This window comes from Ornithorhynchus anatinus, chromosome X1 (assembly GCF_004115215.2).
Source record: "Ornithorhynchus anatinus isolate Pmale09 chromosome X1, mOrnAna1.pri.v4, whole genome shotgun sequence".
Classification (NCBI taxonomy): Eukaryota; Metazoa; Chordata; class Mammalia; order Monotremata; family Ornithorhynchidae; genus Ornithorhynchus; species Ornithorhynchus anatinus.
This window is the reverse complement of record NC_041749.1, coordinates 3,162,767-3,306,945: the sequence shown is the minus strand read 5'-3', so window position 1 is coordinate 3,306,945 and position 144,179 is coordinate 3,162,767. Positions and strand designations below refer to the sequence as shown.

The window sequence follows — 144,179 nt, the reverse complement described above, 5'->3', positions numbered from 1 at the left end:
CTGTACCTACTATTTGCCCAGGACATAGGTGGAGAGGTGGGCCCAATCCCATCAGATGGCGATGTTCAACACTCTTAGCTTTATGATTTTAGGACCATAGAGAGAACCCTGCTGATAAGTGCTTGTGATCAACAAGCAGAATTATTTAGGCGTATGATTTGGTGTTCTGAGAACATTCGATGAGAATCTATGAATTTGCCCGAACCATTTATTTTACTGCAAACATTTTCCAGGATGGAGGTGACTGGAAAAAGAGATTGCAAGTTCAGTCGACCACGCCAGAACCGCTGCGAAAATTTGCTTGGAGAGTCAATCTATTTTAAAGAAGTCATGTAACTGTTTGTGCTTCACCCTGAAAAGGTTACGGACGTGGATTTTCAAAAATTGCATTGTTGTTTGTTAGAGATGCTTCTTTCGGCCCCAGCCAAAGGCCTGAGAAATGTCCGTTATGTGAAGTATCACATAACGTGGAGGCAAAGTTTCTAAGAACAACCTTCACAAAGCCTGCCCTATGCTATTCCTCCCAGAATACGATCGGACGATTCATCGAAACTATTCAACGAGTCTGGCGCACAAACAGTAACTGCCTTATCTCTATCCACCTGTAAGAAGCGAAGAGAATAGGAGACCCCTTTCATACTATCACTTTATCGGAGAAGCTTTTTATTTCTTAAATGGGTACTTCAAGCCCTTGAAAGGCCAACTTTGACGCCACAAACACCGTCAGATCCCCCTCCCCAGATCAGATCCCTCAGATGACGGATTTTCAAAAGCAGCCTCCACTATTTTGATAGCTTGTTTCTGCTGAGGGTGGTCAGGATTTCTCATATCTAATCGTTTGGTTTGGTTTTGTTTTTTCCCCAGTTATTTCATATGCCGATTCTACTTCCCAGCTGGAAAGAGGAGGGAAGATTTTAAAATCAAGCCAAACGTCTGATTGAAGCCATCCTATTGAAATGCCCTTCTGTGGCCTTTGGGGGCTGGGTTTAAAACGCAGAAAATCCTGTTTGTAGGAACGCTGTACTTTGGGGGTTGATTCCTTTCTCTTCACTGGGCACAGATTGACAGAGAGATAACTTTCCAAAGCCGAGGAATCCGACGGGTTCAGAGTAGTGACTTGCAAGAAAATAAGTCTGGTTTTCAAAATTTGGGGGTCAGGTTGGAGGTCAGAGCTCCTAGAGAATTGAATGGGATCTCTATATTGAAGAGAAGGTACTTTCCTAAGAGGTCGGGGCACCGACTCAGTGACCCTTTAAATGTTAAATCTGACCATCTGAGCGGAAGCTGCTCAAAGACGAAATAGGTCCAAGCCTTTAGCCGGTGATTCAGAAATCACAACGTCTTCTCCAGGTGCTTCGACATTTTTCGGTGCAGCTCGGAGCTGTCGATTCTTGACGTGGTGCTCGTTGAACAGTGATGCCTCTGATTGAGATGCACTTAACTCAGAGACAACTTCAAGATCAGTTTCTAAAAGAAGTCACCTACCCAGATTCCACCACCTCTTTGGACTCCTCCACACCTTGACGTTAACCATGGGTAGAGCTGTATCTCCAATCCATTCCTCCTTGATTGCTGAATCTCCATCTGGGTGGTTGTGGGGTTGGAAGAAAGAAGGCAGGGAGGGATTTACTTCCCTGTAGGGTTCGGTTGAAATGTCGGGATCGGTCGTGTACCAACCCCGGCGTCGGACGTCAAACGATGCACGTGGTTTTTCCAGGATGGTTGTGGTGTGGGGTGGTCGTTTCACCCCTCTTTCTAGCTACCTGACTAGATCATTTAAGATGCAAGAGGGTTAGTCAATCACTCAATCAATAGCATTTAATGAATGCTTCCGCTGCATACGGTGCTTGAGAGAGTTCAGTGGAATTAGTAGACAGGATCTGTGATCACCGGAGTTTACAATTCAGCAGAGAGGACAGACACTAAGGTTCCAGGCAAAGGGAAGCAGCGGAGAAGCAGTGCATCCTAATGAACAGAATGCGGGCCTGGGAGTCAAAGAGGCCTGGGTTCTAATCCCGGCTCGGCCACTTGTCCGCTGCGTGACGTTGGGCAAGTCACTTAATTTTTCTGTGACTCAGTCAACTGATCTGTGAAATGGAGATTAAGTCTGTGAGCCCCAAGTGGGACACGGACTGGATCCAACCTGAATAGTTTGGGTCGACTCCAGCGAAGTGCCTGGGGCATAATAACCACATAACAAATACCATGAAAAATCTAGAGTACAAGCCCACGCACATAAGTGCCTAGCACAATGTGAATAGCCAAGTACACAGTGACATGGAAGAACTGGAGTGGCGGGAGGTGGAGAAGTAGGGTGAGAAGGTGAGAGATGAATCAAAGAAGGCATCCTGAAGGAGATGTGATTTCAGAAAGGTCTCGAAGATGGGGAGAGAAGATAATAATGTTGGCATTTGTTAAGTGCTTACTATGTGCAAAGCACTGTTCTAAGTGCTGGGGTAGATATAGGGCAATCAGGTTGTCGCACGTGAGGCTCACAGTTAATCCCCATTTTACAGATGAGGTAACTGAGGCCCTGAGTAGTGAAGTGACTTGCCCACAGTCACACAGCTGACAGGTGGCAGAGCCGGGAGTCGAACCCATGACCTCTGACTCCGAAACCTGGACTCTTTCCACTGAGCCACGCTGTTCAGATTTGAGCCATGGATGCTGAGGGAGGAAATTCTAGAGGAGGGAGGGAGCATGAGCAAGAATTTGGTGACGAGGGACGAAAGAATGAGAAACAGTTAGTAGGTTGGTTTGAGAGGAGAAACGAGAGTGAATAAGGGTGCAGCGCTAATGATGATGATGATGATGGTGATGATTATGGTACTTGTTAAGCACTTAATTATGTGCCAAGCACTGTTCTAAGTGCTGGGGTAGATAGAAGGCAATCAGGATGGACACAATCCTTGTCCCACAGAGGGCTCACAGTCTTAATCCCCATTTTACAGATGATGTAACTGAGTCCCAGAGTAGTAAAGTGACTCGCCCAAGGTCACAGAGCAAACATGCGGCAGAGCCGGTATTAGACCTCATCTGCTCTGACTCCCAGGCCCCTGCTTTTTCTACCAGGCCACACTGGTACCCGGCTGAACAGAGAGGAGAAAGCCGGTAAGTGCCTTAAAGTCATGGTCAGGATTCTAGTTAGATGTAAAGAATGGACATCCCTTGGAGTTTTTTTTAAGGAGATGACCACAATATGATGCTTAAGAAAAGTATTCTGGGCAGCAGAGTAAAGTAGGGGCTAAAAAGGCGAGTCGCCGGAGGCAGGGAGGTGAGTGAGAAGACTGATGCGGGATAGTCCTCATGTAAGCCGGATCTTTAGCTTATCCGGAGCAGGCAAGCGGACTCCTTGCTCCACTTCATGACCATCTGTTGTTTCCAGAGACGTAGTCAGAATCATTCATTCAGTTGTATTTATTGAGCACTTACTGTGTGCAGAACACTATGCTAAGTGCCTGGGAAAGTACATTCCCTGCCCACAACGAGATCACAGTCTAGAGTCGGGGAGGCAGACGTCAATAAAAATAAATGTAATGACGTATAGGTACCAAAGCGATTTGGAACTGGGGAGGGGGGAAGAGCATAGGGAGCAAGTCAGGATGAAGCAGAAGGGAGTAGGGGATGAGGAAAAGTGGGGTTTCATCTGGGATGGCCTCTGCGAGTAGATATGCTTTCAATAAGGCTTTGAAGAGGGGGAGGGTGGTTGTCAGATTAGGCGGGGCAGGGCGTTCCAGACGAGAGGCAGGATGTGGGCCGGGGTCGGTAGAGAGACAGGCAGGACTGAGGCTAACCTAGCGAGGAGGTTAGCGGCACTAGAGGAGCGATGTGTGCTGCCTGAGTGGTAGAAGGAGAGAAGTGAGGTGAGGTAGGAGGGGGCAAGGAGATAGAGTGCTTTAAAGCCAGCGGAGAGGAGGTTTGGCACGATACAGAGTTTTTTGAGGAGTGGAGGGATGAGGCCAGAATGTTTCTGTAGAAAAATGATCTGGGCAGCAGAGTGCAGTATGGACTGGAGTGGCGAGGGACAAGGTGCTGCGAGGTCAGCAAGGAGGCCGATGCAGTAATCCAGGCAGGATAGGATGAGTGATTGTATGAGCATGATCGTAGTATGGATGGAGAGGAAGAGGCCGACTCTAGCGATGTTGTGAAGGTGGGACCGACGGGATTTGGTGAAGGATGGAATATGTGGGTTGAATGAAAGAGGAATCAAGGATAATGCCGAGGTTATGAGCTTGTGAGCCAGGAAGGATGGTGGTGCTGTCTACAGTGATGGGGAAATCAGGGGAAGACAAGGTTTGGGTGGGAAGATAACGAGCAATGGTTGGGACACGTTAGGTTTGACGTGATGGGTGGATTTCCAAGTAGAGATGTCTTGAAGTCAAGAGATGTGAGGCAGGAGGGAGAGAGATCAGGGCTGGGGATGTAGATTTGGGTGTCATAATAATAATGTTGGTATTTGTTAAAAGCGCTTACTATGTGCCGAGCACTGTTCTAAGCGCTGGGGTAGACACGGGGGAATCAGGTTGTCCCACGTGGGGCTCACAGTCTTAATCGCCATTTTCCAGATGAGGTAACTGAGGCACAGAGAAGTTAAGTGACTCGCCCACAGTCACACAGCTGACAAGTGGCAGAGCCGGGATTCGAACCCATGACCTCTGACTCCAAAGCCCGTGCTCTTTCCACCGAGCCACGCGCATAGAAGGGGTAGTTGAAGCCATGGGAGAGAATGATTTCTCCAAGAGAGTGGGTGTAGATGGAGAATAGAAGGGGACCCCAAACTGAACCTTGAGGAAGCCCCACATTTAGGGGGCGGGAGGCAGAGGAAGAGCCGGCGAGGGAGACTGAGAATGAAGGGCCAGAGAGATGCGCCATGGTGAACTACTCTCCATTGATCACACATCTTTGAAGAGATCAACCCATCGTTTTGAGTCACAGATATTGGCTTTGAATGTTTTAGCAGGACAAATTTATATTTTAGATACTCATCATTGAGTCTGGCTCACCTTCAGATGACAATTTGCTTACTTCAAAGAGAAAGAACCAAAAACAATCAAGCCACATGACCCAGTTTATATTCCCAAGACACGAGCCACTCAGAATGAAAACAATAACAATATAATTATTGTTTTATACATGTCTAATGAATTGAAAAGGGTTCGAAGACTATGAACTGGAGCTAAAAATAGATTTCAATCCCTTGACCGATTTTCAAGGATGAAGTGATTATTCTTTAAATACCTTCTCAGAGGAAGCAAATGGAAAACGAGAACCTGCAAAATTCTTTGGTATTAGATTTATTAACAATCTACAATAATGCCACATTTAATTAAAGTAGACGTTACAAATGAGATCCCCCCTTTCCATCAGCTGTCGCTCACATTTTATTTCATATTTATTCTCCCCCCGCCCTCCTCCACCACCCCCGTGAAATAACTGATCTAGAGAGGTTTTGTCAGGAGGTCCCCTTAGATTTCCTAACCCCCTGAACCCAGCTGCCTCTGTTCAAAAATCCACCAAATCCTCCAAATTTAAAGAATGGCTTTCCCTTTTCATTACTTTCTCCACTTCCCGGCACTCCCGTTACAGGTATCTACTAGAACATAACTCAGAGATGTGTTTTTCTTCTCCTACAATTTACTGCACACAGTAAGTACTCAATAAGTAGTATTGATTGATTGATTAAGGCATAGGAAAGGTAAATGACTTCCTCAAGGTCACACAGTAGGTGATAGAGTCAGAATTAGAACCCAGGTCTCCTGACACCCGGGCTTGTGCTCTTCTACATGGCCATTCTGTGTCTCTTTCCCTTCATCTTGCTTTCCCTACCTTCCCTCTCAGCTGGCCTGCCCCTTTTCGACTTGTAGAAACTACTTTGGATTTATTATTGCCTCCTCTTGACCACAGGCAGAAAATCAGCCTCACTGATAGGAGTTCATAATGAAAGATGGCATGGTATTAAATGAAGTTTTCTTAAACTTTGCCACTTGATTCGGAAAGCGTTTTGCTACAGTGATGAGTGGAATCTGAAGTCCAGTCTTTTAAAAAGTATTTTGTTCTATAAAAGAATAGAAAAAGTAAAGGAAGAACTCCTTAAGTAGAAAGTTTTTCATTGTTGTAGGTATAAATGAATAAAAGTAAACTAGGAGGCTCATGATGGAAGTGTCATGAGAAGCAGCGTGGCTTAGTGGAAAGAGCCCGGGCTCGGGAGTCAGAGGACGTGAGTTCTAAACCCGCCTCCGCCACTTGTCTGCTGCGTGACCTCGGGCCAGTCACTTAGCTTCTCTGTGCCTCAGTTACCTCCTCTGTAAAATGGGGATTAAAAGTGTGAGCCCCACTTGGGACAACCTGATTACCCTGAATCTATCCCAGTGCTTAGAACAGTGCTTAGCACATACTAAGTGCTTAACAAATACCATAATTATCATTATTATAGTTCGAGCCAAGAAATCTCTTTAAAGACAATTATTATTTCTGTAGTTAGAGCCAAGAAATCTCTTTAAAGACAAATTTTCCTCTGAATGCTTTCAGGGTTAACTTGAACATGTTCCCTTTTTGCTTACTGGGCGATTATTGACCTCAACAAAAATACAACAAAATGATGCAAGAATGGGAGAGGGTTGCTAGCAAACGTTAAGTGCGAAGAAAATATTAGGGTTTTCAGTCCGTGGTATCTGTCCAGGTGAAAACGGAAAACGACAAATTGTTTCCTTTCGTCTGAGCTTTTCTTAGGCTGAACATTAATTACATGGTTGAGAAGAAGGTTAACCATTTGAAGAAGGGCATGTTCTGCATAGGAGAGCTTATTAATTTCTTATACCGGTTTGAAATATTGATGACTTTTTTAACTCCCTGCCATCATCTTCTTTGATGGCTCATAAGCAGGAAGGAAGAGTCAACCTCTCTATGATGGGGCTTTCAGGGAACCGTATAAAACACTGTGACCTGAAAGACAATTCCTTCTTCCTCATAATGGAACGTGAGACAGTTCAGAGAAAAGGGAAGATTCATTTCCTGGCTCTCCCCATTAACGCAGTGGGAAAAAATATATTTTCGGGCTACGGGAGGAAGCAAAGTCCCTTTACAACTTCATCTCGGGGGTTTTGATCTGTGCTCCAGTGAGAATATGATCGACAGGGAAAGGAGATCATTCCCTATCAATACCAATGCCAATACAGTGGTATTTTTAAACACTTATTATGTGTCAAGTACTGTTCTAAGTACTAGGGAAAATACAAGAAAATCAAGTGAATCACGGTCCCTGTCGCACACAGAGCTCGCAATCTACGCAGGAGGAGATACAGGGATCGAATCCCCATTTTACAGACGAGATCAATGAAGCACAGAGAGGGAAGCAACTTGGCCAATGTAACACAGCAGGCATGCAGCGCAGTTGGGATTAACATAATTTCTCTTTGCCACTGTCTCATGGTATGTAAAATGGGTATGAAGTCTTACTCCCTCCTGATTAGACCACGACCCCTGTAGGTCTGTCCAATGTGATCATTACCCTATTTATTTGGTTACTGAGATGTACATCACCTTGATTCTATTTATTGCTATTGTTTTAATGAAATGTTCTTCCCCTTGATTCGATTTATTGCTACTGTTTTTGTCTGTCTCCCCCGATTAGACTGTAAGCCCGTCAATGGGCAGGGACTGTCTCCGTTGCCGATTTGTTCATTCCAAGCGCTTAGTACAGTGCTCTGCACATAGTAAGCGCTCAATAAATACTACTGAATGAATGCATAATAATAATAATAATAATAATGTTGGTATTTGTTAAGCGCTTACTATGTGCAGAGCACTGTTCTAAGCGCTGGGGTAAACACAGGGGAATCAGGTTGTCCCACGTGAGGCTCACAGTCTTAATCCCCATTTTACAGATGAGGGAACTGAGGCACGGAGAAGTGAAGTGACTTGCCCACAGTCACACAGCTGACAAGTGGCAGAGCTGGGATTCGAACTCATGAGCCCTGACTCCAAAGCCCGTGCTCTTTCCACTGCGTCATGCTGCTTCTCTAATGCATCATCTTGTATCTACCCCAGTGCTTAGTACTGTGCTTATCAATCAATCGATCATCGATGGTATTTACCGAGCGCTTACCCTGTGCAGACCACGGTTTCAAGTGCTTGGTAGAGTACAATATAACAACGGCAGACATATTCCCTGCCCACAACGAGCTTATCGTTTAGAGGAGGAGACAGACCTTAAGGTAAATAAATTGATTGTGGGTATGGACGTAAGTGCCGTGGGGCCAAGGGAGAGGTGAATAAAGGGAGCAGATCTAAGTGCAAGAAAGTAGGAGAAGTGGGAGAAGTGTTTACGAAGCCCACAGTATTTAACAAACATCATAAAACAGTCTTTGTATTCTATCGTCCTCTGCCACGCCTTTAGTATAATCTTCCGCACCGCATAAGCGCTCAATAAATATTAACTGGTGATATTTATTGAGTGCTTATTGTGTGCAGAACACTGAGTTAAGCACTGGGAAAGGACAACAGATTTGGTAAACGTGACCCCTTGCCCTCAGTGAGCTTAAAGTGCACAAGGACAGACTAATAGTTCTAGGGAAAGAGTAGAGTGTGCAGAACACTGAATTAGGCCTTGCCCCAAGCCTGCCCTGGAAATTCACATTTTAAAATGGGGATTATTGTTTTTTTAATGGCATTTAAGTGTTCACTATGTCCCAGGCACTGTACTAAGCGCCGAGGTAGATACAAGCTAACTGGACACAGTCCATGTCCCACGTGGGATTTGCCGAAGCAGCATGGCCTAATGAATAGAGCAAGGTCCTGGGAGTCAGAAGGTCACGGGTTCTAATTCCGGCTCTGCCCCCTGTCTGCTGTGTGACCTTGGGCAAATCTCTTCACTTCTCTGGGCCTTAGTTACCTCATGTGTAAAATGGGGATTGAGACGGTGAGCCCGGCGCGAGACAGGGACTGTAGCCATCCCAGTGCTTAGAACAGTGCCCGGCACATAGGAAGCGCTTAACAAAGACCGTGATTATTATTAACCTCTGTCTTACAGATGAGGTAACTGACGCACAGAGAAATAAAGTGATTTTTTCAAGGTCACACAGTAGATCAGTGGTGGAGCACTGGATTGAACCTATAAGCTTGGAAAACGGTTGCTTTGAACCAAGGAGCGACTGTCAGCTCTGCCCTGATTTAAGGTCCTGCTTTATTGTTCCCATCCCACAGATTGTCGTCTCTCACAGTTGTAGTCGGGCTTCGGGTTCCAGTGCCGACAGGGCACGGGCCAGAGGGCTGGGGGTGAGACCAGGGTGGGCTTGGCAGGTCTCTGGGATCCGGCCTTCAATAACAGTCGTCTTCCCTTCTTCAAACTCCACCACTTACCGGAGTGTGCAAACTGGAAGCCGAGCCCCACAGGCCGGAGTAACCCCCACCACCAAACTAAGTGTTCGGTTGATGGATAACAAAGTGCCAAGTTGTTCTTCTCTCTTCTCTAGACTGTAAGCTCATCGTGAACAGCGAACTGTATTGCAGCACACTCTCCTGAGGGCTTAGTTCAGTGCTCTGCACACAGGGAGCGCTCAATTAATACGACTGACTGATCATTTTTTTTTTTTTTGGAAGAGTATCATCGACATCTGTCCCCACATTAAATGTAAGCCACGCTTTCTAGCTTGAAGGTCCTTTCTGGTGGCTCCCTGAAAGGGAAACATTTCTTTTCCTCTCTCTCTTGAAAAAGTGCACATTATGCAACGGCGGTGTTGGGAATCCTCAAAAGGCGACAGGAATAGAATCAGTGCAAGTCCTGAAATATGGATCAGGCACAAATGGGGATGGCATGAAAGTTCCTTTTAACCTGTACATGTCTCTAAAGCAAGGTTGGTGGCTTCTGGCTCTTCTGCAGTATATTTAATAAATGTGTCATGATGATGAAAATATAGCAAGGAGCAGTGGACTTTGCAGAGTTCCTTTTGTCCCAGAGGTCAGGAAGGGCGTCAGTGTCAAGATTCAAATCACAGCTTCCAGAAATCCAAGGTAGATTCGGTTCTTTGAGCTACGCTGCCTTTGAAAAGGGAGAAAGGCTTTCTCGCTAGGAAAAAACCTCAGGATTTGAGAGTAATCTGATGAAATGGTGGACCACCCCTGAGTATTTAACACATCTTTGGGAACATATATTTCTATGCATTGAAGGTCTACATTATATTCTTGAATCCATTGAACTTCACCGGATCTTTCTGTGGCGGCTAATTCTGATATAAAGCTAAAGACAGACAATCCCAAAAGAGTACCTCACTGAACCCTTAAAATGAATATTGAAATTCTCCAGAATGCCTGGTGGGAAGTTAAGGGACTGGTCCACCCCCATTTGGAGTCAGTGGGATATGTAATGGTTCCACCAGCTCTTTTTAAGCGAGACACACAAACACAATGGTTTTCATCCCGTCTTTTGCCAGAAGAAGAACTGGCGTGTACAATTGTGATTTCTTTTTCTAAATCAATTATTCCTCAGTGCTCTGACTGGAGTAAGGGATATGCCTTATCCCTTACTGATTTCTATAATTGGATGAAAAAAAATATCAGTCAGACGTTTTCTTCTCATTTGTCTCACTGAATATCGTAAATAAATACGTATGAAGTTTGAAATTATCAAAGGAAGACGATCCACGGGTTTCAGAAATAAAAGATCAAGAAATAACACTACATGTTAGCTCTTATTGGGGAATGACCTGGTTTTATTCATCTCTATCTTACGCATGGATTTATGTAATAAATTTTCTCGACATTTCAAATACACTCGAGGGTAATGGTATAATGCTACTAAAGGCGTGAGTGTGTAAAAAACACGAAAGCAAATGATAAGGTTGTGCCGCAGAGAAATCAAATAGAAAGTATTAATCTCTGGTCACGCATTAGAAATATTGAGATATTGACTTTCTTGCTGCAATGTCACGGGAATATTATGAGATGTATTTAGAAATAATCTAAGTAGTTGTTCTAGTAATGCAGATAAGAGCTAAACAATCATTGGATCTACACATTTCCCACGTGAGTCTTTCCCCAATCCCGTCACCCCCCCTTATTCTTAGAAGCAGCCGGCCTGGGACGTAACATGGCCTAGCGGAAAGGCTATAGGCCTGGAAGGCAGATGACGTGGGTTCCAATCCCGGTTTTCACCACATTTCTGCCCCGTGACCTTGGGCAAATCATTTAACTTCTCTGGAGCTCAGTTTCCTCATCTGTCAAATGGGGAATCAATAACTGTTCTCCTCCTCATTTAAACTGCGAGCCCCACTTGTGAGAAAGGGACTGTGTGTGATGTGAATATCTTGTTTATACCCCAGTTTAGAACAGTGTTTGGCACACAGTAAGTTTTTAACAGATATCATTATCATTATTATTCTCTTCCCAACTCGTTGTGGGCCGGGAGTGTTTCTGTTGATTGTTGTATTGTACCCTCCCAAGATTCAGTGTTCTGCACACAGTAAGCATTCAATAAATACCACCGAATTGATTATTTTACTATTATTGTTCCCTTTGAACCCCCAAGAGGCTAGGGGCCACCACATCTAATTCTCAACTGTGTATTTTTCCCAGTGCTTCGTTCAGTTCTTTGCCAATAGTAGTGTTTAATAAGTAGGACTCAACTCCTAAATCAACTTTTCTTTCTGTCCCCACACAGTAGAACAGAACATCTCAGTGTAATTGCAGCTCTTCTAATCCAGATTATCTGGTGGGTAATTTCCAAGGCTCTGCTCCATCCTGTTTTCTCCTACAGCCCTCTTCTCGGGATAAAGGGTGCATTTCTGGGTTAGGGACCGGGGTAACGTGCAGAAAACGTTGATCGCATGCTGGAGGGAGGTGATCCTGAGAGATGTTGTCAGCCAGTTTACGAGGATGGCAATGTGACTGCGGGACTAGGGAGCGTGGAAGACCAGTTAAGAGTGGGAAGTCAGGTCACTCACTGCGACGGGGCATTTATTCAACGGGTGACACGCGGTTCATATCAAAACCCGTCATGCTGATCGAGAAGTGGCACATGGCAGCCTCGGGGAATTGCAACGATATTGGAGTTGAAATGGATTGAGAGAAGGGAAGGGAAGTTACATGAGGCTCAAAATGTAAAAAGAAATGAAAAATCACACGGGCAACACAAAGCACTGAAAGACATCAAATATTTGCCTGAGTTTTCATTCGGTATTAGAATCTACTTCGGCATACCTGGGGTCATGAGAATGGAACGATGTAAGACGGCAAGAAGCATATCTGGGTTTTTGGGTTGTTTTTTTTTTTAAAATTATATTTGTTAGATCGCTTACTGTGTTCCAGGTACTTTACTCAGCACTGGGGTCTATACAAGCTAATTAGAGCGGACACAGTCCATGACCCACGTGGGGCTCCCGGTCTTAATCCCTTTTTTCCAGATGAGGTAACAGAGGCACGGATAAATTAAGTGACTTGTCCAAGGTCACACAGCAGACAGGTGGCAGAGCTGGGTTTAGAACCCGCGACCTTCTGATTCCCAGGCCTGTGCTTTTTCTACTAGATCATGGGGCTTCCTTATACAATGGGGGCACAATATTTAGCCTTTTTCCATCTTGGACTGTGACACAGGGATGTATAAGATCTGATTAGTCAGTCAAGTGTATTTATTGCGAGCATACTGGGTGCAGAGCACTATACTAAGCACTTAGTCCAGAGTAGGCATTTAATGAATGCCACCATTACAATGATCATTATTCTGTTTATGATACAATGGTGATCCATTTTTATAACTCTATTGCCATAAAAAAATCAATAATCATCCTGGTCGATTCCGTTGCTTCTTGTTATTTGCAATTCCCTTTTGCCACGGAATTTATCTTACTCCCCCCCCCCACCAGGTAATGAGTCTCACGTGTTGCTTTATGTTTTCATCCACCTCAGTGCTTCGCACAGTGATCGGCACACAAGTAAGTGCTCCATCTATGCCATAACTAGCTGGCTAGCAGAACATCTTCCTGCCACTTCTGTTGATCAACGTCTCCACCGAGGCTAAGGGAAATGATAAGGAGAATCTGTTAAAACTTAAATTTCCTCAAAAAGGCAATGACGACCACTGCTTGATTCCCGGATTGAAATTTAACACTTCATAAGGATCTGCGGTTTGCTCACATCATCAACTTTGGGTCCAAGAACGTTTGGTTCAACATCGAAATTTCAAACCACAAAGAATGAACAAGAAAGAACTTCATCTGATGATTAAATGATGATGTCATATCCCTTATGCCTATTAAAAGGAGTTGTTCTATAATTCCTGTTATTAGACTCCACCTGCACCCATCAAAAATCAATTTAAAAGCAGTTTAAGAAGAAGCTGGTCCTTCGATGAGAAAGCGTCAGCAAAGATGAAAACCGGGACAAGCTGGAAAGTAAAAGAGGAGTAATAGAAACATAAAGGGATTTATAATACCCAAAGATGTTGTGAGGAAAATGAGATACTAATAATGCCTTAAACTCATGGAAAGCACAGACCGTATAAATGTGTTTTGCTGTTAATGTACTAACAACAATAATTTCTATAATTAGGAGTACAGAGACAAAATTAAGGGAGAATCAAAATTCAATTTGGGCTCGAAGAATCATAGAAAATTTGGAAGCCTGGGGAAATTTTGAAGCGGCGAGGTTTATGGGGAAAAGTGTGAGACTGGGAGGGAAGGGATCTAGATTTTAATTCCTGGCCTGCTCTGTGTGACCATGGGAAAAGTATTCATGCCTGGGAGTCAGCAGATCAATGCGGTGGCAATAGTGATATAATAGCAGTAATAACAATATTAGTAATGATAATAATGATGATGGCATTTGCTAAGCGCTTACTATGAGTCAAACACTGTTCTAAGCACTGGGGGCAATCAGGTTGCCCCACGTGGGGCTCACAGTCTTCATCCCCATTTTACAGATGAGGTCACTGAGGCACAGAGAAGTGAAGTGACTTGTCCAGTCACTCAGCTGCCAAGTGGCAGAGAAGCAGCATGGCTCAGTGGAAAGAGCTCGGGCTTTGGAGTCAGAGGTCATGGGTTCGAATCCCAGGTCTGCCACTTGGCAGCTCTGTGGCGCTGGGCAAGTCACTTAACTTCTCTGTGCCTCAGTTACCTCATCTGTAAAATGGGGATTAAGACTGTGAGCCCCACGTGGGACAACCTGATTCCCTTGTGTCTACCCCAGCACTTAGAACAGTGCTCTGCACATAGTAAGTGCTTAACAAATACCAACAAATACCAAAAAAGTGGCGGAGTCAGGATTAGAACCCATGACCTGTGACTCCCAAGCCCTGGCTTTTTTTACTGAGCCACAATGCTTCTATTCATTCATTCAATAGTATTTATCGAGCGCTTACTATGTGCAGAGCACTGTACTAAGCGCTTGGAATGAACAAGTGGGCAACAGATAGAGACGGTCCCTGCCGTTTGACGGGTTTACGGTCTAATCGGGGGGCTTACAGTCTAATCTAATCTAGTAGTCTTAGTATTAAGGGGTAGTACAGTATTCGTAGTAATAATAGTATCAATCATATTTATTGAATGCCTACTGGTTATAGGGTACTTCAACGCTTAGTACAGTTCTCTACACACAGTAAGCGCTCAATAAATACAATTGAGTGTATGTATTGGGTATTGAATCGGAGCAAGAGGTCAGCGTGCTCATCCGCTCCTCCCCATTGGTGCCAAAAATGACTTCTCCAACCTCCTACTCCAACCTCCTACTCCACACTCTACTGACGTCTTCTCCAGAGCCATTCCCATCGCAATTCTTTTGGAAAAGGCTGTATAATACTAATCAAATAATAATAATAATGATACTAATGGCGGTATTCTTTAAGTGCTTACTATGTGCCAGGCATCGTACTAAACGCTGGGGTGATTACAAGCAAATCAAGTCGGATGCAGTCCCTGGCCCACGTTTTTTAAAAAATCCCCGTTTTACAGATGAGGTAACAGGCACAGAGGAGTGAAGTGACTTACCCAAGATCACACAGCAGGCAAGTGGCGGGGCAGGGATTAGAACCCATGACCTTCTGCTCCCCGGCCTGTGCTCTATCCACTGTGCCATGCTGCAAATAGCACTAGACGGAAGATGGACTTGGACTTATTTTGCTTTGTCGTCTGTCTCCCCGCTTCTAGACTGTGAGCCAGCCCGTTGCTGGGTAGGGATGGTTTCTATCTGTTGCCAGATTGTACTTTCCAAGTGCTTAGTGCAGTGCTCCCCACACAGTAAGCGCTCAATAAATACGATTGAATGAAGGAATGGTGGTTCACAGATAATTCTGGAATTATTTTATTACCAATTACATTCATTCATTCGTTCAATAGTATTTATCGAGCGCTTACTGTGTGTGCAGGGCACCGTACTAAGCGCTTGGAATGTACAAATCGGTAACAGATAGAGACGGTCCCTGCCCTATGACGGGCTTACAGTCTAATCACGGGCTTACAGCCTAATCTAATTACATAGAAAATAATTACATCTTCTAAATGTGTTAAATTATTAATTTCTCCCCAGTGGAATTGCAAAATGAATTGTGAGATGACTCGAGAAGGAAATGAGAGGATACCAAACCAATTATATCACAGATTCAACAACTCAGAATCCATACCAAATTGCATGGACTTTAAGAATGAGACCAAAAAGGTTGAATTGGGAGGTATTTAGGGAATGATCACTCAGATGAATGAGGGAATAAACTATTTTTTTTTTACTTTTTTATGGTATTTATTAAACACTCACGATACGCCAGACACTGTTCTAAGCACTGGAGTAGGTTCAGGATAATCAAGTTGGACACAGTCCATGTCCCTCAGGGGGCTTACAGTCTTAATCCCAATTTTGCAGATGAGGTAACTGAGGCCCAGAGAAGTTAAGTGGCTTGCCCAAGGTCACACAGCAGACAAGCGGTAGAGCCGGGATTAGAACCCAGATTCATCTGGCTCCCAGGCTTGTCCTCTACCCACTAGGCAATGTTGTTTTCTGCCTCTAGGTCAGCATTTTGCCCCTTTCTCCGCCCCCGCCAAACCCCCGAATCTTCCACCCAGGCAGTTCCCAGGTAGACCTCACACAGATCTTTGCCTTCTGCATTTAGGAACTAGAAAAAAATATTCCCCCTCCCCTGACAATGCATTTATAGCTACATCCTCTCATCCACTCAGAACTCATTAAAATGTAAATGGAGGCTATAACATAGGTATATTGAGAAATATAGAGGTGGTAATAGATAGGCCAATAAATTCCTTTAACAGGTAAGATTAAAAGACGCTAGGAGACAAGTAAAAATGGGTTTCCTTTAAAAACAACAACCACCACAAGAAGACTGGTTCATAGAAGCCAAAGAGAAAGAAAATAAGAATAAGTTCAATAAAATGAGGAAAATGTGCACGGAGAATAATTGCCGACATCAGTAAACAATCTAAAAGGAAAGAACAGTTATAGTGGATAAATTAAGGGATTTTTAAATGTGGTTCATTAATTTATATGGAAATAGCCCTTCTATGCCTGTAAAACGGTAATGAAAATGATGAAACAGTCAGATGAATATATAACAGAGGCATCTGAAATCAGTTAGCGGCCTGTTCTTTTTCACATTATCAAGCTCCGGCTCTGTCCAGTGGGAAACCTCAAAGAAATAGATGATGTGAAAAACAAACCCGGCACCTTCAGTGGCAGATATCTTGATTGGAATTTTAAATTTGGCAAAATTAAGACAATAAAACCGTCCAGCGGGAGATTAATCCTAGTGCAAAGCATTCTCTCTTTCTTTCTCATTTCTCTATATTTCAAATTGAAATGGTGTTGGTATCAATGAAGGTGTAAATGATACGAACCTTACAGATCTCCATATTGTAGAACCACCATCTCTGCTGCTAGATTGTAAATTTAGTAAAAAACCATCCAATCCCCTTTATACAATTTTCAAGCATAGAATGTAGAGTGGCTGAAGTATAGGCCTCCATCTTAAGCCCTTCTTCTTGATACAGCTTTACTAACAGTCGATGATATTTATTGAATATTTAGCTTGTAATAATAATAATGTTGGTATTTGTTAAGCGCTTACTATGTGCAGAGCACTGTTCTAAGCGCTGGGGTAGACACAGCGGAATCAGGTTGTCCCACGTGGGGCTCACAGTCTTAATCCCCATTTTACAGTTGAGGGAACTGAGGCACAGAGAAGTTAAGTGACTTGCCCACAGTCACACAGCTGACAAGCGGCAGACCTGGGATTTGAACCCACGACCTCTGACTCCAAAGCCCGTGCTCTTTCCACTGAGCCACGCTGCTTCTCCTTGTACAGGGCGATCCATCGATCAAATGTAGTTACTGATAATTATGGCATTCGTTAAGCGTTTACAGAGAAGCAGTGTGGCTCAGTGGAAAGAGCGCGGGCTTGGGAGTCAGAGGTCATGGGTTCTAATCCCGGCTCTGCCACTTGGCAGCTGTGTGACTGTGGGCATGTCACTTCACTTCTCTGTGCCTCAGTTACCTCATCTGTAAAATGGGGATTAACTGTGAGCCTCACTTGGGACAACCTGATTACCCTGTATCTACCTCAGCACTTAGAACAGTGCTCTGCACATAGTAAGCGCTTAACAAATACCAACATTATTATTATTATTATTATTAAAGTACAATTTGGTAACAGGGACAATTCCTACCCAACAACAGGCTCACAGTCTAGAAGAGGTTCAGTGAAGTTGTTTACTTTCTTTAGATAGCAGATATATTGGTTAATAGTTTGTGGAATAATGTTACACTATTTCATTAATCAACCTGTAGGCGAGCTCTAATGGAAAAAGTAATCCTACTCTTTTCTACCAATATCAATAATAACACAACAAAAATCAATCAAGAGTATGTAAAGAGAGCTTAACGGGTGCAGAGCACTGCACTATGAAAGGAAAACTTTTGGATGAAGCAGTGATTTCTGTCTCCTCTATTAGACTGTAAACTCCTTAAGGGTAAGAAGGGTGTCTACTTAATTATATTGTTCTCTTCCAACAGTCTAGAACACTGCTCTGCGTACAGTAGGTGCTCAAAAAATACTACTGATTGACTGTTGGGGAAAGTTAAGTTGTAGAGAAGGTTTCCCACTCGCCCTTTCATTTGTCATCCCTTTCTATTTGGTTATTTAATTTGAAAACATATTCTACTTAAAGCTTTACCTTTATTATTCTTATATAGCAAAATCAAATTCAGGGTTTTTAGGTTTCTCAAGGTGAATGGGAGAGACATGACTTTGAATCCACATTTAGGGAAAATTATTATCTCGCAAGAATTCTAACCCCATCTATTTCATAATCTTTTTTTTCCTTCGTAGTCAATAAATTGGCAGTCATTCAGAATGCTTTGGAGCACTTTAAGGTGGCAACGGAGCGTGTGCGAATTGCATAAACGAAGAGCTATCGGGGAGAATTCCTCTAACCGAGAGCTTGGTTTGATGAGGGATTTTGGAGTTAACACTTGTGGGATGTGAGAATAATAGCAGCATTCTTAATTAACAGTTTTGTTTGATCAGGGATTAGAAAATTAACACCTATGGGAAGTGAGAATTTAATTCAGAATTTTTCACCTATCTGTGTGAGGGGAAGAGATTGGGTGAGTTGAAAAGCGATATGCAGAGAAGCAGCGTGGCTCAGTGGAAAGAGCACGGGCTTGGGAGTCTAGCGGGCATGAGTTCTAATCCCGGCTCTGCCACTTGTCAGCTGTGTGACTTTGGGCGAGTCACTTAACCTCTCTGTGCCTCAGTGACCTCATCTGTAAAACAGGGTTTAAGACTGTGAGCCCCATGTGGGACAACCTGATCACCTTTTATCCCCCCCAGTGCTTAAAACAGTGCTTGGCACATCATTATTAATAATAATAATAATAATGATGGTACTTGTTAAGCGCTTACTATGTGCAGAGCACTGTTCTAAGCGCTGGGGTAGACACAGGGGAATCAGGTTGTCCCACGTGGGGCTCACAGACTTCATCCCCATTTTACAGATGAGGTAACTGAGGCACAGAGAAGTGAAGCGACCTGCCCACAGTCACACAGCTGGCAAGTGGCAGAGCCGGGATTTGAACTCGTGACCTCTGACTCCAAAGCCCGTGCTCTTTCCACTGAGCCACGCTGCTTCTCTATTATTATCATTATTATCAGCTAAGAAATTCAGCAAGCCGAGAGCTTGCAACCTTCGCAAAAAAAACGGAGAGAGGAATCAATGCAGTGGAACCTCATGAGTATGTGTACCTATACATTTTGGTGGGTCAGTATTATTTATTGAGCATCTACTCGGTATAGTGCACTGTGTTAAATCCTTGGAAAATATCAAACATTCTTTATAAACAGCTTATTCATATGTGCATATGTGTACAAGTATGTAAATGTAAATATATATCCATGTGTGTCTGTGTGTGTTTCATAAAAGTATAAAATTACAGCTATCAAGCAAACCACTACAAGCAGTCAATGTATTTGGACCATCCTAGTCCCCCTCAAACGATCAATCAGTGGTATTTATTGAACGTTTGCCGCATGCAGAACATTGTACAAAGGATTGGGAGCACACGATACAACACAGTACACCTAGTAGACAGGATCCCATCCTCAAGAGGTTACAGTCCGATTAATCAATCATATTTATCGAGAGCTTACTGTGCACAGACCCCTCTCAGGGTGGCACCCGGAGAGTTTCCGGTCCTCTACCAGTCACGACTACGGGAGGGAGAGTCGAGCAGAGGCCTGTCCATTCCATTCCTGGCTTGGCCAGTGGCTAGCGAGTGGCCGGCCATCTGCTACGAGTCAAAACTCACCTGTGCTGGGCAGCGGCGGCACGGGAGGGCGTAGAGGGAGGAGACTCGGGTTTACTGTGTGGAAGGTGACGATGGTAAACTACTTCTGGATTTTTAGCAAGACAACTCTGTGGTTACACCATCACAACGACTGCAGATAGAAGCAGGGCGTTCGGGAAGAGCTGCGTCCGTGGAGTCGCCATTATGGGCTGGACACGACTCGACGGCATAAGACACAAGAACTGTGCACAGAACACTGAGCTAATTGCTTGGGAGAGCACATTATAACATTATGACAGAGTCGGTTGATATGTTTCCTCCCCCAAAAGAACTTACAGTCCAGAATGTGAGGGTCTAATTTACCTTTCACACCTTCAGGGGATGAGATGATGTTAACTTCTTCAGTACATTGTCAACCCATTTCAACCCTACAGCTAAAATGTCCCTTCATGTGCTTTTCCTTTATCTCTATTAGCTACATTTTAAAGTTTTCCCTCTTCATTTCTTCGCCAGCAAATGTGGAGAAGATTGGTCAGTTCATTCACAGCTAATATGCAGACTAAAGCCAATCTACAAACATTCATTCATTCATTCAAGCAGATTTATTGAGAAGCAGCGCAGCTCAATGGAAAGAGCCCGGGCTTGGGAGTCAGAGGTCGTGGGTTCTAATCCCGGCTCTGCCACTTGTCAGCTGTGTGACCGTGGGCAAGTCACTTAACTTCTCTGTGCCTCAGTTCCCTCATCTCTAAAATGGGGATGAAGACCGAGAGCCCCACGTGGGACAACCTAATTCCCTTGTATCTTCCTCAGTGCTTAGAACAGTGTTTGGCACATAGTAAGCGCTTAACAAATGCCAACATTATTATTCTTCTTATTATTATTTATTGAGCACTTACATATGCAAAGCACTGTAAAGAGGGAGAGTACGGTGTAATGACAAGCACATTCCTGCCCACAACAAGCTCACAGTCTAGAGAGGGAAACAGACGTTATTATGAATAAATATAAACACATAAATTACAGATATATACTTATGTACTGTGGGGAAGGGAGGGAGGATGAATGAAGGAGCAAGTAAGAGTGGCACAGAAGGGAGAGGGAGAAGAGGAAGACTGAGTCAGGGAAGGTTTCTTGGAGCAGATGGGCCTTCAATAAGCTTTTGAAGTGGGGGAGAGCAATTATCTGTCTGATATGAAGAGGGACGGCTCTCGATGCCAGAGGTAGGATGTGGGCCAGAGGTCGGTGGCCAGATAGATGAGATTTAAGTACAGTGAGCAGGTTAGCAAGTGTATATATTTTTATTACCCTATTTATTTTGTTAATGAGGGGTCCATCCCCTTGATTCTAGTTATCGTGATCATGTTGTCTTGTTTTTGTCCGTCTGTCTCCCCCGATTAGACTGTGAGCCCGTCGTTGGGCAGGGATGGTCTTTATCTGTTGCTGAATTGTACATTCCAAGAGCTTAGTACAGTCCTCTGCACATAGTAAGCGCTCAACAAATACTATTGAATGAATGAAAGGAGCAAAGTGTGTGGCCTGGGTTGTAGTAGGAGAGTAAAGAGGAGAGGAAGGAGGGGGCAAGGGGATTATTATTATTATTATTGTTATTGTATGATAAAATAGTATTTGTTAACCACTTATGATGTATCAATCACTGTTTCAAGTCTTCTAGTAGATGCAAGATAATCTGGCTGTACGCAGTACCTGTCCCACATAGAAAGGGTTTACAGTCTTAATCCCCATTTTACAGAGGAGTGAACTGAGGCCCAGAGAAGTGAAGTGACGTGACTTGCCCAAGGTCACACGGCACACAAGCGGCAGAGAGCGAATTAAGTACTTTAAAGCCAATGGTGAGGAGTTTTTGTTTGATGCGGCGGTGGATGGGCAACCACTGGAGTTTCTTGAGGAGTGGGGAAACATTGTCTGAACGTTTTTTGAAGGAAAATGACTCAGGCGGCAGAGTGGACTCTGGACAGGAGTGGGGAGAGACAGGAGGCAGGGAGCTCAGCAAGGAGGCTGCTACGATAATCAAGGCAGAATAGGATCAATGTTTGCATTAATGTAGTAACAGTTTGGATGGAGAGGAAGGGATGGATCTGGGCGATGTCAAAAGCCGACATCTTCAGAGATCTGCTCCGTAAAGTCTTCTAAACTATATGATTTTCCTATTTCAAATAATCCCGGGGGGGGGGTGTTCAAATCGAATGGGATGCTCTATGATCATTTCAGGGGCTTTTGTATTAATATGGCATGTGTAGTACATTAATAATAATAGTAATGATAATTATGTTGGTATTTGTTAAGTGCTTACTATGTGCAGAGCACTGTTCTAAGCACTGGGGGAGATATAGGGTCATCAGGTGGTCCCACGTGAGGCTCACAGTCTTCATCCCCATTTTCCAGATGAGGTCACTGAGGCCCAGAGAAGTGAAGTCCCACAGCTGACAAGTGGCAGAGCCGGAATTCGAACCCATGACTTCTGATTTATTACTACATGATTTTGCCCTGGAAAAAGGAATCTGGATAAAATGACCTCTGATATGGACAATACTGAAATGAGAAGTAGAAGAGGACTTTTATAGGTGACTGACAGTTGTTCAGAGCACCACACTCTTCATTTTATTTCATTCTTTTTTGAAACCAAAAAATGTGTCAGTGAAAATCAAGTTTATGTATTTAAAACTCTAACTATTGTGCAGTGACAGCATGTAAACCATTGTTTTAAATTATTATTAACCAACTCAGTAACCTTATAAAACCAATTGAAATGCCTGACTACCAGACATACAAAATATATAGTTTTTGGTTTTCATCTCTTTAGGGAAATATACTAGTTATTGCGGTTTGCAAAGAATGGTATGATTAATTCTGTTATTCACTTCTATCATCAGATTCAAGTCAAGAATTCTATTGCTTTTTGAAAACCTCAATAGTACTAATTCCATTTATTTTATAAACAGTATGCATCGGATGATAATCGCTTTGAAAGAGATGCAATTTTGGATGAATCTATCAACCAAAGGTTTTTACTGAATGCTTACTGTGTGCAAAGCACTGAACTAAGCATTCAGGAGAGTACAACACAGCAGATTTGGTAGACATGTCCCCTGCCCATAGGGATCTGACTGTCTTGCGGGGGAGGCAGACATTGAAATAGATGACCAATATATATAAATATATATGTGGCTCAGTGGAAAGAGCCTGGGCTTCGGGGTCAGAGGTCATGGGTTCGACTCCCGGCTCGGCCACTCGTCAGCTCTGTGACTGTGGTCAGGTCACTTCACTTCTCTGTGCCGCAGTTCCCTCATCTGTAAAATGGGGATTAACTGTGAGCCCCATGTGGGACAACCTGATTACCCTGTATCTCCCCCAGCGCTTAGAACAGTGCTCTGCACATAGTAAGTGCTTAACAAATACCAACATTATTAAGTGTTGTGGGGGGAATGCTCAAAACAAAAGGTACAGATTTAATCCCGGCTCCACCACATGTCTGCTGTGTGACCTCAGGCAAGTCACTTAATTTCTCTGGCCCTCAGTTACCTCACCTGTAAAATGGGGATTAAGATGGTGAGATCGACTGGGGCCAGGACCTGTGTCCAACCTGATTAACTTGTGTCTATCCCAGTGCTTAGAACCACGTTTGGCACATAGTAAGCACGTACCTTATTTTTGTTATTAGTATCATTATCAAGTGCATCGGTGACGCAGAAGAGATTAAAAGAGATTGAGTCAGAGATGGCTTCTTGGAGGAGTTGTGGCCTCTTGGAGGAGATGTGATTTGATTGCAGCTTTGAAGCTGTGGGGTGTGGTGGACTCTCGTAAATAAAAGGGGAGGGAGTTCCGGGCCGGACAGAGAACGTGGGCAAGGGGTTGGCGGCGAGGGAGATGAGATTGAGGTACAGTGAGCAGGTTGGTGTTAGGGAAGCTAAGAGTACGGGCCAGATTATAGTTGAAATCATCCGAGTGAAATAGAAGGGGATGAGATGACTGAAGGCTTTAAAACCAACGGTAAGGAGTTTATGTTTGCTTCAGAAGTGGACAGTCAACCACTAGAGGTTCTTGATGAGTGGGGAGATATAGACTGATTATTTTTATTATTATTAAAACGATCCGTGCTGCAGAGCGAAGTATGGACTGGAGTGGGGAGAGACAGGAGGCAGGGAGGTCAGAGAGGAGGCTGATAGAGTAGTCAAGGCAGGAGAGGGTAAGTACTTAGATAAGCATTGTAGCAGTTTCCGTGTGCAAACCCCCCCATTAAGTGCTCAGGAGAATTTCAAAAAAATCCATTCAACCTTTGACCTATGGGGAATTCGGAATCTAAACAGGGTTAGCCAGGCAAATGGATACTCTTGTATTTCTTTTTTATGTATTAGTCATCCACACGTTCAAATATTTACTCGGCCGTTCTGTCGTGGTTCGTCTAGACTCTTTCCACTTTTGTACATGCCCTTCTTTAGGTTTATCACATCAGGAAATATTTATGCCCGTCACCTCCATGAGACTGTGAGATCCTAAGAGGCACAGAACGTTGTGATGCCACTGATCTATTCTCTCAAGTGTTTAGTCCCGTACCTAGCATTGAAAAGACACTCGATAAATGACACTGAGTGTACTGACTGATTGACTGAGAGCACACAGAACAGTAAGACTATAAAATAAGCAACAATAAAAAAGTTGAAATGCAACGATAAAAAAAATACCGGTGACATAGGCGAGCAAAGAGCATCTATTGTTGCTCAGTGTTTATGTCATGATTTCATGAACAAGCTAGGACACAACCAGTTTAAGATCCCAACGCACAGTAACTCAACACTAACGTATAGCACTTTAAGCTGTAATTGTAAAAGAAGGAAATAAAACAAAGGACAGATTGAATTATCTACAGACACTGAATAACAATGATGATGTTTGTTTATGTCCTGCCAAGCACTGTGCTAAGCGCTGGGATAAATGCAAGATAGGTTGGACGCGGTCCGTGTCCCACGTGGGGCTCACAGTCTAGGTATGTGGGAGAACAGGCTTTTAATCTCCATTTCAGAGTTGAGGAAACTGAGTCATAGAAAAGTGACTCATCCAAGGTCACACTGCAGAGAAAGGGTCAGCCAGTCAAGTAATCATATTTAGCGAGTGCTTACTGTGTGCGGAGCACAGTACTAAGCACTTGGGAGAGGACAATATAATGATAAACAGATACATTCCCAGTCCATATGAGCTTGAAATCTAGAAGGGGAGACAGATATTAAAATAAGTATATCAATTATGGATATGAACATAGTTGCCGGGGGGCTGGAGGGGATGAATAAAGGGAGAAAATCAGGGCGATGCAGACGGGAGTGGGAAAAGAGGAAAGGAGGGCTTAGTCAGGGAAGGCCTTTGGAGGAGTTGCGTCTTCAATAGGAGTTTGAAGAGGGGGGGAGAGTCACTGTCTGTCGTATATGAGGTGGGAGGGAATCTTAGGCCAGAGGCAGGATGTGGGCGAGAGGCTGGTGATGCGATAGACAAGATGGAGGTGGAGTGAGAAGGTCTGCATTAGAGTAGCAAAGTGTTTGGACTGGGTTGTAGCTGGAGGTGGACCTGGGATTACAACCTAAATCTCCCGACTCCCAAGCCAGTCTTTAAACTAGGCACACTGCTTTCCTATGACGTCATCGTTAGGGTGCAAGGGGAAACCGTGATGGTAATAATGATAATGTTGGTATTTGTTAAGTGCTTACTATGTACCAACCACTGTCCTAAGCGCTGGAGTAGATCCAAGGTAATCAGGATGTCCCACCTAGGGCTCACAGTCTTAATCCCTATTTTACAGATAAGGTAACTGAGTCAGACACAAGTGAAGCGCCTTACCCAAAGTCACACAGCTGACAAGTGGCAGAGTCGGGGATTAGAACCCATGACCTCTGACTCCCAAGCCCGGGCTCTTTCCACTGAGCCACGCGGCTTCTCAATCACCTTATCCTTCTATCTTCTGAATCAATCCATCAGTGATATTTATTGGACATTTACCGTGGGACAACCATCCTCCTTTGTGCTTGGGAGAATGCGATGAATAGACAGGAGCCCTGCTTTAAAGCATTTTACAATCTAGCGAGGGTGACAGACATTAAGAGAACTGTGGTATTTGTAAGGGCTTACTATGTGTCAAGCACTGTTCTAAGCGCTGGGGTAAATACAAGGTTTGGCCACGGGCCCTGTCCCACATGGGACAACCTTAATCTCCGTTTCCCAAATGAGGCAACTGGGGCTCAGAAAAAGATACAGGAAGGGGAAGGACCTTATTAACTCGTATCTACCCCAGCTATTAGAACAGCGCTTGACACATAGTAAATGTTTAACAAATACCTTAAGAAAGTACTAAGCCAGTAGGAACCCGAGTGCATAGGTGACACAGAAGAGAATAATGATAATCATAATAATTATGGTATTTGATAAGCGCTCACTATGTGCCAAGCACTGTAGATACAAGGTCATCAGGTCGCCCCACGTGGGGCTCACAGTCTTCATCCCCATTTGACAGATGAGGGAACTGAGGCCCCGAGAAGCGATGTGGCTTGCCCAAGATCACACAGCAGACAAGTGGCGGAGCCGGAATTAGAACCCACGACCTCTGACTCCTTAGCTTGTGCTCTTGCCGCTAGGCTGTGCTGCTTCTCTAAGGAAAAAGCGGTGAGGAGATGAGTGATTAGTCAGGGTAGACATCCTGGGGGATTTTGAAAGGAGAAGGGAGAAGACACCCGGAGAGAGAAAAGGCTACCGCATCATGTATTCGTTCCTGAAGGAATCGGGAATCAATTTACCCTTCTCCATCCTCATCCCCTCATGGCCGGGGACTCATCCATTGGCAGTGAGCGATTCCCCACTCTCTCAAATGTCAAGTCTTCCGTCGTCCTCCACCGGCAAATAGTCCCGGAGGCTTCCAGACTTTCAGGGCCACCTTGTGTTCCTTAAGGAAAGTGGAACACCCATCCCTGGGCAGGGTGACACGCACAACACACAGCGCCAGTCTAAAGAAAGCAGCCCTTAAAAAGCCTGTTTTCTAGGAACGCCTCCCAGGAGATCCCAGTCAAGTAGACAGTCTGGCCCCGGGGGAGGCAAGGAGCCGCGATGGCGTCTAATCGATCGTCTGGCTGAAGAGAGCCGAAGGCTAGGTTATGAAAAGTCCCATTGTTTTCTCCGTTTGCTCCCGGCAGCGAAGGGAATATGACTTTTCTTGGCGGGGTGCTTCTGGTGGTTTGGGAGCTACGTTATGATGCAAAGACGGTGGGTCTTGCACTCTCCCAGACGGCGAAGTGAGTCACCCAAGTCCCGAAGGGACCGGGCGTTCACGGCATCGGGGAAAGCCCAGCGGGAGGCCGGCATCACAGGTGGGAGCCCCTTTATTTACGCGAAAGCTTGCAGTTCCGTCTACCACGCCAGAGGTCCGGCTTCCTGGCTCAAAGAGAAAATCCGAGTGCCCGGAAAATGCAGGCGAACGGTCTCGTGACCCTCATCAGGGAGGGTGAATAAAAGAGACTATCTTCAAAATGTAAATTTCTTTAAAGTTATAGAAGTCAGGTTTTCATGGGTTAGCCAAAAAATACTGTTTGAAAATACTTTTCATAGTGGTTGGGAATTCTAGAGAGCTCTTTGCCACCTTACATTTGAAACCTATTTTTATTTTTTCTTACGGTATTTGTCGAGTGCTTGCTATCTATCAAGCCCCGTTCTACGCACTGGGGTACATCCAGGTTAATCAGGTTTTTCACAGTCCCTGCTCCGCCTGGGGTTCCAAGTCTAAATAGAAGGGAGAACGAGCATTTCATCCCCAGTTTACAGTTGAGGAAACCGAGGCACAGAGCAGTTAAGTCAATGGCAGGATTGTCTCTATCTGTTTGCCGAATTGTACATTCCAAGTGCTTAGTACAGTGCTCTGCACATAGTAAGCGCTCAATAAATACTACTGAATGAATGAATGAATGAACTTGCCCAAGTTCACACAGCAGGCAACTCACAGAGGCCGAAAAGAACCCAGGTCCTCTGACCCCCAGGCCTCTGGTCTTTCCCCACTCCAGACTGCTTGCCTTGGGTGATAGAGACTGTGTCCTACCTAATTTACTTGTATCCACCCCAGTGCTTAGAACAGTACTTGCGGCGGCGTCTCGTCTTGTCTTATGCCGTCGAGTCTTTCCTACCCATAGCGACCCCCAGGACGCATCTCCCCCAGAGCGCTCCGCTCTCCATCTGCAATCGTTCTGTTAGTGGATCCACAGAGTTTTCTTGATTGATATCCGGAAGGGGTTGACCATCGTCTCCTTCTGCTCCTCTGCCGCCCACCTCCTCGCCGTCCCCCGTTCTCGCCCATCCCGCCGTCGACCCCCGGGCCGCGTCCTCCCGCGGTCCCGGAACGCCCTCCCTCCTCACCTCCGCCGAACTCATTCTCTTCCGCTCTTCAAAACCCTACTTAAAGCTCACCTCCTCCGAGAGGCCTTCCCACACTGAGCTCCCCCCTTTTTCCCTCTGCTCCCTCTACCTCCACTTCACCTCTCCGCAGCTAAACCCTCTTCTCCCCACTTTCCCTCTCCTCCTCCCCCTCTCCCATCCCACCCTCTCGGCACAGCGCTTGTCCGCTCAACTGTATATATTTTCATCACCCTATTTATTTTGTTTAATGAGATGTACATCACCTTGATTCTATTTATTTGATATTGTTTTAATGAGATGTTCTTCCCCTCGATTCTATTTATTGCTATCGTTCTTGTCTGTCCGTCTCCTCCGATTAGACCGTAAGCCCGTCAAAGGGCAGGGACCGTCTCTATCTGTAACCGATTTGTCCATTCCAAGCGCTTAGTACAGTGCTCTGCACATAGTGAGCGCTCGATAAATACTATTGAATGAATGAATAAACTCGAGTCTCCGCCCTCGACTCTCTCCCGGGCCGCTGCTGCCCAGCACGGGGGAGTTTTGACTTGTAGCCGATGGTCTGCCACCCTCTAGACACTGCTCAAGCTAGGATTGGAATGGACAGGCCTCTGCTCGACTCTCCCTCCCATAGCCGAGACTGGTAGAGAACTGGAAAGTCTCCAGGTGATAACAATAATAATAATAATAATGTTGGTATTTGTTAAGCGCTTACTATGTGCAGACCACTGTTCTAAGCGCTGGGGTAGACATAGGGGAATCAGGTTGTCCCACGTGGGGCTCACAGTTTTAATCTCCATTTTACAGATGAGGTCACTGAGGCACAGAGAAGTGAAGTGACTTGCCCACAGTCACACAGCTGACAAGTGGCAGAGCTGGGATTCGAACTCATGAGCCCCGACTCCAAAGCTCATGCTCTTTCCACTGTGCCACGCTGCTTCTCAGGTGCCACCCTGAGAAGTGGGCCTGAGGCACAGGAAACGCGAAACAAATACCGTATTATTAATAATTTTAATTAATATGCTCTGCACCCAGTAAGCGCTCAATAAATACGATAGAATGAATGAATGAGTGAACATTATGATGAACGGACTAGCCACTTCCTTGACCCACTGCTGCACTGGATCACATAGTGCTCTGAGGTCCACAAAATTGAGCAGAAGGCTGGGGTGACGTGAAAGAAGACTGAGGAACAGTTGGCAGAATGATAACAATAACAATAATAATGATGGCATCCGTTAAGCGTTTACTCTGTGCAAAGCACCGTTCTAAGCGCTGGGGAGGATAGAAGGTGATCAGGTTGTCCCACGTGGGGCTCACAGTCTAAATCCCCATTTTACAGATGAGGGAACTGAGACACAGAGAAGTGAAGTGACCTGCCCACAGTCACACAGCTGACAAGTCGCAGAGCCGGGATTCACACCCATGATCTCCGACTCCCAAACCCGGGCTCTTTCCACTGACCCACACGGCTTCTCCTAAAAGTGGCATTTCTTAAGTGCTTACTATGTGCGGAGCTCTGCTCTAAGCGCTGGGGAATACAAGGTGATCAGGTTGTCCTACGTGGGGCTCCAACTTTTAATCATCATTTTACAGATGAGGCCACTGAGGCACAGAGAAGTGAAATGACCCGCCCAAAGTCACACAGGTTGCCAGCGGCGGAGCCGGGATTAGAACCCATGATCTCTGACTCCCAAGCCCGGGCTCTTTCCACTGAGTCACGCTGCTTCCCTCCCAAGTGTAACAGCTAGTCGGTCTGTCCAGTGGTATCTAGTGAGTACTGCCCGTTATAACGTTCTGTGCACAATCGGAGCCTCAGTAAATATTAGGGATGAATTGATGGATTTGACCGGGCCAAGCTAGAATTAAGTGCTACAAACGTATAGAGGAGATAACATTTGAAAATACCAAGAAAGTTAACGCCAGCATTATACTGCGAATACTAAAAGGCAAAGCCATTAACTCTATTCTGTCACCTTATTCTTTAAAAAGCTCGACAGACTCCCTTAACTCACCTTGACTTGGTGGTCTCATCTATAAAAATCAGGATGGTGATAACGTTTAGCAAGCAAAAGGAGAAGTGGTGTGGGACGATTAAGTAGAAACACTGAACGATTTGAAAGCATACGAGGGCCCCGAATTAGAACTCAGGCTTCATGTCGATATCGGTTATATGATGTGTACGCCGGAATGGTGGATTATTAAGAATAATAGGATGTTGGGCCTGGCTGCTCTTCGCAAATGAGCAGTGGCTCCTTATTTTGCTTTCCCGCTCCTCGCAGATCTTTTTACTAATGAAAATTGTTTTTCTATATTAATCCCATAAAGCATCCGGGAGATACTAAGAGAGATTGAGTTTCCAAGGTCAAGTTTTGATAAGGTATCCTGGGCAAGTGTTCCTTTCCTCTGGATAATCAATAGTTACCAATTTCGCTGTTCCCCAATAGAGTCCCAGATGGAACGTGACTGCAGACAGTGGTGGCAAAAGAGCGAGCCTGAGGTCTGAAATTCGACATTTAGAGAGAGTTGGTGACCTTAAACGGGGCCAAAAATTCGCGGGTCTTCTACACACAGAAATCCACGGAGGAGTGGAGTCAATCCATCAAGCCTGGTATCGGTGCTGAAGACTCCAAAGCTCCAGGGAAGTACTTACGGTACAAATTAAGAATCTAACAACTCTGGCTGTGTTGCATCAGTTAGCACTCAATTAGACACCAGGCTCTCGAGCGCCGAAGCAACCGAAAAACGCATTAGCAGCAATAGAGAGAAGGGGGAAAAAATCAGCAGAAGATGAAATCAGTAAATTTCACGTCACGGCTGGCAAAATTTCCAGGAAAAAGTCAGCAGTCCCCTTAGAAATAAACCGGGAGCCCCCAGGTGGGACAGGGATTGGGTCCAGCCTGATTCACTTTTATCTAGCCCAGCGCTTAGCACAGCGTTTGACAAGTGGTGAGCCCCTAACAAATGCAGTAATAAACTAATAAATAATTCAGGTTTCCATCAGCCCCCTACGTGCATGGCATATCGATGAGCAAGCTGGGCGGTCTAGAGGACAGAACGTGGATCTAGGAGGCCCGGGACTTGGCTTCTCACCCCTGCTCTGCCAATTAATAATGTTGGTATTTGTTAAGCGCTTACTATGTGCAGAGCACTGTTCTAAGCCCTGGGGTAGATACAGGGTAGATACAGGGTAATCTCCTCCCTCTTCTCCCCCCTTTCCCTCTCCCGTCCCACCCCCTCAGGACTGTACTCGTCCGCTCAACTGTATATATCTTTATCACCGTATTTATTCTGTTCATTTTGTTTAATGAGATGTGCATCACCCTGATTCTATTTAGTTGCCATTGTTTTTATGAGATGTTCTTCCCCTTGACTCTATTTATTGCCATTGTTCTCGTCTGCCCGTCTCCCCCGATTAGACCGTAAGCCCGTCAGAGGGCAGGGACTGTCTCCATCTGTTGCCGACTTGTACATTCCAAGCGCTTAGTACAGTGCTCTGCACATAGTAAGCGCTCAATAAATACTATTGAATGAATGAATGAAAGGTTGTCCCATGTCTGACCTTGATCAAGTCACTACTTCTCTGTGCCTCACTTACCTCATCTGTAAAATGGGGGTTGAGACTGTGAGCCCCACATGGGACAGGGACTGTGTCCAACCCGATTCGCATGTATCCACCCCAGCGCTTAATACGGTGTTTGGTACGTAGCACTTAACAGATACCACAATTCTTATTGTTCTTATAAGGAGAGAAGCAGTGTGGCTCAGTGGAAAGAGCTCGGGCTTGGGAGTCAGAGGTCATGGGTTCGACTCCCGGCTCTGCCACTTGGCAGCTGTGTGACTGTGGGCGAGTCGCTTCACTTCTCGGTGCCTCAGTTACCTCATCTGTAAAATGGGGATTAACTGTGAGCCTCACGTGGGACAACCTGATGACCCTGTATCTCCCCCAGCGCTTAGAACGGTGCTCGGCACATAGTAAGCGCTTAACAAATACCAACATTATTATTATCATTACTCTCTCTCGTGTCTGCTAATGGGCAGAAATTAAAGCGAGGCCACCATGAGAATCCTAGTAGCTTCTCGGCCTGCCGTCTCCATCATCTTCTGCCTCCAGATAATAGAAGCCTTATCAAAATCACGTCGCCTCCGAGAGATCATTCCCGACTAAGCTCTCGTTGGCTCAACTCCCTCTCCCTTCCGCATTTGCCCATGCGCATGGATCTCAACCCTCTAAGCACTTGATGTTCACCCCACGCTCAGGTCCACAGCACTTCCACACATAACCACGATTTATCCGTCTCCCTCCCCATCTAGATCCTTAGCTCCTGGTGGGAGGGGAACGTGTTTATCAACCCTTCTGTGGTGTATTCTCCCAAATGCTTAGTTCGCAGTCAGCACTCACTCAAAACATTGATTGATTGATCGATTCCCTCTCCCCACTTTTAAAACTGTAATAAAAAACCCACCTCCTCCAAGAGGCCTTCCCTGACTAAGCCCTCATTTCCTCTTCTTCTACGCACTTCTGCATCACCCTTTCTCTTGGATGGACATCTTTTATTTGCCCCTCCCTCAGCCCGACATCCCACGCTTATCCTAATTTATTTATATTAATGTCTCTCTCCACCTCTAGACCATAAGATCACCGTGGGCAGGGAACATAGCTACCCACCCTCCTACATTGTACTCTTCCGGGCGCTGAGTACAGTGCTCTGCACATAGGAAGCGCTCAATAAATACACCTGATCGATCTTAGAATCTGCTCTTTCCTCTCCATTCAAACTATCACGCCGACCCAAGGGGTCATTCGATCATTCGATAGTATTCATCGAGCGCTGACCGTGTGCAGAGCACTGGACTAAGTACTCGGAAAGGACAATTCAGCAATAAAGAGAGACAATCCCTGCCCACACCGGGCTTGCTGTCTAGAAGGATAATGATGACGGGATTTGTTCAATGCTCGTTATGTACCAACCACTGTTCTTAGCACAGAGGTAGATACAGAGTAATCAGGTAGTCCCACGTGGGGTTCACAATCTTAATCCCCATTTTACAAATGAGGGAACTGAGGCCCAGAGAAGTGAAGTGACTTGCCCGCAGTCACAGCTGACAAGTGACAGAGCTGGGATTCGAACCCATGACCTCTGACTCCCAAACCCCTGCTCTTTCCACTGAACCACGCTGCTTCCCGTCATATCGGCTCCTGCCTGATTTCCTTCGCAGTTCAAATTCTGACGTTTCCCGTTCTCACGACCAGGGGATGGCGCTGGGGAAGAGGAAGCTCTATAAGAGGAAGAAGGGCCCCAAGACACCTGCATCGGGCAGGGCTGGCCCGCACTGAATTGAAGATGGACTGAATGCAGGAAGGGCGGGCGAGAAAGAAAATTTAAGAATAACATAAATTATGCTCTTTTCCCAATTTTATAGAGCACGGGCCTGGGAGTTAAAAGGTCATGGGTTTTAATCCTGGTTCTGCCACTTGTCTGCGGAGTGACTTTGGGTAAGTCGTTTCACTTCTCCGTGCCTCATCTGGAAAATGGGGATTGAGGCTGTGAGCCCCATGTGGGGCAGGGACTGGATCCCACCTGATTTGCTCACATCCATCCCAGTGCTTATGACAATACATAGTAAGTGCTCAACAAATACCACAATTACTAGAGAAGGGGGAGGAGGAGGACGGGAGGAGCAGGAGAAGGGGAGGAGGAGGAGGAGGAGGAGGAGGAGAAGAGGAGGAGGAGCAGGAGAAGAGGTGGAGGAGGAGAAGGGGAGGAGGAGCAGGAGGAGGGAGGGGGGGAAGGAGGAGAGGGCGATGGAGGAGGGTGAGAGGGGGAAGGAGGAGGAGGGGGGGAGGAGGGGGAAGGAGGAGGAGGAGGGGGAAGGAGGAGGAGGAGGAGAAGAGGAGGAGGAGAAGAGGAGGAGGAGGAGGAGAAGAGGAGGAGGAGGAGGGGAGGAGGAGGAGGTGGGAGGAGGGGAAGGAGGAGGAGGAGGGGAAGGAGGAGGAGGAGGAGAAGAGGAGGAGGAGAAGAGGAGGAGGAGGAGGAGAAGAGGAGGAGGAGGAGGGAGGAGGAGGAGGAGGAGGAGGAGGAGGAGGAAGAGGAGGAGGGGGAGGAGGAAAAACCCAAGTGGCTCCATCCTGGCTCCATGGACCACTTGGGACATTTCCCTCTAGGTGCCCCAGCCTCCATGGCCGCCTTCATCCAGGGGCTAGGGACATCGTTCCCGCAGGGGAAGGAGGATGGGGTCCCTGGAACACACACAGGGAGGGCACCCTCATCCACCGTGGATGTGTGGGGGTGGGTGCCAGGCCTGCGTCTGACTGCATCCTCTGACCAACTGATGTCAATCGTAGGAGATACGGTGCCATATTCGGTAATAATAATAATGATGTTGGTATTTGTTAAGCGCTTACTATGTGCAGAGCACTGTTCTAAGCGCTGGGGTAGATACAGCGTAATGAGGTTGTCCCACGTGAGGCTCACAGTTAATCCCCATTTGACAGATGAGGTAACTGAGGCCCAGAGAGGTGAAGTGACTCGCCCACAGTCACCCAGCTGACAAGGGGCAGAGCCGGGAGTCGAACCCATGACCTCTGACTCCCAAGCCCGGGCTCTTTCCACTGAGCCACGTATTTGTTCCGCACTGTGCATCAAGCACCGCTCTATGCACTGCGGTAGATACAAGCAAATGGAATCGGATACAGTCCCTGACCCCCATGGGGCTCACGGTCTTAATCCCCATTTTACAGACGAGCGAATCGAGGCAGAGAGAAGTCGAGCGACTTGCCCCGGGTCGCACAACAGACGAGTGGTGGAGTCGGCATTCGAACCCAGGTCCTTTTGACTCCCAGGCCTGTGCTCTCTCCATTAGCAACAGCATGGCGTAGTGGGTAGACCATGGGCCCGGAGGTCAGTAGGTCATGGGTTCTAATCCTGGCTCTGCCATTTGTCTGCTGTGTGACACGGGGCGAGTCACTTCACTACTCTGGGCTTCAGTTACCTCATCCGTAAAATGGGAATGAAGACTGTGAGCCCCAGGCAGGACAGAGACCGCGTCCAACCTGATTTGCCGGTAACCACCCCGCGTTTACTACAGTGCCTGGGCACACAGTAAGTGCTTAACAAATACCACAATTCTAATTATTATCCTTATTATTAGGCTTACGCTCCTTCGGGTTGTAGCTGTAGTTCAATCGGAGTTGTAGTTCAACCCTTTCTATTAGGGATTGGCAGATTATTGGCAGAGAAGCAGCGTGGCTCAGTGGAAAGAGCCCGGGTTTGGGAGCCAGGGGTCAGGGTTCGAATCCCAGCTCTGCCACTTGGCAGCTGTGTGACTGAGGGCGAGTCACTTCACTTCTCTGGGCCTCAGTGACCTCATCTGTAAAATGGGGATTAACTGTGAGCCTCACGTGGGACGACCTGATGACCCTGTATCTCCCCCCAGCGCTTAGAACAGTGCTCTGCACAGAGGAAGCGCTTAACAAATACCAACATTATTATCATTATTATTATTATTATTATTTCCCGGCAGCAGATTCTTTCATCGAAAACCCCAAATTCAGTGAAATTTCAAAGCATCCAAAATAGACGACCATCTCCCCACTAGACTCATCAGCTCCCCTTTCCCCGCCTACGCTGAATATTCTGTGAACTTTACGAACGTTTGATCTTGTTCGCCAAAGGGCTATCTCTCCTAAACATACTCTGTAGCCTCTTCTCTAAACCGGATTGGCCGCTTTCTTCTATAGTAGCATCTGCTCGGTTCACCGTCCCCAGTGAACCCGTTTTGTTTTGTCCAAGACACCGATCGTGAGTAATAGATCTGGCTGAGCCTGATAATGCATGATGTAATTGTCAGAGGGATTTAATTATCAGCACATTACATGTGGGATTATTGTGTAATTCAGTCTCCGGTTCACTTACGGGCAATTTAGGATCTGCACGAAGCGCTCTACGTCGTACGCCTCTAAACAGTCACTATTAACGCATCTCTCATTTACCTGTCCGGAAAGAGTCGGAAGACAGCCCGTAAGATCCCTCGATTGATTCCGCGAGATAATAAATAGTAAATTACAACTTCAACGTTCATCGTAGGACTGCGGTTTTATTGCCCGAATTGACTTATTGTCTGAGGCCCTTTCAAACTCCCCCTTTTCTCGATTTCAAATCCACTGAACTCTTTCATTCCTTCTTTCTTTCATTCATTCATTCATTCATGAGTATTTATTGAGCGCTTACTATGTGCAGAGCACTGTACTAAGCGCTTGGAACGTACAAATCGGTAACGGATAGAGACAGTCCCTGCCCTGTGACGGGCTTACAGTCTAATCGGGGGAGACGGACAGACAAGAACAATAGCGATAAATAGACTCGAGGGGAAGAACATCTCATTAAGACAAGAGCAAATAAATAGAATAAGCAGAGTTCAGCTGAAAGAAATCATTACTGGACATTCCCTTCCTCATCTCGGGATGAGGGGAGTCAAAAGAATGAGATTCTTCATTTCTGAAAAGAATTTAGGAATAGACGGCGTTAGGCTGTATCGAACAGGGATCGGGCATCAGATTATCAGAGCGCCTTTGCCTTGCAGTATGTTAGGTCAGTTCATTCATTCAATAGCATTTATTGAGTGCTTACTATGTGCAGAGCACTGTACTAAACGCTTGGAATGGACAAATCGGTAATTGATAGAGACGGTCCCTGCCCTTTGACGGGCTCACGGTCTAAATGGGGGAGACGGACAAGAACAACGGCAATAAATAGAATCGAGGGGAAGAACATCTCATTAAAACAATAGCGAATAAATAGAATCGAGGCGATGTACATCTCATTAATAAAATAAATAGGGAGACGAAGATATATACAGTTGAGCGGACGAGTACAGCGCTGAGGGGGTGGGACGGGAGAGGGGGAGGAGCAGAGGGAAAGGGGGGGGGAAGAGAGTTTAGCTGCGGAGAGGTGAAGGGGCGGGTAGAGGGAGCAGAGGAAGAGGGGAGCTCAGTCTGGGAAGGCCTCTTGGAAGAGGTGAGCTGTAAGTAGGGTTTTGAAGAGGGGAAGAGAATGAGTTTGGCCGAGGTGAGGAGGGAAGGTATTCCAGGTCAGCGGTAGGAGGGGGCCAGGGTTTGACAGCGGGACGGGCGTGAAGGGGGACGGCGAGGAGGTGGGGGGCAGAGGAGCGGAGCGTGCGGGGTGGGCGGTAGAAAGAGAGAAGGGAGGTGAGGTAGGAGGGGGCGAGGGGATGGAGAGCTTCGAAGCCCAGAGTGAGGAGTTTTTGTTTGATGCGGAGGTCGACAGGCAACCACCGGAGGTTTTTGAGGAGGGAGGTGACATTCCCAGAGCCTTTCTGTAGAAAGATCATCCGGGCAGCAGAGTGAAGTATAGACCGAAGCCAAGAGCCGGGATTAGAACCCAGTTCCTTCTGACTCCCAGGCCTTGGCTCTATCCACTGGGTCGTGTTGCTTCTCCCATGTGGGAGAAGGACCATGTCAGATCTGATTGTTTTGGGTTTACCCCAGTGTTTAGCCCAGCTCTCGTTCACTGTATTTTCTGAGTGCCTACTATGTGATATGCGGAGGCTTAGAAAGGCTGTGCTCTAGTGTGTGTGGGCGCCTGTGGGCAGGGAACGTGTCTATCTTCTCTACTGTGTTCTTTTCTTCCAAGCATCTAGCACGGGGCTCAGCACACAGGCCGCCCTTCAATCAATCAATCAATCAATCAATCGACAACTGATGGATAATAACTGATGGATAATGACCAAATACCTCATCTATCACTTTAGTCTAAGATATAATGGAACATAAAGCTAGCTTAATGAGAGCAAAAAGGAATAAAAGATGCAAAATCATTCTGAGTAGAGAAGATCTCAGAGGAAGACTGTTTTGATAAACCTGTGAAAACTGAGACATATTAAAAAAAAAACCCCTCTCCTGAAAGCAGGTCATAATCTACTAGTAGTATCATATAATTAACAGTTCCGAGGCTCGGAGACAGCAGCTCAAATCCGTGGGGAGAGATCGACTAGCTACGGCACGGTTTTGTCCATCTGCCGCCTCGCACGGACTCCCGGCTAATGGAACCGAGGACGGTCGCGGGGACACACGTTAAAAGGGCCGGTGGAGCCAGGCGGGATCCGACTAAAAGACGTACTGTTACTCTTCTTGTATGTACGGGGTGAATAATTAGTGCAAATGAATCTACAAACACTCGAAATCGGTGAACAACAAATGCACTTTAAAAGCCAGAGGATACAACTGTTCTCTTCCACAGACGCAAATAGGCCGGATCCAGGAGGCTGACTGCTCTCCGGGCCATCAGTGAATCGTTCATTCATTCGCCCTTTCACATTTATTAAGCGCTCACTGGGTGCAGAGCACTCTACTAAGCGCTTGGGAAAGTCCAATACAGCAATAAAGAGTGACAATCTCCACCCACAGTGAGCTCACCGTCTAAAAGGGGCCGGGGGAGGAGGGGACAGACAACAGTACCAATAAACGGACATCAGTGTAAATAAATAGAATGACGGATATATGTAAACAATATAATAATAAATAATATAGTGCTGGAGGGCTGGGAGAGGGGTCAGAGGGAGCAAGTCAGGGCGCCTGGGAAGGGAGTGGAATCAAGCCAGTCAAAAAAGTATTTTAAATAACAACTGGGTGCGGAAAACTGTACTGAGCACCTGGGGAAGCACCGGAGATGTAGCAGACACGATCCCCATCCTCGATCTAGCGAGGAAGGCAGACGAACAGTAAAATAACTTACGGAAAGGCGAAGAAGGAACAGGGGATCTATATGTGATTTACTGCCTAGGTAGAAAGGCGTTTGAGACGTGTCCACTGTTTCTTTGGGAGGTTGCGAGGTAGTGAGCACCCAGGTGCTAAAGGGCCATAACAGGTGACATCTAAGGCATGAGAAGTAGGAAAACATCTCTAACTTCTCAAATCCAGAATACGGATTTCTTTTTGGCCCCTGTCGACGGCAGAGTTTAGCTGAAGGGATCACAAGGGAGGCAAGGGGAATCATCGACAGCTGTCTCTCCCAAGGGAAGGACCCAAATGATGATGATGATGGCATTTCTCAAGTCCTTACTATGTGCAAAGCACTGTTCTAAGCACTGGGGAGGATACAAGGTGACCAGGTTGTCCCACGTGGGGCTCAGAGTCTTAATCCCCATTTTAATAATAATAATGTTGGTATTTGTTAAGCGCTTACTACGTGCAGGGCACTGTTCTAAGCGCTGGGGTAGATACAGGGTAATCAGGTCGTCCCACGTGAGGCTCACGGTTAATCCCCATTTTACAGATGAGGTAACTGAGGCACACAGAAGTGAAGTGACTCGCCCACAGTCACACAGATGACAAGTGGCAGAGCCGGGAGTCGAACTCATGACCTCTGACTCCGAAGCCCAGACTCTTTTCCACTGAGCCACGCTGCTTACAGCTGAGGTAACTGAGGCACAGAGAAGTGAAGTGACTCGTCCAAAGTCACACAGCTGAGAAGCGGCAGAGCCGGGATTTGAACCCATGACCTCTGACTCCCCAGCCCGTGCTCTTTCCACTGAGCCACGCTGACCCAAATGAGAAGCAGCATGGCCTTATAGTCAGAGCATGGGCATGGGGTTCAGAAGGACCTGGGTTCTAATCCAGCCTCCACCACTTGTCCGCTGTGGGATTTGGGCAGAGAAGCTGAACTTCTCTGTGCCTCAGTTACCTCATCTGTAAAATGAGGATTAAGATTGGGTGCCCCATGTTGTTCATGGACTCTGTCCTACCCGCTTAGCTTGTACCTATCCTATTGCTTAGTACAATGCCTGGGCTTAACAAATATCATTAAAGAAAGAGTCTTCAACGATAATAATAGTAATGTTGGTATTTGTTAAGCACTTACTATATTCAGAGCACTGTTCTAAGCACTGGGGTAGATACGGGGTAATCAGTTTGTCCTACGTGAGGCTCACAGTTGATCCCCATTTTCCAGATGAGGTAACTGAGGCCCAGAGAAGTGAAATGACTCGCCCACAGTCGCACAGCTGACAAGTGGCAGAGCCGGGATTTGAACCCATGACCTCTGACTCCCAAGCCCGGGCTCTTTCCACTGAGCCATGCTGTTTCTCAGCGTTTTTCAAAACACTTTAGAAAAGGTCAGAGAATACAAAGAGCCATTTTCATTTCTGTGGGTAGAATTTTGTGTCCACCTTATTTTTGCAGTTCAAAATGACAAGCAGGCAGCACGGCTTAGTGGATAGAGCACAGGCCTGAGAGTCAGAAGACCTGGGTTCTAATTCCCGCTTCCACCACTTGTCGGTTGTGTGACCTTGGGCAAGTCACTTGCCTTCTCCGGGCCTCGGTTCCCTCATCTGTAAAATGGGGATTAAGAGCTTCAACCCCACGTGGGACGGGGTTTGTGGCCAACCTGATTAACTTATATCTACCCCAGGGCTTAGAACGGTGCTCGGCACATAGAGCTGAACAAGTACCATAATTATTATTAATTCTGTGATTGGGAATATCGCTGGAGGCTATCATTCTTCCAATAGTACTTATTGAGCGTTTACTATGTGCAGAGCACTGTACTAAGCGCTTGGAATATACAAGTCGGCAACAGATGGAGACGGTCCCTGCCCTTTGACGGGCTTACCGTCCAATCGATAACGATGGCATTTGTTAGGCACTTACGTGTCAAGCACTGTTCTAAGCGCTGGGGTAGATACAAGGCAATCAGGCTGTCCCATGTGGGGCTCGCAGTCTTCATCCCCATTTTTACAGATGAGGCAACTGAGGCACAGAGAAGTTAAGTGATTTCATTCATTTAATAGTATTTATTGAGCGTTCAATCAATCACTCGTATGTACTGAGTGCTTTCTGTGTGCAGAACACTGTCCTAAAGACTCGGGAGAGAAGAATATGAGAGAGTTGGTGGACACGTTCCCTGCCCACTGTGAGTTTCCAGTCTAGGGGACAAGCTTACAGCCTAGACACCTGCCGGTTCTTAGGAGAGTAACGTCGGGTGACAGAGTGGAACGGTGTTTTGAGCGCAACTGTGGTGGAGCAAATTCACTGTGGGCTCGATAGGAGGCCTGTTAAATGTCAGTGCAAGTGGTTGGCAAAACATTAGTAGGAAACTCACTTCTGAGGATGAAACTGGCTCTTGATGCTGACAGGAATATATTAAAAAAGTCATCTGGCTGAAAAAGAGAGATGAAAGAAAAGCGTTGGCTCAAATATAATAGAGAGGGGGCACTAAATACATGTTTTACAAGAGATACGTGGGTTTTTTTTTTAAGATGGCGAAGGAAGGATTTAGCGTAAGAACAAACCAGGGCAGGTGGAAAGGATTTTGTTGTAATCGAGTGTTTCGGGGGACGTATCTGTACCACCCTTGGGGAGGTAGTTCAGAGAAAACGGTTCCGATCTGAAGTAGCAGCTGGCTGGGTGATCACTTGCGTGTTTTCAGTCTTCAGGATCACAGGGGCCTACTGGAAAATCGGGCTTCTGCCGGATCTTTTCCCGTGACACACCGTCAACAGAGGGGCTGCGTGGACCACTGTACTCCTTGACCCCAGGGAGGTCCCGATCCTAATATCTGGGACCTCGGCTAGGGGGATCCGTGGGCTTTCGTGTCCTACCTTCCTTAGACCAAAATGGCAGGGCACAGGACCATTCCCTACTCACACCGTACTAGCGCTTCCAAGGTGACGACCAAATTCCACTGGAACCGGAGGTTGTTTCTTCTCCAGTGCACCCGGTGACGGCACAGAGACGATGGACGAATGAACCGTATTACACGTGGGCCTAACGAAGCTCGCCAAAAGTAGTCGATTTGCCCCCAGTCTACTAGGTGGGAGGCAGTGAGACCTAATGGAAAGAGCCCGAATCTGAGGGTCAGATGAACAGGGTTCTGATCCCAACTCTGCCACCGACCTGCTGGGTGACAGTAATTTATTTATATTGAGGTCCGTCTCCCCCTCTAGACTGTAAGCTACTTGTGGGCAGGAAATGCGTTCGCTTACCGTTACGCTGCACTCTACCCAGTGCTTAGCACGACACCGCACACAGCAAGAGCTCAACGAATAAGATTGAATCACATTGACCTGGGACAATCCCACATCATTTTTAACGGCGTCTGTCAGCGCTTACTATGTGCCCCGCCCTGTACGAAGTGCCGGGGTAGATACGAGTTAGGTTGGACCCAGTTCACGCACCATGTGGGGCTCAGGGTCTCCATCCCCATTTTACAGATGAGGTGAAGAAAGGAGAAGTGAAGCGACTTGCCCAAGGTCACCCGACGGGCAAGTGGCAGAGCCTGGATTAGAACCCGGGTCCTCCCGCCCCTCAGGCCCACGCTCTATCCCTTAAGCTCCGCCGCCTCTCCGAACGGCTCCCAGACTCAACCAGTTCTGCTCCATCCGGGCTGATCAGTGAAGGGGCAGGACCTCAAATTCCAGGTTGGTTCCTCGGCAGGTTTCAAACACAGTTTCCCGGCTTCTCTGCCGTCAGTTTACTGCCCGGTGCTTTGTTCCGTCCCACCCGCTTGTTTCCGTAACCCTGAAAGCAGTCCCTCGAACGGATTCCGCCACTTTCTGCGTCCCATCTGCCATAAATACGTCTCTCTTTGATTTCCGAGCGGGTGCGTGGAGGCGCTCCTACCAAGTAGATGCAAAACTCGAAGGCCGTGATTGAACTCCGTGAGTTTTTCGGAGTCGCCCGCTGCCCACGGCGCCGACTCCGCTGGCCGGTCTCATCTCGCTGTTTGACGGGCGTAGATCCTTCAGAAGACTCTGCGCGTCGTGGGTGATTTTGTTTTTATCGTTCCTCTTTAGCTAAACAGAGAATGATAGATTGTTTACGTCTATCGCGCGGTCGACAAATATGCACTTCCCGGTTCATTATCGTTACGGGACGACACGGGAGAAGAGAGGGAAGGGAAGATTTATGGAGTTGCATGCGGATCACGGCCCCGCTTGGGAGCTGACGATATCTATAATCTGACAGCAATCCCAGCCTGCTATCAGCTCTGATCGGGTGTCACTGAGCTGTGACCAAAACCGAGGAGTCTTTGTGTTTCTTTACAGCCGATCACTCAAATTTATGCATTGAAAAAGATTACAGTCATTGTAGTGTAAAAAGTCATAAATGATGAAGGTATTTAATTTTCTCATTACCACACCAAAGGAGGAAAAATGCAGCCTGCAAAGTCAGGTAACCATTTATAATAATGCTACCGAGCGGGCTGGCAATCCAGTGGATACCGTGGAAGAGAAATGAAAGGTATAGATCCAATCGAAGAACAAAACGTCTAACGCGTCCTAGCAAGGCACAGAGGTGAAATATGTTTTTCGGTAAATTAGTTTTCATCCCGGAATACGTACTGCTAGATTATATGACATAATATTATGTTAAGTATTTAGAAATGGAGAAAAATGGCAATATTTAATCACGCCGTTTCAGGATAACATTTAATCAGTAGGCATTCGGCAGGAGAATACATGACAAATAGTAAAATGGGAAGTTTTTTTAATGAAGTGACATGCAGTTAGGAGTTATCAAATGTCACGGACTACTCTGTGATAAGCAAAATTGGAATGTGCATTTAATTTCCACCCAGAGATGAACGGATGGGGCTGTTCCGCATCAGGGGAATATGAGCGGGAATCCTTGGGTCCGCGAGAGCGGAGAACCCGTGTGGCCTGTCCGTCTCGTTCAGTTCCCCACACGCGGCGAGGGCAGCTTCAAAGAAACCGATTCCAAAGGCTTGGGGTCAGAGCTGCAGAATCCGGAAGAGAACTGAGCTCCGCTAAGTACAATTTCCCTGGTGGGATTTTTGTAATTCCTCCAGGTATGGCTTCTTTCTGATGTAAGTGATCAGTGCGATGCTCTGCACACAGTAAGCGCTCAATAAAGACGACCGAATGAATATAAGGGGAAAAACGAGGATCCCGGTCCATTTTAGAAGTTGACCGCTGTCGTGCCTCTGGTGATGCTTGTTACACCTCTGTGGATGACTCTTCATGTCATCGACAGGTAACCGAGGCTTCTCAATTCGAAAAGCAGCATGGCTTCCTGGATGGAGTGGAAGGACCTGGGTTCTAATACTGACTCTGCCACTGGTCCGCTGTGTGACCTTGGATAAGTCGCTTGACTCCTCTGGCTCTCCGTTACCTCATCTGGAAAATGGGATTAAGAGTGTGAGCTCCATGCGGGACAGGGACTGGGTCCGACCTGATTAACTCGTATCTACCCCAGTGCTCGTGGCTTGACACGTAGTAAGTGATTACTAATAGTAATAATAATAATAATGGCATTTGTTAAGCGCTTACTATGTGCAGAGCACTGTTCTAAGCGCCGGGAGGGATACAAGGTGATCAGGTTGTCCCACGTGGGGTTCACAGTTTTAATCCCCATTTTACAGATGAAGTCACTGAGGCTCAGAGAAGTGAGGTGATTTGCCCAAAGTCACGCAGGTGACAAGTGGCAGATCTGGGATTCGAACCCGCAACCTCTGACTCCCAAGCCCTGGCGCAGCTTGACTAGGCTCTTATTCAACACAGGAATCTGGGGAGAGAGTCGCGGGATTTCAGCGGCGTCACTGGAAATGCTGACATTTAAGGAAGGGGGGGAGAAAGCTGAAGGCGAGAAACAGCCCAGCTTAGCGGAGGAAGCACGGGCCCGCGAGTCAGAGGACCTGGGTTCTAATCCCGGCTTTGCCGCGTACCTTCTACGTGAATCTGGGCAAGTCGCTTCACTTCCCTGCGCCTCAGTTACCTCACCTGCAAATGGGTTCGCTCTCCCTCCTACTTAGACCGTGAGCCCCACGTGTCCAACCTGATTATCGTGTATCTAGTACAGTGCCTGGCGCAGAGGAGGTGCTTAACAAATACCAATAAAAAAATAGAAATACCACTTTTTCCTCTTCCTTCTTCTATCTGTGATTTATTTTAGTATCTGTCTTTCCTGCTAGACTGTTAAGCTTCTTGAAGGACCGGGACTGTGTCAGTTAACTCTTCCAAGCAGTCAGTAGAGTGTTCTACACCCTGCCGTAGATGCACTGTACTTTCTCCAGTACTTAGTACAGTGTTCGGTGCACACGGGGTGCTCAATAAATGCCACCGATTGATTTGATTTTTATATTGTCATATACAGTGTATTTCTTCAATATTTGATCGGGTGAATCTAAGTTAAATCACGGATTTTATTAATGATTCACCATGACCTCTCGCACATTCATGTCACGTGAACGTTGCTGAGATGAAGATAAGTTTAGGACGGGGGAAGCTGTCTTGTTTTCCCTTTTTTTTTTGAAAAGTCTCCCACATATGCATTTTAGAAGACGGATATGTTTCCGCGTCTCCTCTTAGGCGACTTCTTATTTCTGTGATTGAGCCGTTAAATGTCGGCTGCTCTGGCCGTTCGTTTTGGCCTACGTGCTTCAAGGACACCGCAAGGTCCTACCCAGCTGAAAGCCGTAGAAGATAGGAAGAAACGTGATTGGGACCTCAAGTCTGGTTTTCATTTGTCTTTTGGAGTTCTGGAAATAGAGCTGGACCGAGTGTCCGAAAGCTCGCGGTTCACCCGTGGCTCAGATAGACATCAAATTAGGCGTAGAGAAGGTGGCCCGTGAACACGTGACCGTGAGGAAATCACGCTGAAGTACCCGGGCTGACCGATTCAGAGTCGTGTCTGTGTGAGAGATAACACACGACCCTACATCGGAGGCTTCGTTTAACAGCAGTTTGCATCGAAAGTCACGTCCGCTACTTTATCCTCTCTTTGGCCTTTACACGACCAAAATCAACCTAAACCCACCGAATAGAAGGTTCATATCTCTCTTCCTACTGAGAAAAGCTACATCGTGCAAATATGAAGCGTAGCTCGGTGCTTAGAGCAAATTCTCTTTTGCTCCGTATTTCAGTCTCGTGGATACTAACTGTAAGCCCGTCAAGGGGCAGGGTTTGTCTCTATCTGTTGCCGAACTGTGATAATAATAATAATGTTGGTATTCGTTAAGCGCTCACTATGTGCGGAGCACTGGTCTAAGCGCTGGGGTAGATGCGGGGTCATCGGGTCGTCCCCCGTGAGGCTCACAGTTAATCCCCATATTACAGATGAGGGAACTGAGGCCCAGAGAAGTGAAGTGACTCGCCCACAGTCACACAGCTGACAAGTGGCAGAGCCGGGAGTCGAACCCACGACCTCTGACTCCGAAGCCCAGGCCCTTTCCAATGAGCCACGCTGCTTCTCACTGTACTTTGGAATTGTCCATTCCAAGCGCTTAGTACAGTGCTCTGCACAAAGTAAGCGCTCAATAAATATTATCGAGTGAATGAATACTAATGATCAATAAATGATATTTTGCTGAGTTGCCCCTTTTGACTTTTGTTTTTAGAGGGATTTAGAGATATCCACTTGCAAAAGGCCTTAACATTAGCCATTCTTCAAAGAAAAATGTATTTTGAAAGCTTAAGGACAAATAAATTGGAATAACTATTATCAAGGTCAGTTCAGTCTTCGCAACCTCTACTAACGAGTTTTTAATTAGTTCTTTTTAAAATCTATCGTGCTTATTTCTCAGAGTTATAGGTAAGCAGCATGGCCTAATGAAAAGAGCCTGAGTCTAGAAGTGAGGAGATTCAGGTTCTTCTCCCAGTTTTGCCCCGGCCTGCTGTATTATAATAATAATAATGATAATGTTGGTATTCGTTAAGCGCTTACTATGTGCAGAGCACTGTTCTAAGCGCTGGGGGAGATACAGGGGAATCAGGCTGTCCCACGTGGGGCTCACAGTCTTCATCCCCATTTTACAGATGAGGGAACTGAGGCGCAGAGAAGTGAAGTGACTCGCCCACAGTCACACAGCTGACAAGTGGCAGATCCGGCATTCGAACCCATGACCTCTGACTCCAAAGCCCGGGCTCTTTTCACTGAGCCACGCTGCTTCTCACGCTGTATGACCTTGGGCAAATCACTTAACCTCTCTGGGCCTCAGCTTCATCTGTAAACTGGAGATAAGTTTGTGTGTGTTTTCCATGTGGGACAGGGATCGTATCTTAACTGATAACTTTTTATCTTCTTCAGTGCTTAGCACAGTTTAGAATATAATGTGCCATAATTAGAACTTATATATTTTTTTTTACTCTGTTTGTGACTTTACATTTGTCCCTACTAAACTGCATCCTGATTTTATAGAAGAATTCATAAATATCGATACTGTGATCCCATCTTCTGTAGCAACATGTAATAGTAATAATTATGACATCTGTTCAGCACTTACTATGTTCCAGGCACTGTACTAAGCACTTGGCAGCATGGTGTATTGGCCAGAGCAGGGGCCTGCGAGCCAGAAGGTTCTAATCCCAGCTCCACTACTTGTCTGTTGTGTGACCTTGGGCAAGTCACTTCATTTCTCTGTGCCTCAGTTCCCTCATCTGTGAAATGGAGATTGACTGTGAGTCCCACGAGGGACAGGGAATGCGTTCAACACGATTTGTCAGTATCCACCCCAGCACCTGGCACAGTCCCTGGCACATAGTAAGCGCTTAATACATACCAGAATTATTATTATCATTATTATTATTACTACAGATTGGATTCCCTGACTACCACCTTCAGCTGTTCACTCTCTAATAACATTTTCTCCACTGGTTTCAAATATGTTCATGTCTTCCTGATCCCGAAAAGAAACCCCTCCCTTGACCCCAAGACTCCCTCCATTTAGAGAAGCAGCGTGGCTCAGTGGAAAGAGCCCGGGCTTGGGAGTCAGAGGTCATGGGTTCGAATCCCCGCTCCGCCACTTCTCAGCTGTGTGACTTTGGGCAAGTCACTTCACTTCTCTGGGCCTCAGTGACCTCATCTGTAAAATGGGGATTAAGACCATGAGCCCCAAGTGGGACAACCTGATCACCTTCTATCCCCCCAGCGCTTAGAACGGTGCTTTGCATGTAAGTAAGCGCTCAGCAAATTCCATCATCATTATCGCCCTATCTCTCTCCTACCATTCCTGTACAAATTCCTTGAGTGAGTTGTCTGTACCCACTGTGTCCAGTTCCTCTCCTCTGATTCTCTCCTTGACCCCCTCCAATCTGGCTTCTGTCTCCTTCGCTCCACAGCTATCGCCCTCTCAGACGTCACCAGTGAACTCCTTCTCGCCAAATCCAACGGTCGCTACTCCACCCTAATCCTCCTCGACCGCTCGGCTGTCTTCGACACTGTCGACCACCCCCTTCTCCTGGAAACATTATCCCACCTCGACTTCACTGACGCTGTCCTCTCCTGGTTCTCCTCCTACCTCTCTGGCCGCTCGGTCTCAGTCTATTTCCTGGGCTCTTCCTCCGCCTCCCACCCCTTAAATGAGGGGGTCCCTCAGGGTTCGGTTCTGGGTCCCCTTCTGTTCTCCATCTCCACCCGCTCCCTTGGAGAACTCACTCGCTCCCATGGCTTTAACTACCACCTCTATGTGGACGATACCCAAATCTACACTTTCCGCCCCGATCGCTCTCCCTCTCTGCGGACTCACATTTCCTCTGCCTTCAAGACATCTGTACTTGAATGTCCTCCCATCACCTCAAACCAAACCTTGTACTGCCCCTGACTTTCTCATCACTGTAGACAGCACCACCAATCTCCCTGTCTCACAAGCCCCTCATCTTGGCATTATCCTTGACTCCTCTCTTTCATTCAACACTAATAATAATGATATTGGCATTTATTGATTGCTATGTGCCGAGCACTGTTCATTCATTCATTCAATAGTATCTACTGAGCGCTTTACTATGTGCAGAGCACTGTACTAAGCACTTGGAATGGACAAATCGGCAACAGATAGAGACAGTCCCTGCCCACTGACGGGCTTACAGTCTAATCGGGGGAGACGGACAGACAAAAACAATGGCAATAAATAGAATGAAGATAGCAATAAATATCAGGTGGTCGCACGTGAGGCTCACAGTCTTAATCCCCATTTTACAGATGAGGTAACTGAGGCACCGAGAAATTAAGTGACTTGCCCACATATTCGATGCATCACTAATTTCTGTCAGTTCGACCTTCCTGACTTTGCTAAAATCCTCCATTTATTTTCTCTCCAACCAAACGGCTACCGAGTTCATCCAATCACTTGCCTTACCCCTCTTGATTACTCTATCGGCCTCCTTGCTGATCTCCCAACCACCGGTCTCTCCCCACTCCAGTCCCCACTTCACTCTGCTGCCCAGATCATTCTTTTTGCAAAAACTCTGTGGCAGTTTCCCCACTCAAAAAATCCACTGGGTGCCCATCCACCTGCACATCAAACGCAAACTCCTTACCGTTGGTTTTAAAACAGTCAACCACCCTGCCCGCTCCTTCCTCATCTCGCTACTCTCCTACTACAGTCTAGTCTGCACACTTAATTCCTCTACTCTAACCCTCTCACTGCACCTCGATCTCATCTATCTTGCCGCTGACCTCTCGGCCTTGACCTGCCTCGAGCCCGGAACGCCCTCTCTCCTCGTATCTGAGGGACGACTTCTCTTCCCCCTTCAAAGCCTTACTGAAGGCAAATCTCTATCGGAGGGTCTAGAAAGGATCCTAATCTGTAACATCTGCATGTAAGGGAAAATGTGACCCGTGACATGAAGGCTCCTGATATTTTCAAAGATAACTCAGTTGTATAACGGAGTGGCCCCGTATATTAGGGCAGCGTGACAGGTTGGCAGAACGTGTACTTATTTCAAAAGTTGGAGGAAGAAAAGAAGACTACAAAAGACTGGGACATTTATGGCATTTAAGTGCGAAGGGCCAAGATGAGAAAACCTAAAGCCAGGTAAGCAGTACAGCCAATGGGAGACCAAATAACCCAAAACAATTTACGTTATATCGAGCCAGAGAGGGGGTAATGAAAAAATGTTACCATGAGGACCTTCCCTGGGCCTTGAAGGAATCATCTGTTGCCATTTGGCTCAGCGGAAAGAGCACGGGCTTGGGAGCCAGAGGCCGTGGGTTCAAATCCCGCCTCCGCCGCTTGTCAGCTGTGTGACTGTGGGCAAGTCACTTCACTTTTCTGTGCCTCAGTTCCCTCATCTGTAAAATGGGGATGAAGACTGTGAGCCTCCTGTGGGACAACCTGATGACCCTGTATCTACCCCAGCGCTTAGAACGGTGCTCTGCACATAGTAAGCGCTTAATAAATACCAACATTATTATTTTGCTGGCTTTAGCCCTTATGTTTGAGAAGTCATGGAAGATAGATGAGGTAGCCATCCATCAGTCAATCACTATCATTAATCCAGTGCTTATCGTGGGCATTCTACTACGTGCTTAGGAAAGTACAGTACAACAGAACTGGTAAACACATTCCCCGCCCACAAGAAGCTTGCAGGGACCCGAGTGTGGGAGATGTGGAACTGTCAAGACAACTGACACAAAAAAGGGAAAATAATTGATCTGGGGACTTATAGGCTGGGGCATCAATATCTGGGAAAATATTAGAACCATTCAGCGCATCATTAATTTGCCAACAATTAGTAGGGCACAAAATGATAGGAAGCCATCAACACAGCTTTACAAGAACAAGTAGAGCAAAGACAATTTAATTTTCTTGTATAATAGAGTGAAAGGTCACACAGACAAGGAGGAAGCGATAAAGGTAATCTATCTAGATTTTAATATGACTTGATTCCATCCACTTTCCAGAAGTACAGTCGACGTAACAGCACCCTACTTAGATCCGCCCAGAGTTGGTTCAGTGGTCTTACCAGAAGGGTAACGTTGTATCGACTTCAGGGCTTAGTATATAGCAAGTGTTTAATAAATAGTTTCGTTATCCAGATGATCCATAGAAATGCATTCTGGAAAACTATGCTTTTGCAGGTAAGACTGACGGTCTCTTTATGAATGCATATGCTTACCCCGGTCCGCCACGTCGCCTGCGAGACCTTGGGTGAGTCACTTCACTTCTCTGTGCCTCAGTTCCCTCATCTGTAAATTGGGGATTGAGACTGGTAGCCCCACGTGGGGCAGGGAATGTGTCCAACCCAATTTGCCTGTATCCACCCCAGCGCTGAGTAATGTGCTTAGCACATAGTAAATGCTTAACAAATAACACTACAACTATTATCATTACCACTGAAATGTTAGTGGCTAGCATTCATTCATTCAGTAGTATTTATTGAGCGCTTACTATGTGCAGAGCACTGTACTAAGCGCTTGGCATGAACAAACCGGCAAAGATAGAGACAGTTCATGCCCACTGACGGGCTTACAGTCAAATCGGGGGAGACAGACAGACAAAAACAAGAGCAGTAAATAGAATCAAGGGGATATACATCTCATTAAAACAATAGCAATAAATAGAATCAAGGGGAAGCACATCTCATTAACAAAATAAATAGGATAATAATCTGTGCGTCCACTCTGGAGAACAGCTAACCAATGAAATCTGCTAGATGGCCGGGTCCCGAAGGGAATGTGGGCATCACGTTTACTATATTGTTTTCTCCCAAGTGCTTAATTCAGAACCTATTCTCAATTGCTTGATTAAGGGGTATTTTGTGCCCATGATTGCCTGTTTTCATGTGTGTAGTTTTAGCCATCGAGGCCTGTGAAAATCTAGCGCTGACTGTTGGTTATCAGACAAAAGAAAACCTCTGCTACTTTCCCCTTCTACGCTTTTTGTATTAAATGAAAAATTACCTAAATCATTAGGATGTTCCTCTTCCGAGGCAGGGAAGGTAAATCTTTAAGTGGTTCATTAAACGGCTAGTTGTCAAATGCCCTTTTTGGTAGCTTCTACTTATTTTTGCATTAGAGTGTATACAAAAAGCATTTAAATGATGTGCTTTATTGATTGTACAATGTTTCCACTTGAGTAAAGTGATCTTTTTGGTCGCATATCCTGTGGTTAATTCAAAGGTCACAGTATTTACTGTCAAGAAAATCAGGTTTAGCATTTGTTTTGGACCAGGAGTGGAAATGCAAAACATGATACTGTTTTTCTTGTATAGAAAATCCCTGAAATAGGACTGATAGCTCTGTCAGTGGAAAGGTGATAAGCTCACAGTCAGGGCTCAATAAAGTCCATCAGTGACCAACCGGAGAGTAAAAACCTAGGCTAGAAAGAGAGACCTGTAGGGAGAAAGGTTTTGTAATGAGTCGCCTGACATGTCCTCCACCACAGCTGCTGAAGAACCCCCCACACCAACTTTGGAGATCCAAAATATGAGGCATGGCCGTCCTCCTAGCTTACACTTCATTCATTGTTCAATAGTATTTATTGAACGCTTACTATGTGCAGAGCGCTTGGAATGAACACTTGGAAGGTGAAGTTTTCAGAAGGGGTTTGAAATAAAAATAACACATTAAAAACATCCAGACCAAAATCATCTGGACCTTTCCCTTGGTGCTGTCAGGTTACACTCAAAATCACCTGAACGTATCCAGTTAACTGAGCATGCCAATTCATAAATGCTCTCCAACTCAGATCCTGAATGAAAACGAGCTGGCTTGAAAACAATCAAACCGTCGACAGACACAGTCTCAAATGTGCCACCCAAGCTCTGGGGTAAATCAATCACTCCATGGAATCTAACGAACACTCTCTGCGTCACTTACCTTCTCTATGCCTCAGCTTACTTATCCGTAAAATGGAGATTCGATACTGTGATGACTTGGGAGAGGGAGGAGGAAGCCGAGAGAGACGCTCCTTGACGACCCTCCCCAAAGTGTAAGTGGAACCAATCAGAGAGAAGGATAGAGAGTCAGCCAACCGTATCTATTGAGTGCTTACTGTGTGCAGAGCACTCTACTAATGCTTGGGAGAGTCCACTATGACAATCAACCCATTCCCTGCCCACAGTGGGCTTACAGTCTAGAGGGGGAGACGGATATTCATATAAATAGATAAATTACAGCTATGTCCATAAGTGCTGTGGGGCTGGGAGGGAGAACGAATAAAAGGAGCAAGTCAGGGTGGCACAGAAGGGAGGGGAGAAGAGGAAAGGAGGGCCTAGTCAGGGAAGGCGTCTTGGAGGAGATACGTCTTCGATAAGGCTGTGAAGTGGGGGAGAGGAATTGTCTGGCAGATCCGAAGAGGGAGGGCAGGACGTGGGCAAGAGGTCGGCAGTGAGAGAGAGATGGAGGTACAGGGAGAAGATTGGCGTTAGAGGAGCGAAGTGTGCAAGCTTTATCGTAGTAGGAGAGCAGTGAGGTGAGATTGGGGAGGGGAAAGACGATCGAATGTTTTCAATCTGATGGTAAGGACTTTCTGTTGGACGGGCTGCCGCTGGACGTTGTTGAGGAGAGGGGAAACGTGGCTGAATATTTTCATACAAGAATGATCAAGGGAGCAAGGAGAAGGCTGACAGCCAGAGAGGGTTTGTCCGGACGCCAAGTGGGCTCGGTCAAAGAGATCTCAGAGGTACAGGGTGAACTGTTTAAAGGCTCCTCAGAGACTGGAGGAGAAAATTAAAAAACAAATCTTTTGCAGATTCGGGACGGTAGGAGCAGACATCTCCTGTTGGCTAGAGTGGATGTGTTCCAGCTAAGAGACAGAAGGACTGGAATGGGGGATACTTCCCTGAGCACAGGGAGGCAGGCAAATTTTTCCCACGGGTTTCATAATCCTTAAGGCAAGGTTGCCCTGCGGGAAGCAGCTTGGCTCTCTGAGTGTCCGTTTTGAGGGGCAACTGAATAATAATAATAATTATGGCATTTAAGTGCTTACTACGTGCCAAGCAGAGTGGCTACAGCCTTGTAGATCTGGGGCTGCGTAGATGCTCGAAGCAAAGTTCGCCTTTCCCGGTCACTGTGGACAGGGAGGAGAGGAGCCCCGAGCAGGGTCTCCAGTGCAGACGTTCGGGAGGATGCGGTAGTCCAGGGATTCTACGTGCAAAAGCGGACCATGGAAGACATCACAGCGGACGGGACTACGTGAGGGCAGTCTGGATCCAGAGATGTCGGAGCTGATGGACCAGGCCAGTGAGGGCCCCGGCCGAGTCGGACCGTGACTCTGGGAGAAAGAGAAAGTGGACATGACAGATGACCTCTACCCCTTCAGGCAGATGCCTGGGCTTCACCCGTAGAGTGGTGTTAGCAACAGGGGAGCTGGAACTCGGGGGAAAGCGAGGAGGACACCCCAAACCTGCGGTAGAAGAATGAGATATTTAGAGGGCTGTAGGACCTTATTGAGAGTGACTGATGTCCAGCATCCTACCGTAACTCCAGGGACTCTTCTGGCCAGGAGTTAGCTCTGAAAACACTCCGTAATCAATCAATCAATCATTTTTATTGAGTGTTTAGTATGTGCAGAGCCCTGTACTAAGCACCTGGGGGAGGACGACACAATATAACAGACCCATTCCCTGCCCACAACGAGCGTAGAGCCTAGACATTAATATAAATATAAAATGCCAGAAATACCGGCTCCCCCTCCTACTCTACTTTGACTTGGAGCCCCAAATGGGACAGCAACCGTGTGCAACCTGATTAACCTCGAACTATCCCAGCCCTTAGTAGAATGTTTGGCGCATAGTGTGCACTTAACAGATATCACAATTACCATTATCGCCCCTGCTGCAAAACCACTTAGGGAAGAGCGATGTCATTGGTGGGCCGAAACAAATGAAACAATCACTAGGAAATGAAAATAGAGGGCCAAGCCACAAAGATTCCACTAAATCAACCACAGAGTTATTGGCGATCGCATTCGGTGCGGTTTTTTTTTCCCTTCCCTATTAATGAGCGTTGCAAACTGCTGGGAAAGAACTTGGCCAAGGTTCTCTTTGATTTTTGAGGAATGCGTCATCGTTATTACGGCGTTTGTTAAGCGCTTCCCTCGTGTCAAGCACCATCCTAAACCCTAGGACGGAAAAGCACGTTAATCCGTTCATTCAATAGTATTTATTGAGCGCTTACTATGTGCAGAACACTGTACTAAGCGCTTGGAATGAACAAGTAGGCAACAGATAGAGACAGTCCCTGGCTAATCAGGACTGACACAGTCACTGTCCCATATGGGATTCACAGTTTAGGTAGAAGGGAGAGGGGGTATTGACGTCATGGCATGGTGCTGTTTTTACCGGTTTGAAATCCACCATAGGCCATCACCGTGAAGACCCCCAGAGCGACGGATCTTCCTTCAATGAATCCTTTAGCATGTATTTCATCCTTATCCTTGGGACTACTGCCTATCGATCAGTGGAATTTATCGAGCGGATATGTGCAGAACCGCTTACCGAGTACGGAGAACTGTAGCGTGGCTCAGTGGAAAGAGCCCGGGCTCGGGAGTCGGAGGACGTGGGTTCTAATCCCGCCTCCGCCGCTTGTCTGCTGTGTGACTTTGGAGATGTCACTTAACTTCACCGTGCCTCAGTGACCTCATCTGTCAAATGGGCATTAAGGCTGCGAGCCCCACGGGGGACAACCTGATTACCTCGTATCTACCCCAGTACTTTGAACAGTGCTTGGCACATAGTAAGTGCTTAACAGATACCTTAATTATTATTACTATTAACTGTACTAATCACCGGGCAGAATACAATAATAACCACGGTGGCGTTTGTTAAGCGCTTACTATGTAGTAGGCACTGTAGTAAGCGCTGAGGTGGATATGAGCAAACTGGGTCGGACGCAGTCTTCGTCCCACTTGGGCTAACAGTCTCAATCCCCATTTTACAGATGGGGTCACTGAGGCCCAGAGAATTAATTAAGAAATCAGGCCTGAGCAGATTAACAATAATTATAATATTGTTGGTATTTGTTAAGCTCTTACTATGTGCCAAGCACTCTTCTAAGCGCTGGGGTAGATACAAGGTCGTCAGCTTGTCCCACATAGAGCTCACAGCCTTCATCCCCATGTTACAGACGAGGTAACTGAGGCACAGCGAAGTGAAGTGACTTGCCCAAAGTCACACAGCTGTCTAGCGGCAGAGCCGGAATTAGAACCCGTGACCTCTGACTCGCAAGCCCGAGCTCTTTCCACTGAGCCACGCTGCTTCTCCGAGTAATGAAGGGAGCAATAACAAACCGACAAAGAAGACAGAGGAACGGAAAAAAAATAATGTTTTTAAGTGCTTCGGTGTAATGGTGTTTATGTGATTATTTTTACGTGAAGAATTTCAGAGTATTAAAAAAAAGCACGCATCCCTTAAAAATCATAATTCCTTTCGCTTGAGGCGATCTTTTCAACTTGACACTGTTTTGGACCTTTTTAGGCAGCTCCATTTTCTCCTCATCCATATCGCTTTAAATTATTTCCAAGGCTTTTCCCTATGACAGTCTCTGCACAATGCCTAAACACTAATTCTCTGCCTCGAACCTCTTTAAGGAGCTTAGCTTCCCTCTCTTCTTTCCTCTTTCCATCTCACGGCACTACTAAAGCGTGCATGAAAGCAAAGTTAACCCCCGGGATTACTGCTTCTAAAATGCTGGAAATAAAAATCACTTTTTTCTCACTCTTCTAATAGCAGCCGCAGCACCGACAACCTACCTCGAACGGGTACTTCTAATCACCGCACGGCCGACGTAAGCGTTAACGACCGAGTCGGAGAAATCATTCCTCCACCCACCCCACTGAGGCATTGATTTAAACATGAAAGCCTTTAAATGACAAAAGAAAATAAAAGTTTTAAAACACACAGGCTCATCCGGGATTGCCGAGCCTTGATCTGGCTGCCTCACAAACACGGTTTTGTGTGTGAATCTCCCGGGGGCTTTCGCCTATCTCCGATGCTTACATAAAGGAATGAAAAATGCCACCCCCTTTTAAACTTTAATTGAAAAGAAAATCCTCTTCTAAGAGATATTAGGTTTATACATCAAGCGATGCATACAAACCGCTGTGCTCTTCCACAGTTCTATCTGCCCCCTTCTGAAACGTGCAACTCCGAACGGTGGAATTGTTTAATGCAAAGGAAATGAGACCTCCGGAGTCTGGGCTTAGGCCTCCGGATTCTCCCCCGACAAGTTCCCGTTCAATGGACTCCAGCCACCCATCCTTACGTTCGAGCACGACTATCGGTGACCCTGCGGGGCCCAGCCGACTTTCTTACTCTCCGTCCGGTCCGCTGACGGCTCTTCGCGTCTCGGCAGACGCTCTCCGGTCTTCTCGGGAGTCGGCTCCGAACGTTCTCGTCCGTCGAGGCTTTAAAGTGATATTTCACCTCAGCAGTTTCTGTTATCCGGAAATCCAGAGTCTCTTCAGATTTTGGATGATTTATGTTTCAGCGTCACCCTCGCCGAGTGGAGACGCGGGATCGGATATCACGGCAGGACTTCAGAAGGACGTTCCGACGTCGCTAACCAAGGCAGGAAGCGGAGCACTCTGTGGGAAGGCCAGGGGCTTTGAACGATAGTATACAGTTGCCCGGCGTTCAGAGATAACGCTGTCGGGGAAATGGACCCGTGGGTTCCGGGGTGTCTGCGATAGTCGACGTGAGAGTTCTCACGGATTTCCCCCTCCCGTGCGCTGATGAGCTTTGTCTCTCTTCTTTTTATTTTAGCCCCCTGAAGCTCCCGACTGGGGGAAAAAAAAACACCTTTCCTTCCCGATTCACAACGCGTGAGGTGGATGTGGCTTCTAGAAGAGCCACCCCCGGTGTATCGCTAGATTGGAAGCTCTGTGAGGGCAGGGATTGGAGAAGCAACGTGGCCTAATGGATAGAGGACGGGCCTTGGAGTCAGAAGGTCGTGGGTTCTAATCCCGACTCCGTAACTTATCTCTTGAGGGACCTTTTGCGAGTCACCTCATTTCTCTGTAAAACGGGGTTAAGACTGTGAGCCCTATGGGATGGGGAATGTTTGCAATCTGGTCAATTTGTATCTACCCCAGCACTTAGGACAATGTTTTTCACATAAGTTCTCTACATATAGTAAGCACTCAATCAATACGATTGAATCAATACGACTGAATCAATATGACTGAATGAATTAACAAGCACCAAAATTATTATTACTAAATCTAATATTCATTCATTCAATAGTATTTATTGATTGCTTACTATGTGCAGAGCACTGTACTAAGCGCTCGGAATATACAATTCGGCAACAGATAGAGACGATCCCTGCCCACTGAAGGGCTTACAGTCTAATCAGAGAGTACTCTGAACACCCCAAATGAACTCACAGGACACTCATGATCTGTAATGGACTCTCGCCTGATTCTGCCCTTTTCTTCATCTTGCGGACATTTATTTTTATGGTATTTTGTTAAGCGCTTACTACGTGCCAGGCACTGTACCAAGTACTAGAGTGGATGCAGGCTAATCAGGTTGGACACGGTCCCTGTCTCACATGGGGCTCACAGTCTTGATCCATATTTTACGGATTAGGCAACTGAGGCACAGCAAAGTGAAGTGACTTGCCCAAGGTCACATCAGACACGTGGCAGAGCCAGGATTAGAACCCAGGTCCTTCTGATTCCCGGGTCCGTATTCTATCCACTAAACGATACCGCGTCTCCCTTAATCTCCAATTTCCTTGTATCCAGACCTTGGATCCACTGAGCAGAAATTAAGGCACCCTTAGGAAAGATGGACTTCAACGACCCAATTCACTGGTTTCCAGAAAAATCAAAGTTATACAAAAGCACACTGATGAAAATGAATGAGAATAAAAGGCCGCGTGGCCTAATGGAAAGAGCACAGGCCTGTGAGTTAGCAGATCGGGGTTCTAATCCTGCCTCGTCTATCTGCCCGATTTGCGATTTCAGACAAGTCCCTTAATTTCTCGGGGCCTCCCTTTCATGTCTGTAAAATGCAGATTAAATATCTGTTCTCTCTCCCCCTTTTAACCGTGAGCCCCATCTGGGGCAGGGACCGATCTGATTATCTCTCATCCTCCCCAGTTCCTGGTACATTGCTTGTCATATAGGAAACGCTTAACAAATGCCATTATTATTCATGGAAACAATGCGGACGCTTACAGGAAACCCCGAGTCAGCAAGTCTTACCGAAAGCCCGTAGTTTTTCGCTGCCATAAACCAGGCACTTGCGGAATATTTGCTCACGATCCTTCACGATCCCTGGTAGGATTTCGAAGGAAAATAGGAACGTTGATCAAACACATTCTGCTCCGGTCCCGTTGAGAAATGACACGGAAAATCGAACGGGAGACGCCCAACGCTTGATATTTTCTGCCGCCCGCAAGGCAGTGACTCCGCTGGGGACCAACTCCATGCGCACCGCCTTCCGTTTGCTCACACATAAGCTCCATTTCTAACAGTCAGTCGTATTTATTGAGCACTTACTGTGTGCAGAGTCGATAGAGAAGCAGCCTGGTGTAATAATAATTATAATAATAACGATGGTATTGGTTAAGCGCTTACTATGTGCGGAACACTGTTTTAAGCGCTGGGGTAGATACAGGGTCATCAGGTTGTGAGGCCCACAGTTAATCCCCATTTTCCAGATGAGGTGTCTGAGGCACAGAGAAGTGAAGTGACTCGCCCCCAGTCACACAGCTGACAAGTGGCAGAGCTGGAATTCGAACCCATGACCTCTGACTCCCAAGCCCGGGTTCTTTCCACTGAGCCACGCTGCTTTTCAGTGCAGTGGAAAGAGCACGGGTCGGGGAGTCAGAAGGTCAAGGATTCTAATCCCCACTCCGGCGTTTGCTGTGTGTCACCTTGGGCAAGTCACTTTATTTCGCTGGGACTCAATGATCTCATCTGGAAAATGGGGATTCCCCTCTCAAGGTCACACCTGGAGAGTTTCCAGTCCTCTACCAGTGTCGGCTACGAGAGGGAGAGTCGAGCAGAGGCCTGTCCGTTCCATCCCTAGCTTGGGCAGTGGCTAGCGAGCGGCGGGCAATCTGCTACAAGTCGAAACTCCCCCGTGCTGGGCAGCGGCGGCCCGGGAGAGAGTCGAGGGCGGAGACTCGAGTTTACGGCGCGGGAGGCGGCGATGGTAAACCGCTTCCGGACTTTTACCAAGAAAACTCCGTGGATCCACGAGCAGAACGATCGCCGACGGAGAGCGGGACGTTCTGGGTGAGATGTGTCCTTGGTGTCGCTATGGGTCACGGACGGCTCGACGGCGTAAGACAAGCCCAAATGGGGATTGAGACTGTGAGCCCCACCTGGGACAGGGATCGAGTCCAACCCGATTGACTTGTTTCCATCCAAGCGCTTAGTACAGTGCCTGGCACACGGTAAGTGCTCAACTGTATATATTTTCATCACCCTATTTATTTTGTAAATGAGATGGACATCACCTCCATTCCATTTATTTGCTATTGTTTTAATGAGATGTTCATCCCCTCGATTCTATTTACTGCTATCGTTCTCGTCCGTCCGTCTCCCCCGATTAGACCGTGAGCCCGGCAGAGGGCGGGGACCGTCTCTATCTGTTACCGATTTGTACAGTGCTCTGCACATAGTAAGCGCTCAATAAATACTATCGAATGAATGAATAACAAATAGTAATAATCATAATAATAATTTTGGTATTTGTTAAGCGCTTACTAACGTGCAGAGCACCGTTCTAAGTGCCGGAGTAGATACAGGGTAATCAGGTTGTCCCCCATGAGGCTCCAGTTTACAGATGAGGGAACTGAGGCACAGAGGACCTAAGTGACTTGCCCACAGTGGCAGAGCGGGGATTCGAACCCATGACCTCTGACTCCCAAGCCTGTGCCCTTCCCACTCGGCCACGCGATTATTATTATAAGACACAATCTCTGCCCACAGCAAGCTTCAATTCTTGTTTGATTTCGATTCGCTCGGATCCATGTGGATTCCACTGAGGCAATATCTACAGCTCCTCAGTTGAACAATCTGTGGTATTTGTTGAGCGTTTTCTGTGCGCAGAGCATTGTAGTCAGTGCTTGGGAAAGTAAATAAACAGAGTTGATAAGTATGTTCCCTTCCCACAAGGAGCTTAGAGTCTTGCAGGGGAAGACAGACATTAAAATAGATTAAGGAGTATAAACGTATTTCCATCAATACTGTGGGGCTGGTTATCAGAGTGCTTAAGGATATCAGAATTCATCCTAATAATGCAATATATTATTTTTTTTTCAAAATTCAGGGGATAACTTCACTGAACCTATCATCAGGCTTCGCAGAAACTACTGATAAAATTGCCAGTTCTACGCATTATTATTCCTTCTACACGTACTGAGATTCGTCATTTTCTAGGCTCTGCGAGAGAAGCAGCGTGGCTCAGTGGAAAGGGCCCAGGCCTAAGAGTCAGAGGGCACGGGTTCTAATCCCGACTCTGCCACCTGTCAGCTGTGTGACTGTGGGCAAGTCACTTCACTTCTCTGGGCCTCAGTGACCTCATCTGTCAAATGGGGATGAAGACCGTGACCCTCACGTGGGACAACCTGATTGCCCTGTAGCTTCCCTAGGCTTAGAACAGCGCTCTGCACATAGTAAATGCTTAACAAATACCAACATTATTCTTATTGTTATTATTATTATCAGGCTCTTCCTATTTTCTCTGGTAGCGGTAGTCTTATCTCTTTCTGTTCAAAAAGATTTTAACCACAGGTACACGTTTTTATATTGAGTCCCTTCCATACCTTGCCCATGAAAACAGATTATTCCAACTCTCTGGCCTCTTGCCATTTAGGAGAGCATCGTTTAACACGTCGGTTAAAGAAGGAAAGCCGTGTCCTCCCGCCAGGCAGATACTTGTCTTTTATTTATTTACTTTTTTTGTAGCAGTGGTGATTCTTTACACTGAGCCATCCACACCCCCTCTTCCAGTCCCCTTTTTCCTAGTAGCCCCATGGCACGACCCGCTGGTAGGGAATAATAATGATAATTATGGTATTTGTTAAGCACTTACTACGTGCAGAGCACTGTTCTAAGCGCTGAGGGAGATTCAGGATAATCAGATTGTCCCACGTGGTGCTCACATTTTTTAAACCCCGTTTTTACAGATGAGGTAACTGCGGCGCAGAGAAGCGAGGTGACTTGCCCAAGGTCACACAGCCGACAAGGGGCGGAGCCGGGATTAGAACCCACGACCTGTGACTCCCAAGCCCTTTCCACTGAGCCACGCTGCTTCTCTAAAGGGAAAGCAGCCGATGCTTGTGGAAATAGATGCGATCAACTCCCTGAATTCAATAGCAGTAAATACCTCTGCACCCGGACCCGTTTTATCTGAAACATTTGATTTCCAGAGTGGGTTATCATGAGTTGTGGAATAATAATAATGTTGGTACTTGTTAAGCGCTTCCTATGTACAGAGCACTGTTCTAAGCGCTGGGGGAGATACAGGGTAATCAGTCCACGTGAGGCTCCCAGTCTTCATCCCCATTTTCCAGATGACGTCACTGAGTCACGGAGAAGTGAAGTGACTTGCCCACGGTCACACAGCTGACGAGTGGCGGAGCCGGGATTCGAACCCATGTCCTCTGACTCCAAAGCCCGGGCTCTTCCCACTGAGCCACGCTGCTTCTCATTAGCCTCCCAAGCAATAAGCATAGTGCTCTGCACATAGTAAGGGCTTGGATGCCACTGATTGACAAAGCAGGAGATGAAAAGCCAAAAGCCAAAAGCAAATGCTGCAAAAAGATCCAGTTTTCTTCGGGTCCAGTAGAGCGAAGAGCGTGGTGAATTTGCTGGAGAATACACAGCAGCGTGGCCTAGTGGATAGAACATGGGCCTGAGAACCCAAAGGACCTGGGTTCTAATTCTAGCTCTGCCTCTTTCACTCGATGGGATTTATGTATTGAGCGCTTACTGGGTGCAGAGCACAGTAAATGCGTGGAAAGTACGACTGTTGCCCATTTGTCCATTCCAAGCGCTTAGTACCGTGGACTGCACATAGTAAGCGCTCAATAAATACTATTGAATGAATGAATACACCTGGGCAACAAATAGAGACAACCCCCACCCGACCACAGGCTCACGGTCGGCCGTGTAACCGTGGACAAGTCACTTCACCTCTCTGTGCCTCAGTTACCTCCTCTGTAAAATGGGGATCTGAGCCCCACGTGGGACAGGGACTTTATCCAACCCCATTTGCGCGTATTCACCCCGGCGCTTGGTACGGGGCCTGGCGCCTAGTGAGCACTTAACAAATCCTGAAATTCTAATCATTAGACCAGGGTGGCGATTCACAGGCGGTAAACGGTCATTCATTCGTTCGATAGTATTTATCGAGCGCTTGCTATGCGCAGAGCACCGTACTAAGCGCTTGGAATGGACAGATGGGTCATCAGCAGTCGCTCCCGGCCCTGGGCATATCTGGCCGGAGTTTGGGGCCACTGAGCGGACGGGCATCCCCGGACGGCCACTGGAATATCCAGCACCTGTTTTAGTGAGTCTGGCAGTTCTGGGGAATGGACCCTCTAGACTGGCAGTTCATCGCGACTTGTTCATTCCAAGCGCTTAGTACGGTGCTCTGCACATAGTAAGCGCTCGATAAATACTATTGAGTAAATGCTACTGAATGAACTGCGGGCAGGGAATGTATCTGTTTACTGTTCATTCATTCGATCACATTTATGAAGCGCTTACTACACAGAGGACCGTACTAAGCGTCTGGGGAAGTACAATACGACGATAAATGGCGTCCATCCCTATCCACAGTGAGCTCACAGTCTAGAGGACAGTACAGTACCGCCTTACTACAGTACAACATGATCCCGACCAGGAGCCTACAATCTAGAGGAGCCGCGGGGCTCAGTGGAAAGAGCCCGAGCTTGGGAGTCAGAGGTCGCGGGTTCCAATCCCGGCTCTGCCGCTTGGCGGCTGCGTGACTGTGGGCGAGTCACTTCACTTCTCTGGGCCTCAGTTCCCTCATCGGGAAAACGGGGATTAACTGTGAGCTTCACGTGGGAAGACCTGATGACCCTCTCTCTACCCCAGTGCTTAGAAAGGTGCTCTGCACATAGTAAGCGCTTAACAAATACCAACGTTATCATTACCTTACGACCCGATTACGTTGGATCCCCCTCACCGCTTGGAACAGTGCTTGGCTTAAAAAATGCCACGGTTATTATTACCATCATCTAATCTTCCACAGCTCATCATAACCCACTCTGGGAATCCTACTCAAATGTTCCCGACAAAGTGGATGAGGGTGCGGAGGTGATTACCGTTACGACGTTCACGGAGACGACCTCGTCCATTTCCACAAACCTCTGGCGCTTTCTTTTCCGGCAGGTCTTGCCAGGGGGCTACTAGGAGAAAGGAAACTAGGAGAGGGAGTGTGGATGGTTCAGTGTAAACCATCCCCACTTCTACATCAATACCGTCGTACTGCACTCTCCCGAGCGCTCAGTACGGTGCTCCGCACACGGTAAGCGCTCGGTGAACACGACTGACTGACCGATAAGATGGACCGCTCCGCGGACCAGCCCTCAGGATGCCGAAGACGCCCTATCTGGATGACACCTGTAGCCGCTACGTTTCGGGGCCCGGGTCAAGATGTGACACACGAAGAAAATGAGATAATGGGATCGGAATAGCTTAGATCCTAAACGAGGTAACAGTCCGGTATCTTAAGACTGACCGATAATACCGACTGTGGTGTTTTTCGAGCACTTACTCTTTCCGGGGCACCGTACTAAGCGCCGGGGTGGAGACGGTTGAGGGAGCGGCACGGCTCGGTGCGAAGAGACCAGGCTTCGGAGTCGGAGGCCGTGGGTTCGAATCCCGACTCCGCCGCCTGGCGGCCGGGTGACCGTGGGCCAGTCACTTCACTTCTCTGGGCCTCGGTTACCTCATCTGTAAAACGGGGATCAACCGGGAGCCTCACGTGGGACGACCCGATGACCCTGAATCTACCCCAGCGCTTAGAACGGTGCTCCGCACATAGTGAGCGCTTAAGAGATGCAAGCATTATTATGATTATGCGGGGCTCACGGTCTCGACCCTCATTTTACAGATGAGGTGATTGAGGCACAGAGAAGTGAAGTGACTTGTCAGAGGTCAAATTCATTCAATAGGATTTATTGCAGACAAATTCATTCCACAGGATTTATGGAGCGCTCACTACGTGCAGAGCACTGTACTAAGCGCTTGGAACGAACGGGTCGGCAACAGATAGAGACGGTCCCTGCCGTCTGACGGGCTTCCGGTCTAATCGTAACTCTTGGCCTTGTGAGTCCCAGGCCCGTGGTCTATCCGCTTGGCCATGCTGCTTCCTCACCGTACCCCCCAGTCAGCCAGGAGCGGGACGACCCCACTGCCCCGGAAATCCCCATCGCTGGGTCAGGCCGACACGTAATCCGTCAAGGATATTTACCGAGCACTTGCCGGGCGCTTGTTCGGCCTCCCGCCTTCTTTTCCCCTGGATCGGGCTTGCACGTAATCGCTGAATTATGTTGAATCTCCTTCTGGACTGTAAGTCCGTACTTGGCAGGGAACACGCCAAGCAACTCGGTTATATGGTGCTCTCCCAAAAGCTTAGTACAACACTCTGCGGGGAATAAGTGCTCAATAAATATAACTGATTGATTGAATGAGACTCTCACTACTGATGCACAAGAGACTTACTTCTAGAAAAGGCTCAGGGATGGACCCAATGATTGTACGTGGTGAGAATTAGGGTGATAGTTCCCCTGGCTGGATATATAATAATAATAATGATGATGATGATGACGATGATGACGATGATGATGATTGTATTTGTCCTCACAACCCACCAACTCCAAACCTCTCCCAGGTTTAGCTAGTGTAAGGACTGCTAGGTTGAAGAAGTAACAGAGATGTGGAGGGAGCACCGTGATACGAGAACCTGACGGCCAGATTAGTGGCGGGAGCCCAGGTTTGGGAGTCAGAGGTCGTGGGTTCTAATCCCGGCTCCGCCACTCGCCTGCTGTGTGTCCTTGGGCAAGCCGCTTAACTTCTCCGTGCCTCGGTTACCTTATCTGTAAAATGGGGATTAATAATGGTAATTATGATATCATATATTATATATATTTTGAAGATATATATATATATATATATATATATATTTTGAAGATATATATATATATCTTCATCACCCTATTTATTTTGTTTAATGAGATGTACATCACCCTGATTCTATTTATTTGCCATTGTTTTATTGCCATTGTTCTCGTCTGCCCGTCTCCCCCGATCAGACCGTAAACCCGTCAAAGGGCAGGGACTGTCTCTATCTGTTGCCGACTTGTCCATTCCAAGTGCTTAGGACAGTGCTTTGCACATAGTAAGCGCTCAATAAATACTATTGAGTGAATGAATGAATATTTGAGAAGGCCTTACTATGTACCAAGCACTGTTCTAAACGCTGGGGGAGATAACCGTGACCCCCACACGGGATAACCGGATTACCTTGTGTAATAAATATGGTATTTGTTAAGCGCTTACTGTGTGCCAAGCACTGTTCTAAACGCTGGGGGAGATACAAGGTAATCAGTGTGCCCCGCATGGGGTTCGCAGTCTTCATCCCCATTTTGCAGATGAGGGAACTGAGGCCCAGAGAAGTGAAGTGACTCACCCGCAGTCACACAGTTGACAAGTGGCAGATCTGGGATTCGAACCCATGACCTCTGACTCCCAAGCCCGGGCTCTTTCCACTGAGCCACGCTGCTTCTCTGCTACATATCCTAGCATCCCTCTCACCTCACCTTAGGTCCGCCTTTCCTCTGGAAGAAACGCACGTCTAAGGAAAAAGTGCCACATTTACTTTTTTTTCCTTCGCCCTTCCCGCTTTTCACCACGCGGCAAAGAATGACAGACGGCGGAACTTTGTCACGCAAAGTTAGAGGGAGTCAAGACCACAACTCAGATGACTCGGTGGCTCCCCTTTTTCTCTTCACATCAAACAAAAACTCCACACGCTGGGTTTCAAGGTCCGGCACCATCTGGATCCGCTTTACCTATCTCCCCGTTATTCCCCAACTCGCTGACTTCATTTTTTCCAAGCCATCGTGTCAGCCGTACATCACTCTCTACTCTCCCGCCTCCGTCTCCTCGTTTCTGCCGTTCTCCGGCCCTGGAACTCCCTCCCTCTCCACATCAGACAGACCACAGCTCTCCCCCACGTTCAAAGTCCTCCTAAAATTCAACCTCCTCCAACAGACTTTCCCGGACTAATTTCCCCGCACCCTGGGACGTGGCATCTTTGCCATCGACTTGAGCACTCAGGAACTTCTTCGCCTCCTCCTTAAGCAATACACACACACACACACACGGGGTCGATTAATTCCCCCGATTAGACCGTGAGCCCGTCAGAGGGCAGGGACCGTCTCTATCTGTTGCCGATTTGTCCATTCCAAACGCTTAGTACAGTGCTCCGCACATAGTAAGCGCTCAATGGATACCATTGAATTAATTGATTCTGACTGACAGATGGAAATATTTTACATGTATCCCCTTCATTAGAGTGCAAACTCCCTGAGGATAGGGAACGTAATGACGTAATAATAATAACGGTATTTGTCAAGTGATGATAATGTTGGCATTTAAGCGCTTACGCTGCGCCGAGCACTGTTCTAAGCGCTGGGGGAGATACAGGGCGATCAAGTTGTCCCACGTGAGGCTCACAATCTTAACTTAGAGAAGCAGCGTGGCTCAGTGGAAAGAGGCCGGGCTTGGGACTCAGAGGTAGTGGGTTCGAATCCCGGCTCCGCCCCTTGGCAGCTGTGTGACCGTGGGCAAGTCACTTCACTTCTCTGGGCCTCAGTTCCCTCATCTGGAAAATGGGGATTAAAACTATGAACCCCACGTGGGACAACCTGATGACCCTGTATCTCCCCCAGCGCTTAGAACACTGCTCTGCACAGAGTAAGCGCTTAACAAACACCAACATCATTATTATTATTATTATTATTAACTTACTATGTGTCAAGCGCTGGTCTAAGCACTGGGGTGGATACGAGCCAATCAAGTTGGACACAGTCACCGTCTCCCATGGGCCTCCCAGTCTTAATCCCCGTTTTACGGATGAGGTGACTGAGACAAAGATAAATTAAGCGACCCGCCCAAGGTCGCCCAGCTGACAAGAGGCAGAACTGGGATTAGAACCCAAGTCCTTCTGACTCCCAGGCTTGTGCTCTGTACATTAGGCCACACTGCTCGCCTAGTTATTTGTACTCCCGATCAACCACTTAATCTTATTTATTGAGCGCCTACTGTGTGCAGAGCACTGTACTGATTGCTTGGGAGAATACGACATGACGTAGTTGGTAGACTTGTTCCCTACCCACCATAAGCTTACTTCCCAGAGACCTAGTACAGTGCGCCGAACCAAATCGGTGCTCAATAAATAGTACGTAGGTTTTTATGGGTTAAACAAAAGCTTTAAGGAAAGGGAAAAAAAAAATAAGTCAACATGTGGCATTTCTGAAGCCTCTACTTTCACCGATTAGACCGTAAGCCCCTCAAAGGGCAGGGGCCGTCTCTATCTGTTACCGATTTGTCCATTCCAAGCGCTTAGTACAGTTCTCTGCACGTAGTAAGCGCTCAATGAATACTATTGAATGAACTTTTTGTCCGTGTTTAATGCTTCAGAACTCGAGACAGCAGTGGGCTTTGCATGTGCGGTGTGTCTGCATGTGGTTGGCCTTTGGGACCCGCAGGTGACCTCATTTATCATCATTATCGAACGCTTACTGTGTGCCGAGTCGTGAACTAGCCATTTGGGAAACATACAAAAGAAGTAAAAGAAATGAGCCCTGCCCTCAGAGAGCTTATAAATTGACGTGGGAGGAAGGAGACAAAAACAAATTGATAGCGACGCGAGAGGAGTTAAGGTTGAGAGAAGTGAATAAATGCACCAATAATAAATAAATAAAATGAATTTACGCATACGGTACGTGACCGGGAAGGGGCGGAACATCTTGTGGGAGGCCTACTGGGAAATTCGGCTTTTTAGGAAGGTTTGGAATACGGTTGGTGCAAGGGAAGGCAGAAAACATTCTGGGAGGTTGAAAACTGAGCAAAAGCGTGAGTGAAAGACTGTAATTTTTTTTTTTTTCAGCGTGAGAGGGTGATTGATACGGGTGAATGGGGCGGATGGAAGTTCGCACTCCCATACCCACATAAAGCCCTCAGTGTTTTATTCAGATGAAGAGATGCTTGGCTTCATATCTGTTCCTTCCATATGGCCTCGTATTTTTCTTTGGCCTCATATTCATTTCTGCTCGGCCCGTGTCTAGTGGTATCTACTGAGTGGTGCTTTTCCATCCACTTAGGCTGTGAGCCCATGTAGGACCTGATAAAGAGAACGGGCTTTGGAGTCAGAGGTCATGGGTTCGGATCCCAGCTCTGCCACTTGTCAGCTGTGTGACTGTGGGCAAGTCACTCCACTTCTCTGGGCCTCAGTCACCTCATCTGTAAAATGTGAGCCCCACGTGGGACAATCTGATTCCCCTGTGTCTACCCCAGTGCTTAGCACAGTGCTCTGCACATGGTAAGCGCTTAACCAATACCAACATTATTATTATTATCTAGTATCTATTTGCTATTGTTTTAATGAGAAGTTCATCCCCTCGATTCTATTTATCGCTATTGTTCTCGTCCGTCCGTCTCCCCCGATTAGACCGTGAGCCCGTCAAAGGGCAGGGACTGTCTCTATCTCTTACCGATTTGTACATTCCAAGCGCTTAGTACAGTGCTCTGCACATAGTAAGCGCTCAATAAATACTACTGAATGAATGAATCTACTCTAGTTCTTTGTGCAGTGTATGGCAGATAGTAAGGGCTTAACAAATACCACATCATTATCATTATCTGTGATTTTGGCCCAAAGGGCCAATTTTTGATAGGCCCTTTCACCCTGTTCTCTCTCTCCCTCTCACTCATAAACACTCACACAAACGCATGTGATATATTTGATTTTACCTTATCATTTGGGGACTCTCTTGAGGACACTGCTTGAAAAACATGAGCTCTTGCAAAATGTCCGGCTGATCTGTGTAATGCTTAGTGAACGTACCACAGTGTCTTAGCTTCTACTCCACTGCACTGTTAACACATTTTGATTCTGGCTCCTCTTTTATTGTTATTGTTCTTGTTTTAATGCTATTGTTCTTGTCTGTCCGTCGCCCCCGATTAGACCGTAAGCCCGTCAAAGGGCAGGGACTGTCTGTTACCGATTTGTCCATTCCAAGCGCTTAGTCCAGTGCTCTGCACATAGTAAGCGCTCAATAAATACTATTGAATGAATGATGAATGAATGAATAATCCCATTTCATTCTTTTGTAGCTGTTTGGTTTATCTCTCTCTCATCCATCCTGTGTGCAAATCCCACTCCTTAATTCTGTTGGGCTGAGGCTAACTTCCTTCCCAGTAGACTCGATCCAAGGTCACTTTGTCTCTTTGCCTCGACATCTGACATAAAGTATGACCGTCGGTAACGTGACGAGATTACACTAAAAAGGCACACCAAAGTCGTCACGCATGCCCACTAGCGTAGTGATTTCAGTGGTGCTCTGGTGCTCAACTTCCACTTATCACGCGAGAAAACGATAAAAAAAAAGATGTTTTCACATAGAATTCCGATTGTCCCATTCTAGAGTGTAAGCTCCTCTTGGGCAAGGTACTTGGATGCCAACCGCGTTTCACTGTACTTAGTATTTAGTACAAACAATAATAATGTCGGTATTTGTTAAGCGCTTACTTTGTGCAGAGCACTGTCCTAAGCGCTGGGGTAGATACAGGGTAATCAGGTTGCCCCACGGGGGGCTCACAGTCTTCATCCCCATCTTCCAGATGAGGTAACTGAAGCCCACAGAATTCATTCATTCAATAGTATTTATTGAGCGCTTACTATGTGCAGAGCACTGTACTAAGCGCTTGGAATGAACAAGTCGGCAACAGATAGAGACGGTCCCCGCCGTTTGACGGGCTTACGGTCTGATCGGGGGAGACGGACAGACGAGAACGATGGCGATAAACGGAAGTGAAGTGGTTTGCCCCAAGTCACACAGCTGACAAGTGACAGAGCCGCAATTCGAACCCACGATCTCTGACTCCCAAGCCCGGGCTCTTTCCACTGAGCCACGCTGCTTCTCTGACGCAGAGCACTGTACATAGTAAGGGATAATAATAATAATAATGATGTTGTTATTTGTTAAGCGCTTATTATGTGCCAAGCACTGTTCTAAGCACCGGGGTAGCTACAAAGTAATCAGGTGGTCCCAAGTGGGGCTCAAAGTCTTCATCCCCATTTTACAGATGAGATAACTGAGGCACTGAGAAGCTGCAAGCTGGCAAGGGAGCCGGGATTAGAACCCATGATCTCTGACTCCCCAGCCCGGACTCTTCCCACTGATCCGCGCTGCTTTGGTGCCGATGATCAACATCTAGACTGTTCACATATGAACAGCTGATATATGTGCAATTTCTCCAGAGGAGTATTCATTTTATAACTCAGTAGACTTATGGAATTGTTTTGTAAGTATAAATGGGTATAAAGCCTACAAAGGCCGCGGTCGCAAAGGAGACATATGATGATCCCTTGAAAAAGCTTGATTTTACCCGAGTCTTAACCATAGCTATCCTTAAGGTAAATTAGGTACTCTAGGATAAAAGATGATAGATCAAGGAGAACCAAAGCAGATTCAGATTTAAGTTGGGGTCTGGATTTTTAAAGTTTTATCCAGTATTTTTCTGGGGAATTATGGGGCCCACCAAAGACAAGGTCTCCCTTCAAGGGGGGCGGAGGGGTTAGGGAGGCTTAGGACACCCAGTTCAATCAAACATTGGACTGGCAGCCATTTTGCAGGGCCTGAAACATTACCTCAAAAGAAACGGTAGATCCACTCCATTTCTCAGACGGTTACGATCTGACGGGGAAGACAGACATTAAAACCAATTTTCCGTGGGAGGAGGAAGAAGAGGAGAACTTGAGTGAAAAGTTGAGTAAAACATGTACCTAAGGGCCACGAGAGACTAACAGAGTTCTCATGTGTTGCAGAGTGGCAATTGGAGGCTAGAGCACTGGCTTGGGAGTCAGAGGTCATGGGTTTTCATCCCGGTTCCGCCACTTGTCAGCTGTGTGACTTTGGGTAAGTCACTTCAATTCTCTGGGCCTCAGTTACCTCGCGGGACAACCTGATGACCTTGTACCTACCCCAAAGCACAGAGTAAGCGCTTAACAAATGCCATCATCATCCTCCTCAAAATCAGGGGGCATAAATTAATCACAGGTATGAGTTCTAATTGCAGCTCCGCCGCCTGCCTGCTGTGACCTTGGGCAAGGCACTTCACTTCTCTGGGCCTCAGTTACCTTACGGGGAAAATGGGGATTGAGACTGTGAGCCCCTCATGGAACGGGGACTGTGTTCAACCCAATCTGCTTGTATTCACCCCAGCACCTAGTACAGTGCCTGGCACATACTAAGCACTTAACTAATAATTTCATTATTACTATTATTATCAGTAATACTAATACTAATAATCCCTTTTTTGCGTATAGGGAGGGGAGGGACAGAGAGGTGAAGTGACAAGCCCAAGGCCACAAAGTAGGCAACTGGAAGAGCAGGTAACGGAATCCGGGTTCTCTGACTCATAGGCTCGTACTCTTTCCACTCGGCCACGCTGCTTCTACAAGTCCGTTTTACGCTTCTTCTCACCCTCCCGAGAAATGTGTCTGTTATATTGTGTTGTACTCTCTCGAGACTTAGGACAGTGCTCTGCAGGCAGTAAGCGCGCGACAAAAACAACTGATTGATATTGCACCCTTCCTTAGAGAAGCAGCGTGGCTCAGTGGAAAGAGCACGGGCTTTGGAGTCAGGGCTCATGAGTTCGAATCCCAGCTCTGCCACTTGTCGGCTGTGTGACTGTGGGCGAGTCACTTAACTTCTCTGTGCCTCAGTTCCCTCACCTGTAAAATGGGGATCAAGACTGTGAGCCCCACGTGGGACAACCTGATTCCCCTATGTCTACCCCAGCGCTTAGAACAGTGCTCGGCACATAGTAAGCGCTTAACAAATACCAACATTATTATTATTATTATTAGGGCTGATCGAAGGGAGTCAAAATACGTAGGGCGGATTTGGTCGCTGGATCAGTGATTCAGGGCACCTAAAGAATCATCTAGACTGCGTGACCTCCAGGGACATCACATTGCCATCTCACATCAATTCTGCCCTATGCAAATTCAGGCCAAAAATAGATTTAATCAAAAAATTACCTCTGTAAAGCCTGCTAACTAATGAGGACAAGGCAATTAACTAATAATAGCGCTATTATGAAAGAATAAGGACCTATGTTTTCTTATTTCCAACCACGAAGTGAGGAATTTGCTTAGAGCCCTTCCATAAAATTACAGGAAGTTTACTTTCAATTAAATAATATGACTAGATCTCCAAAGATCTTAAAAATACACTTTATGTAGTTTTACTCATATCTACATTACACTCTTTTCTTCTAATTGGACATAATCACCTACTAAAAATGAAGCCGCGTCAAAGGCACCTAACAAAACTTTGACAGATTATCTCTTTCATAGGTTTCTCTAGACTGTAAGCTTGTTGTGAGAGGGAATTTGTCTGCTAACTCTGCTCAGTGAATACTAATGATCGATTAACTGGAATTCTGAAAGTTCTTTATGAGTGACCGGAATCTTTTTATTTATCTTTTATTCAGAGAAGCAGCGTGGCTCAGTGGGAAGAGCACGGGCTTTGGAGTCAGAGGTCATGAGTTCAAATCCCAGCTCTGCCGCTTGTCAGCTGTGTGACTGTGGGCGAGTCACTTCACTTCTCTGGGCCTCAGTTACCTCAGCTGTAAAATGGGGATGAAGACTGTGAGCCCCACGTGGGACAACCTGATTCCCAGGTTGAGAAGCAGCGTGAGCGTGAGCAGGTTGAGAAGCAGCGTGGCGCAGTGGAAAGAGCACGGGCTTTGGAGTCAGGGCTCATGAGTTCGAATCCCAGCTCTGCCACTTGTCAGCTGTGTGACTGTGGGCAAGTCACTTAACTTCTCTGTGCCTCAGTTCCCTCATCTGTAAAATGGGGATTAAGACTGTGAGCCCCACGTGAGACGACCTGATTCCCCTGTGTTTACCCCAGCGCTTAGAACAGTGCTCTGCACATAGTAAGCGCTTAACAAGTACCAACATTATTATTATTATTATTATTATTATTATTATTCCCCTGTGTCCACCCCAGCGCTTAGAACAGTGCTCTGCACATAGTAAGCGCTTAACAGATACCAACATTATTATTATTAATCAATAATGGTGACATGGATTAAGCCCTTGGATACTAAGCGCTAGGGTAGACACAAGGTTATGGGGTGGAAACAGTCCTTTAATCCACAAAGAGCTCACAGTTTGGATGCCCATTTTACAGATGAAGAAACTTGGGCCCAAAGAGGCTTAAATGACGGGTTCACCATCAAATAGCAGATCAATGGCAGGACTGGGACTTTCATTCATTCATTCAGTCATATTTATTGAGCGCTTACTGGGTGCAGAGCACTGCGCTAAGCACTCGGAAAGTACAATTTGCCAACAGAGGCAATCCCTACCCAACAGTGGGCTCACATTCTAGAAATAACGGCATTACTGTGTGCCAAACAGTGTTCTAAGCACTAGGGGAGATACAAGGTAATCAGGTTGTCCCACGTGGAGCTCACAGTCTTAATCCCCATTTTACAGACGAGGTCACTGAAGCACAGAGAAGTGAAGTGACTCGTCCAAAGTCACTCAGCTGACAAGTGGCGGAGCCGGGATTAGAACCCATGACCGGTGGTTTATGTTCTTTTCACGAGCCAAGAATTTTCTAGAATAGTTAGTGACTGAAGCCTACTGGTAAGATCAGCGTCTTCGTTACTGAAAAAAACAATCAGGCTCCTCAGTTAAGAGATAGATTGCCTTGCTCTAATATGCAAGGATCGTGTAAACAGTGAAAAATCTCATTCTTAAAGTAAAACCGTGCCTTTAAAAATAAAATTCACCAAAATCATCAGCATTTAAATTGGACCTTGTGAACCAACCAAGAGATCTGAATTAATGTGATTATTCTTGCAGTTCAGTGTCTGTGACTAACATCTCAAGGGATACTAGTTTTGAAGACTGCATTCCAGAAATAATGACTTGGTGTTTACCCTTAGTGGATTAGAATCCTGGCATGGAGGAGAAAGAGAAAAATGATAAGATGAAAATGAGTTTACTCACTGTCAACATTCTGATGTTCTGCGAAAGGGTTTGCCTTGGTGCCTTCTATTGGCATATCAATTCCTTTCAGACCCTGAGTGGCTTGACTTGTGAGTTATTGTCATGATATCGACGGTGTGCATTTCTATAAGACTACAGCTCTGTCCTCAAAGCTATCACCACGGCTGACATGCCTTCACAGTTTAGCTCTGGACCCAGAGGTCCTATAATAATACATGTAGGGGTGGAAAAAAAAAACAACAAAGGCACGACAACAACAACAACAACAAATCCAGAAAGAACAAATGAGGAAAAAAACACTATGTAGGGGAAAAAAAAAAAAATCAATCTTCTAAGGATAGCATGTTACGCTCAGGAACACGTGAAATCTAGGCTGTTATAACGAGGTTTCACTGTCTCTATAATTGCATTAGATGAAATAAGAATGAGTGAGATCCTGGACAAATGATTAAGATTTACCTGTGCCCTTCTGAGTCAACATTGTGTCGCAGTAAATTGATATATGGCTATTGGTCTGACTCTGAGGTCTGCCGCTGATAGGGGCTGACAAAAAGAAAAGCCTTTTTCCTCCCAGTAGGTTAAAGACATCCATTTTCTGGAAGAGAATGACCAGGCTTCAGTCCTTTAAATTCTGGAGAAGGAGAGGAGTCTCCTGTCTCTTTGTATTGCAGTTCACAAAGGTACTGCACTGAATAACTTAATCTTTTGTAGATATCTTTCCATGGTGGGGACCTGACAGTTGCCTGAAGGGTATCGCCGTTACAAAGCAAATTCAAATGAAACCCAGGATGAGCCTGGAGTCTTTATCCTTGCAAAGGTGACTGGGGAAAGAAAGAGGCTCCTAGCAGCTGGCTGGCAAGGGTATCGCGGACATTCCCCCTCCTCTCAGCGCAGCCGCCTCCGGAGGGATAGAAAGCCATGCCCTCCGCGGGGCTGGGAAGACCAAATTGGGATGGTGAACGGCCTACTGGCAAGAACCCGGGCCCGGGAAGCAGAGAACCTGGGGTGTGATCCCGGCTCTGCCTCGCATCTGCTGTGTGACCTTGGGCTAGTCACTTCACCGGTCTGTGCCTCAGCTAAATCCTCCTCCCTCCTACTCAGACTGCGACTCCCGTTGGGGACAGGGACCGTGTCCAACCCGGTGAAGTTGTATTTATGTTAGAACAGTGCCTGGCACATAGTAAGTGCTTAAAACGTATACGAATGATAATAATGACAGTGTCCATTGGTTTGGTTTTATCTGAGACAGTCTGGTTCAATTCATTCATTCAATTGAATTTACTGAGCGCTTACTGTGTGCCGGACACTGTACCAAGCGCTTGGGAAAGTACATTAGACTGTAAGCTCATCAAAGGGCAGGGATTGTCTCCGTTACCGATTTGTACATTCCAAGGGCTTAGTACAGTGTTCTGCACATAGTAAGCGCTCAATAAATACTATTGAATGAATGAATGAAGACAACAAGAAGCAGTGACGTTTCCTGCCCACAGTGAGCTCACGGTCTGGGGTGGGGGAAGACAGACATCAATACAGATAAATAAAATTATAGATATGTACGTAAGCGCTTTAGGGGTGGGAGGGGGAAGAACAAAGGGCTAAATAGAATGACAGATATGTACATAAGTGTTTTGGGGCTGGGATTGGGGAAGAGCCAGGGGAGTGAGTCAGGGAGATGCAGAAGGGAATGGGAGATGAGGAAAAGTGGGGTTTAATATGGGAAGAGGAGGAGATGGGCCTTCGATAAGGCTTTGAAGCACGGGAGAGTGGTTGTCTGTCAGATGAGAGAAGGGAGGGTGGTCCAGGCCAGAGGCAGGACATGGGCTAGGGGTCCATCTTGTCCCTTTTCTGGCCCTGGACACCTTTATGTCAGCGATTTTAATGGGAGTACCCAGTCTCCCTCTGTCTTAGCTCCTGCAGCTGAGTTCTGTGGCTCCCGAGCGACGCTTGTCTTCAGGGATCTGGGAAGGGAAAAGCAGTGCCTCTGGAGCAAGAAGGCTACCGGGGAAATCCTTGGAGAAATATTCTGCCTTCTATGGCATGCCATCACATGTCCTGGGTGACATCACTGCATTATATAGTACGTTCGGGGTCATTCTTGTGATGCCACGTGCATCTGGGGGGGCATCAATGTGCCTTGTGAGGGGAAGCGGAGAGGCAGAAGGATGCCTCCTCGCCCCAGCACGAGGTCAGAGGAGAAGGAGCATAAGGCCAGGCTCCCTTCACACAGAGCACACTGTGAGTTTCTGGCTGCCCAATGCACTCGAGGATGGGGAAGGAGGCCCTAAGGAGCTAGAAGCAGGGTCTCGGGACGGGGAGTAGCCTTCTGACCTAGAGCACTCATCTTCACAACCTCCAGGGAGTCAGAAAAGAAATTCACTAGTTCAGAAATTCATTAGAAAATTAGGTCTTTGTGTCCACTATCTTCAGCCACCAAAGGTGAGGCGGTTGGGGTGGGGAAGAGTCCTCATATCAGACAGATAATTGCTCTCCCCATTTCAAAGACTTAAGGCACATCTCCTTCAGGAAATATTCCCTAAGCCCTCCTCTCCTCCTCTCTCCTTCCCTTCTATGCCGCTCTTGCTTTGCTCCATCGTTCATCCTCCCTTCCAGCCCCACAGCACAAATGGATAGATCTGCATATATCTGTAATTATTTATCAGTTTATATTAATGTCTGTCTCCCCCTCCGGACAGTGAGCTCGTTGTGTGCAGGAACTTATCTGTTTATGTTGTACTCTCCCAAGCATTTAGTACAGTGTTTCGCACACAGTAAGCACTCGATAAATACAACTGAAGAGACCGACGGAGAGAGAGATCAAAGTAGAGCTTCCAGAGAGTGCTTTTGGAAAAACCCAGAAGATGCAGGCTATCACGGCATAGTAGAGCGTGGAAGTCAGAAAGTCATGGGTTCTAAACCTGGCTCCACCACTTTTCGGTCGTTTGACCTTGGGCGACTCACTTCACTTCTCTGTACCTCAGTTACCTCATCTGTAAAATGGGAATTGAGCCCCACAGGGGACAGGGACCGTGCCCAACTTGATTTGCTTGTATCCACTCCAGCACCTAGTAAGGTTTCCGGCACATAGTAAGTGCTTAACAGATGCCACAGGTATTACTATTACTATTACGTCCCCATTCAGCTTCCTTTCGGAAAGCTCATCACCCCGAAGACAGCGTCCAGCCATCTTAGACCCCTGGGGCTTTGGTCAGAGCCTGTGCTTTGAGTCTCCCGATGCTTGAGAGAGGTGCCATTCCTTCGTTGTAGCCCACAGGTGATTTATTTTTAGAGCACTCGGACCTGTCCTTTTCCACGACTACAGGGTCCGGCAGAGAGGTACGTGCTTTCATCTGAGAGGGGTTCATATATGGCAGCCAGCTCCAAAGCCAAGTATTTTGTGAGAGCTGCCTCTGAGGGAATCCCAAGCCCCTCTGCAGGGAGAGAAGCCAGACTCCAAGGTAGCTCTGTTCTCCGGGAAACAAGCCGCACATGGCTAAGCCACCTTCGTTTACCCGGCCTTGTAGATAACGATCTTCATTTGAACAGAACCTCAAATTGACCTTGATGTTTACAGGCTAAAGAGAAATACTGCAGCTCGAGCCATTAAGTGGGCATGTAAGGACAGGGAAGAAAACCCTCACAGCAGAATGATTCTTGTGCCCTTTTTCAAAATAAAACTGCACTGCTGACAACTTCTTATTGCAATGCAATTTACTGCCGTGAAAAGAATGTTCCAATGCCTTTTTATCCAAAGTGATGTCCTTTGGAAGAAAAAAAAAGAGGTAGATGTTGAAAAACAAGCAGTTAAGGCAATGTGTCCTAAATACACAGAGCTTTGTAAGGAGAATTTGGAGACGGGATTTTTTTTTTTAAAGGTTTTTGTGAATAGCTTTCTTACTCCTATTAAAAGCTCCATAAACAACCACCTTTTAAAGGGTCGCTTTATGAAAACCAAGTTTATTTTTCAACCAAAAAAAACCGAAAAAGGTAGCCTGAAACATCTTATAGATGAATCCACCGCCATTAACCATACAAATCAAGTGAGGATTAAACCCTGTCTTGATCTTCATAACAACCTTCAGTTGTGTGTGATCCCACAATGAACCTGTACTGTGTCTTTTTTCTGACATAATTGATAGGAATGTAGCTCTTTAATGACTTTCATAGTTTTTGTTCTTCATTCCTATTGATTACAAGTCAAGCTCATTTACCTTGGGACTCCTGGTTAGAAACGATTGAGGATCGGTGGCGAGAAGATCGGGGCTGGCAGGGATGGTGTAACCATCTAAAAGTCAACGTGCCTCATGAGACTGGGAAGGTAAGTAGCATCGAGTTGCTTCCACTCGTAAATGGAAGCAAGAGCTTCCACCTCCCAAGGAACAGAAAGACACCTTGGAAGTGGACAGGCAGTGGGTAGTCCCCCAAGCTATAAGAACAGTGCTCTGAACACAGTAAACACTCAGTAAATATGATAATAATATTGCCAGTTGTTAAGCGCTATGTGCCCAGCACCGTTCTAAGCGCTGGGGAGGATACAAGGCGACCAGGTTGTCCCACGTGGGGCTCAAAGTCTTCATCCCCATTTTCCAGATGAGGTCACTGAGGCCCAGAGAAGTGAAGTGACTTGCCCAAAGTCACACAGCTGACAAGCGGCAGAGACCGGATTTGAACCCATGATCTCTGACCCCAGCCCGTGCTCTTTCCACTGAGCCACGCGGCTTCTCGACTAAATATGACTGAGTGACTGGTTCTGTCTTTAGCAAGCTAACGTGGGCAAACAAGGCATGTGTACTTCATCCTGCCACCCTCCATCTACTCATTCACGACCTTCCGTGCCCTCTAAAACCAACATGGCCTAGTGGATAGGGCAGGGAATGTGTCCGCTTATTGTCGCATTATACTCTCCCCTCCGCTTAGTACAGTACTCTACATAGAGTAAGTGCTCAATAAATGATTGAATGAATAGAGTACGGGCCTGGGAGTGAGAAGGATCTTGGTTCTAATCCCGGCTTTGCCAAATGTCTGCTATGTGACCTTGCGCCTGTCCCGCAACTTCTCGGGGCCTCAGTTACCTCGTCTATGAAATGGGGATTAAGACTGTGAGCCCGATGTGGGACAGGGACTCTGTCCCACCCTATTTGCTTGTATCCCCTCCAACACTTAACAGAGCGCCTGGGCACAGAGTAAGCGCTTAACAAATACCACAGTTATTTAATAAATTCATTCAATCATAATTACTGAATGCGCTTACTATGTGCAGGGCACTGTACAACACAATAATAGACACATTCCCTGCCCATAACAAGGTCCCAGTCTAGAAGTGGGGAGCCAGACATCAATCTAAATGAACTGCAGATATGTGCCTGAGTGCTGTGGGGCCGGAGGTGGGGAGGGGCAGAACAAAGGGAGCAAGTCAGGGCAGCTCAAAAGGGAGTGGGATAGGAGGAATGGGGGTGCTTAGTCTGGGAAGGCCTCTTGCGGGAGATGGGCCTTCAATAAGGCTTTGAAGCCGGGGAGAGTAACCGTCTGTCAGATTTGAGGAGGGAGGACGTTCCAGGCCAGAGGCAGGAAACGAGCCAGGGGTTGGCAGTGAGCCAGGTGAGATGGAGGCCCAGTGAGAAGGTTAGCACTAGAGGAGCGAAGTGAGAAGGCTGGGTAGTAGAAGGAGAGTAGTGAGGTGAGGTATAGGAGGGGGCAAGGTGGTGGACTGCTTCAAAGCCAATGGTGAGGAGTTTTTGTCTGATGCGGAGGTGGGTGGACGACCACTGGGGTATTCTGGGGAACGAGGCGACGTGTTCTGGACGATCTGGTCAGCATAGTGAAGTATGGACTGGAGTGGGGAGAGGCATGAAGTTGGGAGGTGAGCAAGAAGGCCGATGCAGTAATCTAGGTGGGATAGGATGAGTGACTGGATTCATATCGTAGCAGTTTGGATGGAGGGGAAAGTGCAGACTGTAGCCATGTTGCGAAGGTGGGACCGACAGGATTTAGTGATGGAGTGAATAGGTTATTACTATTATTAGACAGAGCACAGCAGGCAAGGATGAGAAAATGAAAGCAGGGACTCTCCCCTCTTGCAGCTCGATCTTCACCTCCTCTGTGCGGGCATGGAATCCCAAATCCATGAATCTCTGACTCCCTTCGCCAACAGAAACTGCAGCTGTGTCATCATCTGTAAGAGAGATCTGGAAGATGTCCAGATCACTGAAGCCACAAAATGAGAAGTGCTGTGCACTGGGCTTTCCTTCATTTATTATTATTATTTCTATTATTATTAATGGTTTTCATTCTTAAGCACTTACTATGTAGCAATCAATGTACTAAGCACTGAGGTAGATATAAGTCAATCAGGTTAGGCATAGAGTCTGTCCCACATGGGGCTCACCGTTTTAATTCCTATTTTGCAGGTGAGGCACAGAAAAATAAAGTGACTTGCCCAAGTTCATACAGCAGACAAGTGGAGAAGCTGAGATGAGGACCCAAGTCCTCTGATTCCCAGGCCTGAGCAAGCTCCCATTAGGCCATGCCGCTTCTCTGCTTCGTCCCACCAGTGTTCCGAAAGGAACATCTAAATCCTCCAGGAGTGCCCTTCTCCCCATCTTCACAGGCTCCTAAAATTACATTTCCTCCAGGAAGCCCACTGACTTTACTATTTTCCCTCCCTACTGCATTATCCATCCGCGTGAGCTCTCACCCCCTAGTCACTGATCAACACCTCAACCCCTCCTAGACTGTAAGCAGCATGAGGTCAAGGATGTCTGTCCTCTCCCAGGTGCTTAGTACACTGCTCTGCACACATCAGGCACTCAAGTTAGTAATAATACTACATGAATACCTACTGGGTGAAGTTGCACTAAGTATTTTATAAACAGAAATAATTGACATATTCCCTCCCCATAAGGGAAGGTGGAGATAAAAAAAAAAAAATTACAGAGTAGTCATGAAAGATGATTTATTACAAAATTAAATATATAAAGTGATGAGGACTTGTTTTTTGTTTAACTTTTTTTCTCCCCAGGAGGTCTCAGATCGCTTCTAGTTTTTGCCTTCACAACAACCCCGTGATTCCCTGCTAGGAATAGCCAATGGGTGAATGTGATTAAGGGTGTTGGCAGTTAAGCATGGAAGGCTTTTGGAAGGAGTGGGGCTTCTAAAAGGGTGAGCTGTGATTGGTCTGATGTGGGGAGGGAGGGATGAAGTTGCCAGCGGGGCAACAGTGTCACTAAAGGAGCACAAGTGTTGGAGTCCAGAGGCTGTGAGAGCTGGAGATGTGGGTTGGGAGGAATGAAGACAGAGAGTTGGGGAATAGGGGGGACCCTGAAACTGACAGTTTCTTTGATCTGGACAGACACAGGGAGCCTGCGAGAGGTTTGGAGCCCCTTCTGGGAGCGGTGGGGAAGAAAGGAGGCCCATAAAAGCAGAAAAAAAAAAGCACCTTTACTTGGAAACCTCTCAGTTTGAACTCCCAGAAAATCAGACTAAAACGTGTTTTCTCTAGACTGCTCCCTAAGGGCAGAGGACACCAACTCCTCCAACTCTGTTAGACTGTCCACATTCAAACTCTTAGTTCAGTCCACCGAACTCAGTAAGATCTCACTAAATACCACTGATTGCTAGTCTGCCCTGCTCTTCGTCATTCCCTCTATAACTTGCAAAATTCCAGTTTCAAGTTCAACGATAGCGGGAGGAAGAAGAGGAGGCCTTGTCAATGCTATGCCATCAATGGTTCCTGAAGACACAAAGTCGCGTTCACTGGTTGGCCCTCTTCAGCTTCACACACATCCACACACACCCAGGCCTTCTGAGATGTTTGTTTCCAGAGCTTTTCCATTATGAAAATCTACTAAGTGATCTTCCAAAGTCTTATCCTTCTCTAAACTAGAGATAGGAGAGTGACCGTGAAACTGCAAAAATGCGGAGCGATTAACATCTGGAAGACATCTGATTATAGTAGACCCCGGTGCTGGTATTTGTCAGGCTCGAATGCTGGGAGTGGCTTGTTTTCTCCAACGCAGGAGCACGGACTAGTGGAAAGAGCATTTATAAATCACAGGCACATAGGCTCTTAGGATTGGAAAGAACCAGAGGTAGGCGAAGGACAAGCGACCCAAGAAAAAACGACGGCTAATTTTTTTTTTTTTTTAAGACTTCCTGAGTGGAACTTCCATAAGTTCTCTTGGAATACAAATGTCAATCAATCAATGGGATTTATGAATTGCATAGCCTAGCCTAATGTCACCGAATGACTGCTAATGTCATCCACGTCTCTTTTTTCAGTCCAAACCACAGTATTTACTTAGCACCTGTGTGCAGACCACTGTAGTAGGTTACTGGGAGATTACAGCAAAGTCGGAATTAATCCATCAGTGGTATTCATTGTGTAGTAAGAGTGGGCAGAGAACTGCACTAAGTATTTGGAGGATGAATGGAACTAATACTCCTAGCAAGGATATAACAGCAACTATTACAAATGTGTCAGGTTGAACAACTGAATAAGGTTTTACGTATCCACGCGGAGAAGTGACGTGGCCTAGAGGAAAGACCATAGACCTGTGAGTCCGATGACCTGAGTTCTAATGCCGGTTCTGCCGCTTGTGACATTGGGCAAGTCACTTAACTTTTCTGCGCCTCAGTTTCCTCAACTGTAAAATGGAGTTTAAATCCTACCCTCCTACCTACTCTGTGAGTCCCATGTGGGACAGGGATGTGCACAACCTATCATATATCTACACAACCACATGGTACGGTCTCTGGCACAGGGTAAGCACTTAAATACCATAATTATCATATCCATATGTGCCTACATTTTGAGGAGGGGCTTGGTGTATACAAATCCTAAGGATGGTTTCGTTTTGATGTGGAAAAAGATGTTCTGGGTGGCAGGGATCTTTGACTTCAATTATTTTCCAGTAAAAAGGAAAAAAAAAAATTTCAGTCCAAGACAAAAATGATGTGATAGAAAGCATTTTGAAGACACTGAGTTGATTCAGTTACCCCATGGCAACATGTCATTAAAGGAACCGATTTTTCAAAAAGGACCCAAGAGGGTTAATTTTCCTCAATGCAGAAAGCATTTAATGGGAGTTATGAGAACTAAATAGCCAAAGAATGAGATGAGACTGGTGCTCTCATCCCTGATTCACTTCAGTTGCATCCTCCATGCTGACAAACAAACATCATTTTTCATCAAATAATAGCTGGACTGTGTTCTCATAAATATTCTTTGCCTGTAGCAAATTGGGATAAAGTGACATCACTTGTCAATCATAGCTATTGGGTTATTCCAAAGAGATCAGGACATTCACTGCTCTAGGAAGCCTTTCCTGTTGATCCTCAGAAAATACTCCTACCCCGAAATCTGGTAGGTTGAGATCACTCGACCACTGTCTTTTCCTTGATCTCTGATTCGCCGGAATGGTGGGTGGTTTTTCATTGTGCACCTACCGTTCCAGACAGAAGATGACACTAATAATAGACTGTGGTATTTGTTAAGCACTTACTATGTGTCAGGCACTGTGCTAAGCGTTGGGGTGGTTACCAGCAAATCAGGTTGGACACAGTCCCTGTCCCGAGGGAAGCTCAGAGTCTCAATCCCCATTTTACAGATGAGATCACTTCTCCAGGCCTCAGGTAAATGACTTTCCCAAGGTCATACAATAGACAGGTGGAAGAGACAGGATTAGAACCCATGACTTCCCGACTCCCAGGTCAGTGCTCTCTCCATTTCGCCATGCTGCTGGTTTAGAAAATAGGGCTACCTCCCACTTTCAACAGCTGACTTCAGATTCCCCCAGCCCCATCAGAGGAGCAAGTTCCAGGGTTATCACCGTGGAATTTCCCCGTTGGACTCTTCTGCCATTCCTGAACTATCAATGGCCCCGAACCTTTCGCCAAAATTGAAAGTAACTATTCTGCTTTCCCTTCGGTCTCATCCTCAATTGAAACAGTTGCAAATAACTGTGTAAGTGTGGAGAACACAGACCCTTTCGGAAATTGGAATCATGGGTTAGAAAGAAGTTACTCTCCTAGATGGTTAATGAGATGAGCACAGAAAACCAGCTTGCGTAATATATAAAAAAACAAATATTAAAATCTTTTGAAGCATATGTATGAATTTATATAAACAACATAAAATATTGTCATTTGGTTCAACAGTTTAAATTATATCTAGCATATTTTTATGTCTTCCACTTATTCATTTTTCTCCCATAGTAATTATTTAACTTCAGAATCATAATGTTTAAGTAATTACTTATTCTAATTACTTTAGGCAATGAAAGATATTTATACCTTTTTAACAGCAAATTCTTAATTAGCATATTTTCATTAATCAAAAGATGAATAATTTACAAGCACAGTTACAGATACGAATTATTTGAAAAGAGGCTTTGTCCATAAGGAACAAGAACGGGAATGTCTATTTTGCCAGTTTTCCTGGGCATAAAACCTAGTGAGGGTACGCGTGCAGGCAAAAATGAAATTGCAACACCAATATCCATATGCCCCACGGCGAAGACGGTGGAAAAACTGTTCAGTGAGTAAAATCGGACAACTCTAGAACGTTAGCTACCTGTGGGCAGGGAACAATGTCTGCCAATTCTGATATATGGTACCCTCCCAAGCACTGAGTACAGAGCTCTGCATACAGTAAGGATTCTTTATGATTGATAGTGTTGGCATTTGTTAAGCACTTACTATGTGCAGAGCACTGTTCTAGGTGCTGGGGGAGATACAGGGTCACCAGGTTGTTCCATGTGAGGCTCCCAGTCTTCATCCCCATTTTACAGATGAGGGAACTGAGGCCCAGAGAAGTCAAGTGACTTGCCCACAGTCACACAGCTGACAAGTGGCAGAGCCCGAACTCGAACCCATGACCTCTGACTCCCAAGCCCAGGCTCTTGCCACTGAGCCACGCTGCTTTTCTATGTAGAATGACCCTCAATGCGTACACACTACACAGAGATTAACTTTGCAGCTCTGAGCAATAATGGAAGCTCCACACATAATAATAATAATAATAATAATAATGTTGGTATTTGTTAAGCGCTTACTATGTGCAGAACACTGTTCTAAGCGCTGGGGTAGTTACAGGGTAATCAGGTTGTCCCACGTGAGGCTCACAGAGTTAATCCCCATTATACAGATGAGGTAACTGAGGCCCAGAGAAGTGAAGTGACTTGCCCACAATCACACAGTTGACAAGTGGCAGAGCCAAAATTTGAACTCATGACCTCTGACCCCCAAGCCCGTGCTCTTTCCACTGAGCCGCACTGCGTAATTAGCAGAACTTCATAACCGGAAGGGCTTTGTCAGGGGAAAGAGCCCTAGGACAGAGTAATGAGACCTGGGTTCGAGAGCCGTCTCTGCCACTAGCTTTCTGTGACTCTAGGCAAGGTCCTCAACCATTTTTCTGCTTCAGTGTCCTCATCTGTAAAATGGGAAACAAAACAGATTGTGAGCCCTGTGTGGGACAGACACGGTGTCTGAGCTCAGGCTTGAATCCACTCCAACGCTCAGAACAGTCAACCCCGAATAAAATGTCAACATTCTTATTCGCCAGGGAGATAAATTAGGGCTGAGGACAACTTTCGATCCTACTCACCCTCTTTCATGCAGCTCCCATTTGCAGATCCAACGAGGGATCTGGAAGATGGCGTCAGGATATGATCATCTGGGAAACTTTCATCTCAAACTGCCGAGAGCACATCCAGACTCCTTGAATCAAAATCAATGGTATTTATTCAGCACTATTTGCAGAGAACTGTACTCTAATCACTTCTACACAGGGCCCTAAGTGCTAAAGATTTAGAAGGAGCCCTCAGAAGAGGACAAAAAAATGATTAATGAGACACTCCATCAAAGTCAATCAAGCACTACATATTGATAGTTGACAAGAAGGCCAAGTTCATGCACCAGCCCAAGCCTGGAACATCCTTAATAATAATAATAATAATAATGTTGGTATTTGTTAAGCGCTTACTATGTGCCTAGCACTGTTCTAAGCGCTGGGGTAGACATAGGGGAATCAGGTTGTCCCACGTGGGGTTCACAGTTTTAATCCCCATTTTACAGATGAGGGAACTGAGGCACAGAGAAGTTAAGTGACTTGCCCACAGTCACACAGCCGACAAGTGGCAGAGCTGGGATTCGAACTCATGACCTCCGACTCCAAAGCCCATGCTCTTTCCACTGAGCCACGCTGCTTCTCCAATATTACTTAATACTACCACTGAGATCCACTTTAGCATCTCCCATTGGCGGCCAAAAGATTTGACTGAAATGTGGAATGGTACGAGGTGGTTAAAAAAAAAAAAAAAGAACTGAATCAAAAAAGCTACCGATTCCTACAGGAAGCTTTAAAAAAAAATCAAGACAGTGGAACTCATACAGTATTAGTCTTCAGACCACGTTGAACGTAGACAGGGAACTTGTTGAATTACATTTTCTATACGGCTGTGAGATCCCTACCCCATATGCCACATACTACTTCTAGAGAGTTCCAGGGATGTCATTTGCGTACAGTGAATGAGGAAAATCGCTCAGCCGCATTTACTGAGCACTTACTGTGTGCAGAACACTGAGTGCTTGGGAGAGTACAATATAACAAAGTCGACAGGACACGTTCCCCCTGGCCACAATGTGTTTACAGTCTAGGGGACAGACACTGATGTAAATGAAATATGGATAGGAACATAAATATGGTAATAATAACAATGTTGGCATTTGTTAAGCGCTTACTATGTGCAGAGCACTGTTCTAAGCGCTCGGGGAGATACAGGGTCATCGGGTTGTCCCACGTGAGGCTCACAGTCTTGATCCCCATTTTACAGATGAGGTAACTGAAGAGAAGTGAAGTGACTTGCCCACAGTCACACAGCTGATAAGTGGCAGAGCCGGGAGTGGTAGGGCTGAGGGAGGGTGAATAAAGGGTGCAAATGCGATGCGGACCGAGTGGGAGAAAGGAGCTCCCGGAATTCGGTCAGACGGCCGGTTCATCTTTCTTGCGGAGACATGCAAGGAGAACTTTTGAATATCGGGTACCCAACAGCTGCCCTTGGGTGAGCTGAAATGAAGAAATTGACAACTGGGAAACGGAACAAATACTGTAAAGACGCCCCAAAATGAAACCTCGAATGATACGGTTTAAGAGCGGAGAGCTGGTAGAGAGCCATGGAAGAGGAGTTAGCTCGGCCTGCGGCAGAGCAGAAATTGGGTAGTCGTCTTAGAGCAGAACTGCTGGGGAGGTTGGGACAGACACCCACGGAACTGACCGAGGAGGGAAAATGAGCCAAGGACACGGGGAGGTGTGGCTTTTTGGGCTGCTCCAGTAGGGGCAACTAGACCTATCAGAGAGAACTCAGTTCCTGAGAGCGATGGTGATCACCAGAAGAGTCGAGGACCAGTTAAAAAATACATCCCCCCCAGATTGCCATCACGCTTCCTAGAAAGGACAGGGGTAACTAACACTTCCTACGTGGGGCGATTGGCAGCAGGACGGAGAGACACCAGTTTCAGGTCAAATGCTTCATTTCCCTACGCTACTGGACAATATCCAGGGAGACACCCGGATTACAAGATGTAAAGAATTAGGGGTGAAGGGGCTGCAAATAAGCGCTCATTAGAAAGGGTGAAGCCTAAACAATGCATGTGTGAGAGTTTTTAGATGAGTTTGGTGTTCTGTTGCACACTGCTCACCCCCTTCCTTCGCCACCTCCATTTGAAACCTAGGATGGCTATTTCTGAAATACCGTACAAAACTCTCAATATATTCCATTCCAACAAAAGGGGCCATTCCCAAAACGAGGTTAGAGATGACAATCAAGATACTTTCTGCAAGCTCGCTGTGGGCAGAGAATGTGCCTGCTAATTCTCTTTTATCGTACTCTCCCAAGTGTTTAGTAGAGTGCTCCGTACATACCAAGAGCTCAATAAATACCACTGATAGATTGATTTCCACACTTCACAAGTGTTTTTTGTTTTTTTTTTTTTAAAGGGGGACTGTTTGCCTCCAATTGGGAAAAAGAGGAATTTATAACATAAGGACAGCTTGATTTTGGCACAGGGCTTGAGCATTACATCTGTTCTACATGTATTATGTTTGGTGACAGAAAAGACAAACTATGATATATAGCAATTTAGAAAAACACATAGAAAGCGTGATAAAGCACTCAGCTGAAGGAGCCAAACAGTGAAGAGCAAAAAATGAGTCTAGCTCTCCATGCTGATATAAACCACACCCTTCTCAAGGCCTGGTGGTGGATTTACAGTGGAAGCCCCCGTGGGCAAGAAATGAGTCACTTGCTAAAAATTACTACCGTGAAAGCCACTACCTTAGTTCCCAGATTAAGCTCTCATTTCCTCTTCTCCCAATCTCTTCTGAGTCTCACTCGCGCTCTGTATTCACTCCACTCTCAGCAGTTATTCGTATATCCGTAATCTATCTGTATCATGGGCATCTCCCTCTCTAGACTAATCTCCCTGTGGGCTGGAAGTATGTCTACCAGCTGTTCTACCGTACTCTCCCAAGTGTTTAGTTCAGTGCTCTGCACACAGCAAGTGCTCAGTAGATATGCTTGATTCTGGCTCAGAGATCCGGGTAATATTGGAAGGTTAATTTGAATTGCTATTTTTAAAAACAAAACATGCAAATTGAAAAGTTAATATTTGGTAAAGAATCAGAAGTGGGCCATAATCTTATTTATTTATTTTAATTTAATTTTTTTTGGGGGGGTAAAAAGAGGATTTCTATACATTACCAAAGGTGGGTATACGTTATGAACATTTCTTCCCTGTTAATGTTTCCCCAAATAATTGATTTTGTCTTCTTCAGTTAATAGCAATGATAATCAATGATAATAACTGAGCCATCTGTTAAAGAAGCAGCATGACTCAGTGAATAAAAGCAGCGTAGCTCAATGGTAGAGCATGGGCCTTAGAGTCAGAAGGACATGGGTTCTAAACCTAGCTCTGCCACATGTCTGCTTTGTAACCTTGGGCAAATCACTTCACTTCTTGATGCCCCTATTACCTCATCTGTACACGGAGACCGTGAGCCTCATGTGGGACAGGGATTGTGTCTAATCTGATTTGCTTATATCTACCCCAGCGCTTAGTACAGTGCCTGACACTAGTGTGACCTTAACAAATACCACAATTATTATTATGGTTAGCATTGTTATTATTATGAGAGTGCAGGCTTGGGAGTCAGAAGGAACTGGGTTCTAATCCCAGGTCTGCCACATGTCTGCTTTGTGACCTTGGGCAAGTCACCCAGCTTCTCTGTGGCTCAGTTACCTCATCTGTAAAATGGGAATTTAGACTGTGAGACCTATGTGGGACAGGGACTGTGTCCGACCTGATTTTCTTGTATCCACTCCAGTGCTTAGAACAGTACTCGGCATATAGTGAGTCCTTAACAAATGACACAATTATTATTATTGAATACCTATTATGTGTCCAGCACTCTCCAAAATACAGTACAATCTGATTGGCCACAATCCTGTCCCACATGGGGTTCATAGCCTAAACCCCATTTCATAGATGAGGAAACTGAGGCATAAAGAAGGTCGGTAACTTGCACAAGGTCACTCAGTAGGCAAATGGCAGAACCAAGATCGGTACCATGGTCTCCTGACTCCCAGCCCCATGCTGATAATCTGAGAACCAAATTCTAAACTGCAGTGAAGTAACCACAGAGTTAAATTTGTTCACTTCGCTCATTAATTCTAACTAGATAGTCTCAAGAAGGGAACAGCGGTTTAGTTTTCTCTGAATTGGATGATATATGGTATGATGATATGGGAAATGGCTCAGAAGGAAAAAAAAAATACCTATCCCATTAGTTCATAAGCAGGTCTACAATAGAACAAGAGAAAACAGACGTTGTAAGTTTACATTCGTATTTAATCGTTGATATTTGCCGAGTGACTGTAGTACGCACGGAGCTGTAATAAGCCCTTGGGGGAGAATAACAAAAGTAAGAGAGGAAACAGCGTGAGAATGCTGATGCGGTTTTATCCGCGGGGTGATGCTAAGCCAGGAGTTCTCCATCTGATAGGCGACGGGGAACTGAATACTTTCCAAGCCGTTCTGGGAATTTGCCACTATGTCTTCCCAAGAAAGATGTTTATGACCTCAGTTGAGCTGTGAGCAGTAGCATGATCATTTAGCAGACCAGTGGCCCAGACACTTGTCAAACATCTGGATTTTCCAGTTCCCCTCAGCCTTCAAAGTTCTCAGTCTCAGAGTCAAGGGATAAGAGAGAACTGAGATGCCATTTTTTTCAGGCCAACACGGGGTCCGGGCCAAAGTTCAAGGGATCATGCTAAACTCGATAACAAGGCTGAGGCCATTGCAGTAGATCATATCAATGATCCATCCACCTCATTGTTCTGTATCCAACAGCATCAGTATGATTCTTACGGGGGCCATATCTCGGTTGCCCTTCTCAACATTTATCCTATTTATTGTTTTTTTTTAGGAATATCCCACCCCACATCCGCCAAGTTGCCTTTCTCAACCTGTGATGGACCACTCAACCAGTAATTTAACCAAAAACTCAGTCCTGCTCATATATTCTACCTTCCCAACGTTCTGGATTAACAAATTTCATACTCTAACTGCTCCCCTGATAAAAGAATGTTTCCTATGGTTTATTTTGGGTTTACTGTGCTCAAGTTTCAATGGGTATCAGTCTCCTCTACTGTGCTGCACAGTACTTCCTATCTTTGTGTTTCTGAAATTTACAAAATTGAATATTGTTACGTAACAATGAGTCGCAGGAAGATAGACACTGGCAACGGATTTAATTTCTAACAAAAAAGAGGAATCTGCAATGAAAAATGTCAATCCCATCGTCGGTGGGGTCAAACCATCTACCTGCCCCACCATTAATTGATTTAATTTTGATGGCTACTAGAAAGGGGTTTTTCTGTGCTGTGCATTTCTTCAAGAACCCAGGAACTACATCTGAGCAGAATTACCTGTCCCTAGGAGGATAATAATCATAATAATTGTGATATGTATTGAGAGCTTACTATGTGCCAAACCCTGTTCTAAGTGCTGAGGTGGATATAAGCCAATTGGGCTGAACGCAGTCACTGTCCCACAAGGGGCTCACACTCTTAATCCCCATTTTACAGATGAGGGAACTGAGGCTCAGGGAAGGGAAGTGACTTGCCCAAGGTTACAGAGTAGACAATTGGCAGAGCCGGGATTAAAACCCAGGTCCTTCGGACTCCCAGGCCTGGGCTGTGCCCACTCTGTCCACTCTTTAACTTAGTCTCTCACTTTTTACTTAAGCTTCAAATTTATACTCACCTCCGCTAAACCTTTTCTTCCAATCTTGGTTTCTTGTGTTGGTATCCAACCGGCATTTAAATAAAAGCATCAGTCTAAGCAGAAGAGCCAAATATTTTTTAGCACCAAGCCTGAATGGATCACGGAAGCACTGAATGGATCACGGAAGCACCGTGGCTTAATGGACAGAGCCTGGGCCCAGGAGTCACAGTACCTGGGTTCTAATCCTGGCTTAGATACTAGTCTTTCTGACCTGGGGCAAGTCACAACTTCAGTTTCCTCTTTTGTAGAATGGGGATTCAATCCTATTCCCTCCAAATTAGACTGGGAGCCCCATATGGGCCAGGGACTGTGTCCAACCTGATTATCTTTTATTCACCTCATTTCTCAGTACAGTGCTTGGCATATCGTAAGTGCTTAATACCATAATAAGCATGCCGGGGTAATGATTAGAGAAAAAGAGCCAGCCTGCTGCCTGCGAATATCTGGACTGGCATGAATGGTCAATCATATTTATTGAACGCTTACTCTGTGCTGAGCACTGTACAAAGCATTTGGGAGAGAACCATATGATAATCAACAGACATTCCCTACCTACAAAGAGCTCACAGTTGCTGCTGGAGGAAGTGGAATTAATCCATCAGTGGAATTTATTGAACATTTACTGCATGCAGATCACTGTACTAAGTGCTTCGGAGAGTACAATATAGCAGAGTTGACAGACACGTTTCCTCACCACTGGAAGCTTATGTGTAACACAGCAGATCAAATGAAACATATTTTTTGGTTCCAGCTGTTATTTGCCTAGGTCCCTGCAATTGTAACTGAAAAGTGTCTGCTTATTAGAGGAGTTGTTCTTCAGCTATGAAGCTAAATGCTCAAGTTTATTTTTTTTTCATTGCTTATTTTGGGTTGCATGGTATAAGTCATATAGATTTTTTTTTTCATTTACTATCCTATAAAATAGGAATTCTGTTCGTTGCATTCATTCCCTAAAATATCATTTCAGATAAAAACTAAAAAAAAAACACCCAAAACCTAACACATTGAGAGCTTACTAATTGACTCATAAGTTTACATAGTATGTTTTTGCATAACCCTGCTTTCTGGGAGAAGAAGACAGTGGCTTTGTCACATTCACCTAGCACTGTTTTTTCATTTACCTCCTTGTCTCTCATTCATAGTACTATCTGAAACCATGCATCACATAATGAAAAGATCAGAAATTTGGGTTCTTGGGTGAAAATTGATTTCAGTGTACTCAGATCCCAGAGTAGGAAGGCATTTCTCTCTAGACTCTAAGTTTGTGGTGGGCAGGGAACGCGTCTTGCTTATTGTTCTATTGAATTCTCCCAAGTGCTTGGTACAGTGCTCTGCAAACGGTAAGTGCTCAATAAATATGATTGAATTAATTTCTCATCCACATCGTCTGTCCTCTGGGATCCCTTTTAATTTTTTTTAAATAGAGAAAAATCCTATCTATTAGTATGAGATGAGGATGTACGAAAACCCAATTCATTATTTGGCTGGTTTTCTTCCACAACAGCCTGGTCTCAAGATGACTTTCACTCCCCTACTCAGTGGCGTAGACTTGGCCCACCACTTTTCCAGCTTGAGTAGGTGTGTTACCATCCCGGCCCCTCTTACTCCCTCTGCGTTCAGAGCACTGTACGAAAAGGTCAGGCTCCTGTCTCTCCCCACTCCAGTCCATAATTCACCCTGCTGCCTGGATCATTTTTAACAATGATGATGATGATGATGATGGCATTTGTTAAGCACTTACTATGTGCCAAGCACAGTTCTAAGCAGTGGGGGAGATACAAGGTAACCACGATGTCCCACGTGGGGCTCACAGTCTTAATCCCCATTTTACAGATGAGGTAACTGAGGGCACAGAGAGGTGAAGTGACTTACCCAGAGTCATACAGCTGACCAGTGCCAGAGTCAGGATTAGAACCCATGAGCTCTGACTCCTAAGCCCGGGCTATTTCCACTGAGCCACGTTGCTTCTCTAATGTCTTTCTACAAAAACATTCAGGACATGTCACCTCACTCCTCCAAATACTCCAGTAGTTGTCCATCCACCTCCATATCGAACAAAACCTCCTCACCATTGACTTTAAAGCTCTCCATCACTTTGCCCCCTCACCTCAACTCACTTCTCTCCTTCTACAACCCAGCCCACACGCTTCACTTCTCTATTGCTAATCTTCTCACTGGGCTTCCATCTCGCCTATCTTGCCCCCGACCCTTTGCCCACGTCCTGCCTCTGGCCTGAAATGCTCTCCTCCTTCCTCGAATCCGACAATGACCCTCCACTCCCTTCAAAGCTTTATTGAAGACCCATCTCCTCCAAGAGGCCTTCCCAGACTAAGCCCCACTTTTCCTCATCTTCCCCTCCTTCTGCATCGCTCTGACTTGCTCCCTTTGCTCTTCCCTCCTCCCAGCCCCACAGCACTTATGTGCATATCTGGCATTTTATTTGCACTGCTGTCCGTCTCTCCCTCTCTGGACTGTGAGCTCATTGTGGGCGGGGAATGTCACTATTGCTATGTTGTACTTTCCCAAGCACTTAGTACAGTGCTGTGCACACAGAAAGCATTCAGAAAATTTGGGTGAATGATGAATGATAGCAGTTGGAAGCATACAATAATAATAATTATGGTAATTTTTAAATGCTCACTATGTGCCAAGCACTGTTTTTAGCGCTGGGGGAGATGTAAGGTAATCAGGTTGTCCTGTGTGTGGCTCACATTTTACAAATGAGGTAACTGAAGCTCAGAGAAGTTAAGGGGCTTGCCCAAGGTCACACAACAGACTAGTGGCAGAGTCGGCATTAGAACCCCCGTCCTCTGCCTCCCAAGCCCGGGCTCTTTCCACTGAGCCACGCTGCTTCTACAGTTAGAAGATTCGATCCCTGACCTCAAAGAGTTCAAAATGTAGCAGCGGAGACAGACATTAAGAAAAACGCTATAAACATCTGGTCTGATCATTGCAACCACCTCCTTCTCTCCATCCAAGCAAGTTATTGCTCTTTTCCTGATGTTTTTCCCAGGTACACAAGTACCCAGAGGGCCTAAAAGAAACTCATAAACAATTGCTATGGAAGATGTGTAAGCACTGCTCATATGTTGCTTACCTATAAAACCGAGGAATGAAAAGCTTTTAACCCTCTCGGTCTGTTTTCAAGCAATAACTTTCTCAGCAGCTTTGGACTTGTTTTTATGTACGTCTCCTCCATTTTCCTTCATATCACCTTGAACCCCTTAAGAGGTGACTGACCTGATTAACTTTTTCCTTCCCCGGTGCTTCGTTTAGTGCCTGACACATCATAAGCACTTACATTCCACAAGTATTATAAAGATTATCATGATACCATCGTATGTTCTATTTTTAGAAAATTGACTATCATGGGTTGTTTTTCTCAGTCCTATGTTCCTGCAATTTTCTTTGCTCATCTTTGTCCAGAACAAAGAGGTCCAGTCCTTGTGAAATTGGAAATGCTCCCAGCTCAGCAGGGCCTAATGGCTACAGCATGGGCCTGGGAATCGGGAGGACCTGGGTTCTAATCTTGGCTCCGCCATTTATCTGCTGGGTGACTTTGGGCAAGTCACTTCACTTCTCTGTGCCTCAGTTCCCTCATCTGCCAAATGGGGATTGAGAGGGTGAGCCCCACATGGGACAGGGACTGTGACCAACCTGATTTCCTCGTATCCACCCCGTGCTTAGTACAGTGCCTGACACATAGTAAGTGCTTAACAAATACCACAGTTAATCCTCTAAACTCTCAGCTCATTGTGGATAGAGAATATGTTAGTTTATTGTTGCATTGTACTCTCCCAAGCACTTAGTACAGTGCTCTGCACACAGCAAGTGCTCAATAAATACAGTTGAATGAATAGGAGCCCCTCAGGTGGTCTCTAGCTTGCTGCAATCTTTTTTCTTTTTTTATATTTGTTAAGCGCTTACTATGTGTCAAATACTTCTCCATACTGGGATAGGTATACATTAATAAGGTATAATAAGGTATTAATAAGACACAATACCTGTCCCACATGGGGCTCACAGTTTAAGAAGGAGAGAGAACAGAGATTTAATCCTCATTTTATAGTTGAGGAAACTGAGGTACAGATAAATTGTATCTTGTCCAAAGTCACATGGCAAGCAATTGGCAGATTCTGGATGGGAACCCTGGTTCTCTGACTCACAGTTCCAGGCTCTTTTCTACTAGGCCATGAAAATGATTGCAGAAGGAAATGTGGTATTCTGGGGGGGATGTGTCCATGGAGTCGCTACGGGTCGGCACGACAGCATAAGACACGATGCTTTTGAAGACAGGGGAAAGTTGGAACGGTTTCCTTGGGCACCACAAATCTATTGGTGTCCTATGCCTCTACGCGAAGCTCCCCAGGAAAAAAATATGCCTATCTAGTGGATTAGAATTGCTGCACACACAAAAAGGGCTTAATGAATACCATTGATTGATTATCTGATTAGACTCAAAAGGACATCCAAGAATTGGCTTCCTGAGACTCAGAAATCACTGCCATCCACTCTGAATTAAAGGGGTTCAGCAGAGGGGTTGGGGTGCACCTTGCATATAATTGGGGTGTAGGGGATGATAGACTCTCCCTTCCTTCTCTCCAACACCACCCCTTCCCAGATTTCAACCACAAAAGGTAATTTCCACAACGTTCACCTCCTTCTCCTCCATCTGAACAAATGGCGGAGGGGATAGATAGGTTTCTACCCAAGTGACACTTAAATCGCGGGTTTTCTCTGACTGCATTTTTAATATGCTGTTGGATTTCAGATCAGGCTTCAATTAGTTGGAAGAGAAAAGTTTTGATTTTTTTTTAAAAGCAGTTTGTCAACTGTCATGTTTTTCTTTGTCTATCTATCCTAGGTTATAAGATGCTGTCCATTCTGATGTAGTTCAGGATTTATCCTGGCCGTGAGAGATAACGGTTAAAGTGAGACATCCAATTTCACTTACAGGAAAATAATTCATCCTCTGCATTCTTGCCTCTTCCTGAAATAGCATTAAGCAGTTCAGTAGTGAATAATGAGAAAGAGCAGGAAGAGATTGGCTTGCATGCCAAGTATAACATAGGACATTACAGAATAATACACTATTTTTAGAAGACCTATTTCCTGTACATTCAAAGCACATTTCTCTGTTGGTATACCTTATCTACACAGAATACAAATTAAAACCAAAAAAAAAAAAAGAAAAAACCTCTTAATGAGGCTCCCAAATGCTTTACCATTCTCACGTAATTAATCTTCGAGACACAAAAATCAATTAAAGAGATATTTTGAGGATTGAAGTTAAATGTTTAGCTAACATTTCCACTGTTATGTCTCATTTTAGATTTTATACAGCTATAATTGTTTAGATACTATGAAGTAAGAATTGTGAAGTAGAATTTTGGTTAGCTCACATATTTTGGATCAGTGGACTCTTCCCACTGTTAAAGGATATGTGAAAGAGAAAAGGAAAATTGCAGCCATTCTAAGCAAATTAAATGTTTTTTGAGTAGGAAGCCAAGAAAATCACTTTTTTAAGTGGACCGTCAGAATATGTATGTGGGTTTGTGTGTGTCTCTTTGTGTGGCTGTAGGTGTAGATGTGATGGTTGGTTACTTTGTTTCTGCCTGAGAAATTGTCTTTATAGCTACAGGGAATAATCATCATTTAGTGATACCTACTGAACTGGTAACTTCAGAGACTGATTATTTTTGTTTTATTTTTTAATTTGGGGAGAACAAACTTTCAAGAAACTCGGAAAATATGTGTGGAAACACTGCAAGAATGTGAGCTGAGTGTTTAAAACCAAACCAACAACTAACGCCTAATGCATTCTTGAAGAATGTAAACCACGGACACCACTATGACACCTCTGAAGAGAATAGAGAGCCCCAATCAAGCCGATTATATTTATTGTTTGAGGTTATGTCATACAAGATGTGAGAACTATAGGATTTCCTTCCTCTAACCACAATCGAGTAATAGTATTTATTGCATGCCTACTCTCTGCATAAACACTTTAAGCTTTTGGGAGAGAACAGTAGAGGTAGGAGACATGATCCCTGCCTTCAAGGTGTTTATAGTCTAGCAGGGACCCAGACACTAAATTAAAATTAATTTAAATTTAATTTAATTTCAATTAAAATTACAGTTAGGAAAAAGATGCCATTGTCTCATAATTAATCTTTGAGACACAAAAATCATTTAAAGAGATATTTTGAGGAGTGAAATTAAACGTTTAGCTAACATTTCCATTTCGATATGGACTGTCTCCAACCTGATGATTTTGTATCTACCCCAGCGCTTGCAACAGTGCTTGTCACATAGCAAGCACTTAACAAATACCATCATTATTATTTTATGGGATAGGGACTGTGTCCAACCTGATAAACTTATATCCACCTCAAGGTTTAGAAGAGTGTTTGACACATACTAAGTGCTTTACAAATGTCTTAAAAAAAAGCTGCAAAGAATAACCCAAGTTGAAGTCTGAGGTCCAGGTAAAATGGGTGCCATAAAACATAAATAGCCTAACCGAATTCTTTGTGGCTAACTGGCATCTCAGAGAGCCTTTTCAAAAAGAGAGCTACCTGTATACGGAGAATAGGAAATCCCATGCTAGGGAGGGAGGGAGGGATAGAGGGAGAGAGAGAAACAGAGAGAGATATTTCCCCAAAGATGTTAGAAAGCTACTCAAATTGATTTTTTTAACATTCGGATCAAATGAATTAGATCAAATTATAGTGGGTCACACATGATGCTTTTAGTACAAATCCATAAATTTGGTATAAATTTACTAATTAGATAACATCCACTCCAAAAATCTGTAGGAATTTGCAATTTTACCTATAAGAAATTAGTTCATTTGGAAATTAGCTAGACTGGTGAGTCTCTACTTCTCCTAAAACCTGAATGATCCTGAAGCATTTATGTCTTTAAAAAAAAAATCCCAATTCATTTCATATCTGGCAGATTAAAAGAACTTTAAATGTTATTTATGCTAGTGTAAAACATTACTCACGTTCCTTCAAAGCCTTATTAAAAATCAAATCTCCTCCAAGAGACTTCCCGAACTAAGCCCCTCTCCCTTCTGTGTTAACTACGCACTTGATACCTCACCCTCAGCATCAGGTACATATCCCTATTTTACTGTCTCCCCATCTAGGCGCTAAGCTCCATAAGGGCTGGAAACAGGTGTACCAGCCCTGTTTTATTGTATCTTCCTAATGCACTTAGTACAGTGCTCTGCACATAGTAATCACTCAAGTGATTGTTTAAAAAAATTGACTTCTTGTAAAATCAGATTTTCAAATTTTAAACCGAGAGAAATATTCACAATATGATTCAGAAGGTAATTTTAAGTGAGCCCGCAGATTTGAAAAAGTCATCGGGTTTCTACCAACTTAATAATGTAATAGATAGCAATAGATCATAATTATGGGGGGCTTACTGTGTGCCGAGCACTGTATTAAGTCCTTGGATGAGTACAAAAATACCAGAGTTGGTAGACACATTCCCTGCCCACGAGAAGCTTATGGTCTAGAGGACAAACTTATAGTCTAAAAGGATTCTGAGAACTTTTGATTTGTAATGACTTTAAGTTACAATAGGTCATTACATGTCAGAGGGTAACAGAACACTTATTAAGATAAAGAATCTGAAATCCCACGACTTCACTTGATGTTTTTCCAATCGAATTGCCAGCAATTATCATGGCATTTCTAAACCTCCGAGTACCAAAGAGAGAAATAATCCAACACGGTCACCTACCCATCGAGGAATGGATAACAGAGGAGGAGATAAAGAGTGTCTAAATGTCTTGGAGGAGTCGTGGCAGACATTTCCAGACCAATGGCTTTGATTGTCAAGATTCTGCTTTTGGGAATCTTATAGCAGTTCTTTACTAGGGAAGTCTGTAGGCAGAAATGCAGATTTCTAGTGCAATTGTTTCCTGAAGTGAAAGAATCTATGACAATACTGTGTTTAACACCATAACATGGATTTTTGACAATAGAGAGCCAAAACAATTATAGCGTCTGTCTCCCCTGCCACAATGTTGGCTTTCTGAGGCCAGGGAGTATATGTACCAAGTCCTGTTCTCTCCCAAGCATTTGGAACAACGCTCAACACACATAGGTGCTCAGTAAGTGCAATTGATAAAAGTAGAACGGCAATCTCATAATCAAAATCTAGGAATCTGTGCAGGGAGCGGGGAGACAAAGGGACAGAAACGGGATGGTTCATAAGTCATCTCTAGGACCTAGCTTATACTTCTTGGGAAAAAAATCAACCAACTCTTCCCAATAATTCCCAGAAGCTCACTGTGGGCAGGGAATGTATCTGTTATATTGTCCTCTCTCAAACACACAGAACAGTGTTCTACACATAATAAGGGCTCAGTAAATATTATTGTTGATTAAGCAGCATCACAGTCTGCTGTTTCTGCTTCTCCCATTTCCCATGTGTATGTGGGTGAACTGTCATCAGCAGATCTCCACATTTTTGCGACTGAGACCTGATTGATAGCAATGCAGTAATGGGGGAAAAAAAAGAAAAAAAAATCTACCTGTCCTGAAATTTGGGGTCTAAACTATTTAAATATATATATAAATAAAAGAATGCCGATCAAATCCCAGTGCAGAGGAAGCTATGTGGACCTGCATAAACATCCATTACGTTTCAGTTATCTTTTAAAGGTCTTTTGCCAGGTATGTGTTCTTTCTCTTAGCAGCTGAAAGCACTTTCCTCCTAACCCAAATAGTTCTCTACTCAAATAGGAGCGTGAGCAGGCAGGCACACACATACACAAAGTACTCAAGCAAATATCCCTCTTAGGAGCTCCACGGCCCCAGGCAAGAATGAAATATTGAAAGTGGAATGACTATGATGTGCATCCAGCAATAAAATCAGTTCCATAAATTTCATCCCTAGCCCCACATAAAGAGCTGACCCATCTCCATATGATCTTAGTAGATTTTTTTTTTCCCTTCCAGGCCCGGGTTTATCAGGCAGATAATTTCTTTCATCATATATATATATATATATATATATATATATATATATATATATATATATATTTAGCACCATTTCATCAACTATCATTATCACATCGAGTGATCTTTATGGGGAGATCTAACAACTGTATTGCAGTCTCCGAGCGTTTAGTGCTCTGCACACAGTAAGTGCTCAGTGAATACCATTAATAGTAGTTGTGGCCATTCATCATTGCAGTATTTGTTAAGCACTTACTGAGGTAGAAACAAGATACAAGATATCTGTTAAGACCTGGGGTAGATACAAGATAAGTCGGAACCAGTTCCTGACCCATAAGAGGTCCACAGGCTGAATAGGGGGGAGAATGGGTTTTTAAGTTCACATTTTAGAGTTTAGGAAACTGAGGCACAGATGTTCTTCCTCTTAACTTTATTTATTGCCATTGTTCTTGTCTGTCCGTCTGCCCCGATTAGACCGTAAGCCTGTCAAACGGCAGGGACTGTCTCCATCTGTTACCGACTTGTTCATTCCAAGCGCTTAGTACAGTGCTCTGCACATAGTAAGCGCTCAATAAATACTATTGAATGAATAAACCATAACTGGTGAGCTGTAGGTCTGCAGAGCCAAGAAAGGGGGTGGGGGAGGGAAAAGGCTAATACTAAGAAGTTCATCATCATGCAGGATCCTGATGTTCCATGACCAAATGGTTAAGTTTCCCAAGTTTTCCCAATACGTGAGCTTCACCACTCACTTCAGGTGCATCTCTGGAAGGGAATTAGGGAATGTTCTGCTAATTAAGACAGTTTGGATGCAGTGCAATGCAGCATCAGAATACTATTGTGAATTCATTCATTCAATCGTATTTATTGAGCGCTTACTGTGTGCAGAGCACCGTACTATGTGCTTGGAAAGTCCAATTTGGCAACAAATAGGGACAACCCAGTGACGGGTTCACAGTCTAGAAGGGAGGAGACAGAAAACAAAACAAAACGAAGTAAACAAGCATCAATAGCATGTGAATGAACCTATGTGAATGAACTTTGGTGGATTTTCCATGTGTATGCATTTCCATCACCAGGTTATAGGATAACTAAGCATTCTTAACTAACTTGAATGGAGAGATTAAGCTTCAATTTCATCAGCTTTCTGCTTGGCATTAGATTGCTAATAGATATTTTTTCAGCTATGAACATGAAAATGAACTTCAAGAAGTGAAATTCTTCATTAAGAACACATAAAATATTTCATTATATCCAAAAGTACATTTTTATCGGACCATGTAGTATTTATAAAAACTTATTTGAAAAATATTAACCTTGGGACAATTCTTTGGCTCTTGAGAATATTTTTTGACACTTTCACGATATTTCTTAAGGGAAACTATACATTGCTTAGCACTCTTTCACTTAACAGTCCATTTTCATGACAGTATAATAATAATAAAGATAATGGTATTTATTAAGCCCTTACTATGTGCCATGCACTATTCTAAGCACTGGGGTAGCTACAGGGTAATCAGGTTGTCCCACGTGGGGCTCACACTTCTAATCCCCATTTTACAGAGGAGGTAACTGAGGCATAAAGAAGTGAAGTGACTTGCCCACGGTCCCACAACAGATAAGGGGCGGGGCGAGGATTAGAACCCACATCCTCTCACTCCCAGGCCCGGGATCTTGCCATTAAGCCATGCTGCTTCTCTCCAAGCAAGCTGAGAGTGGTGTCTTATTCATGAGACATCTAAGCCCCTTCAGTACAGTAATGAAAATACTTAATGGCAATGCTATCCACAATTGTCACATAAACTTCCTTCAGCTGTTTGCGTGTGTCAGTAGCTTTTTTGTTTTATTACATTAGACATTCACAAGGTACTCTTCGAGTCCACTGATGAAGTTGTAAGCTCTTCTCTAGATTGTAAGCTCTTTGGGGAAAGGGCACGTGTCTACCAACTCCATTATACACACCCCTGTCCCAGAGGAGCTTCCGGTATTCCTCTCCTTCCAGGGACACGGACTTGTGTTCCAAGTATCGTTGGCTTTCTCATCAACTAATGGGGTCATCACTGCAGTCAGAAAATGGCAGTGTGCCAGTTAAGATTTTGAAGTAGGGATGATTCTGCCACTTTGGTGACTGCTCTAGCTCTTCTTCAAACAAGAAACGGTATTTATCGAGCACTGTACTAAGATCCTGGGAGAGTACACTATACCAGAGTTGGTAGGACTGTTCCCCGCCCTCTTCTGCAAGTCTTCCACAAGTTGAAGAATTGCTACGGAATCGCAATCAGGCCCCCATTATCGGCAACTTCCAGGAAAGGGATGCTCTCACTTCATGCAGCAAAGCTGGATTCTTCAGGAATCATATAACCTTATTCTCCTGTACGCTTCCAATTTCCTCTGCACACCACACGTGCTGACTAAATACAATTTACTGAGGCATTTCTTTGACCTCTCACTGTCATTTAAGATGTTTTGAAATAGTGAGGTCTAACATTTATTCTACATAGGCAGTCCCTGCATGCATTGAACAGAAGGTTGAATATGACATTTGCATTTTCCATGTAAAATATTAAACTCCCATCTTTTCCCAGGGAATTATGGATGATGCAAGGAGAGACACCGGGTTAGCTGAAGGAGGATGATAATATTTGCTCATGGCATTTTGATGTTGCGTGGAGAGAAGGTTCAGAAAGGGCAACAAAGTCAAAAAATAATGGGGAAAGAGGTCAAATTAGTGTCACATCCCCACTAAATAGAGTCAACCCAGTCCCTTACCCTTCTCCCAGCTCTATTGTACTATCTCAAGTGCAGTGCTTCACACACACATCTTCAATTAATACCACTGAATGATGAATTGAAGCTGAAATATCCTAAGTTCTCTAGAAATCAGTCAGGGGATACAGGGGAAAAATCACCACACCCTGACACCCTTGTCTGAGCCTCAAATAAAACGAAATCTGAATCTGTACTTAAAATTATGTCACAAGAAGTCATAGTTTTAAAGGCAGCTCAATGTACTCCAAAGCAAGGTATTCATTTCAGAGTAATCGCGTTTTCTCCATTATGCAGTATCTCAGAAATTTTCCCACCCTGATCTGAAGGGAATTCATGTTTGTTCCTCCCTCCTGAATTCTGTCGCTTCAAAAGTGCATTCCATTTCATCCTTAACTCCAGGTCTCTAAAAGTCATTTTAATAATTTGTAACTTGCCTCTCAGAAGTCTGTTCAGATAGATTTGAATATATGTATTTACATTTTGATATCTAAGTATGAAATACCAAAGCAATGTTTACTCTACAAAAAAGAGTCGACATTTTCTCTGACTTTCCTATCAATTTGATAATTCGCTGTGAAGACAGCCATATAATGAAGTGGCAATTTGTTCCTCGTATGGTGATTTCTATGCCAATCACTACTAATACGGATGTTCTTTTGAATTGGGATCACGAGATCCCTTACGTACCAGGAGGTTTTGTTCCAAAGGGAGACATTTCTTCTTTTTTTTGTTTGTTTTTTTCTTCCTATCCATGTGACTCATAGGTCTAAATATGCTCCAACCTGGTAATGATTTACATTTCACTGTATAAGATAGGTTCGTGGAGTCCCTTAACTGACACTACGATATGCTGATTTTAAAGGAATCCTGAACGCAAACACCCCATGGTCTCAAAAATCATACAATCATTATTCATATCTATAGTCAACATGAAAAAATTAAAAAGATTAATCAGGCTAATCCAATTTGAGGTGCAGAAGGAAGTGAAATGAGAAGCAAAAAAATAGTGGCAGAAAATAGAGTGAAAATTACTTGCTGAAGAAGTGGCTGGGAAAAGGCACATATCTATCTTCCATCTTTAATGGAAGTGAAAGACTTCTGAAACAAATCACAAGAGCCCGAAGAAATGAGAACATTTGATTTCTGGTATGAGAAATACATGGTCTTACCGACTTTCCCCAGAAGTGAAAACAATAATGCTATTAATAATAATAACAATGGAATTTGTTAAGCACTTACTATGTGCCAAGTGCTGGGGTAGATACAAGGTAATTGGGTTGTCCCACTTGGGTCTTACAATCTTAATCCCCATTTTACAGATGAGGTAACTGAGGAACAGAGAAGTGAGGTGACTTGGCCAAAGTCACTCAGCTGACAAGTGGCAGAGTCGGGATTAGAAGCTATGACCTCTGACTCCCAAGCCCAGGCTCTTTCCACACTGAGCTGTGCTGCTTCTCAGCAGCACGGACGTGTAGTGGACGTGAAAAGAGCATGACTTGGCTCCTATGGTGAAATATAGAATAAACCTCTCCCGAACACCCTTTACTGAACACATTGCTTATGGACCATGTGATCAAATCTCCTCTGCTGGATACAGTACATTAGCCCATCCATTCGATAACAGCTCAGAGGATTGGGAGACCAGTGAAATATCAGTCAATTAATGGGCTTGGAGGAAACCTTCTATAAATATTAATTATAGTAAATTAATGAGAAAATTTTACATTAAGGATAGTCACGTTTAGAGTCGGGGATCATTTGTACAGATACTGTAACTGCTACTCTCCTAAACAAGGGCTTCAGTCATTTGTAAGGAAGCAACTGGCTCAGTGGAAAGAGGCCGGGCTTGGGAGCCAGAGGTCATGGGTTTGAATTCCGGCTCTGCCACTTGTCATCTGTGTGACTGTGGGCAAGTCACTTCACTTCTCTGGGGCTCAGTTACCTCATCTGTAAAATGGGGATTAAGACTGTGAGCCTCACGTGGGACAACCTGATTACCCTGTATCTACCCCAGGGCTTAGAACAGTGCTCTGCATGTAGAAAGCGCTTAATACCAACATTATTATTATAATTATTATTATTGTAATTGATCCTCTGTAGGTGGCATTCTGAGAACAGCATGGCCACATGGAAAGAGCGTGGGATTCAGACTTGGAATTTGGTCCCAGGCCTTTCTCTGGGCTGCTGGGTGACCTTGAGCAAGTCACTGAATCTCTCTCTGCATCAGTTTCCTCATCTGCAAAGTGATTTGAAATGATTATGGCCAATGCAGGACAGAGACTGCTTCTGACCGGATAGCCTTGTTTCTCTCCCGGTGTTGTGCTAATAAATACCGGTAGCAGAGTCCGAAAGTTATTCTAACGTAGGAGTTGATGCAAAATGATAAACTGTCTGCCTTTATAAATTTGATATGATCTGTTTGTTTAGAATCGGTAGCGTTTGAATGCCCATTTTGTGCAGATCAAAGAGTTTAGATATTAAATTGAAAGGAACAGGAAATAAATAGAATGCATTTATTGAGCGCTTACTGTTAGAGCACACTAAGCATTCGGGACAGTCTAATAGAAGAGTAAATGGATATATTCCCTGCCCAACAATGAGTTTACATTCTAGAGGGGAGAGACAGACAGTAATATAAATAAATTACAGATAAGAACAAAAGTGCTGCAGGACTCGGGGTGGGAGGGTCACATGATAAATTAAAAGGAAAAGAGAAGCAACTGAATGCTAAATATTTGCAGATGTGTCATGGGAGAATGGGGTGAGGAAGCGGGAGATGACTTAGAAGTGGTGAAGCAGCAGTAGAAGGGATTTCAAGTGGGGAGGAGAGAGCATCATCATGTCCTGGAGGGCATGTAATTTCAGAAGAACTTTGAAGATGAGAATAGGGTGCTTAATACGAAGAAGAGCATGAGCAAAGTGTCTGCATCAAAAGAGTTGAGGACAAGACCTAGTAGGTAGCTTGGCATGAAAGGAACAGACAGTTTGAGCTAGAGAATAGTAGGGAAGGGGTGAGGATAGGAGGGGAAGAGAGCAGATAGAGCGTCTTAAAGCCGAGAGTGAGAAGCTTCTGTTTCACGCAGCATTGGATGGGCTAGTCACCGGAGGTTTTTGAGGAGTGTTTTAAGACAGTGATCCAGGAGGCAGACTGAAATATAGATTGGATGGAGAATGAGACCAGCCACGGAGGTCTAAGAAGAGGTTGAAGGAGTAGTTGAATTGACATATGACATGATGGTAATTTGGAGGGAGGAGACGGAGAAGATTATGGACCTGCTCTGAAGGAAGAAATGATGTAATCCAGTGACAAAAATGGAATTACAGGAGTGAAAACGAAAAGAAGAGCTAAGGATAATGCCAAGCTTGCTATCTTGAGAGATGAGTAGGGTGGCCGTGTGGTGGACAGAGTTGGGAATGTTTGGTGGAGGTGATGATGGTGGGAGGTTGTGGAGGTGAAGAGTTCTCGCTACACCTTAAGTGCTCATTAAATAGTACCGATTGATTACATTCACTTTGGGCAATGTTGGCCTTCACACGGCTGTGGAACACCCATGTGGACATTTCCTGGAGTCAGAAAGAGTTGGGAAATTACGGAGTAGGAGAGAGGTACATTTTCGCTTCACCAGTAGTAGATGGTAATTAGAGATGTGGGAACAGAGAAATTCCCGAAGGGTCCTCAATCTCATCATGTTTGGATTCTGTACTAGTGGATAGAGCACAGGCCTAGCAGTCAGGGGACCTAATAATAATGTTGGTATTTGTTAAGCGCTTACTATGTGCCGAGCACTGTTCTAAGCGCTGGGGTAGACATAGGGGAATCAGGTTGTCCCACGTGGGGCTCACAGTCTTAAATCCCCATTTTACAGATGAGGGAACTGAGGCACAGAGAAGTTAAGTGACTTGCCCACAGTCACACAGCCGACAAGTGGCAGAGCTGGGATTCGAACTCATGAGCCCTGACTCCAAAGCCCATGCTCTTTCCACTGAGCCACGCTGCTTCTCTATCTGAGTTCTGATCCCAGGTCCTCCACTTGCCTGCTGTGTGAGCATGAAAGGGTAAGTACTTTCATTTTTTTTTGGGGGGGGGGATGGCATTTGTTAAGCCCTCACTGTGTGCCAGTCACTGTATTAGGTGTTGGGGTAGATTCAAGCTAATCAGGTTGGACACAGTCTCTGGCCCATGTGGGGCTCACCGTCTTAATACCCATTTTACCGATGAGGAAACTGAGGCAAAGAGAAGTTAAGTGACTGGTACGAGGTCACACAGCAGACAAGTGGCAGCACTGGGATTTGTACCCAGATCCTGACTCCCAGATCTGTGCACTAACCGCTAGGCCACGCTGCCTTGTGCTTCAGTATTTTCATCTGTACAGTGAGAATTCAAGACCATTTCTCCCTCACCTATATATTATGAGTTCCCCGTGGGACAGGGACTGTGTCAGACTTTATTTTCTTGAATAAACTCCAGTGTTTAATACTGTGCTTTGCCCAGAGTAAGCACTCAACTACTATGATTTCAGGGAACATTAGCAACTTTTTTGTGGAAAAGAACGCTCAGTTGAAAACAGTCATTACATCTTCAACCACGGAAATAGGATGATTAAAGAAAAGCAAGTCTCACCCAAACCTTCTGTCCCTAATGGCATCTTTTTAACAAAACCCAATGCCAACCACTATCTTTTGAGCTTTCTCATTACTAAAGTTATTTTCTCAATTATAGTGAAAATGATGGCATTTTTTTAAAATTTTCAAGGATTTGTCCTGTGGAAATGCAGATTGTTTTACTCTAAGGGGTTAAGTACAGAATCCTTTCGAAATCAGGTGGTGGCTTGCCTGGGACAGTCTATTTTTAGGATAGATTTTCCTGTCACCTGACATTTTGTAAGATTCAACGTTTTGACTTAAGCACAGTAGTTAACTGTCTTGAAAGTATATGGATCATATTTTGGAAAAAAAAAGAAACAGAACAGAAACAGAAAGAGTTACAAGATTAAATGCTTACACCTAGTAGTCCTTTTGTATGCTATTCAACTAAGACATTTTAGTTAGCCATATCTACAATTGGCATAGTTTTAATGCTTCAAAACCTTAAGCATATTGTCCTAAGACCTCTTACCCAAATGCCACCCAGAAAATAAAATCATTTGCACGGGGCAATTAACGTCGGCCCTAAATCATGAATACACACATTTCACAAAACACAGTTCAACAGAAATGTTGTATTCCCAAAAGGTGGGAGGGAAAAATCGCCTTGTTACTTCTATTTAGGTGACCGGGAATCACAGCAAGGCTCAAGTGAAATAGGAATCCAGGGAACCGGTGACCTTCACAGCCACCCTTGTCGTCACTTGTCAGTTCTTTAAGGGACGATGTCACTGTAACTCTCCGGTGGTGACAAGGGGAGTGGTATCGTTTCAGCACTGTCATTTATTGGCAGCATCCCGTGTGAGCAGCAGTGCTGGGGACCTGTAACCATTTGCTGGGACTCGAGCTTTGATTTCTGGGGACACTGGTTCTTGCGGCTACGATTCCTAACCAAATCCGTACCCGCAATCTTCCCGGGAGCCATCTCTGAACCCCAAGGACGCAATATAGCCCGGCAGCAGAAAATATTAGGCTAAGCATTTGGGAGCCAGGTGACATTCTCCATGCTTTCCAACGGGTCATGTAGGTGAGCAGACCTTGTCATTAACATTACTATTATTATTTTTAATAACGGTCTGTGTTCAGAGCTTGATATGTGCCAAACAGTGTATTAAGTGCTAAGCTAATCAGGTCGGACACCGTCCAAGTCCCAAGTGGGGCCCACACTCAATCCTCATTGTACAGGTGAGGTAAAACCCATTTTAAGAGCTACACTCTATTTAGGATGCTTAAACATGGTGCAACATGCTACTATGAACTCATTCATTCATTCAATAGTATTTATTGAGCACTTACTATGTGCAGAGCACTGTACTAACCGCTTAGAATGTACAAATCAGCAACAGATAGAGACAGTCTCTGCCCACTGATGGGCTTACAGTCTAATCTAATCATGAACTCAAGGTTCATGATCATCACTTCTTACTCATGTATTTACCACTATTCAATTGGCTTCATCTTATAAGCTTATGTCACACTAATTGCCATTCACATGATCCCTTCTTCCCGGATTTCCACCCCGTTCACATTCAGAAGACTTGCTCTTTCCATCTCTAAAGCCCTCCCGAAGGCACATCTCCTCCAGGAAACCTTCTTTGATTGATCTCTAATCTCCCTTCTATACTGTCTACTGTCACTTCAGCACTTGGCTGTCACCCAAGTCAATAAATCGATTGTATTTATTGAATGCTTCCTGTGCGTAGGGCACTGTACTAGTGTTTGGGAGAGTACAGTGCCCTTCGCACAGGAAGCATTCAATAAATACAATCAATTTATTGACTTGGGTGACAGCCAAGTGCTGAATTCAACTACCAGTAGAGAAATAGAAAATAAAGATATGGACTTCTTGGGGAGTGGGGCTAAATTGTAAAATCCCAAAAGGCATCCGCCCTCCCAGCCCCACAGAGCTTATCAACATTTCTGCCATTTCATTTACTTTTATTTATGTATACTTATATGTTTGTTTCCCCCTCTAGACTGTAAACTCATTGTGGGCAGGGAATGCATCTATTACACTGTTCTCTTGTTATGTTCTAATCTCCCAAACACTTAGTACAATGCTCTGCACACAGTTACGTGCTCAATAAATAGGAAAGACTGAATAACAGTGAGACTAAAAAGGAATAGGCTCTTGTTGCCAGGTTTCAATCAGCCAATAGTATAGTATTTATTGAGTATATACTTTGTACTGAGTACTGCTCTAGGTCTTTGGAAGAGTACAGTAGAATTACTAGATTTGATCTCTGACCTCCACATGATTACACCCTATCAAATTCATGCCAAACCTCACTGAAAATTAGAACATGGAACAAATCAGTGGAAGATATGGGAGAAGGAAAAGAAAAAAAAGCTGTTAAAAAACCACACACCCAAAATTCAAAAAGAAAAACCACCTAGCTGACTAAATGTAACACCATGACCAATCCAACTCTGGTTATAAGTGAACCCTCTCAAATAAAAGCCAATAGCAAATGTTGGTGAGCCGCACTTTTGCCAAATGAAGGTGTTCGTGTAAATAATACTTGAACAAATGTTGCTTCTAGAGAAAGCTATATTGGCACAGCTGCAACAGTAGGGCAGTTATTCTTGGGATTTTAAACCAGACGGTCTTAAGCCTCGAAGTTACTTCAACGGTTTCATACCTTTCTTGGTTAATTTTCATATCACCGAGATCAAAGTCTGTCATACTGATTGCTGAGGATAAAGAGGAATGGTCTGGTGGTTGGTCTTTGTCTATCTGTTGCTTGGTGGTGAGTCAGAGCTGATCCAACTCTTGGAAGATTAATTCAGTGGCCTCACTAGGTGTTCTTGCATCCCCTGAGAATTTCTAATGAAAAGCCCGAGCAGCTTTTAATTATTAATGCCATGATCCGAGTGAAATGCTTCCTATTCAGTCCCCTCAAAAAGATCAAATCCGAAGGAAGTCATTCACATCGCATTTTGTGGAAAGGGGAACTGTGAATCACCACAAAAGCACAGTTCATACCACCATAATGGTTCGTTTCCATTATGGCCCTTAAATGAAGGTATCGTGTTGAACTTGATAAATTTCAAATCATATGTACCCCAAAAGATATTTGCAGGTATATGCACATATTTGTACCAAGAGGACAAACATGTTTCCCTAAAATTTAGTGAAAAAATCCAATTAGGTAACTAAATCAAGTAGCAACTTCATTAGGCAGCCAAATCAATTAGCAAATTAAGATGTTAACTGAATTCATAAAAAAAAAAACACAAGGAGACAGTCAGATTACAATTTTTGTTATTGCTGTTTTGCATCAGCAATACAAGCAGCAGCCAAGCTTAGTGGAAAGAGCCCGGGCTCGGGAGTCAGAGGTCATGGGTTCTACTCCCAGCTCCGCCACTTATCAGGTGTGTGACTTTGGGGAACTCATTTAACTTCTCTGTGCCTCACTTACCTTATCTGTAAAATGGGGATTAAGACTGTGAACCCCATGTGGGACAATCTGACTGTAACTACCCCAGTGCTTAGAACAGTGCTTAGCACATAATAAGCACTCGACAAATACCATCAGCAGCATTTTGTTCATATGAAGATTATCCATCCTTGGTTGACGGAATGACATAGTTCCCCATGTGTCTGAAAGGAAGACATTCAAATTTTTCTCAGAGCAGCCAGAACATTTTTCTAAATAAAATTGGTGATTTTTCAGGAATGACAAGTCCCTTATGTATTAATGTACATAGCTATAAATGATGAATTAAAGTTTATACCCACCTCTAAAGGGTAAGTTCACTGGGGGCAGGGAACATGTCTGCTGATTCTATCGTATTGTACTCTCCCCAGCACTTAATACAGTGCTCTTAGTAAGCACTCAGTAAATACCACTGATTCGTGAAGAGTTCCATATTTTTTTTAAACGTATTAATGCCCGCCTACCCCGCTCTAGACTGTAAGCTAGTTGTGTGTAGGGAATGTGTCTGTCTATTGTTGTAAGGTCCTCACCCCAGTGATTAGTACAGTGCTCTGCACACAGTGAGAGGTCAATAAGTACAATTGAATGGATGACATTGATTCTGCCAACTCTCCCAGTGACCGGAGTTTGGCACAAAAAACAGTTAACTGAATCCACCGTAGTGATATGATAGAGCAAATGCCTAGTTTACTTACTGGGAGAATTGGGCTTACTGGGAATAGAACATAGATTTATAGTCTGTAGTCGCTGTTTATTATTGTATTGTTACTTTTCCAATCGCTTAGTACAGTTCTCTGCACACAGCAAGTGCTTAATAAATGCGATTAAATGTATGAATGAATGAATACTGGAGATAGAACGTGTGTCAAATTCCCATTTTACAACATGAAGAAACAGACGCAGAAAAGTGACTTGCTCAAGGTCACCCAACAGGTAAGTGATGGAGCTGGGATTAGAATCCAGGTCCTTGGAATCCCAGGTCCGGGCTGCTTCACTAGGCCACATGGTTTCTTAATCGTTAGACATGATCCCTGCCCTCAAAAAGCTTACAGTCTAGTGGCTATGCTATCCGTAGCAAAGTTTGAAAAAAAGTGATGAATCGATATCTGAAAGATGAAATCTGGAAGAAGCCAAATCTCACACACACACACACACACAAACACACACACACAAAACCACACAAAATAAGATATCTCTCCTTGCAAGTTGCATGCCCTTCCTAAGAAAGTCAGGCCCTCTACCTTACAAGAAAACCAAAGGCCAATATAGAATTACCATGTATCTCTACTGATGAACACTTTTAGGAGTATGAATATATATATATATATACACAAACATACATATATGCACATATGTGCATATGTGTATTGAAAGTATTTATATGTTTTTATATATATAAATCTTGAAAGGCAAACTTCCATCTAGAGCCAAAAACACACCTATTGACTTCAGTCTAGGAAATCAGATACAATTATATTAAAATACCATGCCTCTTATCACCTACACTTGTGACCTTATGATTAAACTGCATTATTGTCCCTTCTCTATTTATACAGCTATGTATAATTTTAATCTATGTTAGATAGCAGGCATGAGATCCATTCTGTCTCTTATCAGAAGAAAATGAAAAAGATCATAGGTGAATAGATTTTTTTTTTTTAGCAGCTGATGAAATTTCTGTTGGTAAGACGGAGGTTATTGAAAGAAATCCCGATTTCAGCGAGAGTGATTCAGACTGAATGATTTATTCACATTCCAACCCATGGAAGTGCTAGACATAAGCTAGTTTCTATTTATATGAAGCAAAATGATTGACAGTCCACTGACATTACTCCAGTTAAAACTCTGATCAGGAGGCCAGTCTATCACGCAGGCATAGTGTGTGAAACTCAAATTTGTTTTAAAATGTGACCAGCCCCATGCATTCTTGAGGAAATCCCTCACACTGTACTCTTCTTCTGGTACCATTAAGGGCAGGGATGGCACAGCGCTCCTTCCTCCTAATGAGAAAGACAAGGGCCTGGGAGTCAGAGGATCTGCACTCTAATTGTAGCTCTGCCACGTGCCTGCTGTGTGACCTTGGACTGGTCACTTCATTTCTCTATATCTCAGTTACTTCTTGTGTGAAATGGGAATAAATCCTCCTCCCTCCTACTTGGACTGTGAGCCCTATTTGGGACAGAGACTGTGTCTGACCTGAAAATCTATCTACCCCAGTATTTATAAAATAAAAATAAATGGCGGTATTTGTTAAGCACTTACCATGTGCAAAGCACTGTTCTAAGCACTGGGGATACAAGGTGATCAGGTTGTCCCACGTGGGGCTCACAGTCTTCATCCCCATTTTACAGATGAGATAACTGAGGCACAGAGAAGCAAAGTGACTTGCCCAAAGTCACACAGCTGGCAAGCAGCAGTGCGGGGATTAAAACCCACAACCTCTGACTCCCAAGCCCGGGCTCTTTCCACCGAGCCACGCTGCTTCTCTATTGTATTTATTACAATACTGGGCACACAGTAAGCGCTTAACAAGTACCTTGATTATTATGAGTGCTGTCGGGCTTATAGTAAGCCTTTAAGAACCAGAATTATTATTATTATCAATAGTGCTTAATTTATACTGAGAGCAATGCCAGGGGATTGCTTATTATGAGTAGTAATAGTATTTATTAGGTGCTCATCATGAACAGAGCACTCTACTCACCCCCGGGTGATTTAATCATGCCCATCTCTCTCTCTCTCTCTCTCTTTCCTCCTCTTCCGTATCCCCTTCGGTTTTTCTCTTTCCACCAGTCACTATCATCATCAATATTTGACCATCTGCTGTGTGGAGAACATGATTCCCACCCTCCATTCCAGACAGAAATTCCTGACCATTGACTAAAAAGCTCTCAGCAGCATTCTCCTTCCAACTAATAGACCCTCTTCACCCACTGCACTCCAGGTCAGTCTTCTCTCCTTCCAAGCTAACTTTCTAACCTTCCCTCCCCTTGACTTCCCCCATCTCTAACCACCAGCTCATTCCCTCTCCACTGCCTCCCTTTTCTTTTGTGGAGGGAAGGAGGGAGGAAAGAGGGTGGCTCTTCTGGACTGGGGGTAGAAGGAAGTGAGTATCGATTCCATTACTCCCATTGAATAAATTGAGAAGCAGAGTGTGGCCTAGTGGAAAATCCACTTTTAAGAGATGATCACATCTATCCCCCCTACCCGCTTTGATGACTATACACTTGGTTGTATATACTTTAAGTATTTTGATACCCCAGCCCTACCCAATTTATGTAAAACATACATATAATCTATTTCTCCTATCTGTAATTTGCTGCACTGTCTCTCCCTGTAGACTATTAGCTTCTTGTGGGCATGCCTAGTAAATCTGTTGTATTGCACTTTTCCCAAGTGCTTATACAGTGGTCTGCACACGGTAAGCACACGATACCACTGCCTGAAAGTCTTCCAAATGCTTGAGGCTTTAATGTCGATGAAGCTCGTTTTTTGAAGTGTTCAGGTCCATACTGGAAGTGGGACTGAATACGAAGGGGACTAAAGACTAAAACGTATCCTTTGCTTCCTAAGAACCACATTTCCCAGAACCCTTTGGATTACTGGAAACTTCCAGCAAGATAAGACCAGCCGCCGGGCAGAGCACTTAGATTTCGGCACTGATGACATGGTAAATTCGTCTGCACTGCAGTTTACTCCGGCAACATGATGCCTCTTTAATAATCTGCTCAGATTTGAGAAATCCTGTGTGTCCATAGGCCTTCTTTTATTCACTGAAGATTGATTGCCATAAGGAAAAAAGAAAACCGCCTTCTACTCTCTCCCGGCTTTCTAAATCCTGCTAATCTATGTCAAAGATTATTATTCTCCTGCTAATCTATGTCAACTCTATTGCCATTGTTCTTGTCTGTCCGTCTCCCCCGATTAGACTGTAAGCCCGTCAAACGGCAGGGACTGTCTCTATCTGTTGCCGACCTGTTCATCCCAAGCGCTTAGTACAGTGCTCTGCACATAGTAAGCGCTCAATAAATACTATTGAATGAATGAATGAAAGATTGCTGTTTTGCACTGTGTTTGTTATGATACAATGAAAAACTATGATTTTATTTACCTGGTCCCCCTCCAACATTTACTTTTGAGGGCTCATTTTCACAGAATCCCACATGGACTGAAATAACAATGAAGTAGGAGAAAGACTTGATCTAAGAATCAAGAATGCCCTCCAATCCTCAGGAATTCTAGTTAATGGGCTCTCTCCTTAGGCAACAGTGATTTTCCTCATCTGCATTAATGAAACGCCTAGTATCCGCACAACTGCCTAATGCCAAAACCTCTTATACGGGCCTACCTGATATCATTTGAGGAAGAGAGTTTCAGGTGCTTTTGTAAAATAGTGGCTATTGGCAATAATATACCATCTTGGAAAATTGTTCAAAAAGGCTACTGTCTTAAAAATGGAAAACAATTGAATTATGACAGATTTGATTATGTCAGCTGTGACTTTATTTGCTAATCAAGTGAGACGTGTGTTAATAAGATTCACTGTACTCATTATCTTTGGAAGATTGTTAATTTCTGAAAAAGGGAAGGTTATCTTGTTAAGCAAATGCCTTACTTAAAACCTTACTTAAAAATCACCTCCTCCAAGAGGCGTTCCCGACTGAGCTCCTCTTCCCCCTCTACTCCCTCTGCCATCCCCCCTTTACCTCTCCGCAGCTTAAGCCTCATTTTCCCCTTTTCCCTCTGCTCCTCCACCTCTCCCTTCCCATCCCCACAGCACTGTACCCGTCCGCTCAACTGTATATATTTTCGTTACCCTATTTATTTTGTTAATGAATTGTACATCGCCTCGATTCTATTTAGTTGCCATCGGTTTTTACGAGATGTTCTTCCCCTTGACGCTGTTTAGTGCCATTGTTCTCGTCTGTCCGTCTCCCCCGATTAGACTGTAAGCCCGTCAAACGGCAGGGACCGTCTCTACCTGTTGCCGACTTGTTCATCCCAAGCGCTTAGTACAGTGCTCTGCACATAGTAAGCGCTCAATAAATACTATTGAATGAAATGCCAGATTCTCACTGAACTCGGAAGCGGGGTAATGAAAAAACAGAACCAACTTTGGTGTACCAAAGCCATCATTTGGATGACTTTTACACTTTGTGATGTCCTCCTGGTCATACTGTAGATAATAATAATAACGATAATAATGTTTGTAAGGTGCTTACTATGTGCCAGACATTGTACTAAGCAATGTGGTACACAGAGGTTAATGATTGGACACAGTCTCTGTCCCAGATAGGCCTCACCATCTTAATCCCTATTTTACAGATGAGGTAACTGCGGCACAGAGAAGTTAAATGACTTGCCCAAGGTCACACAGCAGACAAGTGGCAGAGCCAGGATTAGAACCTAGGTGCTTCTGACTCCCAGGCCCGAGCTCTATCTACTAGGCACCACTGCTTCATTGGTTGTCTATGAGATGGGACTCAGGCAGGGTCATGCTGGAGCTATGGTGCCTCATCAATTGGCAAGACATTGTGGATCTTTTGTTTGTTTTAGTTCAAGGTTTAAATTGAAGGGCAGCCCAGGACAAAAAGCCTCAAATGAGAGCTACTCAGGAAACTGAGATTCACTGGGAAAAGGGGAAGGAGTTGGCTTTTTCTTGCCCCACAATGCTGGTTTATGTAAAATCCCTCCCCCTCCTTCTGCTGAAGTCGCCATGCACAGCTTCCACCCCGTGTGATTACTCATCACCCCGCCGCCAACTCTGTGAACCATTTCAACCTCTTCTCATTATCCTTCTCTACTCTTCTGCCCCCCACACTGATCCTCGGAGACTTCAGCATCTACATGAATGAGTCCTGGGGATGGCCGTTAGGTGGAAATGACTTTGGAGGATGGAAATTCTTTGGAGGAGAGAGGCAGGCAACCGGGAGGGTTTTGAAGATGGCAGTGAGGGTGTTCTTGGCTAAGGTGTGGTGTGGGCAAGGGTTGGAGCAGAGAGAAGTGAGAGAAAGGTACCTTAAGGTGACCTGTAGAGGGGAGCAAAAGTCACTGGACTGGAAAGGGACAATTAGTAAGGTGGGAAGAGGTGATAGACAACCTCGAAGCCAAATGAGAGGAATTATGACTGGAGACGGTGGGAGACGGCCAGTCAGGGATTGAGCACCACCAACCTCTTCTCTCACTCTTACCTACGGTCCACATATTAACCTACACACACAAACCTCTTCTGATTATATTACCTGAGAGTTCATCTCAGCCTATTTAAGCTACTACTTCTGTCTCCCCATATTAAATTGTAAGCAGCTTGTGGGCAGAGAACATATATTTTCTTTCTGAAGTGTTCAGGACACTGCACTGACCTTATTTAGGCCTCAAATCCCACAACCATCACAAGCTAAGAACCCTTATCAATGGCACCGAATGAGCGCAGACCGCTGTAATCAGTGGTATTTGTTGAGCTCTTGCTGTGTGCCGAGCACTGTATCAAGCATTTGGGGGAGTACAGTATTATAGAGTTGGTGGACATGTCTGACCGCAGGACTGTACTTATCTCATTATATGCCCTAGTTTATATCACGTACAGATAGGGAGATGTGGAGGCCAGACATTTCAATCTGGCACCTTTTATCATGTCCTTTCAAAACATAAATATTTCAAATTCATATTTCAAATTCAAAGACAAATATTTCAAATCCCTCACATCCTGACTTGCATGTCTTGAAAATGGCTTCACCCGTTTCTTGAAATCCACTGTTTCCCTACACTAGCCAAGTAGTTGAAAGATCCCAAATAGGGGCTAAATTATCGTGTGAATATTTTAAAAAATGATTCGAGCCAAGCAAACAGGCACGATGGTGGAAGCTTGGATAGGAATGCACAGCTGTACCATGAGATTTAGGGGATTGTGTTGTGTGAAGCAAAGTTATTTGCCAAAGAACCTTGCAAGTCTCCTGAGAACCAAGGCACAAGCCATGTTTAGAGAATCTAATTAGCATATTTACTCGGTCTATTTTTGCACAGCCATGAAGTTTACACTTTCATACACTGCTTGATGCAGAGACCATTTAGATCAAGCTATTCAGCTCAAATTGTAACCTTCAAATCGCCGCGCGAATCAAGACAATTGCAGTCATTTAATATAAGTCAGAAAGAAGAGTGGAGCAAAGAAATCAAAAAGAAGTGAAAAAAAAAAAACACCTCCCCCCCAAAAAAACCCTCAAATCCCCCCACCAAACAGTTCACGGTTGAAATGGTGCTACCATCTCAAATTCAAAGGAGTCTGATTTAGCAGCACACTGAAAGTACTCTATACCCAAATCAGTAGCAGCACATTTCGAAAATTAAAAATGTTTTTATTAAAGGCTAACCCAATATTAATAATTCATAGCAGTGACTTTGGTATTCGGCTCAGATTTTTCTTGCCAGAAATGTTATAGCTGTCTGCCTGCATTATAAAAAGAGGACATGTCAGAAACAGGAAAATAAAAAGAATAATTTTCTTCCTGAAATGAATATAAAACTCTGAATTTGTTTCACTCCTATCTGCTGCTTTCCCGGCATGAGGAAGTTTTTAATGTGGAACTCAAGCAGAGTGTGCACATAGAGAGAATCAGCCTGTCCTTGTGGAAGGGGCACAGGCCCGGGAATCAGAAGACCTGTATTCTAAATTCCAGCCCAACCACTCGTCTGCTGTGTGACACTGGATAAGTCACATAACTTCTCTGTGGCTGTTACGTTATCTGCAAAACGGGGATTAAGACAGTGAGCACTATGTGGAACACGGACCGTGCCCAACCTGATTATCTCGTATTTATCCCACTGCTTCGTACGACGCCTGGCTCAATTTAAGTGCTTAAATACCATTTTTTAAAAAAGTTTGAATATGGGGAGCGTGATCGACATTTGGATATGAAGTGAAAGGGCATTCGTTCCTTCATATTTATCGAGCTGTTCCTGGGAGCAAGGCATTGTACTAAGCTATTAGTACTGGCTTTTCGGGCCAGAGGGTGATGGTGAGATAGATGAGGTCAAGGTACAGTATGAGTATGTATTTTGGGATTAGAGCAGCAGAGTGTGCGGGCTGGGTTGTAGTAGGAAATTAGAAAGGTAAAGTAGGAGAGGGTAAGCTGATAGAGCGTTTTAAAGTCAATGGTAAAGATTGCTTGTGTGACGCGGAGGTGAATGGACAGCTATTAGAGGTCCTAGAGGAGTGGGCAAACATGGACCAAATGCTTTGTAGGACCTGATCATTTTCCCCTCCTGCTTAGACCCTGTGTCCCTTGTGGGTCAGGGATTGAGTCTGATCAATTTATCTTTTACTCAGCCCAGTGCTTGGTAGAGAGTAGGTGATTACCACATATTACTACATCTGCCTTGATGCAATTTTAATCCATGACTTTGGTTTCAGACACTATATAAATCAGGTGGTGGCCTTCTGGGGAAAAATACTATACCACTTAACTTTTCCCCATGAGTTAAGAACCTACTATGTGGCAAGCTCCATATTGATGCTGGGGTAGGTTCAAGATAATCGGGGCCCACTAAGTTTCCATCTTAATTATCCTTCTCATTGGTAGTGTTTGAACATATCACTTTTACCTCCAAGACTCAAGCTGGACACAAGATTCTACCGATCAGTACTAAATGATTACTGTATCAACCTCTTACTGACCTTAGTGACTCCTTTCTCTCTCTTCTCCAACCCATCCTTCACTCCGCTAGCCAGATCGCTTTACCTCAAAAAACGATCAGTCGATGTCTCCCCAAATCTCAAAAGCCTCCAGTGGTCATCCACCAAATGGAAATAGAAACCAAATCAATCATCCAAATCAAATAGAAACCTTCAGAGCATCACTAAAATCCGCTCCTTCCTCGCCATCCAAACTGCTAGCACATTAATAATAATAATAATAATGTTGGTATTTGTTAAACACTTACTATGTGCAGAGCACTGTTCTAAGCGCTGGGGTAGATACAGGGTAATCAGGTTGTCCCACATGAGGCTCACAGTCAATGCCCACTTTACAGATGAGGTAACTGAGGCCCAGAGAAGTGAAGTGACTTGCCCACAGTCACACAGCTGACAAGTGGCAGAGCCAGGATTCGAACCCATGATCTCTGACTCCCAAGCCCTGGCTTTTTCCACTGAGCCAAGCTGCTTCTCTGTGCAAGCCCTTATCCTAACCTTCCTTGATTACCGAATCAGCCTCCTTGCTGGCCTCCCTTGTCCCATGTCTCTCCCCTCTCCAGGCCGTACTCCGTTTCTGCCGCCCGAATTATCATCCTACCAAAATGTTCAGACCATGCTTCCCCACTCCTCACCAAACTCCAGGGGTTGCCCATTCTCCTCCGCATCAAACAAAAACTCCTCACCTTTGGATTTAAAGCATTCATCTTGCCCCCTCCTACATCACATCACTATTCTCCTACTACAGCCCAGCCCGTACAATCGTGTCTCTAATGTTAACCTGTTGATCTACCGCAATCTCTTGTTCCTTGACATCTACCTCTCGATCACATCCTACCTCTGTCTTTGAACTCTCCCTCATCATATCAGACAGGTAATTGCTTTCCCCCACATCAAAGCCTTATTAAAGGCACATCTCCACCAAGAGGCCTTCTCTGACTAAGCCCTCCTCTCCTTCCACTGTCTTCTGTGTCGCCCTGATTTGCTCCCTTCATTCATCCCCGGAGCACATATGTAGTTATCTGTTATTTACTTATATATTAACATCTCTCTCCCCCTCTAGACTATGAGCTCGACGTGGGCAGGGAGTGTGTTTGTTGGACTGAACTCTTCCAAGTGCTTAGGACAGTTCTTTGCACACCGTAAGTGCGACTAATTCGAATAGGAAACTCCTTACCACCAATCCATCCACTATACCTCCATCTTATTTACCTTGCTATTGACCCTTTGTTTATGTCCTATTTCTTGCACGGAACTCCCTCCCCTTTCATATCTGACAGGCCAGAACCCTCCTCTCTTTTATAGCACATCTCCAAAGGACCTTCTCTGACTAAACCCTTATAACCCCAATTTACCTTCCCTTCTGTACCACCTATGCACTTGAATCTGGGCCCCTTAGTGCTTGATATTTACCCCATCCCTATGTATTTATCTTTACACTCTGTCATCCCCCTATCTGTAATCACATAAGTGTCTTCCCCTCTAGACTGTACGCTCCTTATGGGCAGGGATCATGGGAGAAGCAGCATGGCGTAGTGGATGGAGCACAGGCCCGTGAGTCAGAAGGTTATGGGTTCTAATCCTGGTTCTGCCACTTGTCTGCTGGTTGACCTTGGGTAAATCACTTCACTTCTCTGGGCATCAGTTACCTCACCTGTAAAATGGGTATTGAGACTGTGAGCCCTTGTGGGCCAGGGACTGTGTCTATACCGATTTTCTTGTAGCCACCCCAGCACTTAGTACTGGGTCTTGTGCATAATAAGCGCTAACAAATACCATAATTGTTTACTACCAATTCTATTCTACTCTCCCAAGCATTTAGTGTAGTCCTTGGCATATAGTAAGCCCAAATACCACTGAATGATCGCTAAATACGATGGAAGGATTGATACCTGACCCTTGAATGTTTTATTCCTTTGTTGCACACTGACATCAAGTCATTTTTTGATAATGCACTTGTTTTCAGGTCGTTAATGATGATATTTCTGTCACTCCAGACTTTCTCCAACTATGCTGATAAGCTAGTGTTCCTTATGTTTCCATGAAATCTCATCCCACTTTTTAATGAATGGTTTTTTGAACTTGTAACTCTCACATCAAACTCCTCCTCTATCAAAAGCAACCACAGACCCTCTGAAGCTCTGCATTCTCTCAGTTCACTGGCCAAGACATGAAGCCCACCTTGACCGACCATGGGATGTCCTAGATGGTCTACCCTTGATTGATGAGTTGGGTCAGCCAATCACAGCTAGCTGAAATTAGCAATGATGGACTTGCAGGGTGAGAATTGACACCTACCCCATGAACAGTGATTAGGCATGTTTTAAAGTGCCATCCTCCTACCAGGGGGTGAAAAAACAATGATTGGAAAGTGCGGGCAATTAGCATTAGCTTAATCCTTACATAAAACAGCAGGGCTGCTTAGGTCTGCTTATTTGTTTAAAACAATGTGTCTGTTCCAGTGGCTAGAGCTTTCAAATACTGTCCTGGTTCCTTCCATGGCAGCCTTTCCCATCTGAAGTCCAAACTACTCTAGACAAATAGCAAGTAAAACCAAATAACCAAGAACCAGAGAGTCAGTTATCTAAAATGAAACATTATCAAGTTAATGAACATACAAGGATTAAGTTCCTGCCAATTATTGAGACAGCCATCAGTAAAATCAAGTTCATTAAACATACAAAGCCCACCAACCAACCCTCTGGTGTCTCTGGTCTCTGTCATTCCATGATAATGAGCATTTTATTAGCTTTTATTTCATTGGATTTCTCAGGTGTCCTTGCTTGGAGAGTGGCTGAGGCTCCATATAGGGCAGTAGATAATGACATGACACCCTTAAAAACCTAGTAACTGAGGAGGACAAATAGATTTATTCATTCAATCGTATTTATTGAGCGCTTATTGTGTGCAGAGCACTGTACTAAGCACTTGAAAAGTACAAATCGGCCACAGATAGAGACAATCCCTACCCAACAATGGGCTCCGCAACTTCTGAGGTTTCATACCCCCTGGCAAGGAAAACCACCTGCATTTTCAAGAAGCGAATATTTCATTTCTATTGGATCCTCCCTCAGAGGACTAAGGCTTTAGATTGAAATTTTATTATTAGACTGGCAGGTCCTTGCCCAACCCAGAATGCTATCACAATAAGGGTATAACAATCCGATCTCTCCTGTAACTTAGGGTGAAGGAGGAAACAATAATAATAATAGTACTTGTTAAGCCCTTACTCTGTGTCGAGCACTGTTCTAAGCGCTGAGGTAGATCTAGATTAATCAGGTTGGACACAGTCCCTGTCCCACAAGGGGTACGGCACAGTGGATAAAGCACTGGCCTGGGAGTCAGAGGTATTGACTGTGAGCCCCTTGTTGGGTAAGGATTGTCTCTATCTGTTGCCGAACTGTACTTACCGAGCGTTTAGAGCAGTGTTCTGCACACAGTAAGAACTCAATAAATATGTTTGAATGAATGAATGAATGAATGAATGAATGAATGAATGAATGAGTTCTAATCCCAGCTCTGCCACTTGTCAGCTGGGTGACCTTAGGCAAATCACTTCACTTCCCTGTGCCTCAGTTACCTCATCTGTAAAATGGGGATTGAGACTCTGATCCCCATGTGGGACTGAGATTGGGTCAACCCAATTTACTTGGGTTGTACAGTGCCTGGCACACAGTAAGCATTTGACACATACCACAATTATTACTATTATTAGTCCCCATTTGACACATGAGCTAACTGAGGCATGGAAAAGTGAAATGACTTGCCCAAGGTCACACTGCAGAGAAGTGGTTGACTGGGGATTAGAACCCAGGTCCTTCTAACTCCCAAGCCCATGCGCTATCCACTAGGTCATATTGCTTCCCCATCATTTATTAGTTGGGTTGACTTGAGACTTCCCCCGATATCCAACAGAAAGCTACAGCCCCTTTTCATAGATGGTTGGGGGCTGGCCTGATTTTGCTGCCGCTTTTGATGCCTCGAGGCTAACAGGACAGCCGAAAATGGTTTGGGGGATGAACTTCTTCAATAATGAGAGTATTTAAGCTCTCACTATGGGCCAAGCCCTGTACTAAATGATGGGTTTGATCCAAGACGATCATGTCAGGCATATTCCCTGTCCCGTATGAGGCTCACAGTCCAACGAGGAAAGAGGACAGATATTTAATCCCCATTTTACAGATGAGGAAAGGAGAAGTTAAGTGACTTGCCCAAAGTCATACGGGAGGAATTAGAACCCGGGTCCGTGATCTTTCTGCTGATCCACGGAATGAACGTCTAAGTGGATCATCTGCCTTCAGAGGGACCGGTCGGGTCCACACCTCAGGATTCAGACCTGAAAGATGTTCAGTGTGAGATGTGGGAAAGATTGCCAAAAATAGCAACCCGCTATCAATTCCTCCCTTATTTTCCTCATGAAGCCTCCTCTTTTCATATTAGCATTCTCGCTCGCTGCCCTTCTCTGCTCCGATTGTAGGTTACATAATTAAGTTTCCTTCTTTGATATACAGCTGGATAAATCTGGTCTGTGAGGTAGCTGCTATCTTTAATGTAATCACCACCAGCAAAACACCCTACTGATCTCAGAGGAAAGTGTTGCAGTTAGGCCTTCCGACAGTAAAGTGAAAATTATTTAAGTTATAAGCTTTACAGAACTAGCTAGAGGACAGCATAAGAGAGATTATATTTCCTATTTGGAAAAAAATGCATAAGGAATTAACTTGATTCTTATTAACGAGCATATAAGATCCATAATTCAAATTCTGTGGGTTGAGTTAGAGAGCTAGTTGGCTTTTGTTTGTCCAAGCAAATACAAATTCCCAGAGCCTGGATTTGTAAGTCTCCTAAGGCTGATCGTTCTTTGCTGAATATCACAATTAATGACATTTTGAGTGAGAACTGAACAAAACAGCACTGAATTATAGTATGGAAATCAAGGCTCTAGACCAATAATTTGTGTCAAACCTCCCGTAGCTTTTACTCATTTCATCCTTAATTTAGCATGCAAAAAGTCAGTTAACTTTTCCATTGGTAAAATGGATTCAGGACTGCTAGCATGTTTCTAAAGCCTGTTATATTTCTCCCTCTCTGTCTCATTATCTTTCCCCAGGTCTGGCCCTTTCTGGCTTTTTCTCCTGTTCTTTCAATGCTGCTGCACCCATTTTGGAAGGCCCAAAAGCATGACATTCACATGACATCGAGTGGTTCACCCAGGAGGCCATTACACCTTATGTTAAGTGACTTTTTGTCTCGTTTTTCCTAGGCACGGCTGGCTTCAGCTACCGGCAAAGCAGACCATCTTCTGGGCCGCTATTCCCGGATGAGCTCTTTGCTTAGCAAGCTCAATCAAATTTCTTCTTGTTAATACTGAAAAACAACAAGAACTCTGAAAATCCTTTGGAAAATAGATCATAATGCTAGGTACAAAGAGGTCCATGCGATAATTTCCTAAGTATGAGTTTGTGAGTGTGTGGACTAATTGGGTAGGGACTATTAAAATATATATATATATATATATATATATATATATCTAGTCTAGAGGTTGACGTGAGTGTGTCTGCTAACTTATATTTTACTCTCTCGAGTGCTTAGCACAGAGCTATGCACACAGTAAGCACTCAGTAAATACCACCTAATGTGCTTCTATCATTCATTCATTGTCGTATTTATTAAGCGCTTGCTTGGCACATAGTAAGAGCTTAACAAATCCCACAGTTATGTAGTGATTGCCTGTGTGTAGGTGTAATGAGGGAGTTATTCTGTCAGAGCTTTGCAGGAAGATCATTTTAAAGCCTACATGGCTTCACTGAGAAAGATGGGATGAAGATATCACCATATTGAAAAAATTGGGCAACTTGGAAAAATGTCAGGCAACTTCCAAACCCACTCTGGCTTTAGAGAAGCAGCGTGGCTCAGGGGCAAGAGCCCAGGTTTGGGAGTCAGAGGTCATGGGTTCGAGTTCCAGCTCTGTGACCTGTCAGCTGTGTGACCGTGGGCAATCACTTAACTTCTCTGTGCCTCAGCTACCTCATCTGTAAAATGGGGATTAACTGTGAGCCTCACAAGGGACAACCTGATTATCCTGTATCTATCTCAGCCCTTAGAACAGTGCTCTGCACATAGTAAGCACTTAAATACCCACATTATTATTATTCCAAGGAGCCTGCCACCCCCAAAGTCAAACTGAACCCCCATGTGACCCTCAGGACCTTAAAACTGCCCAGAGTGTAGGAGGCCCAAGCCAAACACGTATATCAGTTCATCAATCAGTGGTATTTTTTGAGCATTTGCTATTGTGCAGCACCAAGCCACTCTGATTTCTGCTACCAGATATTCACCACCCTAAAGCACAAGGCCTGGGATGCTGTACTTAATTCAACCTAGCCCGGGGATAGCCCTGCGTCAATCAACAAATCAACAGTCACCAAATTTGGCTTATACTATGTAAAATGAACATCACATTCACAGTGATCCATTCTTTGTTCTTTCTTCCTCATCATCGATAGCATTTACTGGGAGCTTCCTGTGTGCAAACTGGGTTACTAGATGCTTGGAAACCAGCTAGAAGCTTGGTTGCACATAATGGATGATATGGAGTCAGAGACTTCCTCCTATAATTTATCAGAAAATTGGTGCCCTTGCAATTATTCCACCTAACAGGGATTGGAATTTAACAATATCGATACCTGGAAAAAGAAAAAGAAAAGTTATACACTATCATGGCCCAAATACTCCTGATTTTTTAAGGTCATTTTAGTTATGTTGACCTGAAAAAGTTAACACTAAAGTGTCCATAAATCATCACATCCTAGTTTTGATCATCTTTGCCCCAACATACCCTTCAACATTAAGAAAAATCAAATGTATTCCCTTTCTTTGTTAACAGTTCATGAACTAGGTAAGACTGGGACAAGAAAAGTCAAATGTATTCCCTTTCTTTGTTAACAGTTCATGAACTAGGTAAGACTGGGATGCCCAGACCTTAAAGGTGCCCAGAAGGAGGACATTAGGCATTGGCTTGCTTTGAGAAGCAGCGTGGCGTAATGGCTAGAGTCCAGGCCTGGGAGTCAAAAGAACCTGAGTTTTAATCTCAGCTCTGCCACTTGTCTGATGTGTGACTCTGGGCAAGTCGCTTCACTGCTCTGGCCCTCAGTTACCTCATCTGCTCTGGACCTCAGTTACCTCATCTGGAAAATGAGGATTAAGACTACGGCTTCCATGACGGACATGGACTGTGTCCAACCTGATTAGCTCGTATCTACCTCGGCGGTTAGAACAGTGCCCGACGGAAAATAAGCACTTAACAAATAGCATTAAAAAAAATGATTATGCTCACAGGTTTCAGTGTGGGTGAACCCATCAGGAAGACAGACGAAGTTCTATGAGGAAATACAAACAACCCACGGCAGAGTTTTTCCGTAATACTCTCGGTGGGGCCCAGCAGCAGAGTAAGAAGGATCAGCAACAGATCAGGAAAGCTTCTGCCAGTTCACCTCCCCAATTAAAAGACTCTGCTCAGCTGGATTGGCTCTAATTCCCAGAGCGATCTGGGAAATGTAGTTCCTGGATGGGCTTCCTACTTCCTCTCAGCACCTTGACCTCAACTCATTTCCAGTAGTTACTGGAACATCGTCACAGCTGGCCTGCCAACAAGGAGTAATTCTGCATATGATGGAAGGGACAATCTTAGGCATCTCTCTTCCACAGGTTCAGTTAATTAAGCACTTAGTCAAACCAATTGTCTCCGCTGCAGCACAGCTGTCTGTCTAGACTCTGATGCCAAATGCTGCAACAGTGCTTTCTGGAAAGAAAAAAACAACTTCATTTTATTAACATCATTTATTTACTGTTATTCAGCATTTGAGTATTTTATTATAAATCCCTCAGGCCATAGGCCTTAACATTTGTGCATTTGTACATATTTATGGCATTCTTTTTAGTGGTAATAGGAGTGGTGATGATGGCGATAATATATTAAAGGTCCCCTCTGGTGGTATTTTCAGGTTCAAGCTTGTAATTTAGCCTTGCTTTTTTCAATGAAATGTGTTATCCGCAGACCCTGTAGCGACACGTCGTACAGTAGAAGACCACCTCTGCTTTCTCGTACGATAGTCTCTGTAAGTTCGTTTTTATATCATACGCTTTTATACCCATCACCTTAATCTTAAGGGTATATTCTTCTTGAGATGATGGAAAGCTGAAAGACACTTGATCCACATTTAAAAAGCGTGCATTTGCTTTGGCTGTTTGCAATTTTCGAAACATCATATCCAGATGGAGCAGAGTTTGGTGTGAGCGGGAGAAAATGAAGCAGAATTTAGACCCAGAAAAGAAGAGTTCAATCCCATGGGGGAAAGAAAACCTACTGCATTTAGGAGGATAGATGAGGTCACTGTAACTGCTGCTGATTCTGAACAGCACAAAGGAGTTTGTAATTCATAAACTGGACCACGTAGACCTGTACTCATGATAGACTAAAAAAATCAAGCCAAATGCTTTGTTCCTGCTCTGAAAACCTTTTCAAAACCTTTTTGATCTTTTGTCACCAAAGGCAAATATTGATAGTAGATATATATATATATATGTATATATATATATAGGTATAACTCATATACCTATATATGTATATATGCTTTGAAGATGTAGACAATGAAACAGTACATAGAAGAGCATCTAGATGAGAGAGTTATTCTTTATCTGAAGAACTCAAATTGGTCATGTGCTTAGAACAATGCTTGCCCCATAGTAAGCACTTAAAATATCATTATTATTATTGTAAATATACTTTGAAATGTGGTGTTGGAGAAGGCTTTTGCGAATACCATACAAGTCCCCCAAAACAAATGGATTTTAGAGCAAATTAAACCAAAGTGGTCTTTGGAAAGCCAAATGACTTAGATTAACATATTTTGGACACATAATCAGGAGGACCCTTTCTCTGGAGAAGACATTAATTCTAGGAAAACTCCAGGGAAAATGTGGAAGAGGCAGATGGGCAGCTAGATGGTTAGAGACCGTAACAACGATAACCGAAGAGCCATTAGAAAGGTTGCAGATTATGGCCGAGGACAGGACGTTCTGGACAAAGTATATCCATGGAGTCACTATGAATCGGGAATGACTCGATGGTACTTAATAATAATAAATACTAAAATGAAGAACAGGACTCAATAATAAACAAGTTTACATCAGTACTAGATGTAAAAACAGTAAAATAAAGCCCAGTCACTTCCACAACCATTGAGTTTCCTCTGCTCAGGTCCTCACTGACTTTATACATTTCAATTGGCTCTTCTCCTAGTTTATTCATTCATTCATTCGATTGCATTTATTAAGCTCTTAGTGGGTGCATAGCACTGTACTAAGCGCTCGGGAAAGTATAATACAACGATAAACGATGACATTCCCCGCTCACAACGAGCTCACGGTCTAGAGGCGGGGAGAGAGACATCAATACAAATCAGTAAACTTACAGATATATACATAAATGCTGTGGGGTTGGAGGGGTTGGAGGGAGGGTAAAGGGAACCAGTCAGATCAACACAGAATGGCGAGGGACATGGGGAAAAATGGGGCCCAGTCGGGGAGGCCTCTTAGAGGAGATATGCCTTCAGTAAGGGTTTGAACAGGGGGAGAGTAATTGTCTATCGGATTTCAGGAGGGAGGGCGTTCCAGGCCAGAGGTAGGATGTGGGCCAAGAGTCGGTAGTGGGACAGATGTGTACAAGGCACAGTGAGAAGGTTAGCGCTAGAGAAGTGAAATGTGCCGGCTGGGATGTAGAAGAAGAGAAGTGAGATGAGGTAGGAGGGGTCAAGGTGATGGAGTGCTTTAAAGCCAGTGATGAGGAGGTTTTGTTTGATACGGAGATGGTTGGGCAACCACTGGAGATTATTGATGAGGGGGTGAGAAGGCCTAAAATGTTTTGTAGAAAGACGATCTGGGCAGCAGAGTGAGGTACAGACTGGAGTAGGGAGAGACAGGAGGTTGGGAGGTCAGCAAGGAGGTTGATGCAGCAGTGTAGGTGGAATAGGATGAGTGACTATTAATGCGGTAACAGTTTGGACGGAGAGGAAAGGGCGGATTTTAGCAATGTTGTGAAGGTGGGACCGACAGGTATTGGTGACAGATCGAACATGTGGGTTGAAAGAGAGAGAGAGGAGTCAGGGATAACACCAAGGTTACGGGCTTGTGAGACAGGAAGGATGACCTGAGGACCTTGGGATTGACCTCCCTCACCATCATCTACATCATCGTCAGTGGTATTGATCGAGGACTTTCTGTGTGAGGAGGATTTTACCAAGCGTTTGGGAAAGTATAATATGACTGAGCCTTGGAGACATTCCCTGCCCACAGAGAGCTTACAGTCTAGAGGATCCTGCCTAAGGTGAGCTATTCCCCAGGAGGACAGGTCATGGCTTCTGATTCTGTCCCAATCAGGTTTCGTCCTACTCCAGGAGGAGTTGGAGAAGGTATCATCATCCGCCTTTCTCCAAACATATTCTGTCTGACTCCTCCACTAGATCGCTAGGTCCTTGAGGACAGGTTTCTGTCCACCTCTTGTATCAGTCTCCCCCAACCACTCATCCACACACAATAAGCACTCAATAAGTGCCATCGATTGATTCATTTGTACAACTGTCTCCACCTCATAATTTCCACACCTCGATTATCCTTGGGGAAGAAACATTTTTTTTTTGTATCACATAACTTTAATCAGTGATCCTGCCACAGTGGCATAATCAAGCCTTTACACACAGGTGGAATTGACACCTTAAATGCAATAAAAAGTGGCTAATAAAATCGATGACGCAAGTGCAAAAAGATCACAGCTCTTTGAGCACCCCACATGCTTACTATGCCGACAGAAGGCCAACACTGTTTGCTGATCCACTCGAGGGTTCATAAACTCAGCCTCCAGCGTTACATCCAATCGCTTCAGGTAAGCCAATTCCCTCCTGGGAAATTGACAGAGACCTTAAGGAAAATCGAAAAACTTGTTTGAAACATATTGGGCAGAAGAAAGGGGATAGAATGTCCGTATACATTGGAGCCGGGAAGTGTTTGGCTTTGACAGTGAAGAGATGGGGATTTTTAAATCCTTTTTTTCTTATTTTTTTTAATCTTACTAGTAACAAAAAAAGGTCACCCATGAATTGACTGCTGCAGGAGGTAACACATGAGATGGGAGGGCAGAAAGCAGTATTAAAATAGAGTAAGATCTAGTTAAAGATTAGTTAAATAAATGACATAGGTTTCAATCTACAGGGTCCTTGAAGAATCGGTTAAAGTCACTGCAGAGACACTAGCATTTATTTTCAAGAACTCCAAGAGGACTTTTAGAATACTCAAAAAGGAAGAACACGCTAGCTAAGTTTAAAGAAGAAGAAAAAAGAAAAATCCTCGAAATTATAGATTAATGGGGAGGATTTCCATAACTGGAAAAACACTGGAAGATAAAATTAATAAAATAAAATAAAATTAGATGCCAGATGCTAGTTGCTAGATTGCAAGGTAGTGGGGAAAATGCCACATGATTTTGTGAAGAATAAGTTCTGTCAAACTAATCTAATTTGCTCTTTTGACAGCATGACAAGCCTAGTAGATCAGAGCAAATGACATGCATGATATATCTCGACAAATCACAAATGTGTAGAGAAATATCTGAAGAACATCGAGGACCTCACGTTGTAGATGTATCAGCACAGCAGTGCTATGGCTTAAAAGAGAATGTATGATTCTAGGATGAATAAATTGGACTAGGACAAATAAATAAAACATAAGATCCAGAAATAGTGCCTCAAGGCCATTAGGTAATCCATCCCTGCTGCTTCACAGTGGTCAAATCTATTGCTCCCGGTTTGGGGCCCAGAAAACTCCGGATAAAACTAACTCTCCGGGGAAACAGTAGTAGCAATTAATGTTTATTAATGATTATTAAGCATATACTGTGGGTGGAACGCTGTACTAACCTGAGGGAAAGAATGCAGTGGTGGGAATTGTACATTCATTCATTCATTCAATAGTATTTATTGAGCGCTTACTATGTGCAGAGCACTGTACTAAGCGCTTGGAATGAACAAGTCGGCAACAGATAGAGACGGTTCCTGCCGTTTCACGGGCTCACAGTCCAATCGGGGGAGACGGACAGACAAGAACAATGGCAATAAATAGAGTCGAGGGGAAGAACATCTCGTAAAAACAATGGCAACTAAATAGAATCGAGGCGATGTACATTTCATTAACAAAATACATGATTCTTGTACATGATTGTACATGATTCTTAGCCCTCAGTCTGTTGTTTAATAATTGTGGTAATAATACTTGAGGTATTTGTTATGTGCCAGGAACTGTCCTAAGCACTGGGGTAGATACAAGACACTAGGGTTGGACACATTCCCTGTCCCACATAGGGTTTAAAATCTTAATCCCCATTTTACAGATGAGGGAACTGAGGCACAGAGAAGTTAAGTGACTTACCCAAGGTCACAGAGCAGACAAGAGGCAGGGAAGGGATTAGAATCCAGGTCCTCTTCACTCTCAGGCCTGTGCTCCATCTACTAGGGAAGGGGAGTGGTGACATTCGCAAGGAGAGATAAAACACATAAGTCATTAATTCAATCATATTTATTAAGCGCCTACCATGTGCAGAGCACTGTGCTAAGCACTTGGGAGAGTACAATATAACAGTAAACAGACACATTCCCTGCTCAGAACAAGCTAACAGTCTAGAGGAGAGATGAAACTTAGACTGTGAATGCCAACTGGGACAGGGACTGTGTCAGCCCTAATTAACTTTTATGTACCACAGTGTTTAGAACAGTCCTTGGCACACAGTAAGTGCTTAGAGATGCCGTGTGGCCCAGTGGAAAGAGCAGGGGTTTGGGAGTCAGAGGTCGTGGGTTCTAATCCCACCTGCACCACTTATCATCTGTTTGACTTTGGGCAAGTCGCTTAACTTCTCTGGGCCTCAGTCGCCTCACCTGTAAAATGGGGTTTAAGACTGTTAGTCCCACGTGGGACAACCTGATAACCTTGTATCTACCCCAGCATTTGGAACAGTGCTCGGTACGTAGTACGCACTTAACAAATACTATCATTACTATTATTAACAAAATACCATAGAGATAACAATGATTACTATTATTAATAATAGTAATGATGATAATAGGGAAACAAAACACTAGGGCAATATAAAGGTAAAAACAAAGATCAGCAGGGAAGTTGTAGAGCAGAATTTCAGACTCTTTGAAGCCCAGGGTCGAGCTCAGGAAATTGTGGTGTTTCTTAAGCGCTTACTATATGCGAGGCCCTGTAGTAAGCACTGCGACGGATACAAGCAAATGGGGTTGGACACAGTCTCTGTCCCAGGTGGGGCTCGCAGTCTTAATCCCCAATTAAGACACATAATAATTCATTAATCCAATCACATTTATTGAGCGCTTACCACGTGCAGAGCACTGGGCTAAGCACTTGGGAGAGTACAGTATAACAATAAACGGACACATTCGCTGCTCAGAACAAGCTAACAGTCTAGATGAGAGATGGGGTGAATATCAAGTGCTTCAAGCGTGCAGATCCAAGGACATGGAGGATGCAGAGGTGCGAGGGAGTTGGGGAAAAGATGGTTTAACTGGGGGAGGTCTCTTGGAGTAAATGTGATTTTCATAATTCTACGAAATTATGGGTGGGAAGAGTGGTAGTCTGTAATATATGGAGAGGGAGGGAGTTCCAGGCCAGAGGACGGTGTGGGAAAGAAGTCAGAAGTGAGGTAGATGATGACATCAAGGTACAGCGAGGAGGTTGGTATTAGGAGAGAGAAATATGGGGACTGGTTTATAGTAGAAAATCTCAGAGGTCAGGTAGGAAGGAATGAGCTGATTGAAAGCTTTAAAGGACTTTCTCTTTGATGAATACATGGATAACCATTGGAGGCTCTTGAAGAGTGGGAAACATGAACCAAACCTTTTTTAAGAAAAATGATTTGGGCATCAGAATGGAAATGGACTGGAGAGGGGAGAGAGAGAGAGGGCAGGGTGATCAGTGAGCGAGGCGGATGCACTGGTCAAGCAGGAATATGGTGAGTACTAGGATAAGCAGTTTGGATGATGGAAGGGCAGATTTGAGCAATGTTGCGAGGGTAAAACCAACATGATTTGGTGACATCGAATACCTGGGTTAAATGAGAGAGAGGAGTCAAGGATAATTCCACGGTTACAGACTTGTAAGACAGGGACAATAGTGGTGTTGTCTACGGTGATGGGAAAGCTGGGGTTGACAGGGCCTGGGTGGGAAAATGAGGCACAGAGAAGTGAAGTGACTTGCCCAAAGTCGCACAGCTGACAAGTGGCGGAGCCGGGATTGGAATGGAACTCTTTTGGACTTGGTTGGGGGTTTCAGCGGGACATCAGATTAAAGATATCCTAATGAAAGGAGGCAAGATGAGGCTGCAGAGAAGTTGTCTGCATTGATGAACTTCAGGTAGTAACTGAATAGTATAATAGTAGTGATAATAATATTTATGAATCATCTACTAAGTGTACAGTACTTTAAGAGGGAGGAAAAGTATTAAATGGAAAATTAGACATGGTCACTGGCCTTCACTGTCAAAGAATAAAGGGTGGAGGGTTGGTGACAGACACGAGGAAAGGGAAACAACATAAAAACAACAAACACAAAGACCAGAATAAAAACCACGTTACGTTACCATGGTCCTTCTCACTTTCAAGAAGCAGCGTGGCTCGGTGGAAAGAGCACGGGCTTGGGCATCAGAGATCATGGGTTCAAATCCCAGTTCAGCCACTTGTCAGTTGTGTGACTTTGGACAAATCACTTAACTTCTCTGTTCCTCAGTTACCTCATCTGTAAAATGGGAATTTAGACTGTGAGCCCCACGTGGGACAACCTGATCACCTTGTCACCTCCCCACTGCTTAGAACAGTGCTTTACAAGTAGTAAGTGCTTAAAAAAGTCATAATTATTATTATTTTTACTATTTTGAGAGCCCACTCATCACAATAGCCGCTGACACAACAACCTGAAATTTCATGAGACCTTATATTAAACAGATATGATTCCTGCAGATAAATTCAAATATTCATCTTTGAGAAATTAATGTCTGTTATGCATTTTTTTCTAAGAAAATGTGTCCTTGGAATTTTTTTCCTGTTGGTCTAATACACTGTGACTTAATTGGTTATGACCCCGCTTCCCAGAGCAGGCTTTGGGTGCCTAGATTAATCACTGCAGCTGTTCTGAGAATCTTTTTTTAAAAAACACATTTAAAACTGCTTCACCTTTAAACTTTTTATGTAGATTAAATCGTATTTATATTCAGTAAGCAAATAAATATAGTTCATAAAGTTAAAAAAATTGGGCAATTATTTAAAATTTATTTTCATTTTACATATGAAGTGGGTTTAGCTATCGCTTTGGCAGACCAAAATGAATGTGCTGCCTACTGATAAGATAGGATGGTGTTATCAATACTTGAAATGGTAATATATTTTAATGAGACAGTATACAAATCATAAGATGGGATGAGATAATCACATTTTTCATTCGAACAAGAAATAAGGTACAAAGCCAATTAAAATATAAAATATTAATAATAATGCCTAATTTATTCCATAAGATTTTTCAAGTTGGGAGAGGGTTTGAGTTTACATGCCAGTTACTATGGTTTCTAGCTTATGCCTTTTGATTAATTGAAATATCGTATCCCCTGAATGTTTCAAATTGTGGTTTATGCTATTATGATTTGTCATTTAGGTTCTTTTCAAGAAAAATATGTGAAAACATAGAATTAACTTTCTAGAATGCATTGGAAATATGATTTGGGGGCATATTTATTTTTCCTTTTTTATTCAAAAAAACCTCAGAAATAGTGTTATTTGAAGTGTGTGCTAAAGCTAGAAATAATGACTCCTAGTATGTTTTGTTTTTACCTCGATCACCTTCTTGGTATATAACAAATCCTCCAAAAACCCCCAATAACCAAAACAAAACAGTGGCAAACCCACCGCCAGAACAACAAAATTTCATCAGACTATTTCAAAGCCGGAACCTACCGTAGACAGCTTGGGTGGGAGGGAGGAAACTCTCTTTACGGGTCTGTTACCAGTCCCCACTCTGCCTTTTCATTTTTTGGATTGTGTGACCCCAGGGGTCGAGGACCATGACCATTCCTTACCTGTGTATTCTTTGCCAGCACCTAGCACAGTGTTCTGCACATAATAAGACGATAAGAGCTTAATACGTAGTCCCTCTCCGTCTATCATTTTCTCAAGTCACCATGCCCCATTTAATCTCCATACCCAAACTACTTTCTCTTGAAGATTAAATGGACATCAACACCATCCTCTCTTACTCCACTCAGTTCACCATTCCCCTCAGCCTTTGCCAATCTCGTACCACTAATCCACATCCCTGATTCACCACCACAATCCATTTCCTTTGCTCCTGAGTTTCAGAGCATTGTTGACAGAATTCTAGATATTAAGATGACCGTGTCCATCTCAAACTCATCTTTACCTGCTTTAACTCTGCTCTCTCCTCTGCCCAGCGATGATATTTCTCCATCCTTATTGACGACCACGCCCATTTCCCTCGCCAGATATTTCACACATTTAATTCCCTCCTCAAACCCTTTGCCTCCCTCCCCACGCCCCGCTGACTCCTTTTTTTTCCCCACCTCGTGGCTCAATTCTGGGTCCCCTTCTATTCTCCATCTTACATCCACTCCGTTGGAGAACTCACTTGCCCCCATGGCTTCAACTACCATCTTTATGCAGATGATTCCCAGATCTACCTCTCACCCTGATCTCTCTCCTCTGTAATCTCACATTTCCCCCGCCTTCAGTACAAAAGTATACACCACAGCTCAAGGGAAGGCAGTTTACAGCCGAAAAATGACAAGTGTGTCTCCAAATGGGACAAATAAAAGGCATATTAAAAGCCACTTTAAGAACGTTGTCGTGAAGTACGCACTGAATCAATCAAGCCATTGATCGGTGGTATTATTGAGTGCTTACTGTGGACAGGGCTCTGTAATAAATTTCTGGGAGAGTACGATACAATAGAACTGATAGAGGCCATCCCTGCCCACCAAGAGCTTACAGTCTACACGATCTTGCCTTTCTCCTTTTTCATTTTTACCAGATGCACTTTCTTTCAATGCAACCTTCAAATCTCTGATCAGATCTTCTCTAGACACGTGGTGATAGAAGCGAGAGATGTCAGTGTTGTTTTCCTGTGCCTGCAGAATAATTTTCTCCTCAAGCGTCTCAGTTTCACTGAGTTCCTTTCCTTGGTCTTGGGGCCCAGTTCTTCCTCAGCAGAAAAGCAATGGAGGGACAGAGTGCTGGACTGCCAAAGTTTGAGTTAGATTATTTTTCAGCATCAGAAGTGTATATTTAGATAATCTTGACTATTTCATTGATTAAAGCAGAACAGAGTGATTTAACGATGTTCAACAGATTTCTTAAATATTAGAGGGCAGCTCCTATTCAATAAACAATAGGCCCATCCCAGCGTGCATCGACAAAGGCAGTAAAGTCACTCTCTTCTTATTTTTCTCCCTAGAATAGGAAGCTGCTCTGCATTTATCTGCTATACGTGCTGGAAAAGAAAATTGCCCTTTTCAACAAATTCAGTTAAATGCCATTAACTGGTAAACACCTGTTTAACACCCTTAACTGTTGAAAAGCTACCGCGAGACAGAAGCAACCAGAAGCTGCGCGTTAAACCCAACGCATGCAGTGCCCTTCTAAAGCGGAGGCTTTATTAAAATAGGTCACTGTCCAGGCACACACATGCACCAATACTGGAAGGAATAAATGTGTCCTTGAGAGCGCTTATTTGTACAGACGACTCATTTCTTTCCATATTTTCAATTAGCCAACTGCATTCTTATTGTACCTTCTCATCTCATCTCAACTCCTTGGACAAGGCACATCGTCCCCTCCCCAACCCGCATCTCTCCATTAAACCACGAAGTTCCGCCTCCGCCCCCGGGGCCATACCTCCATATATGATCTGTGCATAATGAGGCCTGAAGCTGCCAATTGTAGGGAGTTTCTACTCTGTCAGAGACCGATGGGCATTTCCCTGGCTACATCTCAAGAGGCCTCCAAAGTCTCAGGATTCTGGTTGTGTTTCTTTAAGTGCTCACCTTTTTCATCTGTGATCTCTTCACACCCTATGTTCAGTGAGTGACCCGGATTTCCGCGTGGAGAAGTAGGTAGCGTTTAAATGCAAGACAGCATTTAATGAAACCTGCGGCTGGGGTTTAGACGTGGGCTGCCCTGGAAAATGAAGACTGTCCGTCGTCTTCTTCCACAGGGCAGCAGCACGACCCTTCCAAATCAGGACGACAGTGACCTATTTTAGTAAAGCCTCTACTTTAAAAGGGGACTCTGTGCGTTAGGTTCCACGTGTAGCTTGTCATAGGTTCTGCCTCGCAGTAGCTTTTCAAACAGTGCAGCGTCACTGCCGTTCTGCATCGTCTGAGGCGGTCATCCATCTGCTGATTTTTAAATACCCGCTCCTAGGGTCGTGGCTAACCCAGTGACGCGCTCTAATTCTGCTGAGAAGTAGGGCTGCCTAGTGGTTACAGCCCGGGCCTGGGAGTCAGAAGGACCTGGATCCCATTCCTGGCTCTGCCGCTCGTCCGCTGCGTGACCTTGTGCAAGTCACTTCACTTCTCTGGGTCCCAGTGACCTAAAATGGGGATTAAGACTGCGAGTGATATGTGGGACAGGGGACTGTGTCTATTCAGATTAGCTTGTATCTAGCCCAGTGCTTAGTACAGTGCCTGGCACATAGTAAACAATAAATACCACGATAACTAGTATTATCATTATTATTACTATTACTTCAGATGATAATTGTGTTAGAAACTCAAATCTCTGCAGCCTGAGGAGAGAGTAACAGCCAGGAAACAACGGCTACGCTAATCAAGACCTGATCGTACAGTACGGTGACACTGTGATTTTAAAACACACACACCCTCTTCTGACCCTTCTTTCCTCCCCCTTGGCCAGTCTGTGTCCAGAGCTGTCTTTTAGCATGAAGTGAAAAAGCTCTTCAGTCATCTCTTGCACGTCAGGGGAAGTGAAAGGAAGCAGCTCATTATCTTCCACGAATCCACGAGTCGCCTTTCAGAAAGGGTTTTTCTTCCCTCTGACACCAATTTTTTTTTCAAACAAAGAAAAGAATAGTATTTTTCTCCTAGCGCTTGAGAAGGCTGAAATGATTAGGATTGCCAAAAAGCTCAACCACTAAGAATCGTCAGGAGTACCCGATTCCACGGATGTTCACAAAACGGGAGAAAAATGAATTTCCATATCAAATAGATTCGCTGGCTGTCAGATGAGCACGCGTGGGATGACGTTCATGCGATATTTCTGTTTCTATTTCCCACTTTTCCATCTATCCTTGCCTATTTAGAGCATCTATCTGATGAAGCCATGTTCACGTACCCCCTGCCAAAATGACAGTTGTATCTTGATGAATGTAAATCCAGCCAGTGATCATGGGCCGGACACCGTGAAAGCCTAGAAATGAGGATCGAGTCATGCGCTCATGCCCTATCAATCCGAGCAGAGGACTCCTGAGCTGATCTCCGAAGCCAGAAGAGGAGGGGCCGGTCCCTAACGGAGAGAAAAAAAATAAATATCTTGGGCTCGGAGCCGCATTTACATATTGGCTTTCAGCTGGGCCTTTGTAGCCCACTGCTGCCATCGGGGAAATGATCGGGCAACTGAGCAAAGGCCACAGATTGCATTTATGCTAAGGGGGCATCTGACAAACAAGAGACCAGAAATAATTTGTCACTCTCACCCCGGGGCCGTCCTTAAAGTTGAAATCAGTGGCGCCGGAATACTCTATTTTTCCCCCGTGTTCAAAACAACGGCCTCTTCGCTCAGGAAATCACTATCGGGCAGGCAGCGCACTCCACATGAATATTTCACCCGTGAAGACTTCGCTGGCAGCACAACATGCAATTCGTAAGCAGAAGATTGCAGGCCTCCTGAAGCAAGAAGGAGAGCCATATTTCATCGTGTTTCTCCAAATAAAAAGAACACGATGGCTTATTTGGGAAGATTGACTTGAATTTCCCACTTGCACCTGGTCCGAGGCTCTCTTGCCTCCGTCCCCTCACTCTCGTCGTTCGCCCAGCTTGGAGCTCCCTTCCTTTCCATATCTAACAGACCGCACTCTCCCCCCAAATTCTAATTCCTCCTAAAATCCCCCTCCTCCAATAAACCTTTAATCTCTCATCATCTGAGCCTCACCGTCCCTCCAGCCAACTCTAGCATGGTGAGCATCCACCTCATCAGTCGTGTATATAATGTTAATAAAAACACGTCCTCTGTGTTAGGCACTGTACTAAGCACGGGGTAGGAACAAACTAATCACGTGGGACACAGTCCCTTTCCCACACGGAGCTCACATTCTAAGAAGGAGGGAGTTTGGGAGTTGATTCCCCATTTAATCAATGGGGAAACAGAGAAATTAAATGACTTACCCAAGGTCACACAGCAGGCAAGTGGAGGAGGCAGGATTAGCACCCAGGCCCGCGTTCTTTCCGCTGGGCCACGCTGCTTCCCCATACACTTGTTGTTGATATTTTCATGTAGACTGGGAGCGTGTCACTTCATTATTTTCAACTTCTCGGGTGCTTTGTACAGTAAAGTAAACCATGCTACTACTAGTGAAAAAAACCAAAAACAAACATTTGATTTACTAGAACATTTTTTACAAAGAAAAAGAATTCACCTACACAGGTAAAATCTTTTTTTCCTCTCACAGCAATGTTATCCATGCATTTTCAATGACTTCTTTTTAAATTCAAATGTCCTTTGAAAGGATACAAGGAGATGGGGAGTGAATATGCCTGTTTACTCTTGTACTATCCTCTCCCCAGGGCTTAGTACAGTGTTCTGCACACAGTAAGAACTCAGTAAATAAATGGTTGTATTTGTTAAGCGCTTACTATGTGCAAAGCACTGTTCTAAGCGCTAGGGGATACAAAGTGATCAGGTTGTCCCACGTGGGGTTCACAGTTTTAATCCCCATTTTACAGATGAGGTCACTGAGGCACCGAGAAGTGAAGTGACTTGCCCACAACCACACAGCTGACAAGTGGCAGAGCAGGGATTCGAACCAATGACCTCCGACTGACCAATTAACTGACTGATGGGGTTCAGGAGATCGTCGAATGTATGTTCCAAGTCTAAGCGCCTGTGGGCAGGGAAAGTGTCTACCACCTTCATTCATTCATTCAGTAGTATTTACCGAGCGCTTACTATGTGCAGAGCACTGTACTAAGCGCTTGGAATGTAGAATTCGACCACAGATAGAGACAATCTCTGCCCAACGACAGGCTCACGGTCTAAACGGGGGAGACAGCAAAGCAAAACGGAGCTAAAGAAAACAATAGTCTGGCGACAAAACAAGTTGTCTGGCGGATTGTATCGTCGTATTGTACTCCCCCGAGGACTTAGTACGGTGTTCTGCGCACAGTAAACACCCCAATCGACAATACAGAAACCAATGGGTGAAATGAAGTCCGGTCTCGACCGGTTTTCCCTGCAATTAGATGTTTTTGGAGCCAATGGGATCAACAGAAGCAACTCCCCCGAGAACAGTGAAAAGAGGTTAGCAGTCGCAGTTGGAAACCGCGCACGTTTACAAGTGAGTGTTTCAGTTTGCCCTGGAAACTCTGGTCATCCCATGACGGGATCATTTAAAAACTAGTAAAAAAAGTGCAGTGAGCCAGCAGGAATTTCCTATGCAGGCAGTGTCGCTGCCAGAAAGCCATTTGCAGGCTCAGAAAAATTTCACACTTATATTAAAGCAACATTATCCTCAACCGAATCAGATTGAGGTCGGCTGTAAGGAAAACTGACAAGCCTCATGTGACCGGTAAAGAACCTCAGTGTGACTTGATCACCTGAAAGTAGAAAAACCAGGCCAAAGACAACCACCAGAAAGCAGGATATAGAAGGAACTGGGAAGTGGGCTCTATGAGATATTGCACGTTTTCGAGGTACGATTTTTGCCTTTGAGGCGGAAACCATTCATTCAGTCATCTTTACTGCGCGCGGAGCACTGTGTTAACCAATGTCATCGTGATTATTCAGTGCTTGGGAGACTGCGATATACCTGAGTTGGTAGACGTGTTCCCTGGCCACAAGGAAATCAGGAAAGGATAAAGGACTCATTGTGGATGATAAATCTCACATCGGCTGGAAGCAGCCGAACGGCAGGGACCGTCTCTATCTGTTGCCGACTTGTTCATTCCAAGCGCTTAGTACGGTGCTCTGCACATAGTAAGCGCTCAATAAATACTATTGAATGAATGAATGAATAATGGAAAGATCGCAGTCCTGGGAGTCAGAGAACAGGGTTCTAATTGGCTCAGTGGAAAGAGCCCGGGCTTCGATGTCAGAGGTCATGAGTTCGACTCCCGGCTCTGCCACTTGTCAGCTGTGGGACTGTGGGCGAGTCACTTCACTTATTTGTGCCTCAGTGACCTCATCTGGAAAATGGGGATTAAGACTGTGAGCCTCACGTGGGACGACCTGATTCCCCTCTATCTCCCCGAGCGCTTGGAACAGTGCTCTGCACATAGTAAGCGCTTAACAAATACCAACATTATTGTTAATTCCAGCTCTGCCCATTGTTTGCTGTGTAACTCTGGGCAATTTACTTAACTTCTTTGTGCCCCGGTCTCCTCAACTGTAGAATGGGGATTAAATCCTACTCCTTTCTATTTAATAATAATATTGGTATTATATTCATTTGTATTCATCCATTTGCCTTGCCTGCTGTGTGACTTTGGGCAAGTCACTTCACTTCTCTGGGCCTCAGCTACCTCAGCTGTAAAATGGGGATTAAGACTGTGAGCCCCATGGGGGACAGGAACTGTGCCCAACCCAGAGAAGCAGCGTGGCTCAGTGAAAAGAGCCCGGGGTTGGGAGTCAGAGGTCATGGGTTCGAATCCTGGCTCCGCCATTTGTCAACTACTTGACTGTGGACAAGTCACTTCACTTCGCTGTGCCTCAGTTCCCTCATTTGTAAAATGGGGATTAACTGTGAACCTCATGTGGGACAATCTGATGACCCTGTATCTCCCCCAGC

The 144,179-nt window shown here is 44.9% G+C and overlaps 1 long non-coding RNA gene across 2 annotated transcripts; it reads right to left on the bottom strand.

Moving 5' to 3' along the window:
• Nucleotides 1–56,892: 56,892 nt before the first annotated feature.
• Nucleotides 56,893–128,533, bottom strand: LOC114806598. Of its 2 annotated transcripts, XR_003754641.2 has the most exons (4): nt 128,371–128,533; nt 86,774–86,886; nt 59,076–59,147; nt 56,893–57,449 (listed from the first exon to the last, which is right to left on the bottom strand). It is a non-coding gene; the product is annotated as an uncharacterized LOC114806598 (long non-coding RNA). The 2 variants fall into 2 exon arrangements; XR_005659521.1 differs by lacking the exons at nt 56,893–57,449; nt 59,076–59,147 and adding an exon at nt 82,155–83,195 and having other exon boundaries at nt 128,371–128,531.
• Between the last annotated feature and the right edge of the window lie 15,646 nt (nt 128,534–144,179).